Source organism: Triticum urartu, chromosome 7A (assembly GCF_056163025.1).
Source record: "Triticum urartu cultivar PI428250 chromosome 7A, HENAU_Tu73, whole genome shotgun sequence".
NCBI classification, from domain to species: domain Eukaryota; kingdom Viridiplantae; phylum Streptophyta; class Magnoliopsida; order Poales; family Poaceae; genus Triticum; species Triticum urartu.
This window is the reverse complement of record NC_141879.1, coordinates 370,407,683-370,548,431: the sequence shown is the minus strand read 5'-3', so window position 1 is coordinate 370,548,431 and position 140,749 is coordinate 370,407,683. Positions and strand designations below refer to the sequence as shown.

At 44.9% G+C, this 140,749-nt stretch overlaps 1 protein-coding gene and 1 pseudogene across 1 annotated transcript; one reads left to right on the top strand and one right to left on the bottom strand.

Moving 5' to 3' along the window:
• Positions 1–32,638: 32,638 nt before the first annotated feature.
• LOC125526882 (exocyst complex component EXO70B1-like) lies at positions 32,639–35,236 on the top strand. The gene has a single exon (XM_048691491.2). The coding sequence runs from the start codon at positions 32,775–32,777 to the stop codon at positions 34,704–34,706; it is 1,932 nt and encodes a 643-aa protein (XP_048547448.1). The 5' UTR covers positions 32,639–32,774; the 3' UTR covers positions 34,707–35,236.
• A 1,763-nt stretch (positions 35,237–36,999) lies between these two features.
• Positions 37,000–80,180, bottom strand: LOC147959633 (uncharacterized; annotated as a pseudogene).
• Between the last annotated feature and the right edge of the window lie 60,569 nt (positions 80,181–140,749).

Below are 140,749 nucleotides of genomic sequence, written 5' to 3'. Positions count from 1 at the left end.
GTCCGCACGCTTAACGTTCGATGACGATTGGTATTATGAGTTTGTGTGATTTGATGTACCAAAGTTTGTTCAGAGTCCCGGATGTGATCATGGACATGATGAGGAGTCTCGAAATGATCGAGACATGAAGATTGATATATTGGAAGGTTATGTTTGGACACCGAAAAGGTTTCGGATTAGTTCGGGCATTTTCTGGAGTACCGGGGGGTTACCGGAACCCCCGGGGGGCTTAATGGGCCTACATGGGCTTTAGTGGAAGATAGGAGGAGGCGGCCAAGAGGTGGGGTACGCCCCCCAAGCCCAATCCGTATTTGGAGGGGGCCCGGCCCACCTTTCCTTTCTCTCCCTCTTCCCTTCCTTCCCCCTCCTAGTTGGACTAGGAAAGGGGGAACCTACTCCTAGTAGGAGTAGGATTCCCCCTTTGGGGCGCACCATAGGAGGCCGGCCGGCCCCTTCCTCCACTCCTTTATATACGGGGGAGGGGGCATGTGACGCCCCAAGACCGATGCGCCAGGTGTCTTCCAGTTATTCGTCGTCGTTGCCATGTCATTTGCTTGCGTGTTGCATCTTGTCATGTCATCATGTGCATTGCATCATCATGTTTCAAAACCTGCATCCGTCCGGGTCTTCCGGTTCTCTCCGTTGTCCGTTCTGAGCCCAAACACACTTGCACGCGCCCGCGGCATGTCCGAAATAGTATTTTATAAGTGGCCGGAGAATGTTCTCGGAATGGGATGATAGTTGGTGTGTGGTCTTATTATAGTGTAGATAGACTGCCTGTCAAGTTTCATCGCATTCGGAGTTTGTTTGATAGCCCAACCGTTAAACTATAGCGGCAGTATAGCCGGTCTAACGTCGGACGTTTTCAGTCTCCGAAAACAGTTGCTGGGCCTCCCTCTCTTCTCTTCTCTCATCTCGAGACCGTCTACACAGCCCACTACCTACCGCCAGGCCAACCTAACCTCTCTCGTCAGCCCGCGGCCCTCCTCGCGCGGGCGTCCGAAAATTGTCCCGGACCCGACCCGAGCAGTCGTCACCGTTGGATCCGGATCAACCCCAAACATCTACAAAACGTCATCATTTTCTTGTTTGGACTCCCTATCTATTTTATTCACGACCGTCCGATTACGATCGTAGGGATGAGGTAGCCCCTAACCTAATCCACCTGGTGTATATATATTGCCCAACCCTAGAAATTAGGGGGTTGTCCCTTCACCCACCGCCGTACTCTCCACCAAGTCCTCTTCCTCGGGACCCCCTCGCCCGATCTCGCTCGATCCCCTCGCCCAGCCAACCACCGAAGCCTGCAGCCTCCTCCCACCTTGGGATCATCGGCCGGCCAACCCGAGCCCCTCCTGCGCCCCTTCTTCCCCGTCCCTTCCGTCTACTCCCTCCTCTCACATCTCTCTCTTTCTCTCTATACTGCTGCAACAGGGAGCATGCCAGGCGCCATGGCCACCGAACAGACTCCGCCGCCTCACCGAATCCACGCCTCCATCTCTCTCCTGCATCAAGGCCGCCTTCTGCAGTTCGTCGTCGCCGGAAAACTCCGTCCTCGTTAGGACCCCGTCGCCCTCTTCTGCTGCCTCCCCGTCGCTGCCGCATCACTAGAGAACCCAAGTCCATGGCTTCCTCTGCTTCACAACAAGGCGCCGGCCACCGGATCCGAACCCAGCTGATCCCCTCGCCCGCTCCTGCGTCCGGTCGCCGTCGTCCTCGCCCTGCTGACCCCGCCGGAGTCGTCCTCCTCGCCTGCATCCACGGCAGCACCAAGTTCCTGCGCCCGCGGCCCCTGCCTCGACTGCCCCCTGTTCGTCTCGAGCGCGCCCTGCGCGTTGACCGCGGCCCCCGCACCCCCTCGCTCGATCCAGGCGGGATCAAGGAGCGGGACGAGCCCAGTTCCTGACAGCCTGCCTCCTGCGTGCCTGGGCCGCATTCGGCGCCAAGGCCCAGCACACCAGTCGGACACTGCTCCATCCAGCTGGGCCGAGGCCCATGGTGAGAGACCCCCCCAGCCCCTCCTGTGCACTGATGGGCCAACCAGATCCGGCCCGTATCCTGTTATTTTCTACATAGAATGTTTTCCTATTTTTCCCAGAGAATGTCAGTTTTGCAGAAAAGACCCTCATGTTCATGCATTTAACATCTCACAAACCGTGTATCGGTTTAAAATAAATTATATATGAAAGTTGCTTAGAATTTTGTCTAGTTTAATAATATGCAACTTTCATCTATGTTTGAAATGTTTAAAATGATGTTTGTTTAAATTTGCTTAAATAACTTGCTAATATGTTTAAATTCATAACTAATTAACCGTAGCTCGGTTTTAAATAATCTTTATATGTAAATGGGGTAGAATTTTGCCTAGTTTAACATGATGGCATCATCTTGCATGTTTAATAACTATAAAATATGGTTTAGGGAAGAACAGTACCAAACCTAATTTATGCATATGGGGATTTATCGGAATTGTTGTTCGTTGCTTCCGGCCTCATTTAAACTTGACTAGATAGGTAGTTTTACTTTGCTTCACCCTCTTGCCATGTTTAACAACATTTAATATTGTTGGGTACATAACCGAGAGAGAACTAAATAAGTCATGTGGTGTTTCGTCAATATGCAACTCCGTTGCATAATGAGCTCCACTTAATTTGTAGGATTGTTTGTGCACTTTGCCATGCCATGCTTCTTTAAACCGGACATGCGTCATACTTGTTGTGCATCATGCCATGTTGTTGTAGTGGTTGTTGACTATGTTGTGTGCTTCTTTCCGGTGTTGCTTCTTCGGGTTGGTTCCGATACATCGCGTTTGTGAGGAACCGTTCGACTACGTCCGTTTGTCTTCTTCGTGGACTCGTTATGCTTCCTTGCGGGATCTCAGGCAAGATGATCATACCCTCGAAATCACTTCTATCTTTGCTTGCTAGTTGCTCTCGCTCTTTTGATATGCCTATGCTGCGATACCTACCACTTGCTTATCATGCCTCCCATATTGTTAACCCAAGCCTCTAACCCACCTTATCCTAGCAAACCGTTGTTTGGCTATGTTACCGCCTTGCTCAGCCCCTCTTATAGTGTTGTTAGTTGCAGGTGAAGATTGAAGTTTGTTCCCTGTTGGAACATGGATATGTTGTTCCTTGTTGGAACATGTTTACTTGTTGGGATATCACAATATCTCTTATTTAATTAATGCATCTATATACTTGGTAAAGGGTGGAAGGCTCGGCCTTATGCCTGGTGTTTTGTTCCACTCTTGCCGCCCTAGTTTCCGTCATATCGGTGTTATGTTCCCGGATTTTGCGTTCGTTACACAGTTGGGTTATAATGGGAACCCCTTGACAGTTCGCTTTGAATAAAACTCCTCCAGCAAGGCCCAACATTGGTTTTACCATTCGCCACCTAGCCTTTTTCCCTTGGGAGTCGCGCATCCCGAGGGTCATCTTTATTTTAACCCCCCGGGCCAGTGCTTGTCTAAGTGTTGGTCCAAACTAGAGCCACTTGCGGCGCCACCTCGGGGAAACTTGAGGGCTGGTTTTAGCTGTACGTAGTGTTCATCCGGTGTTACCCTGAGAACGAGATATGTGCAGCTCCTATCAGGATGTCGACGCATCGGGCGGTCTTGCTAGACTTGTTTTACCATTGTCGAGGATGTCTTGTAACCGGGATTCCGAGTCTGATCGGGTCTTTCCGCTAGAAGGAATATCCTTCGTTGACCGTGAGAGCTTGTGATGGGCTAAGTTGGGACACCCCTGCAGGGTTTTGAACTTTCGAAAGCCGTGCCCGCGGTTATGGACAGATGGGAATTTGTTAATGTCCGGTTGTAGAAAACCTGAACTTGACCTTAATTAAAATACATCAACCGCGTGTGTTACCGTGATGGTCTCTTTCCGGCGGAGTCCGAGAAGTGAACATGGTGTTGGAGTTATGTTTGACGTAGGTTGTTCTAGGATCACTTCTTGATCATAGTTTCTCAATCGCGCTTTGCCTTCTCTTCTCGCTCTCATTTGCGTATGTTAGCCACCATATATGCTAGTCACTTGCTGCAGCTCCACATCATACCTTTACCTTACACATAAGCTTAAATAGTCTTGATCGCAAGGGTGCGAGATTGCTGAGTCCCCGTGACTCACAGATACTTCCAAAAACCAGCTTGCAGGTGCTGATGAGACCGTGCAGATGACGCAACCAAGCTCAAGGAGGAGCTCGAAGAAGATCTTGTCCTTTGTCTTGTTTCATTTCTAGTTGATCAGTAGTGGAGCCCAGTTGGGGTGGATCGAGGGACCTTGTCGCATTTGGGGTTGCTCTTTATTTTGGTTCCGTAGTCGGACCTTGATTGCATTTGGATGTTGTAATGCTTTATTCATGTAATTGTGTGAAGTGGCGATTGTAAGCCAACTATGTATCTTTTTCCCTTATGTATTACATGGGTTGTGTGAAGATTACCTCATTTGCGACATTGCTTTCAATGCGGTTATGCCTCTAAGTCGTGCTTCGACACGTGGGAGATATAGCCGCATCGAGGGCGTTACAAGTTGGTAATCAGAGCCTTCCCCGACCTTAGGAGCCCCCTGCTTGATCGAATCGTTGGCGTTATTGAGTCTAGAAATGTTTTGAGTCATTAGGAATTATATATATTGGAGAGTTAGGAATTCTTTTTACTCCTCAGTCCCTTCATTGCTCTGTTGAGGCATCCTGACGTAGAGTTTTGACTCTTCTCTTCTCAAATTTCACTAAAAAAATTTAGGATCACGCGGGTATCTTGGAATCGTTCCGATGGTTTTGTGACGAGAACATTGTTCTTGGTGCCTCCTGTCATTTAGGGGTTGTGGCAGTGTCCCGGGGAGTTGAGCTCTGAGGTGTTGTCGTCACAATTTTATCGTTGCAGTTCTGGAATACCTGAGATTAGTTTTGCTGACATCGTAAATCTGTTTTATGCAGTTGTTGGTGAGATAACCTCAACGCCACCCAGTACTGGGGCGGGAGTTCGGGAGTATTTCCATAACTCGTATAACGGATGCTTTTCAAAGGTTGAGGTAAACGATTTCCGAAGGTTTCTTGGTTATGTGTTGAAGGATGGATACAGCTGGATGTAGGATTTGCTAGTTTGGGTGAGATATTATGCTTCCCCTGTATCCCCAACACCTGATTGCATAACCGGAAAGGTTCGGGAGTTTCATAGGTGGGAATTCAAGTAGCTCTTAGGATATCTTTCCGACGGATATATGATATGAAATTGGGGTTCGACGTCTAGTGGTCCGCCTATTCACGGTTGGTTTTACAGTGGTCTCGTTGTGTCTTAAAGAGTCCTTGGCTATGCCGACTCGGGGACGCTTCGTATGTCATGTGCACTGCCTTGTACATGATGGTGCTGTACGATCGAGCCCGTGTAGGCCCCACCACGAAAACTTCGGACGAAATCTCTATCATATGTTTGTTCTGGCTTATTCTGCAAGCCAATCCTTATTTTGTTTTGAGTTGTGGTATTTGAGTTGCTTCAAAGTCAAATGTTGATTCCATACCTTTCCCAAGTGGTGTTCTCATACTCCGATGTGAATACAAATCCTTCATGATAATCGAGATTGTCATGCCAATCCGTTTCAACCGGCGTGTTTCTCTTCAAGTGGATCCGATCATTTCAACATCCACAAGATCAACTCAAGTCTTCTCAACGTTGTTCATTTCATCCGTCTTCAAGTTGACTTTGTTTTCCCTCCCTCCCACCCTTTTTATTTAAGGACTCATATATCTTAATAAAGTATCCATTTTATTCATGTGAAGACTCTTCATTCTTTTCTTTGAATGTTCTTATCCGGTGATTCTCATGAAGATACTAACGGAGCTTCTAGTTCATCATTCTTCGTTTTTTTTATCTTCTCCGGTGGTTTCAAGTCAAGCTTTGTTGATCTTACCCCTTTCCTCATTTCAATGCCTTCTCATACCGGTGCACCTCATAATAATTCACTTCTCACTATTCATTTGTTCCGGCGTGCTCAAGCTTTCTCAAAAGGCTCGTCTAGTCATTCAAGATCCGTTCAACCTATTTCAAGGTTGTTATCTCATTCTAGCCATTTAATTCAACCGGTGCATTCTCTCTTTTAAATTGTTCAACGGTGTATCTTTTGAGTGGGACCTAACCCACAGGTCTTTTCCCCAGGATCTTACCTGACTCTTCTAATTTCCGGAGGTATTCTCATATTCTTTCCGAAGTTTGACGTAAGAATGATTCATCATCAATCACATGTATTTCTCCAAGATTTTTTAGATTCTTTTCATCGTTGGCTCAACCTTTCCATTCTTCTTTCCGGTGTGCCTCAATAATTCTTGGTGGTGTTTCTCGTCGTCATTCTCAACATTTGAAGACCGAAGAAGAGTTTTACCTCCATATCTTATCCGTTCTCTCAGAAATTCATGATTCTAGCTTGTTTCCATCCCCTCTTAATTGTTTTGGTTATGAGAATTCTTTTCACCCATCCGAAGCAATTCAGGAGTATTTTTCAGTTTGTTTATCCGGAGGCCATCATCTCAGAATTATTCATTCTCAGCTTTCAGCTCTCTTTCTCTAAATCTTACCGGTGCATCATTCAAATATTCTCTAATCAGCTCGTGATCGCTTCGTTCTCATGTATCTAAATTCTCTCAAGCTTCTTCGTTCATTTGCTAATTCTTCCCGATGTTGTCCTTATCTTTTCCTCGGTCATTTTAATTCTTATGGTGGTTCGTTCAAGACTTCTCTTCCTTCATTATCATATCAATTTATTCGTTGTTTCAACCCTACCGGTGGTTCGTTGAAGACCTTCCCAAGTTTGAGCTATATCTCTCTTTAATCCTTTCTACGAGAATAAGAAGTGTGCCAAATCCATTGGTTGTCATCAATTTAATTGGTGAAGGATAAGCATAATGTAATTCTTATTCTTGTTTCATTGAGTGAATTCAATTCCTTATTCCGGAGGTTCATCATATCACATTCTCGGTTCGAGAGGCTTCATCTTTTCTTTTCCCCAGAGTTCCAAGATCTCTCAATTTTCTCATCATGAAGATCCATCTAATCACTGCAAGTATTCACCTTGTGTTTTCAACTTCTCTTTCATTTCGTTTGATCATTTCTTTTATTACCGGAGTTCGTCAGGGAGGCTCTACATGGTGGTTCATCAAGGATTTCTTTCATTCTTCAATTGTCCTCAAGATTTCCCTCGAAGTTAAGATCCGCCAAGCTATACTATCAAATAAAGATGGTGTTCAACACATGTCCTTTTGAGGAGTTTTATCTTTCTTCATCTTGCAATCCGGAGTGCTATTCTTACAACCGTATCATTGGAGGTGGTATTATGTCATTCTTGATAATTTGAGTTCATGTTTCATGATTCACATGTTGTTAACAATGAGGTATCTTAAATCCATCAATCTCTTCATTGGAGTTATCTTGGGTTATATTTCAACTAAAGCCTTCCCTAAGGATTGTTGATAACTATGGTGCTCATAAGTGACCCAAGTTCTTCTTTTATCCTCCCGATGAAATAGCTTTCTCGTCTCCTTGTTGATATCAATCCAATTCTTTTCCCGTAAGTGGCAGGTTGTCACCTCATAATTTGAGTTGTATTCCATAAGACCATATCAAGCTTATTCTTTTCGTTGTTGGCTTTCCAACAACTCCGTTCTAGCATTTGTTGTAAGCGTGCTCCCTCGAGATCTTGTTTCCCTTCGTTCATCCCATTCCATTCTTACTTTTGTTCCGGAGGCTTTGTGATGTGGCTCTCTTCTACCCTTCTTCTTGTTCTTGTAAGAACCTTGTTCTTTTCACGATTATCCATTTAACCGGAGTGTTGTGACCTTTTTGCTCAAGCTCTTTTTGCCTTATCAAGCCTTGCATCTCTTTTCAATCGGAGTGCTGTCTGAGATCTTTCTTACCCCTTGTTCTATTCATTCAATAGTTCCGGAGGCAGTGGGTTGTGATTTCATCAATTATCCTCTCATCTTATCAAGTTCTTATTCAATTCCTTTTATTTTCAGTTGGAATGCTGCCCAAATTATATCATTATTTTTCCTTCTCTATCTTGTTTTAACCGGAGTGTCATTTTTATCATTCCTCTTCTAACCGGAGTCTCATCCAAGTGCTTTTGTTTGGCAAAGTTTATATTCCTTACCTTCCATGTCCAACCGGAGTGTTGTCGTAATTGATCTTTATCGTTTCTTGTACATCTCGTTTCAATCGGAGTGCTTGCATGTACCTATTGTCCATTGTAACACTTTTCTTATGTCTTTCAACCTACAAGGGTCTAGTAAGGTTCCTTGTTCCTCTTGTCTAACGGAGGTTTCAACTTTGTTCACCATCGTTGTATTCTTTTCTCAAATTTGTTCAACCTCGCAAGGTTCTTTGGTTTCACTCAATTGTCAAAGAAGCAATTTGTTTTACATCTTCTCTTCCTCTTCCTTTTCCCTCCGGTGCCATCCTAGATCTCGGGACGAGATCCTCTCGTAGTGGTGGAGTGTTGTGACGCCCCAAGACCGATGCGCCAGGTGTCTTCCAGTTATTCGTCGTCATTGCCATGTCATTTTCTTGCGTGTTGCATCTTGTCATGTCATCATGTGCATTGAATCATCATGTTTCAAAACCTACATCCGTCCGGGTCTTCCGGCTCTCTCCGTTGTCCGTTCTAAGCCCAGACACACTTGCACGCGCCCGCGGCATGTCCGAAATAGTATTTTATAAGTGGCCGGAGAATGTTCTCGGAATGGGATGATAGTTGGCGTGTGGTCTTATTATAGTGTAGATAGACCCCTGTCAAGTTTCATCGCATTCGGAGTTTGTTTGATAGCCCAACCGTTAAACTATAGCGGCAGTATAGCCGGTCTAACGTCGGACGTTTTCGGTCTCCGAAAACAGTCGCCGGGCCTCCCTCTCTTCTCTTCTCTCAGCTCGAGACCGTCTACACAGCCCACTACCTACCGCCAGGCCAACCTAACCTCTCTCGTCAGCCCGCGGCCCTCCTCGCGCGCGCGTCCGAAAATTGTCCCGGACCCGTCCCGAGCAGTCGTCACCGTTGGATCCGGATCAACCCCAAACATCTACAAAACGTCACCGTTTTCTTGTTTGGACTCCCTATCTATTTTATTCGCGACCGTCCGATTACGATCGTAGGGATGTGATAGAGGCAAAGGTGTCCCGATGTTTCGATGAGATGGTGGTATCGTTTTCTGTGGGAGTCGACCTTGATGATCCGACTACGAACGTGCGAGACGTCACGCCTTAGCAATCGCTAAACCAACTTCCGAGGGGTTATTGACCACGCCGGAGCACGATCAACCTGACCACGAGAGCCTGTTTCCTGCGAGCAAACGAAGAACAAGCAAGAAACTGAGATTGCAATCTGGATATTGCGAATATAAGATGAAAGCTTTATTGATCAAGGTGGGGTTCTGTGACGTCTTGGTCTGGTCGTTGGACACAAACGAAGTACGAGAAGTTGCAGCTAGGGCGAACTTTTAATCTAAACAAAACCCAAAGTCTAAACGACGCCCTAAGGGCTGTATATATGGAGGAAGAGAGGGGAATTTCGTGGCCCTTGAGGGTGGGGTCCGAAACCAACCCTAACTCTTGTTTCCCCACACATACGGACTCTAAAAATAGCCTATACTTAAGTATTTCAAAATTACATGGGCCTGGCCCATTAATAAGGTGACGCAGCACCTAGAATAGCCTATGGACGAATATTATGAAGTGGCATCTTGTATATTTCGTCCATGGCTTCATGCACTCCTTATGGCGGCTTCAAAGTCCTGAAATCATCACTTGTAACTCCGTTCTTGATCCCCTTGCGCATGCCATCAACTTCATGCGTGTTCTTGCTCCAATGTTCATCCTTCTCCAAGCTAGGCCCTTCATTTGAAAGCAAAACAAATGTATCCAATTTAGGCAGCATCATAATCTCATGAACATTAGAATCATTACCAAGAACCGAAAGTACCTGGTAATTTAATTGGCGTGCGCGAGCTCTAGTAATTGGTCCAGTATATGTAACAGTAGGGGCTGTGAGTGTAACAATGGTATTGATGTCCTCATCGTGCTCCCCTTCTTGAAATGAAGTCGTCCTCGACGGAAGCTCATCTTCTTCACCCAAATAAGGCTTCAAATCTGCAATATTAAAAGTGGGACTAACCCCAAAATCTGCAGGTAGCTCAAGTTTATATGCATTATCATTTATTTCCTCTAACACCTTAAAAGGACCATCAGCACGTGGCATTAGCTTTGATTTGCGCAGATTAGGAAATCTATCTTTACGCAAATGTAACCAAACACGATCCCCAGGCGCAAACACAACATGTTTTCTACCCTTATCTCCAGCAAGTTTATATTTAGCATTCATACGCTCAATGTTTTCCTTAGTTAACTCATGCATTTTTAAAATCAATTCAGAACGTTCTTTAGCATCAAAATTAACCTTCTCCGAAGATGGAAGAGGCAACAAATCAATAGGTGCACGAGGTAGGAAAACATACACAATTTCAAAAGGGCACATCTTAGTAGTAGAATGCAATGAACGATTATAAGAAAATTCAATATGAGGCAAGCATTCTTCCCACATTTTCTTGTTATTCTTCAAAACAGCCCTAAGCATAGTAGACAATGTTCTATTGACTACTTCAGTTTGTCCATCAGTTTGGGGGTGACAAGTAGTACTAAAAAGCAGCTTAGTCCCCAACTTAGCCCATAAACATCTCCAAAAGTGGCTAAGAAATTTAGTATCACGATCTGAAACAATAGTATTTGGCACACCATGTAAGCGAATAATTTCACGAAAGAACAAATCAGCAACATTAACAGCATCATCGCTTTTATGACATGGTATAAAGTGTGCCATTTTCGAGAACCTATCCATGACAACAAATATGCTATCCCTCCCCTTCTTTGTTCTAGGTAAACCTAAAACAAAGTCCATAGATATATCCTCCCAAGGAACACTAGGTACAGGCAAAGGCATATATAAACCATGAGGATTGAGTCGTGACTTCGCTCTTTGACATGTAGTGCAGCGAGCAACAAAACGCTCAACATCCCGTCTCATCTTTGGCCAAAAGAAATGTGTAGCAAGTATATCCTCACAAAAGACGAACGGAGCTAGCTGGAATGCATAGCTTGTTAGCACGAAACACAAATCCATCGTTAAGAACGAACTTGTTCCAAGTTCTCCCTTCCTTACAATTCTGCAATACATCTTTAAATTCAGCATCATTAACATATTGATCCTTGATGGTCTCCAAACCAAATATTTTAAAGTCAAGTTGTGAAAGCATAGTATAACGACGAGACAAGGCATCAGCAATAACATTTTCTTTACCCTTCTTGTGTTTAATCACATAAGGGAAAGTCTCAATGAATTCAACCCATTTAGCATGTCGACGGTTCAGTTTTGCTTGACTTTTAATGTGTTTCAAAGATTCATGATCAGAATGTATAACAAATTCCTTGGGCCATAAATAATGTTGCCATGTTTCTAAGGTCCGAACAAGAGCATATAATTCTTTATCATAAGTAGAATAGTTCAGACTAGGCCCACTCAATTTTTCAGAAAAGTATGCAACAGGTTTTCCATCTTGTAATAACACACCTCCTAATCCAATTCCACTAGCATCACATTCAAGCTCAAAAGTCTTATTGAAATTAGGAAGTTGGAGTAAAGGAGCATGTGTCAACTTATCTTTCAATACCGTGAAGGCTTCTTCCTATGCGGTACCCCAAACAAAAGGTACATCCTTCTTTGTAAGCTCGTTGAGAGGTGCAGCAATGGTGCTGAAATCTCTCACAAAACGCCTATAAAAACCAACGAGGCCAAGGAAACTCCTCACTTGTGTGACCGTTTTGGGCTGCGGCCAACTCTCAATAGCTTCAATCTTGGCTTTATCAACTTCAATTCCCTGTGGAGTAACAACATAGCCAAGAAAAGATACTCGGTCGGTGCAAAAGGTGCACTTTCCAAGGTTACCAAACAAACGTGCATCACGTAGAGCAATAAAAACAGCACATAAATGTTCCAAATGTTCCTCCAAATATTTGCTATAAATCAATATGTCATCAAAGTAAACTACCACAAATCGTCCAATGAAAGCACGTAAAACTTCGTTCATTAACCTCATGAAAGTACTAGGTGCATTAGTTAACCCAAAAGGCATGACTAACCACTCATATAATCCAAACTTAGTTTTAAATGCTGTTTTCCATTCATCACCCAATTTCATACGAATTTGATGGTATCCACTACGCAAATCAACTTTGGAGAATATTGTAGAGCCACTCAATTCATCAAGCATATCATCTAGTCTAGGAATAGGATGACGATAACGAATAGTAATATTATTAATGCCTCTACAATCAATGCACATACGCGACGTACCATCCTTTTTCGGCACTAAAATGATAGGAACAGCACAAGGACTAAGGGATTCGCGTATATAACCTTTGTCGAGCAGTTCTTGTACTTGACGCATAATCTCCTTCGTCTCCTCTGGATTGGTACGGTATGGTGCCCGGTTGGGTAATGATGCACCGGGAATTAAGTCAATTTGATGCTCAATCCCGCGAATAGGTGGTAATCCCGGTGGCACGTCTTGTGGAAAGACGTCGGCGAACTCCTGCAAAATGTTAGTGACAGCAGGAGGCAAAGAGGAAGGCACGTCCTCGTATGAAAATAATGCCTCTTTGCACACAAAAGCATAGCAAACAGATTTGCTAAAATCTAGATCATCAATATCAGATTTGGTGGCAAGTAAACATGCACTTTTCAATTTAATTTCAGAAGCAACACTAGATTGTTTATTATTATTAGGCTGCATTTGTTGCTCAAATTCTTTCGCCACAATCTGATTTTCACTCTTAGTTTTCTCCTGTTTTGCTTTATTAGCTCTATTAATATCATCTTTCAAAATGGAATCAGGAGTCATAGGAAGCAAAGTAATATTTTTATCCTTATGAACAAGAGTATACTGATTGTTTCTACCATGGTGAATAGAATTTTTATCAAATTGCCATGGTCTACCAAGTAATAAGGAACATGCTTGCATCGGTACCACATCACAATCAACATAATCAGCATATGTAGAGATACTAAAATGCACACGAACAGTACGTGTTACCTTAACCTTGCCGCTGTTGTTGAACCATTGGATGTAGTAAGGATGTGGATGTGGTCTTGTGGTGAGAGATAGCTTCTCCACCATCTCGATGCTAGCCAAGTTGTTGCAACTCCCTCCATCTATGATCACGCGAACAAAACGTTCCTTCACAACTCCCTTTGTATGGAACAAATTATGCCTCTGATTTTGCTCAGCTTGTGTAACCTGCACACTCAAAACACGTTGAGCAACTAAACATTCATACCTGTCAGCATCTTCAGGAGCCATGTATTGCGTCGCATGATCAGAATCGTCTCCACCGTGTTCGTCACGTGTAATAAGAGCCAAAGTCTCCTCATCATAGTCACTAGCGGACTCATACCCACCATCCTCAGTAACAATCATCACACGCTTAGATGGGCATTCTCTCGCATAATGACCTCCACCCTTGCAACGTCGACAAATAATATCATGTGTTTGCCCTGTTGATGCCATGGATGAAGAAGAGCTCTTTGCAGGCCCAGAAGGTGTGCTCTTGGCAGATAGTGGTGATTGTGCCTGCTTTATTGTATCACGGTTGGAGGTGGCAGCCGACGGAGGCGCCGGTGAAGCAGAACGTGTGGAAGTAGATGATGCACGTGGTGTCCATGAAGAAGGTCAACCTGCAGAAAAGTTAGTCCGCGCCAATGCCTGTCGATCCTGCACTTCACGTTCAGCTTTACAAGCAAGATGGAATAAACGAGTGATATTAGTATACTCCTTATACTCTAGAATCGTCTGAATCTCTCTATTTAATCCACCCATAAAACGTGCAAGACTAGCTTCATTCTCCTCAACAATACCACATCTAATCATGCCAGTTTGTAATTCCTGATAATATTCTTCTACAGAATTTTTTCCCTGTCTTAAGGATGCAATTTTTGAAGTAATTCACGTTGATAATATGGTGGAACCCAACGAGTACGCATAGCAGTTTTCAAAGCAGCCCAAGTAGCAGGAATGGGATATAATCTACAATGCTCAGACCACCAAACACATGCAAAACTAGTGAATGCACAAACAGCAGCAGGAACACGTCTCTCCTCGGGATATTGTAAACATGTAAATCGTTGTTCAGTTTCTAACTCCCAAGTAAGATATATATCAGGAACATATCTACCCTCAAATGGTGGAATATTCAATTTTAGTTTAGGGAGATGGTCATGATCTCGTACCTGAGGGTGAGCCCTACCATTGCCATTATTTGCATGTGGACGACCTGATGGTTGCTGTGCTGGTGGTGGCACGTAGTTCTGATTTTGATCAACCTCATCCTCGTAATCGCCAGCAAAATCATCCTCCTCCGCTTCAGCAGCAGGAGCCACAGAAGTAGCAACAGCAGCACCAACAGTTTGGCCAGGTGCAAGAGGGAGATGGCTCGCTCGGCGGAGGGCTGTTTCACGATGTGTAGGTAGTCGTCGTTGTTGTTGTTGTAGAGGTGCGTTAGGTGCAGCCGGTGGTGGTGGTGGAAGACGCGCGAGCAATTCATTAAACCTGTCATCGAGCTTTGTTTCGAACGTCTTCTCCATGTCATCTATCTTCTCCATGGCCTCTTCAAATCTGTTTAGCACATCCTGCACCTGTCCATTCATCATTTGCTGAAATTTATCATGCAACTCCTGATTCGTCATGTTCTCCCAGTCAGTCTCGTCGGCTTGTGATCCTGCCATGGTTAACAACAATAGAAAACACACAAGAATATGATCCTACAGAATACTAACAAGAGGTGGTGGTGGCGGGTGTCACAAATCCGTCAAGCAAATCTCAAATTCTTACCAGTTCTTACCCAGCAGCAGGCGGTGATCGGCAACCGTTGTAGTCAAAACTCTCAAAAGCTTGGATAGAGCGATTGCCAGGGAGAGTCAAACGCACGACGTAGAGGTATGTGGAGCTGGGAAGGCTTATAGTATGGTAGCAAAAAGGGTCAGCAATAATCAATTCAGAGATGCAAAGTTGAATAAACGCTCAACGACGGTACTGTGCTGGTCCTAGGCTAGACCGTGCTAGAGACGCGAGCCTAGAACACTAACAAAATCACGGCGCTGCACGTAAATAAGGGAAAAGCACACTCTGGAACTCTCTCTTTTTTTTCGCTCTCTTTTTTTTGCGCTCCTTTTTTTTGCGCTCCTCTTTTTTTTTGCGCTCCTTTTTTTTTGCGAAAAATCACTATAATGGCGAGTGTCTCAAAACTCTTCCCTCGTCAAACTGATAGGATGGGCACGAAAATTTTTTTTCCACTTTTTTTTCGGAAATCAGGGCAGCGACGACGAAAAAGTGCGACAAAAAATCACTATGATGGCACGTGGCTCAAAAGACTCAGAAAAGCCTAAAAATAGGATAGGGAAAAAATATTTTTGCGCGTGCAAATTTTGGCCTAAAAACTGCCCAGGGGTCTCCAGACTCTTTTTTTTTTCGAGACCTACGCAGGCAAGGAAACACGAATCGGAATTGAGATTGATCTCAAGAACAAACCTAATATGAGAAGAACTCGGATTGGTGGTGGATATATGGTTGTGGTATATGGCAGCGGTGGTGGTATATGGTAGCGGTGGTGGTATATGGATAGAGATTGATGGTGGTATATGGATACGGATTGGTAGTGGTATATGGATAAGGATTCAGAGCGGTGGCGGATAAGCAAAAGTGGTAGATGGGCGATGATGATGGTGCGGCGGCGGCGTGACAACTTATGACCAGAACTCGAAACTCTAAAAGACTAGACTCTAAGACCAGCAACTTGACACGACGATGCAACCGCAAATTCAACAAAGCAAAAACCCTAAAAAGATTATGCAAAGGCTCAGATTGGTTCGGATATGATGAACTAACCCTAATTTTTTTTGTGTGGCTTTTTCGTGGACTGTAGGTATGAAGAACAGACTCGATCTAATCTACAAAAAACTGTAAAATCTCACCGAGCAACCTGGAAATCTGATACCACTTGATAGAGGCAAAGGTGTCCCGATGTTTCGATGAGATGGTGGCTATCGTTTTCTGTGGGAGTCGACCTTGATGATCCGACTACGAACGTGCGAGACGTCGCGCCTTAGCAATCGCTAAACCAACTTCCGAGGGGTTATTGACCACGCCGGAGCACGATCAACCTGACCACGAGAGCCTGTTTCCTGCGAGCAAACGAAGAACAAGCAAGAAACTGAGATTGCAATCTGGATATTGCGAATATAAGATGAAAGCTTTATTAATCAAGGTGGGGTTCTGTGACGTCTTGGTCTGGTCGTTGGACACAAACGAAGTACGAGAAGTTGCAGCTAGGGCGAACTTTTAATCTAAACAAAACCCAAAGTCTAAACGACGCCCTAAGGGCTGTATATATGGAGGAAGAGAGGGGAATTTCGTGGCCCTTGAGGGTGGGGTCCGAAACCAACCCTAACTCTTGTTTCCCCACACATACAGACTCTAAAAATAGCCTATACTTAAGTATTTCGAAATTACATGGGCCTGGCCCATTAATAAGGTGACGCAGCACCTAGAATAGCCTATGGACGAATATTATGAAGTGGCATCTTGTATATTTCGTCCATGGCTTCATGCACTCCTTATGGCGGCTTCAAAGTCCTGAAATCATCACTTGTAACTCCGTTCTTGATCCCCTTGCGCATGCCATCAACTTCATGCGTGTTCTTGCTCCAATGTTCATCCTTCTCCAAGCTAGGCCCTTCATTTGAAAGCAAAACAAATGTATCCAATTTAGGCAGCATCATAATCTCATGAACATTAGAATCATTACCAAGAAACGAAAGTACCTGGTAATTTAATTGGCGTGCGCGAGCTCTAGTAATTGGTCCGGTATATGTAACAGTAGGGGCTGTGGGTGTAACAATGGTATTGATGTCCTCATCAGGATGAGGTAGCCCCTAACCTAATCCACCTGGTGTATATATATTGTCCAACCCTAGAAATTAGGGGGCTGTCCCTTCACCCGCCGCCGCACTCTCCACCAAGTCCTCTTCCTCGGGATCCCCTCGCCCGATCTCGCTCGATCCCCTCGCCCAGCCAACCACCGAAGCCTGCAGCCTCCTCCCACCTTGGGATCATCAGCCGGCCAACCCGAGCCCCTCCTGCGCCCCTTCTTCCCCTTCCCTGCCGTCTACTCCCTCCTCTCACATCTCTCTCTTTCTCTCTGTACTGCTGCAACAGGGAGCATGCCAGGCTCCATGGCCACCGAACGGACTCCGCCGCCTCACCGAATCCACGCCTCCATCTCTCTCCTGCATCAAGGCCGCCTTCTGCAGTTCGTCGTCACCGGAAAACTCCGTCCTCGTCAGGATCCCGTCGCCCTCTGCTGCTGCCTCCCCGTCGCTGCCGCATCACTAGAGAACCCAAGTCCATGGCTTCCTCTGCTTCACAACAAGGCGCCGGCCACCGGATCCGAACCCAGCTGATCCCCTCGCCTGCTCCCGCGTCCGGTCACCGTCGTCCTCGCCCTGCTGACCCCGCCGGAGTCGTCCTCCTCGCCTGCATCCACGGCAGCACCAAGTTCCTGCGCCCGCGGCCCCTGCCTCGACTGCCCCCTGTTCGTCTCGAGCGCGCCCTGCGCGTTGACCGCGGCCCCCGCACCCCCTCGCTCGATCCAGGCGGGATCGAGGAGCGGGACGAGCCCAGTTCCTGACAGCCTGCCTCCTGTGTGCCTGGGCCGCATTCGGCGCCAAGGCCCAGCGCACTAGCTGGCCACTGCTCCATCGAGCTGGGCCGAGACCCATGGTGAGAGACCCCCCCATCCCCTCCTGTGCACTGATGGGCCAACTAGATCCGGCCCGTATCCTGTTATTTTCTACATAGAACGTTTTCCTATTTTTCCCAGAGAACGTCAGTTTTGCAGAAAAGACCCTCACGTTCATGCATTTAATATCTCACAAACCGTGCATCGGTTTAAAATAAATTATATATGAAAGTTGCTTAGAATTTTGTCTAGTTTAATAATATGCAACTTTCATCTATGTTTGAAATGTTTAAAATGCTGTTTGTTTAAATTTGCTTAAATAACTTGGTAATATGTTTAAATTCATAACTAATTAACCGTAGCTCGGTTTTAAATAATCTTTATATGTAAATGGGGTAGAATTTTGCCTAGTTTAACATGATGGCATCATCTTGCATGTTTAATAACTATAAAATATGGTTTAGGGAAGAACAGTACCAAACCTAATTTATGCATATGGGGATTTATCGAAATTGTTGTTCGTTGCTTCCGGCCTCATTTAAACTTGACTAGATAGGTAGTTTTACTTTGCTTCACCCTCTTGCCATGTTTAGCAACATTTAATATTGTTGGGTACATAACCGAGAGAGAACTAAATAAGTCATGTGGTGTTTCGTCAATATGCAACTCCATTGCATAATGAGCTCCACTTAATTTGTAGGATTGTTTGTGCACTTTGCCATGCCATGCTTCTTTAAACCGGACATGCATCATACTTGTTGTGCATCATGCCATGTTGTTGTAGTGGTTGTTGACTATGTTGTGTGCTTCTTTCCAGTGTTGCTTCTTCGGGTTGGTTCCGATACATCGCGTTTGTGAGGAACCGTTCGACTACGTCCGTTTGTCTTCTTCGTGGACTCGTTATGCTTCCTTGCGGGATCTCAGGCAAGATGATCATACCCTCGAAATCACTTCTATCTTTGCTTGCTAGTTGCTCTCGCTCTTTTGATATGCCTATGCTGCGATACCTACCACTTGCTTATCATGCCTCCCATATTGTTAACCCAAGCCTCTAACCCACCTTGTCCTAGCAAACCGTTGTTTGGCTATGTTACCGCCTTGCTCAGCCCCTCTTATAGTGTTGTTAGTTGCAGGTGAAGATTGAAGTTTGTTCCCTGTTGGAACATGGATATGTTGTTCCTTGTTGGAACATGTTTACTTGTTGGGATATCACAATATCTCTTATTTAATTAATGCATCTATATACTTGGTAAAGGGTGGAAGGCCCGGCCTTATGCCTGGTGTTTTGTTCCACTCTTGCCGCCCTAGTTTCCGTCATATCGGTGTTATGTTCCCGGATTTTGCGTTCGTTACACGGTTGAGTTATAATGGGAACCCCTTGACAGTTCGCTTTGAATAAAACTCCTCCGGCAAGGCCCAACATTGGTTTTACCATTCGCCACCTAGCCTTTTTCCCTTGGGAGTCGCGCATCCCGAGGGTCATCTTTATTTTAACCCCCCGGGCCAGTGCTTGTCTAAGTGTTGGTCCAAACTAGAGCCACTTGCGGCGCCACCTCGGGGAAACTTGAGGGCTGGTTTTAGCTGTACGTAGTGTTCATCCGGTGTTGCCCTGAGAACGAGATATGTGTAGCTCCTATCAGGATGTCGGCGCATCAGGCGGTCTTGCTGGACTTATTTTACCATTGTCGAGGATGTCTTGTAACTGGGATTCCGAGTCTGATCGGGTCTTTCTGCTAGAAGGAATATCCTTCGTTGACCGTGAGAGCTTGTGATGGGCTAAGTTGGGACACCCCTGCAGGGTTTTGAACTTTCGAAAGCCGTGCCCGCGGTTATGGGCAGATGGGAATTTGTTAATGTCCGGTTGTAGAAAACCTGAACTTGACCTTAATTAAAATACATCAACCGCGTGTGTTACCGTGATGGTCTCTTTCCGGCGGAGTCCGGGAAGTGAACACGGTGTTGGAGTTATGTTTGGCGTACGTTGTTCTAGGATCACTTCTTGATCATAGTTTCTCGATCGCGCTTTGCCTTCTCTTCTCGCTCTCATTTGCGTATGTTAGCCACCATATATGCTAGTCGCTTGCTGCAGCTCCACATCATACCTTTACCTTACCCATAAGCTTAAATAGTCTTGATCGCGAGGGTGCGAGATTGCTGAGTCCCCGTGACTCATAGATACTTCCAAAAACCAGCTTGCAGGTGCTGATGAGACCGTGCAGATGACGCAACCAAGCTCAAGGAGGAGCTCGAAGAAGATCTTGTCCTTTGTCTTGTTTCGTTTCTAGTTGATCAGTAGTGGAGCCTAGTTGGGGTCGATCGAGGGACCTTGTCGCATTTGGGGTTGCTCTTTATTTTGGTTCTGTAGTCGGACCATGATTGCATTTGGATGTTGTAATGCTTTATTCATGTAATTGTGTGAAGTGGCGATTGTAAGCCAACTATGTATCTTTTTCCCTTATGTATTACATGGGTTGTGTGAAGATTACCTCACTTGCGACATTGCTTTCAATGCGGTTATGCCTCTAAGTCGTGCTTCGACACGTGGGAGATATAGCCACATCGAGGGCGTTACAGGGCACCCCATAGACACACAAGTTGATCTGTTAGCTGTGTGCGGTGCCCCCCTCCACAAATTTCCACCTCGGTCATATTGTCGTAGTGCTTAGGCGAAGCCCTGCGTCGGTAACTTCATCATCACCGTCAACACGCCGTCGTGCCGACGAAACTCTCCCTCGGCCTCAGCTAGATCAAGAGTTCAAGGGACATCACCGAGTTGAACGTGTGCAGATCACAAAGATGTTCGACTACATCAACTGCGTTACTCAACGCTTCCGCTTTCAGTCTACGAGGGTACGTAGACACACTCTCCCCTCTCGTTGCTATGCATCCCTAGATAGATCTTGCGTGATCGTAGGAATTTTTTTGAAATACTGCATTCCCCAATAGCAAGTACAAAAACTCATCAACAATGGCCATGTTCGAGAAAGTTTGACCCCTTGTGCCGTCCCGGTAATCCTTGTTCCCAAGAAAGATGGTACATTTCGCTTGTGTTCAGATTGCTGTCCTATCAATTCTATTACCGTGCGTTATCGTTACCCCATACCATGCCTAGATGATATGCTTGATGAGCTTAGCGGAGCCACAATTTTCTCTAAGATTGATCTTAAGAGTGGCTACTATCAAATACGCATCCAAGAAGGTGATGAATGGAAAACCGCATTTAAGACCAAGTTTGGCTTATATGAATGGCTTGTTATGCCCATGGGTTTATCAAAAGCACCCGGTACTTTCATGAGACTCATGAATTTTGTTTTTCGACCTTATATTGGTGTATTTGTTGTGGTCTACTTTGATGATATTCTTGTGTTTAGCAAATCTCTCAAAGATTATGTCACCCACCTTAAGACCGTGCTACAAATTCTTAGAAAAGAGCGCCTTTTTGCTAATATGGACAAATGCATTTTCGATGTTAACAAGCTTGTTTTCTTGGGTTTCATTGTGTCTTCTAAGGGTGTTCATGTTGATGAATCTAAGATCAATGTTATTAAGAATTGGCCACAACCAACCAACTTGCAACAAGTGTATATCTTCCTTGGTTTAGCCGGTTTCTACCGTAGATTGGTGAAGGATTTTAGCACCATTGCTTCAGCTTTGCATGCTTTGAGTAAGAAGAATGCACCCTTTGTTTGGGGACTATCCCAAGATAACGCATTCAATGAGCTTAAGAATTTGCTTACTCATGCTCCCGTGCTTGCATTACCCAACTTTGACAAACCCTTTGAGATTCATTTGCGATGCTAGTGGTAATGGCATAGGAGGTGTGTTAACGCAAGAGAAGCACCCCATAGCTTACTTTAGTGAGAAACTTTCTGGAGTGCAACTCAATTACCCCATCTATGACAAAGAGCTATATGCTTTAGTGAGAGTTTTGCATGAATGGGAACATTATCTTCGCCCTCATGAATTTATAATCCATACCGACCATGAAATACTTAAATACCTTAAGGGTCAAACTACGTTGAACAAGTGTCATGCTAAATGGAGTGAGTTCACTGAGTCTTTTCCTTATGTCATCAAGTACATTAAAGGTAAGGAACATGTTGTGGCGGATGCACTTTCCCGCATATGCATGCTTGTTACTAAACTTGAATTGAATGTCATTGGCTTTGAGCACATAAAAGACTTGTATGCGCATGATCCTACTTTTGCTATTCCTTATGCCAAATGTTTGACTCATACATCTTGGGAACGCTATTACATCAAAGATGATTATCTTATGAGAGCTAACAAACTTTGCATCCCCGAGTCTTCTCTTCGTTTGTTGGTTTTGCAAGAATCTCATGGAGGTGGACTAATGGGACACTTTGGACGCGACAAGACATTTGCTATGCTCTCCAAGAACTATTATTGGCCCAAGATGTTCCGCGACGTCATCCGCTTCACCAACCGATGCTCTACATGTCGCAAAGCGAAGTCTAAAGCTCAATCCCATGGTCTCTATCGCCTCTTCCAATTCTGTATCAACCATGGGAAGATATTAGCATGGATTTTGTGCTTGGTTTTCCTAGAACTAGAAATGGAAAGGATTCCGTATTTGTTGTTTTGGAACGATTCTCTAAGATGGCTCATTTCACTCCTTGCAACAAGATAGACCATGCTTCACATGTTGCCAATCTTTTCTGTAGGGAAATATTGCGCTTCCACGGAGTACTAAAGGCGATTGTCTGGGACCGCGACGTCAAGTTCCTGAGCTACTTTTGGAAAACCTTATGCGCCAAGTTCGGAACCAAGCTCTTTTTCTCCACGGCATACCATCCACAAACCGACGGCCAAACGGAGGTGACCAACCGCACACTATCCACTCTACTCCGCGTGTTGATCAAGAAGAACATGAAGGAGTGGGAGGAGTGTCTACCCATCGCTGAGTATGCCTACAACCGAGCAAGACATTCGACTACCGGCAAGTCCCCCTTTGAGGTCGTCTACGGTTTCAACCTGTTGTCCCCATTGGACATTCTTCCTCTACCACTACAAGAGCGCATCAATATGGACGCGAGTGCCCGAGTGAACTACCTCAAGAAGATGCATGAAGATACAAGGCACACCATCGAGCGCCAAGTACACCGACTCGTGACCAAGCTCAACGTCAGCAAGCAACCCATGATATTGAACATTGGAGATCTTGTGTGGCTACACCTTCGCAAGGAACGCTTCCCAAACGAACGCAAGTCCAAACTTCTACCACGAGCCGACGGACCCTTCAAGGTGCTTGAGCGCTACAACAACAACGCCTACAAGATCGACATCCCACGCGACAAGTACTCTGTGAGCGACATCTTCAACGTCAAAGATCTCTCATCACACCATGGTGATGAAGATTTCGATCCGAGGTCGGATCTTCCCCAAGGGGGGAGATGATGCGGAGCATCCTATGGCCATCCCCATGGACACTACCTCGGCTATCCAAGCTCCAAGTGGCCCCATGACAAGAGCAAGAGCTCGTGCTATTCAATCTGAGGTGACATCACTCCTACTTGAGTTTTCCACTCCTTCGAGGGAGACGTGGCTACTGCCTAAGTCCGAGACGCTATGTGTGGTCAGGTACAACGCACAAGCCACGGAGCCGAGCGCTGAACAAGAAGAGGCAGGCGTCAATTCTCTGTCCAGCCCGGAACCTCCGGCCAGAGCCCGGAACATCCGGCCCCCGGAACCTCTGGCTGACCCGGAACTTCCGGACTCCGGTGACATCGACCAGTCCGGGCGTGCCCACTTTCTGGTTAGCCCGAAACTTGCCCGGAACTAGGCCCGGACCTTCCGGCCCCCGGACGCCAACCCAGCTCCTCCCGTGCCAACTCTCTGGTTAGGCTGGACCCTCCCCAGAACCTAGCCCGGAACTTCCGGCCTCGCCCGAAACTTCCGGACCTGCCTACGTGCAGTGACTTGGCCCGAGGCCCGTGTACCCTTTCGCCCCCGAGACTATATATACTCTTCTCCTACCTATGTTTTAGGGTTAGCATTGTGATAGCTCATTTGTGAGATAGAGCCTCGCTCATCCATACGGATCTACTCCTTGAGAGAGACCGCGGCCCCTCTTCGGAGAAGATCTACGTTGGATTCAAGACCCCCTCTCGGGTGGCCCCATCAAGACCTTCTCATGGAGAAGAACCAGTTACCCTATTTATCATCCCTTGTTGACTTTGGATCGTGTGATCTCTATGTGTAGTCGGATCTAGCATATGTGTGATCGTTCTTGATGAGGACATCAATACCATTGTTACACCCACAGCCCCTACTGTTACATATACTGGACCAATTACTAGAGCTCGCGCACGCCAATTAAATTACCAGGTACTTTCGTTTCTTGGTAATGATTCTAATGTTCATGAGATTATGATGCTGCCTAAATTGGATACATTTGTTTTGCTTTCAAATGAAGGGCCTAGCTTGGAGAAGGATGAACATTGGAGCAAGAACACGCATGGAGTTGATGGCATGCGCAAGGGGATCAAGAACGGAGTTACAAGTGATGATTTCAGGACTTTGAAGCCGCCATAAGGAGTGCATGAAGCCTTGGACGAAATATACAAGATGCCACTTCATAATATTCGTCCATAGGCTATTCTAGGTGCTGCGTCACCTTATTAATGGGCCAGGCCCATGTAATTTCGAAATACTTAAGTATAGGCTATTTTTAGAGTCCGTATGTGTGGGGAAACAAGAGTTAGGGTTGGTTTCGGACCCCACCCTCACGGGCCACGAAATTCCCCCCCTCTTCCTCCATATATACAGCCCTTAGGGCGTCGTTTAGACTTTGGGTTTTGTTTAGATTAAAAGTTCGCCATAGCTGCAACTTCGCGTACTTCGTTTGTGTCCAACGACCAGACCAAGACGTCACAGAACCCCACCTTGATCAATAAAGCTTTCATCTTATATTCGCAATATCCAGATTGCAATCTCAGTTTCTTGCTTGTTCTTCGTTTGCTCGTAGGAAACAGACCCTCGTGGTCAGGTTGATCATGCTCCGGCGTGGTCAATAACCCTCGGAAGTTGGTTTAGCGATTGCTAAGGCGCGACGTCTCGCACGTTCGTAGTCGGATCGTCAAGGTCAACTCCCACAGAAAACGATAGCCACCATCTCATCGAAACATCGGGACACCTTAGCCTCTATCAAGTGGTATCAGATTTCCAGGTTGCTCGGTGAGATTTTACAGTTTTTCGTAGTTTAGATCGAGTCTGTTCTTCATACCTACAGTCCACGAAAAAGCCAGAAAAAAAATTTAGAGTTAGTTCATCATATCCGAACCAATCTGAGCCTTTGCATAATCTTTTTTAGGGTTTTTGCTTTGTTGAATTTGCGGTTGCATCGTCGTGTCAAGTTGCTGGTCTTAGAGTCTAGTCTTTTAGAGTTTCGAGTTCTGGTCACAAGTTGTCACGCCGCCGCCGCACCATCATCATCACCCATCTACCACTTTTGCTTATCCGCCACCGCTCTGAATCCGTATCCATATACCACCACCAATCCGTATCCATATACCACCACCAATCTCTATCCATATACCACCACCGCTACCATATACCACCACCGCTGCCATATACCACAACCATATATCCACCACCAATCCGAGTTCTTCTCATATTAGGTTTGTTCTTGAGATCAATCTAAATTCCGATTCGTGTTTCCTTGCCTGCGTAGGTCTCGAAAAAAAAAGAGTCTCGAGACCCCCGGGCAGTTTTTAGGCCAAAATTTTCACGGGCAAATTTTTTTCCCTATCCTATTTTTAGACTTTTCTGAGTCTTTTGAGCCACGTGCCATCATAGTGATTTTTTGTCGCACTTTTTCGTCGTCGCTCCCCTGATTTCCGAAAAAAAAGTGAAAAAACAATTTTTGTGCCCATCCTATCAGTTTGACGAGGGAAGAGTTTTGAGACACTCGCCATTATAGTGATTTTTCGCAAAAAAAAGGAGCGCAAAAAAAAGAGGAGCGCAAAAAAAAGGAGCGCAAAAAAAAGAGAGCGAAAAAAAAGAGAGAGTTCCAGAGTGTGCTTTTCCCTTATTTACGTGCAGCGCCGTGATTTTGTTAGTGTTCTAGGCTCGCGTCTCTAGCACGGTCTAGCCTAGGACCAGCACAGTACCGTCGTTGAGCGTTTATTCAACTTTGCATCTCTGAATTGATTATTGCTGACCCTTTTTGCTACCATACTATAAGCCTTCCCAGCTCCACATACATCTACGTCGTGCGTTTGACTCTCCCTGGCAATCGCTCTATCCAAGCTTTTGAGAGTTTTTGACTACAACGGTTGCCGATCACCGCCTGCTGCTGGGTAAGAACTGGTAAGAATTTGAGATTTGCTTGACGGATTTGTGACACCCGCCACCACCACCACTTGTTAGTAGTCTGTAGGATCATATTCTTGTGTGTTTCTATTGCTGCTAACCATGCCAGGATCACAAGCCGACGAGACTGACTGGGAGAACTTGACAAGGAGCTTCATGATACGTTTCAGCAAATGATGAATGGACAGGTGCAAGATGTGATAAACAGATTTGAAGAGGCCATGGAGAAGATAGATGGCATGGAGAAGACGTTTGAAACAAAGCTCGATAACAAGTTTGCTGAATTGCTGTCGCGTTTTCCACCACCACCACCGGCTGCTCCTGCCGCACCTCTGCAACAACAGCAACAACACCGACTACCTCCATGTCGGGAAACAGCCCTCCGCCGAGCGAGCCGTGTCCCTCTTCAGTCGGGCCAAACTGCTGGTGCTGCTGTTGATACTTCTGTGGCTCCTACTGCTGATGTGGAGGAGGATGCTTATGTGGGAGATTATGAGGATGAGGTTGATCAAAATCAGAACTACGTGCCATCAACAGCACAGCAACCACCAGGTCGTCCACATGCAAATAATGGCAATGGTAGGGCTCACCCTCAGGTACGAGATCATGACCATCTCCCTAAACTAAAATTGAATATTTCACCATTTGAGGGTAGATATGTTCCTGATATATATCTTACTTGGGAGTTAGAAACTGAACAACGATTTACATGTTTACAATATCCCGAGGAGAGACGTGTTCCTGCTGCTGTTTGTGCTTTTACTAGTTTTGCATGTGTTTGGTGGTCTGAGCATTGTAGATTATATCCTATTCCGGCTACTTGGGCTGCTTCGAAAACTGCTATGCGTACTCGTTGGGTTCCACCATATTATCAACGTGAATTACTTCAAAAATTGCAGCGCTTAAGACAGGGAAAAAATTCTGTAGAAGAATATTATCAGGAATTACAAACTGGCATGATTAGATGTGGTATTGTTGAGGAGAATGAAGCTATGCTTGCACATTTTATGGGTGGATTAAATAGAGAGATTCAAACGATTCTAGAGTATAAGGAGTATACTAATATCACTCGTTTATTCCATCTTGCTTGTAAAGCTGAACGTGAAGTGCAGGATCGACAGGCATTGGCGCGGACTAACTTTTCTGCAGGTCGACCTTCATCATGGACACCACGTGCATCATCTACTTCCACACGTTCTGCTACACCGGCGCCTCCGTCGGCTGCCACCTCCAACCGTGATACAATAAAGCAGGCACAATCACCACTATCTGCCAAGAGCACACCTTCTGGGCCTGCAAAGAGCTCTTCTTCATCCATGGCATCAACAGGGCAAACACATGATATTATTTGTCGACGTTGCAAGGGTGGAGGTCATTATGCGAGAGAATGCCCATCTAAGCGTGTGATGATTGTTACTGAGGACGGTGGGTATGAGTCCGCTAGTGACTATGATGAGGAGACTTTGGCTCTTATTACACGTGACGAACACGGTGGAGACGATTCTGATCATGAGACGCAATACATGGCTCCTGAAGATGCTGAAAGGTATGAATGTTTAGTTGCTCAACGTGTTTTGAGTGTGCAGGTTACACAAGCTGAGCAAAATCAGAGGCATAATTTGTTCCATACAAAGGGAGTTGTGAAGGAACGTTTTGTCCGCGTGATCATAGATGGAGGGAGCTGCAATAACTTGGCTAGCATGGAGATGGTGGAGAAGCTATCTCTCACCACAAGACCACATCCACATCCTTACTACATCCAATGGTTCAACAACAGCAGCAAGATTAAGGTAACACGTATTGTTCGTGTGCATTTTAGTATCTCTACATATGCTGATTATGTTGATTGTGATGTGGTACCTATGCAAGCATGTTCCTTATTACTTGGTAGACCATGGCAATTTGATAAAAATTCTGTACACCATGGTAGAAACAATCAGTATACTCTTGTTCATAACGATAAAAATATTACTTTGCTTCCTATGACTCCTGATTCCATTTTGAAGGATGATATTAATAGAGCTAATAAAGCAAAATAGGAGACAAATAAGAGTGAAAATCAGATTGTGGCAAAAGAATTTGAGCACCAAATGAAGCCTAATAATAAACCATCTACTGTTGTTTCTGAAATTAAATTGAAAAGTGCATGTTTACTTGCCACCAAATCTGATATTGATGAGCTAGATTTTAGCAAATCTGTTTGCTATGCTTTTGTGTGCAAAGAGGCATTATTTTCATTCGAGGACGTGCCTTCCTCTTTGCCCCCTGCTGTCACTAACATTTTGCAGGAGTTCGCTGACGTCTTTCCACAAGACGTGCCACCGGGATTACCACCTATTCGAGGGATTGAGCATCAAATTGACTTAATTCCCGGTGCTTCGCTACCCAACCGTGCACCATACCGTACCAATCCAGAGGAGACGAAGGAGATTATGCATCAAGTACAAGAACTGCTCGACAAAGGTTATATACGCGAATCCCATAGTCCTTGTGCTGTTCCTATCATTTTAGTGCCGAAAAAGGAAGGTACGTCGCGTATGTGCGTTGATTGTAGAGGCATTAATAATATTACTATTCGTTATCGTCATCCTATTCCTAGGTTAGATGATATGCTTGATGAATTGAGTGGCTCTACAATATTCTCCAAAGTTGATTTGCGTAGTGGATACCATCAAATTCGTATGAAATTGGGAGATGAATGGAAAACAGCATTTAAAACTAAGTTTGGATTATATGAGTGGTTAGTCATGCCTTTTGGGTTAACTAATGCACCTAGTACTTTCATGAGGTTAATGAACGAAGTTTTACGTGCTTTCATTGGACGATTTGTGGTAGTTTACTTTGATGACATATTGATTTATAGCAAATCTTTGGAGGAACATTTGGAACATTTACGTGCTGTTTTTATTGCTCTACTTGATGCACGTTTGTTTGGAAACCTTGGAAAGTGCACCTTTTGCACCGACCGAGTATATTTTCTTGGCTATGTTGTTACTCCACAGGGAATTGAAGTTGATAAAGTCAAGATTGAAGCTATTGAGAGCTGGCCGCAGCCCAAAACGGTCACACAAGTGAGGAGTTTCCTTGGCCTCGCTGGTTTCTATAGGCGTTTTGTGAGAGATTTCAGCACCATTGCTGCACCTCTCAACGAGCTTACAAAGAAGGATGTGCCTTTTGTTTGGGGTACCGCACAGGAAGAAGCCTTCACGGTATTGAAAGATAAGTTGACACATGCTCCTTTACTCCAACTTCCTAATTTCAATAAGACTTTTGAGCTTGAATGTGATGCTAGTGGAATTGGATTAGGAGGTGTTTTATTACAAGATGGAAAACCTGTTGCATACTTTTCTGAAAAATTGAGTGGGCCTAGTCTGAACTATTCTACTTATGATAAAGAATTATATGCTCTTGTTCGGACCTTAGAAACATGGCAACATTATTTATGGCCCAAGGAATTTGTTATACATTCTGATCATGAATCTTTGAAACACATTAAAAGTCAAGCAAAACTGAACCGTAGACATGCTAAATGGGTTGAATTCATTGAGACTTTCCCTTATGTCATTAAACACAAGAAGGGTAAAGAAAATGTTATTGCTGATGCCTTGTCTCGTCGTTATACTATGCTTTCACAACTTGACTTTAAAATATTTGGTTTGGAGACCATCAAAGATCAATATGTTCATGATGCTGAATTTAAAGATGTATTGCAGAATTGTAAGGAAGGGAGAACTTGGAACAAGTTCGTTCTTAACGATGGATTTGTGTTTCGTGCTAACAAGCTATGCATTCCAGCTAGCTCCGTTCGTCTTTTGTTGTTGCAGGAGGCGCATGGAGGAGGATTAATGGGACACTTTGGCGTCAAGAAGACGGAGGATATACTTGCTACACATTTCTTTTGGCCAAAGATGAGACGAGATGTTGAGCGTTTTGTTGCTCGCTGCACTACATGTCAAAGAGCTAAGTCACGACTCAATCCTCATGGTTTATATATGCCTTTGCCCGTACCTAGTGTTCCTTGGGAGGATATATCTATGGACTTTGTTTTAGGTTTACCTCGAACAAAGAAGGGGAGGGATAGCATATTTGTTGTCGTGGATAGGTTCTCGAAAATGGCACACTTTATACCATGTCATAAAAGCGATGATGCTGTTAATGTTGCTGATTTGTTCTTTCGTGAAATTATTCGCTTACATGGTGTGCCAAATACTATTGTTTCAGATCGTGATACTAAATTTCTTAGCCACTTTTGGAGATGTTTATGGGCTAAGTTGGGGACTAAGCTGCTTTTTAGTACTACTTGTCACCCCCAAACTGATGGACAAACTGAAGTAGTCAATAGAACATTGTCTACTATGCTTAGGGCTGTTTTGAAGAATAACAAGAAAATGTGGGAAGAATGCTTGCCTCATATTGAATTTGCTTATAATCGCTCATTGCATTCTACTACTAAGATGTGCCCTTTTGAAATTGTGTATGGTTTCCTACCTCGTGCACCTATTGATTTGTTGCCTCTTCCATCTTCAGGGAAGGTTAATTTCGATGCTAAAGAACGTTCTGAATTGATTTTAATGCATGAGTTAACTAAGGAAAACATTGAGCGTATGAATGCTAAATATAAACTTGCTGGAGATAAGGGTAGAAAACATGTTGTGTTTGCGCCTGGAGATCTTGTTTGGTTACATTTGCGTAAAGATAGATTTCCTAATCTGCGCAAATCAAAGCTAATGCCACGTGCTGATGGTCCTTTTAAGGTGTTAGAGAAAATAAATGATAATGCATATAAACTTGAGCTACCTGTAGATTTTGGGGTTAGTCCCACTTTTAACATTACAGATTTGAAGCCTTATTTGGGTGAGGAAGATGCGCTTCTGTCGAGGACGACTTCATTTCAAGAAGGGGAGGATGATGAGCACATCAATACCATTGTTACACCCACAGCCCCTACTGTTACATATACTGGACCAATTACTAGAGCTCGCGCACGCCAATTAAATTACCAGGTACTTTCGTTTCTTGGTAATGATTCTAATGTTCATGAGATTATGATGCTGCCTAAATTGGATACATTTGTTTTGCTTACAAATGAAGGGCCTAGCTTGGAGAAGGATGAACATTGGAGCAAGAACACGCATGGAGTTGATGGCATGCGCAAGGGGATCAAGAACGGAGTTACAAGTGATGATTTCAGGAGTTTGAAGCCGCCATAAGGAGTGCATGAAGCCTTGGACGAAATATACAAGATGCCACTTCATAATATTCGTCCATAGGCTATTCTAGGCGCTGCGTCACCTTATAAATGGGCCAGGCCCATGTAATTTCGAAATACTTAAGTATAGGCTATTTTTAGAGTCCGTATGTGTGGGGAAACAAGAGTTAGGGTTGGTTTCGGACCCCACCCTCACGGGCCACGAAATTCCCCCCCCCTCTTCCTCCATATATACAGCCCTTAGGGCGTCGTTTAGACTTTGCGTTTTGTTTAGATTAAAAGTTCGCCATAGCTGCAACTTCGCGTACTTCGTTTGTGTCCAACGACCAGACCAAGACGTCACAGAACCCCACCTTGATCAATAAAGCTTTCATCTTATATTCGCAATATCCAGATTGCAATCTCAGTTTCTTGCTTGTTCTTCGTTTGCTCGCAGGAAACAGACCCTCGTGGTCAGGTTGATCGTGCTCCGGCGTGGTCAATAACCCTCGGAAGTTGGTTTAGCGATTGCTAAGGCGCGACGTCTCGCACGTTCGTAGTCGGATCGTCAAGGTCAACTCCCACAGAAAACGATAGCCACCATCTCATCGAAACATCGGGACACCTTAGCCTCTATCAGTTCTTGTTGGTTTGAGTGATTCTCTCGTGTTTCCTCTTGTGTTTCCCTTTATGATTTCCCCTTGTGTTTCTCGTGTTCTTGCGGGATCCGCTCCTTTTGTGAAAGATCGGCCATCTAGGGTTCCACCCTACATCAGATTCTCTTGGGATCGGATGATGATGGTGATGTGCATCACACCTCTTGGGGCATCGTTGTTGGAGTTTCTTACCGGCCGAAGGGACCAGTGATAGATGGTGGTGGTCATTCGTGCTGCTTAGAGCTTGGTTAACCAGATTTAGTTTTGATTTCGATGCAATGGATGTTCGGTTGAGTTGCTCATCTGAAGCCGGGTTAGTAAGTTTGATTCTTCTTGGATCACCTCGTTCATATTCGACACTCCTCTCTCTCTTTGTGGGGCGTTGTTGGGTGGCAACCATACAACAATGCTAAAGGCTACGACTTGCTTGGTTAGATGACCATGGAGAAGTTGAAGTAGCATGCCTGAGAGAAGTTGAAGTAGTAGTGTACTCATCTTGAGCTTTGTAACACCATCTAAATGAATGAAATGCAATGCTGGTTGCTTTTTGTCAAAAAAAGAAAAGAAAAAACATGCTTGGACGCAGCACACACCGGAGCCAGCCAGCTCGACTCGGTCTATATCACTCCCTCGTCCGCCATAGCGCAGACCCACGCGCGCGCGCGCTCGGCCACACGTGCGGCTCCCAGGATTCGCGCCGCCGCGGGTAAGAAAGGCCAGCTTGGAGGAGGGTGAGGTGGAGAGTCGGGAGGCGAGGAGTCAACTGTATACTATGGATGGACCGGCGGAGCTGGAGGCGGCGGAGCAAGTGGTGATACGGTTGGACTCGTCGTTGGCTTCGACGGCGGCGGCGGAGCCGGCGGCGGTTGGGGGCGAGCCGATGCTGTTCGACGGAGCAGGGGATCGAACCGAGGCGGAGCGGTTCCTCCGTGCTGTGGATAACATCCGCCGCCTCGCTCCGTCGTCCCCCTCGGTGGTCGGGAGCCCGCGGCGGCTGTCGTCCGGGTCGGGGGCGGCGGCTGGTGGAGGCGGGTGCAGCGCCGTGCAGGTCACGATGGCGCGGCTCGAGGACGAGTTCCGCCACTTGCTCTCGTCCCGCGCCTTCGACCTCGAGATCGAGGCGCTCGCCGACCTGACATCTCTCTGTATCTCCAGCGACCGAACGAACTCGGTCTCATCCATGGACCTCCCAGCTGTGGAGGAAGATGACTCCATCTCCGACTGCGGCGGCCGGCGAAGCAGCTACCGCTCGCTCCGGAGCATCCGTGAGATCGACCTCCTCCCCGACGACGCCGTTGCCGACCTCCGCGCCATCGCCTCCCGAATGGCTGCGGCTGGGTACGGCCGCGAGTGTGCCCAGGTGTACGCCTCCATTCGCAAGCCGGCCGTGGACGCCTCCCTCCGCCGGCTCGGCGTCGAACGGCTCAGCATCGGTGATGTCCAGCGCCTCGAGTGGGACGCTCTCGAGGCCAAGATCCGCCGATGGATCCGAGCTGCCCGTGCCGCCGTCCGCGGCGTTTTTGCCAGCGAGCGCCGCCTCTCCTTCCACGTCTTCCATGACCTCCCAATCTCCAATGTCACCGTTGTCAGCGTCGTCACCGCAGCTCCAGCCACGCATGACACCCCCTTCGTCGAAGCTGTCAAGGGTGCGGCGCTTCAGCTGTTTGGCTTCGCTGAGGCCATCAGCATCGGTCGCCGCTCTCCCGAGAAGCTCTTCAAGATTATCGATCTCCACGACGCGCTATCTGACCTGCTGCCTGACGTCTCCGACATTTTCGCTGCATCCAAGGCAGCCGAATCGATATACGTGCAGGCCGTAGAGATCCGATCGCGCCTCGCAGATGCAGTGCGTGGAATACTCTCGGAGTTTGAGAACGCAGTTCTCCGCGACCCGCCCAAGACTGCAGTTCCTGGCGGCACCGTCCACCCGCTCACACGGTACGTGATGAACTATAGCAGCCTCATTTCCGACTACAAGGCCACGCTCACCGAGCTGATTGTATCACGTCCGTCGGCAAGTGCCCGGCTTGCTGCTGAAGGCAATGAGCTTGCGCCATGCTTGTCCTGCCTCGAACTACCCGAGCATGAGAATCAGTCACCGCTTGCTGCCCATATCATCTGGATCATTGTTGTCCTTGAACACAACCTTGAGAGCAAGGTGTCACTCTACAAGGACACGGCTCTCTCACATTTGTTCTTGATGAACAATGTACACTATATTGTACACAAGGTCAAGGATTCACCTGACCTCTGGAGCATGATTGGTGATGATTACTTGAAGCGGCTTACAGGAAAGTTCACAGTGGCCGCCACAAATTACCAGCGGACGTCATGGCTAAAGATCCTGAATTGTTTGCGAGATGAGGGTCTTCATGTAAGTGGTGGCTTCTCGTCAGGAATATCCAAGTCAGCTCTGCGGGAGCGATTCAAGTCCTTCAATGCTGCATTTGAGGATGCGCATAGGGTGCAATCTGGGTGGTTCGTGCCGGACACGCAGCTGAGGGAGGAGCTGAGGATCTCAATATCAGAGAAGCTGTTGCCAGCATACAGGTCGTTCCTTGGCAGGTTCCGGCATCATATAGAGAATGGGAAGCATCCAGAGTTGTACATCAAGCACTCAGCTGAGGACCTTGAGAATGCCGTGAATGATTTCTTTGAAGGGGCTCCTCCTTCCCCGCATAATAGGAGGAGATCTCATGGATGAAATTCCTGTGCATTTAGCATTCGACTGGTGTGTTGTGGCTTTGTATTCTTTGATTCTTCAGGGGGGATCAAGTGCTGACAGTTGGAGCTCTGTTTACTCTCTGATATTTGACAATATAGTTGGTCAAGAACTCTTGGTCGATAAACAGACATGCCAATTCTTATGTCATTTTGAGATCTGGTGAAGCTGTCAATCTCCATGGGTCTTCCTCTGTGAGCCAACTTGTTCATTTGTTACACTATTATTTTATATTATTGGCAAGCAGCATGTTGATATAGCATTTTCATTCCAGTTAAAAAAATATATAATGTTATTATTCTTTCAGCTATGTTGGGTACATGGAAGTGTAATCCATGCAATTTCATGCCAATGCCTTGAATGTGCTTTTGATGTCCTTTATGTTATTAGCAATCATCTGGATAGTCCATGCTTTGTGGGTTAGAGATAGAAAGATTTTTTTATACTCTTTTGTACCATATGATTTTGTAAAATTATGTTGTTACTTTGAATGCCAATCTTGAGTTTCTCTAGTGCATATCTTCTTTCGGGTGTTAGAAATTGACAGATTTTAATCACTCTCTTGTACCACATGATTTTGCAAAATGATTTTATCAATCTAAATGCTAATCTTGAGCTTCTCTAATGCACAACTTTTTAAGGATGTTAGAAATTTGCAACCCCTAGCAAGCCAGGAATGTACTACACAGATTCTTCTATATGCTACGTTACTGCCTATTTATTGTTGCGCAGTTTGTAAATTGAAAATCCTCATGTCTTTTGACTGTTGCTATGTTGAGTACTTCAAGTATGTGAATCATTTGTCTTTGTCCTTACAACCTGGGCATGCCACCAGTTTGAAAGGCTTATTTTACTAGTTCACGTAGCTATCCATGAGTGTGACAAAAGAGAACCTGGCCGTGTAATGCTTTGACGTTGACTGGATTTTTCTCTCGTTTTCCCCTGTGATTTGGATATGAGATGGGTAATAAAAGAGAAGTTCTTTTTTGAAATAATAAAAGAGAATTTGGTCTTTGCTCAGTTATTAGGGATTAGTTTTTTTTTATTGAAGAACATCGGCGCTTTATTTATAGAGAGAATTCCTTATTTGACCCTTTCTTAAAATTTGCTTCCTTATTTGACCCAAAATAAATTTTCTTCCCTATTTGACACCTAAATTAATTTTTGTTTCTTATATAACACTTTCGTCCATTTTAGACACTAATAGTGTTAACTGTGTGGTGAAAAGACCATTTTGCCCCTAATGCATTTTGCAATGTCGTGGATGAAGTAAAAAGCAATTAGTTCACCTATGTTTTAGGGATGTTCAAAAGATGCTGCACATGTATATGTATGTTCCAATATTTTGTCTTATTAATCTGGACTGTGCGTGTAAAACCCATACAAAACATTCGTAGAATTTGTACTAGCATATTTATGATCGGTACGGTACCATATTTTGGTTAGTTCTCATAGTCACATACCACTAAATCCTCCAATTAGCACTTCGTGCTGAATTTGGTCACGTGTTCCAAAGTACAGAATTACACATAGTCACATACTACTAAATCCTATATAGGCTAGGTATATATTGCTAGTATATAATATGTGATAACTTGTATACAGTGAGAAAAAGGCAACGAAGAGATTAATGAGAGCGACACGCTCCGGTGGCAAACAGTCGGCGTCCCCTGTTCTCGCGGACGTGTGAATCGAGTTGTGCCAGCGATCTACTAGTCGGCGATTTGTACTTAGTACGTGCAACGGTCCAAGTGCATCTGGTGCAAATCGTACGTACTGTATATGCGAGTCTCCCGACAGCCGGAAAGTAATCAGCTATGGCTAGCTCGTACGTACTGCATTTTGTCGGAAAGTAGTCGGTTATATTACAAGCTACTCCTACGTCTCGTCTAAAAATACATGTATCTTGCTGGAAAGTATATGGTACTGTACTTATTTGCAAAAAAGTAAGTAATCATAGATATGCTAGTACAAGTTCTACGGATGTATTCTACGGCTTTTACACACACATACTAGTTTACCTAAGAAACAAAATATTGAAGCATACATATGCATGCGCAGCATCTGTTGAACATCCCTAAAACACGGGTGAACTGATTCCCTTTTCTCTCTCACGATCTATTGGATACAAGTTGGATTACAAGCAACAATGGAGGTAGAGGATTTGGGGAAGCAGAAAGAACAGGAGGAAGAGGACCAGAGGTAGGAAACGGGAGCCGCTGTGCCTTTTCGCCTGATCCTACGCGGATGGATTCTTCCGTTGCTTTCACTCCCGCTATTTGTAGCTCGTAGCAGTCGATGGTGCCAGGCCAGGCCCAACCCATGTGATATCCAAGGGCCAGCCCAAGTATACATATGGGCTAGGGAAGGTCCCTGACATCCCTCCCACCTTGAAATGCGGCTTGACCCCAAGCCGCCGACGCCATTGAGAACCACCTGGATCCCATTGCACTCGATGTTCCTGGCCTTGGTCGAAGTCGGCGTAGACTTGAACGAGGGAGAAGTAATTGTTGTGGCTGAATGAAACCTGGTCGAAGGTGTCAAGGACGTAGCCATTGTCAGTACAACCGCGGTTGAAGCCAAGGTGGTACTCCTGGTCGGCATAGCCTTGCGCGAAGACAACGGCAACAAAGATGACGCCCCTCCCTTCTTGAGGAACCGCTCACTGAGTGAATTCTAGTAACAGCAACAATGCAAGCTCTCCACGATCCCAAGACGTGCACAGCTGGTCGATGCTCATGTCAGACCCCAATAGATCAATATTATACGTGAGCACATAATCTAAATGGAGACCAAATAGGGAGCGCCGTCCAATATATTTAGCAATATGTGAGTAGGTGATGTCCAACTGATGATATATGTATATCACAAGCTCGTGGGGCATAGCTCCACACACACATCATGTACCAGTAGCTCACCTTTTGAATTGCTGCTGGAACTAGGCAAGCCATGAAAAATCTTGTTAATGTGTTGTTGCACCAAGGCCGCAACCCAGCTACAGAGCATCACTATTTTCTGGCCAGAGAAGATTGCACACAACATAGGAATAGCAACATTTGATCATAGCAGGTAGTCAGGCCAAGTATTAATCTGGAGACATGCCAATCTTGTAGCTGAACTAGCAGCTGCAAACACCACTGAGTTGCTTTGAAACTCATAGGAATACACGACCCACATTATCGGTCGACTCCCGCTGACAGTATGGCCACTCCACTTAAATTTCCATTGACTCAAAAGTTTTTGGTGCACTGACAAGTTCATAAACTGGATCTTCCTTTGCAATTTGTCACCCATAGAAATACTACATACAGTAGCATGCTCCAGTATGTGCTGCTCGGACGCACCCATGGTTTCTAGTGGTATCCCACTTCGTGGACTGCTCATCGATAACTAGGAACAAATCCTTCAAATATTCCACCGAACCTAGATTAGGGTAGTTGCCGGCCAACACAAATTGCTAACACTAGGGAGCTCAATTTTGGGTAGTTCTGATTGCACACATACTGCCCGACAACCGCAGGCAAAATATTGTAGCTTCAACTGAACATTTTTCTGACTCGACCCAAACCTTAGTGGTACATCTTGAGCACAAAGTTCATAAGAGGACTGCACAATGCAGACTAGTTCATATGGACCAAGTTGTTGAGATACATGCATGCTCTGTAATACATGTGCATCCATAGTACCAAGATAGGAATGACAATATTTAGGAGAAATAGCAATAGAACATGTATAGATTTCCAAAAGCCACTGTTTACCTTCGCACAAGAGTTGTTTACTGAAACATGAATCATCACTCTCCTGTTTCATAACCCACAAGCGCAAGACCTGGTCGGCGAGTACCCCTCCGAAGTGTCCACTGAAATTGCATTGCCGCTGCCATGATTTGTACAGAAAATCTCCTTTTACAGTATATTGGTATGAGCAGAGAGGAATTCCACCAATAAGAAGCAGAGTCAACCACACAAACTGATTTAGCTGGAGACAAACCATGTTACAAGCAATGTGTTGCTAAATAGTGGATGTTTCCACACTTTCGAGCAAAGATAATGTCCAGCTCCAAATTTTGTTAGAAGACAGTGGCCGAATTTCCCTGAAATGAAATTGAAACTCATGCATAAGACAAGATCTACTAGTAGTTGTTTTCCTCTCGGAATTGAGTGGCCATGCAACTTTCCATTGGTATTGTTTAGAGCATTGAGATAAAACAAGCGGACTGTTGAATTCCACTCTCTATGACCTAGCCTCACAACACTTGCTTGGCTCAGTGGAAACCTAGAAAGTAGGTTGCCCAGAAGGCCATGGTTGTAACTCCACTAAATTGATAATCAGAGTCTGCAACCGGGCATGAAGAATTCGTCCTTGGATTTTCCTCCTTTTTGGGTGATGATCAGGAGGCCACCACACATTGACAGAGTCACCAGTGACACCATTATGAGCTATTCCATGGAGTAGAACAACATCATTATCTGTGACCTGCACTGGAGTAGGTGGTGGCCAAGGGTGCTGTTGTAGATCCTCAAGTTGCAATTCTTCTTTACATAACACATGTGCAAGGATGTGATGAGGACATCAATACCATTGTTACACCCACAGCCCCTACTGTTACATATACTGGACCAATTACTAGAGCTCGCGCACGCCAATTAAATTACCAGGTACTTTCGTTTCTTGGTAATGATTCTAATGTTCATGAGATTATGATGCTGCCTAAATTGGATACATTTGTTTTGCTTACAAATGAAGGGCCTAGCTTGGAGAAGGATGAACATTGGAGCAAGAACACGCATGGAGTTGATGGCATGCGCAAGGGGATCAAGAACGGAGTTACAAGTGATGATTTCAAGACTTTGAAGCCGCCATAAGGAGTGCATGATGCCTTGGACAAAATATACAAGATGCCACTTCATAATATTCGTCCATAGGCTATTCTAGGTGCTGCGTCACCTTATTAATGGTCCAGGCCCATGTAATTTCGAAATACTTAAGTATAGGCTATTTTTAGAGTCCGTATGTGTGGGGAAACAAGAGTCAGGGTTGGTTTCGGACCCCACCCTCAAGGGCCACGAAATTTTTCCTCTCTTCTTCCATATATACAGCCCTTAGGGCGTCGTTTAGACTTTGGGTTTTGTTTAGATTAAAAGTTCGCCATAGCTGCAACTTCGCGTACTTCGTTTGTGTCCAACGACCAGACCAAGACGTCACAGAACCCCACCTTGATCAATAAAGCTTTCATCTTATATTCGCAATATCCAGATTGCAATCTCAGTTTCTTGCTTGTTCTTCATTTGCTCGCAGGAAACAGGCCCTCGTGGTCAGGTTGATCGTGCTCCGGCGTGGTCAATAACCCCTCGGAAGTTGGTTTAGCGATTGCTAAGGCGCGACGTCTCGCACGTTCGTAGTCGGATCGTCAAGGTCGACTCCCACAGAAAACGATAGCCTCCATCTCATCGAAACATCGGGACACCTTAGCCTCTATCAGGATGTCCTCGATATTGTTGCGCAACAGGGATGGCAATGAGGGTGTCATGGCTGGGTAGAGCACACACCTTAATGGTTGAGCGGCACGACGAGAGCATTTCGTCGAACATGTGGTCAGCGCTGGTGCAGGAAGGTCACTGGAGATGTTGAGGAAGACATTGTAGCCCACCTCGTTTGTCACAAGGGTGGAGGTGTTGATGGAGAACAACGGTAAGACATCGAGATCCTGCACGCTGGCCTTGGGTTCAACGTCGATGGTGGACGCCCTGGAAGGAACGACCTCCTCGGTGACGCCATGGACCGCAGGCTCGAGGACGACGGTGGCAATAGCGCCATGGATAGCATTGACGATGTCAGTGGTGGCGACCTGGTGTGAGCATCCCGTCGAACAGGTGATATGTGCCATCGCAGTGCAAGCAGGGGGGCGTCGTGGATGACCTTGAGGACCTCCTGGGCCTTGGTGGTGGAGGGGGCGCTGGGGAAGATGGCGAGCTCAGTGACGACTTCTGGACTTGTCGCCACCAATGTGTACTCGTCCGTGCCTGCGACTGGGCCGCGACAATCGCTATCGAGGGAAGACTTGGGGGATGTATCGTGGCCGTGAGGCGGCATGTTGGTGCTGTCCGCCGCAGGGATGTTGATGGTCCCGACGGACTTGCCTTCATGACCAGAGATGGTCGTGGTGGAGTTGTTGAGGTCGACAGCAGTGGGTGAAGGAGACGCTGGGGCCGGCAACACGTCGAGTGTACCGTACCACATTTGCAAGTGACAACAGCGGTAGTAGATGTAGCGGCCATCCCAGTACGCGAACGTGTGCGCCGAAGTGAACCGGACATCCGCCGCTACACAAGGCTCTCCATCCTCTGATTTTGTTTGGGGATACACTACCAACTGCTCTACACCGAAGGGAGCGAAGAGGGAATACAATACATCAGTGGTGATAAGTTAAATCGCTTGCTCCACCACCATGCTGAGAGCTTGATCTGAGGAGATTTGGTGGCTAGTCATTTTGTCGAACAGGAAGAAGGCGATGACTGGGGAAACAAAAAATTGGGGCGGAGATGGATGGTGGACTGGCTCTGAATAACAGATGTTAGGCACCTGATGTCTCTCTCACGATCTATTGGATACAAGTTGGATTACAAGCAACAATGGAGGTAGAGGACTTGGGGAAGTAGGAAGAACAGGAGGAAGAGGACCAGAGGTAGGAGACAGGAGCCGCTGTGCCGTTTCGCCTGATCCTACGTGGATGGATTCTTCATTGCTTCCACTCCCGCTATTTGTAGCTCGTAGCAGTCGATGGTGCCAGGCCAGGTGAGGGAGTCCTGGATTAAGGGGTCCTCGGGCGTCCGGCCTGTTAGCCATGGGTCGGACTGATGGGCTATGAACATGCGAAGACCAAAGACTGTACCCGTGTCCGGATGGGACTCTCCTTGGCGTGGAAGGCAAGCTGGGCGACCGGATATGTAGATTCCTTTCTTTGTAACCGACCTTGTGTAACCCTAGATCCTCCTGGTGTCTATATCAACCAGAGGACTTAGTCCAGATAGGACACACTCATTATCATAGTCAAACACGCTAGACCTCTAGGGTTTAGCCATTACGATATCGAGGTAGATCAACTCTTGTAACACACATATTCATCAATATCAATCAAGCAGGACGTAGGGTATTACCTCCATAGAGAGGGCCCAAACCTGGGTAAACATCATGTCCCTTGTCTCCTGTTACCACCGACCTTAGACGCATAGTTCGGTACCCCCTACGAGATCCGCCGGTTTTGACACCGACATTGGTGCTTTCATTGAGAGTTCCTCTGTGCTGTCGCTAAAAGGTTTGATGGCCCCTTCAATCGTCAATAATGACGCTGTCCAGGGAGAAACTTTCCTCCCCGGACAGATCTTCGTGTTCAGCAGCTTCGCACTGCGGGCCAATTCGCTTGGCCGTCTGGAGCAGATCGAAAGCTACGCCCCTGGCCATCAGGTCAGATTCGGGAGCTTGAACTACGTTGCAGACATCCGTGGAGACTTGATCTTCGTCGGATTCGAGACCACGGTAGCCACTCCCGGTCACCCCGATGATCATGACCTAAATCTGTCATCTGGCCGCATCCAGGAGATTGCTCATGTATCTGCTCTGGCCCTAGATCCGGAGCAAGCTGCGCCATCCAAGGACGGGAGGATCAACCCCACCGCGGAGGCCATAGATTCCACGGCGTTGGAGCCGCACATAGACTTAACCTCTCATGACATCTTTGTCAGCGGAACTCCGGACTCGTCTCCGGCCATAAGTTCTGAACCACGTGAGCTCACGGACGCCGAGCTTGATCGCTTATCGATCTTCAAATTCAGCGCCGCAGACATCTTCCAGCACTCGCCTTTGGGCGATGTGCTAAACTCATTAAAGAACCTGTCCTTGGCGGAGGACTCACATCCGAACTATATCCGGCTCGAACTAGGGGCTGACGGTGGAGAATTTTGCTTCCCACCCGCCACCCACTTCATAACCATAGTTGATGATTTGACCGACGAACTTGGTTATGACTCCGAGGACATCAACGGTATGGACGACGATGTCGGAGAAGAAGAGGCCCAGAACCCGCCGTTCACCGAACGCTGGACGGCCACTTCCTCGTACGATGTATACATGATGGATGCACCAAAGGAGAACAGCGACGATGACAAGGAAGATCCAATTGAGGATAAACCTTCTGAAATACAATCCAAGCGCCGGCATCAGCGGCGCTGCTCTAAGTCACGCCACAGTAAAGATAGCAACACCGGCACAGGAGAAGATAACACTCCGGAAGGTGCCAAAGACAACGAAGACCCCATCAATACAGCTAATGAACAAGATGAACGGGAAGGTGGGCAAGTTAGCCCCGGTAAACAGGCCACGCACGAAGATTTGGAGGACGATAATTACCTTCCGCTCTCCGAGGATGAGGTGAGCATCGGCACCGAGGATTTCATCGTGCCTGAGGAACCTCTTGAGCAGGAGCGCTTTAAGCGCTAGCTAATTGCCACTGCAAGGAGCCTGAAAAAGAAGCAGCTGCTGCTTCAAGCTGACCAAGATCTGCTCAATGATAAATGGACCGATGTCCTAGCAGCCGAAGAGTACGACCTCAAGCGCCCAACCAAAAGCTACCCAAAGCACAAATTGCTACCTCAGTTCGACGAGGAGGCACCGGAATACATACCTTCATTATACAAAGCGGCTGACCGACCACCACATGGTCGGGACAAAACGACAACTCACGCCGAACACCAGCTAGCCCCGCCTCATCGCACAGGTAGAGGTAAATTAGCCCACGGTCATACATATGACCTCCGACAAAGCCTGGACAATAAAGCAGGACATAGATCAATCTATGGATCGCGAGGACGTGCCTCGACACGCAACTACGGCCACCTATTCGGACGTGACAAATTTAGTCATGCGCAGGATGAAAACCACATACGGACTCCATCAGAGCTACGTCGCGATATGACCCGATATAGTGGCGCTGCACACCCTCATTGCTTCACTGGTGAGGTCCTGGATCATGAACTCCTAGAAGGGTTCAAACCCATTAATATAGAATCATACGATTGAACCACGGACCCCGCGGTGTGGATCGAAGATTTTATTCTCCACATTCATATGGCCCGCGGCGATGACCTCCACGCCATCAAATACCTCCCTTTAAAACTCAAGGGGCCAGCTCGGCACTGGCTCAACAGTCTGCCTGCAAATTCTATTGGCAGTTGGGAGGACTTGGAAGAGGCCTTCCTCGATAACTTCCAAGGTACATATGTTCGACCTCCGGATGCTCATGACTTAAGCCATATAGTCCAACAACCCGGAGAGTCCGCCAGGAAATTCTGGACTAGGTTCTTAACTATAAAGAACCAAATAGTCGATTGTCCGGATGCCGAAGCCCTAGCAGCCTTCAAACACAGAATCCATGACGAATGGCTCGCCCGCCACCTTGGCCAAGAAAAGCCAAAATTCATGGCAGCCCTCACGGCACTCATGACCCGCTTTTGTGCGGGTGAGGACAGTTGGTTGGCCCGTAGCAAAAACAATGCAAGCAACGCCGGTACCCCTGAAGCTAAAACTAGCAAAGACAAGTCTCGACGCAATAGATACGAACGTCAAAACAACAGCGATAACACCGAGGACACGGCAGTCAATGCAGGATTCAGGGGCTCTAAGTCCGGTCAGCGGAAGAAGCCGTTCCAAAAAACAATTCAGGCCCATCTAGCTTGGACCGCATACTTGATCGTCCGCGCCAGATTCATGGCACCCCAGACAAGCCACCCAATCATACAAATAGATATTGCTGGGTTTTTAAACAGGCCGGCAAATTAAATGCCGAGAACAGAGAAAAAGGATCGCAAAGCAAGGACGATGACGAAGAGCCCGAGCAACCGAACACAGGGGGACAAAAGAAGTTTCCCCTCAGGTCAAAACGGTGAACATGATATACGCTACCCACATCCCCAAGAGGGAGTGCAAGCGTGCGCTTAGGGACGTCTACACGATAGAGCCAGTCGCCCCAAAATTTAATCCATGGTCGTCATGCCAGATCACTTTTGATCGCTGGGATCATCCGACCAGTATCCGTCATGGTGTCTCAGCCGCACTTGTCCTAGACCCAATAATTGATGGGTTCCACTTGACTCGCGTCCTCATGGACGGAGGTAGCAGCCTTAATCTGCTCTATCAGGATACAACGCGAAAAATGGGCATTAACCCATCTCGGATCAAGCCCACCAGGACTACCTTCAAAGGAGTCATACCAGGTGTCGAGGCCCGTTGTACGAGCTCAATCACACTAAGATGTTGTCTTCGGATCTCCGGACAACTTCCGAAGCGAGGAGTTAATCTTCGATATCGTCCCCTTCCGCAGCGGCTATCACGCACTGCTCGGACGAACTGTGTTTGCTCGATTCATGCAGTACCACATTATGCTTATCTCAAGCCCAAGATGCCCGGTCCACGCGGCGTCACAACAGTCAACGGAAATACAGAACGCTCCCTCCGTACAGAAGAGCACATAGCTGCCCTAGCAGCAGAAGTACAGTGCGGCCTTCTCAAGCAGAACCTTAATCCGGCTGCCGAGCGCACGAACACCATTAAGAGGGTCCGAACTACTCTGCAGCAGGAGATCTCGGCTCGTCAGGAGCTCGACTAGCAATCCGGCCTCCGTCGCAGTTTTGATCAAGTAATGGCATTCGTGCCGCGCGTACATAACTACGCACTCAAAATCCCATGGGCATCGACGGAGGCACAACTAGCTTGTGGTCCGTAGTACGGCTCAAACGACATCGGATACACACATACTTTCACTTTTACTTGTTTCCTTTGCAGGTCTCAGTCCCACAAGCACCATCTGGTCGTCTAATCATCGGTCCTCTAGAAGGATAAACACACCAAGACGACGAGAAACGCAGACATATGGGGAACTTTTTAGGTGATTCCGTTAACAATTGCTTTACCTGTTTTTCAGGACCCGCATGCAGGTCTCCCTTGGTTTCGGCATGTCAAATAGCTTGTTGCTTATCGCACTACCTGTATCAATGCGCTTTGACGTACTAATTAAATTACAATGAGAACAGTCGGCGGCTGGAGCTGTAGGACTCCAGCTTTTTTACCTTCGTACCTTTTCTGTTTTTTTCAGCTCCACTGTGGATAACCCTATCAGGTAGCACCTGTACACTTTGGTACGTTTTCATGTTCGCCAGGGGCTGCATAGCACCCCACACTATGGCAACAAAAGTCCGAACACTTTTTATAAGTATAGTTCGGCACCCCGAATTTAGCATTATATGCTGAAAGTGCGTTATATCGACTAGAGGGGGGGGGGTGAATAGGCGATTTTTATGAAAGTCTTCAAAACTTGGGAGTTATGAAGACAAACAGTGAAGATTATGCCTATTACTATGCAGCGGAAGTTAGATTACACTAGCCCAGCCATGGTCATGTATTCAATAGAGTGAAAGCACAGTGACAAACAGCTTCAGTGTAATAAGGATCAAGTAGGAAGAAGTTATGAAGCCAAACAGATCATGCATTCATGTTGTGAAGACAAATGATAAAGCAAGCATGCAATGACTTCACAATGAGTAACAGCAAGAGAAGGAAGTGAGGATGAAACCAGTGACTCGTTGAAGACAATGATATGTTGGACCAGTTCCAGTTGCTGTGACAACTGTACGTCTGGTTGGAGCGGCTAGGTATTTAAACCTTAGGACACACAGTCCCGGACACCCAGTCCTGAACACACAGTTCAGGACACCAAGTCCTCACCGTAATCTCCTTGAGCTAAGGTCACTTAGTCCTCGCCCAATCACTCTGGTAAGTCTTCAAGGTAGACTCCCAAACCTTCACAGACTTCGTTCACTGGCAATCCACAATGTCTCTTGGATGCTCTGAACGCGACGCCTAACCGTCTGGAGGATTCACAGTCCTCAAGTGTAATAAGTCTTCAGATCACACAGACAAGAAGACTTAAGGGATGCCCAATTTACTCTGGCTCTGGGTGGTTAGGGCTTTTCTCCTCACTAGGAATTTTCTCTCAAAGGCTTCGAGGTGGGTTGCTCTCAAACGACAAAAGCCGTGCACTGAAATCCGAGCAGCCAACCATTTATGGTTGTGGGGGTGGGCTATTTATAGCCACTTGGCAACCCGACCTGATTTGTCCGAAATGACCCTGGGTCACTAAGGAACTGACACGTGTCTCAACGGTCAGATTTCGAACTCTCATGGCAACTTTACTTGGGCTACAAGCAAAGCTGACTTGTCCGGCTCTGGACAAGATTTGCTCTCATTGTCTTCACTCGAAGACATAGGTTTTTGATTTAGGCATCACTTAAGTCATTCTGACTTGTTCTCCTGGACCCCACTTAACAGTACGGTGGTTCCTATGACTCAACAGAAAATAAAAAGAACTACGAAAGATCTAAGTCTTCGAGTTCCATAGGCTTCATAACGTGTCTTCTGTTGTCATAGTCTTCAATGTGAATATCTTCATATACCACCTTTGACTTCAATGTCTTCATTCATTTTTAGGGGTCATCTCTGGTAGTAAACCGAATCAATGAGGGACTTCTACCTGTGTTTTCCTGCAATTCTCACAAACACATTAGTCCCTCAACTAGGTTTGTCGTCAATACTCCAAAACCAACTAGGGGTGGCACTAGATGCACTTACAATCTCCCCCTTTTTGGTGATTGATGACAAACTAGTTGAAGTTTTCAACGGGGAATATAAAGTGTGATGTCTTTAAAGGAATTGTCTTCATAAGTTGCAAGAGCTCCCCCTGAAGATGTGCATATAAGTTAATTTGCTTTTGGAATGCAAATGCACATGGCAGGTTGTACTTGTGGAGATCAACTTCAGCTTATGATGACAATCCACTATGCATGTGAAAGTATATGAAGATAATGACATGCATAATGGAAAATGGACGTCTGCAGAATGAGATGAGTGCGGAATTTATCGTCACACGTGCGGAATTTATCTTCGCAAACAGAGTAGTAAACAAGTAGCAGACGACCATCGAGTTTTAGTGTTTACAACTCAAAAGAACCAAATGAAGCAAAACAAGAGTTGCAAACACGAAGCAAGGATAACAAAACAAGGCACCCACCCATATTGACCCGCTTGAAGACTATAAACATCATATGCTTCTCCCCCTTTTGTCAGGAATGACCAAAAAGGTTTGAAGACATAGAGTTTTCTACGCGTTCCCAAGCGCAGCAGGGTCGGTGGAGTTGTTTGGCGGTGCAGAGCTTTGAGGTGCTGAAGCAGGTGGTGGTGAAGTAGCATCATCATCGTCATCAATGATCCTCGCAGTGACGGTGGCAGCAGATGAGGAATACTCAGAGTCTTCAAGTGACGGTGTATTGCGCATCACAGCCCTCCTAGGAGGTGTGGTGTCAAATTTGAAGCGCTCTGTGAAGCCATCCTCTTCAAGTTCAGCTTCAGTGCAGATCATTGAGAGCCCTTTCCACGTACGACGGCAAGTATCATGTGTAACGAAGGCATTCTTGGTGGCCAGGTTTCGAAGACGATTGACATCCACCAAGAGGCTCTTCATCTGACGTTTCAGCCAGTCGTGATGCCTATCTTGCTTTTGGTGAAGGGCCACAAGAAGCTCTCGGTCAGTGAGGACACGAGCACGCTTCTTGGGTCTTGGAGCGTTTGTGCTATCTGTGGCTTCAGTTGATGCTGGTACACGTGTAGTGCCAGCCATCGGATAGACCCTGGACATGGCTTCAACACCTTCAACATTCTGCGTGAAGCTCTGGTGTTCGGCATTCTGAAGACTTATTGGTTGCTTGGCAGGCTCAGGGTATATTGCTTCAGCAGAGGTGTCCACATCTGGCAAGAAGATCCGATGGTTGCGGGCTGAGGGCTGATATGAAGTTGCAGAGTGAATCTTGATCAGCCTCATAACCCAAGGAGCATAAAACTTCAAACCAAAGAGATCTGAGCCGGATGCTGCAAGTTGGCGTATAAAGAGATCCTGTGCATTGAAGCATTTGCCATGCAGAATATAGAAGATGAGAGTCTTCATTGCACCTTCAACCTTAGCATATGGAGAGTGCCCCTTAATGGGCCATAGAGTCCGCCTGACGATGTGATATATGGTTCTGGGCAGGTACTCTAAGTCTTCAACGAAGAACTCAGTTGGATAGGGTGCATCCTGAGGCAATGGCTTCATCATTGAGAGCATCTGACTCATATTTGGCTCAGGACGCTGAAATATGCTCTCAATTGCTTCAGCATGGGGTTGGCAGCCTTCTTCGAAGAATTCGCCAGGAGTGGGAAGGCCGGTAAGTTCAATGATATCGAAAGCATTGGCTTCATGATGGACATTGCCGGTCATCCACTCCAGGACCCAAGTCTTCGGATCTCTGTTGTAGCCTTTGATATGCAGGGTGGCATAGAACTGGAGCAGAAGCTCTTCATTCCAGTGCTCTTCATCGGTGATAAACGGCAGCAGACCCACTTGCTTGAAGCAATCCAGTGCGTCTTCCAGGCTAGGCAGGCCAGCAACAGCTTCAACCTCAAGGCGCTTGTGAGGAAAGATGCGGCCTTGGTTGTACAGGATGCATGAATAATAGCTGCGCTGTTGATAGCTCCAGAACCTATCTGATACAATCCGTTCCCTTGAATAAGGGTTCTTGGAGCTGTTGAAAAACGTGTTGTCTGCTCTGAAGCTGTTGATGTTGAAGGAGCCAGGAGCTGATGCAGGACCTGGGAACCTTGGCAGTCGTGGGATCGGCTTCTGGACCTGGGGCCTGTACGCAACATGATAATTGAATTGGGGACCGGCAGCAGACTCAGGCACAGAAGATTCAGGAGCAGTAGCTTCAGTGTCTTCTGAAGCTGTTGTTGGGGAGGGCTCCACATTTGCTTCGGCGTTGTTTGTGGCAGCCTCAACATTTGCAGCCTCCACACGTGTAGTGGGAGGGACGAACTCAGGCAAGTTCTCTTGGAGAACTGCTTCTTGTTGGTGCGGGGGAGTTGGAGCTTGTGGTATTTCTGCATGCTCTTCGGCTGATGTAGCCGGAATGTCGTCAGCCTGAGCCCTTGGCCCTTTGCGAAGCCTACGGAATATAGGCGAAGCCGGTGGAGTTGCAGTGGGCTGGGGCTCATTATCTTCCTCCTGTGGGCGATCTGCCCACGATGCATCTTGTGTGATTGGCGTCAATGGACGACCAATGCTGATCAGTTCGCTTGTCTCAAGCTGAGGAAGGGCTGCATCACCTTGGACATTGTCTTGGAGACCAATGTCTTCAGCAGCGTTGGGGTCGGCTACTGGAATGTCTTCAGCGTGCGGAGCCTCTATGAAAGCAGGCTCATGCACTGTTAACTGACGATCTGCGTCAGGATAGCGGACGGAGAGGGGTTCAACTATCAAGGGCTCTGTGGGAGCAGCCCGAGATTTCTTGGTCTTGCGCTTTTTGATGGTGGGGTCAGAAGGAGAGGCTTCAGAGTGTTTCCTCTTCCTAGCTTCAGCCTCTACGGTCCGTGTCTTCTTGAGCTCTGAGGCTGTTGATCGACTCTTTGGCTTCGAGCCAGTCGTTGCAGTGGGGAAGACAATCGGAGCAGTTTCTGACCTTGGCGCCTCTGGTTCAGGCACAGCAGGCTTCTTTTTCTTCTTCGCGGCCACCCTGGGGTCAATGCCGGGACGCCCAAGTGCCTTGCGCTTCTCGGCCTCATTGTAGGCCTGCACGCAGCTGATGAGGACATCAATACCATTGTTACATCCACAACCCCTACTGTTACATATACTGGACCAATTACTAGAGCTCGCGCACGCCAATTAAATTACCAGGTACTTTCGTTTCTTGGTAATGATTCTAATGTTCATGAGATTATGATGCTGCCTAAATTGGATACATTTGTTTTGCTTTCAAATGAAGGGCCTAGCTTGGAGAAGGATGAACATTGGAGCAAGAACACGCATGAAGTTGATGGCATGCGCAAGGGGATCAAGAACGGAGTTACAAGTGATGATTTCAGGACTTTGAAGCCGCCATAAGGAGTGCATGAAGCCATGGACGAAATATACAAGATGCCACTTCATAATATTCGTCCATAGGCTATTCTAGGTGCTGCGTCACCTTATTAATGGGCCAGGCCCATGTAATTTCGAAATACTTAAGTATAGGCTATTTTTAGAGTCCGTATGTGTGGGGAAACAAGAGTTAGGGTTGGTTTCGGACCCCCACCCTCAAGGGCCACGAAATTCCCCCCTCTTCCTCCATATATACAGCCCTTAGGGCGTCGTTTAGACTTTGGGTTTTGTTTAGATTAAAAGTTCGCCATAGCTGCAACTTCGCGTACTTCGTTTGTGTCCAACGACCAGACCAAGACGTCACAGAACCCCACCTTGATCAATAAAGCTTTCATCTTATATTCGCAATATCCCGATTGCAATCTCAGTTTCTTGCTTGTTCTTCGTTTGCTCGCAGGAAACAGACCCTCGTGGTCAGGTTGATCGTGCTCCGGCGTGGTCAATAACCCTCGGAAGTTGGTTTAGCGATTGCTAAGGCGCGACGTCTCGCACGTTCGTAGTCGGATCGTCAAGGTCGACTCCCACAGAAAACGATAGCCACCATCTCATCGAAACATCGGGACACCTTAGACTCTATCAAGTGGTATCAGATTTCCAGGTTGCTCGGTGAGATTTTTACAGTTTTTCGTAGATTAGATCGAGTCTGTTCTTCCTACCTACAGTCCACGAAAAAAAGCCACACAAAAAAATTAGGGTTAGTTCATCATATCCGAACCAATCTGAGCCTTTGCATAATCTTTTTAGGGTTTTTGCTTTGTTGAATTTGCGGTTGCATCGTCGTGTCAAGTTGCTGGTCTTAGAGTCTAGTCTTTTAGAGTTTCGAGTTCTGGTCATAAGTTGTCACGCCGCCGCCGCACCATCTTCATCGCCCATCTACCACTTTTGCTTATCCGCCATCGCTCTGAATCCATATCCATATAGCACCACCAATCCGTATCCATATACCACCACCACTACCATATACCACCACTATATATCCACCACCAATCCGAGTTCTTCTCATATTAGGTTTGTTCTTGAGATCAATCTAAATTCCGAGTCGTGTTTCCTTGCCTGCGTAGGTCTCGGAAGAAAAAAAAAAGAGTCTGGAGACCCCCGGGCAGTTTTTAGGCCAAAATTTTCACGGGCAAATTTTTTTTCCCTATCCTATTTTTAGGCTTTTCTGAGTCTTTTGAGCCACGTGCCATCATAGTGATTTTTTGTCGCACTTTTTCGTCGTCGCTGCCCTGATTTCCGAAAAAAAAGTGAACAAAAAAATTTCGTGCCCATCCTATCAGTTTGACGAGGGAAGAGTTTTGAGACACTCGCCATTATAGTGATTTTTCGCAAAAAAAAGAGCGCAAAAAAAAGGAGCGCAAAAAAAAGAGCGAAAAAAAAAGTTCCAGAGTGTGCTTTTCCCTTATTTACGTGCAGCACCGTGATTTTGTTAGTGTTCTAGGCTCGCGTCTCTAGCACGGTCTAGCCTAGGACCAGCACAGTACCGTCGTTGAGCGTTTATTCAACTTTGCATCTCTGAATTGATTATTGCTGACCCTTTTTGCTACCATACTATAAGCCTTCCCAGCTCCACATACATCTACGTCGTGCGTTTGACTCTCCCTGGCAATCGCTCTATCCAAGCTTTTGAGAGTTTTTGACTACAACGGTTGCCGATCACCGCCTGCTGCTGGGTAAGAACTGGTAAGAATTTGAGATTTGCTTGACGGATTTGTGACACCCGCCACCACCACCACTTGTTAGTAGTCTGTAGGATCATATTCTTGTGTGTTTCTATTTGCTGCTAACCATGCCAGGATCACAAGCCGACGAGACTGACTGGGAGAACTTGACGAACAAGGAGCTTCATGATACGTTTCAGCAAATGATGAATGGACAGGTGCAAGATGTGATAAACAGATTTGAAGATGCCATGGAGAAGATAGATGGCATGGAGAAGACGTTTGAAACAAAGCTCGATATCAAGTTTGCTGAATTGCTTTCGCGTTTTCCACCACCACCACCGGCTGCTCCTACCGCACCTCTGCAACAACAGCAACAACACCGACTACCTCCACGTCGGGAAACAGCCCTCCGCTGAGCGAGCCGTGTCCCTCTTCAGTCGGGCCAAACTGCTGGTGCTGCTGTTGATACTTCTGTGGCTCCTACTGCTGATGTGGAGGAGGATGCTTATGTGGGAGATTATGAGGATGAGGTTGATCAAAATCAGAACTATGTGCCACCAACAGCACAGCAACCACCAGGTCGTCCACATGCAAATAATGGCAATGGTAGGGCTCACCCTCAGGTACGAGATCATGACCATCTCCCTAAACTAAAATTGAATATTCCACCATTTGAGGGTAGATATGTTCCTGATATATATCTTACTTGGGAGTTAGAAACTGAACAACGATTTACATGTTTACAATATCCCGAGGAGAGACGTGTTCCTGCTGCTGTTTGTGCTTTCACTAGTTTTGCATGTGTTTGGTGGTCTGAGCATTGTAGATTATATCCTATTCCGGCTACTTGGGCTGCTTTGAAAACTGCTATGCGTACTCGTTGGGTTCCACCAAATTATCAACGTGAATTACTTCAAAAATTGCAGCGCTTAAGACAGGGAAAAAATTCTGTAGAAGAATATTATCAGGAATTACAAACTGGCATGATTAGATGTGGTATTGTTGAGGAGAATAAAGCTATGCTTGCACGTTTTATGGGTGGATTAAATAGAGAGATTCAGACGATTCTAGAGTATAAGGAGTATACTAATATCACTCGTTTATTCCATCTTGCTTGTAAAGCTGAACGTGAAGTGCAGGATCGACAGGCATTGGCGCGGACTAACTTTTCTGCAGGTCGACCTTCATCATGGACACCACGTGCATCATCTACTTCCACACGTTCTGCTACACCAGCGCCTCCGTCGGCTACCACCTCCAACCGTGATACAATAAAGCAGGCACAATCACCACTATCTACCAAGAGCACACCTTCTGGGCCTGCAAAGAGCTCTTCTTCATCCATGGCATCAACAGGGCAAACACATGATATTATTTGTCGACGTTGCAAGGGTGGAGGTCATTATGCGAGAGAATGCCCATCTAAGCGTGTGATGATTGTTACTGAGGATGGTGGGTATGAGTCCGCTAGTGACTATGATGAGGAGACTTTGGCTCTTATTACACGTGACGAACACGGTGGAGACGATTCTGATCATGAGACGCAATACATGGCTCCTGAAGATGCTGAAAGGTATGAATGTTTAGTTGCTCAACGTGTTTTGAGTGTGCAGGTTACACAAGCTGAGCAAAATCAGAGGCATAATTTGTTCCATACAAAGGGAGTTGTGAAGGAACGTTCTGTTCGCGTGATCATAGATGGAGGGAGTTGCAACAACTTGGCTAGCATCGAGATGGTGGAGAAGCTATCTCTCACCACAAGACCACATCCACATCCTTACTACATCCAATGGTTCAACAACAGCGGCAAGGTTAAGGTAACACGTACTGTTCGTGTGCATTTTAGTATCTCTACATATGCTGATTATGTTGATTGTGATGTGGTACCTATGCAAGCATGTTCCTTATTACTTGGTAGACCATGGCAATTTGATAAAAATTCTGTACACCATGGTAGAAACAATCAGTATACTCTTGTTCATAACGATAAAAATATTACTTTGCTTCCTATGACTCCTGATTCCATTTTGAAAGATGATATTAATAGAGCTAATAAAGCAAAACATGAGACAAATAAGAGTGAAAATCAGATTGTGGCAAAAGAATTTGAGCACAAAATGAAGCCTAATAATAAACCATCTACTGTTGTTTCTGAAATTAAATTGAAAAGTGCATGTTTACTTGCCACCAAATCTGATATTGATGAGCTAGATTTCAGCAAATCTGTTTGCTATGCTTTTGTGTGCAAAGAGGCATTATTTTCATTCGAGGACGTGCCTTCCTCTTTGCCCCCTGCTGTCACTAACATTTTGCAGGAGTTCGCTACGTCTTTCCACAAGACGTGCCATCGGAATTACCACCTATTCGAGGGATTGAGCATCAAATTGACTTAATTCCCGGTGCTTCGCTACCCAACCGTGCACCATACCGTACCAATCCAGAGGAGACGAAGGAGATTATGCGTCAAGTACAAGAACTGCTCGACAAAGGTTATATACGCGAATCCCTTAGTCCTTGTGCTGTTCCTATCATTTTAGTGCCGAAAAAGGATGGTACGTCGCGTATGTGCGTTGATTGTAGAGGCATTAATAATATTACTATTCGTTATCGTCATCCTATTCCTAGGCTAGATGATATGCTTGATGAATTGAGTGGCTCTACAATATTCTCCAAAGTTGATTTGCGTAGTGGATACCATCAAATTCGTATGAAATTGGGTGATGAATGGAAAACAACATTTAAAACTAAGTTTGGATTATATGAGTGGTTAGTCATGCCTTTTGGGTTAACTAATGCGCCTAGTACTTTCATGAGGTTAATGAACGAAGTTTTACGTGCTTTCATTGGACGATTTGTGGTAGTTTACTTTGATGACATATTGATTTATAGCAAATCTTTGGAGGAACATTTGGAACATTTACGTGCTGTTTTTATTGCTCTACGTGATGCACGTTTGTTTGGAAACCTTGGAAAGTGCACCTTTTGCACCGACCGAGTATCTTTTCTTGGCTATGTTGTTACTCCACAGGGAATTGAAGTTGATAAAGCCAAGATTGAAGCTATTGAGAGGTGGCCGCAGCCCAAAACGGTCACACAAGTGAGGAGTTTCCTTGGCCTCGCTGGTTTCTATAGGCGTTTTGTGAGAGATTTCAGCACCATTGCTGCACCTCTCAACGAGCTTACAAAGAAGGATGTGCCTTTTGTTTGGGGTACCGCACAGGAAGAAGCCTTCACGGTATTGAAAGATAAGTTGACACATGCTCCTTTACTCCAACTTCCTAATTTCAATAAGACTTTTGAGCTTGAATGTGATGCTAGTGGAATTGGATTAGGAGGTGTTTTATTACAAGATGGAAAACCTGTTGCATACTTTTCTGAAAAATTGAGTGGGCCTAGTCTGAACTATTCTACTTATGATAAAGAATTATATGCTCTTGTTCGGACCTTAGAAACATGGCAACATTATTTATGGCCCAAGGAATTTGTTATACATTCTGATCATGAATCTTTGAAACACATTAAAAGTCAAGCAAAACTGAACCGTCGACATGCTAAATGGGTTGAATTCATTGAGACTTTCCCTTATGTGATTAAACACAAGAAGGGTAAAGAAAATGTTATTGCTGATGCCTTGTCTCGTCGTTATACTATGCTTTCACAACTTGACTTTAAAATATTTGGTTTGGAGACCATCAAGGATCAATATGTTAATGATGCTGAATTTAAAGATGTATTGCAGAATTGTAAGGAAGGGAGAACTTGGAACAAGTTCGTTCTTAACGATGGATTTGTGTTTCGTGCTAACAAGCTATGCATTCCAGCTAGCTCCGTTCGTCTTTTGTTGTTGCAGGAGGCGCATGGAGGAGGATTAATGGGACACTTTGGCGTCAAGAAGACGGAGGATATACTTGCTACACATTTCTTTTGGCCAAAGATGAGACGGGATGTTGAGCGTTTTGTTGCTCGCTGCACTACATGTCAAAGAGTTAAGTCACGACTCAATCCTCATGGTTTATATATGCCTTTGCCTGTACCTAGTGTTCCTTGGGAGGATATATCTATGGACTTTGTTTTAGGTTTACCTAGAACAAAGAAGGGGAGGGATAGCATATTTGTTGTCGTGGATAGGTTCTCGAAAATGGCACACTTTATACCATGTCATAAAAGCGATGATGCTGTTAATGTTGCTGATTTGTTCTTTCGTGAAATTATTCGCTTACATGGTGTGCCAAATACTATTGTTTCAGATCATGATACTAAATTTCTTAGCCACTTTTGGAGATGTTTATGGGCTAAGTTGGGGACTAAGCTGCTTTTTAGTACTACTTGTCACCCCCAAACTGATGGACAAACTGAAGTAGTCAATAGAACATTGTCTACTATGCTTAGGGCTGTTTTGAAGAATAACAAGAAAATGTGGGAAGAATGCTTGCCTCATATTGAATTTGCTTATAATCGTTCATTGCATTCTACTACTAAGATGTGCCCTTTTGAAATTGTGTATGGTTTCCTACCTCGTGCACCTATTGATTTGTTGCCTCTTCCATCTTCGGAGAAGGTTAATTTTGATGCTAAAGAACGTTCTGAATTGATTTTAAAAATGCATGAGTTAACTAAGGAAAACATTGAGCGTATGAATGCTAAATATAAACTTGCTGGAGATAAGGGTAGAAAACATGTTGTGTTTGCGCCTGGGGATCGTGTTTGGTTACATTTGCGTAAAGATAGATTTCCTAATCTGCGCAAATCAAAGCTAATGCCACGTGCTGATGGTCCTTTTAAGGTGTTAGAGGAAATAAATGATAATGCATATAAACTTGAGCTACCTGCAGATTTTGGGGTTAGTCCCACTTTTAATATTGCAGATTTGAAGCCTTATTTGGGTGAGGAAGATGAGCTTCCGTCGAGGACGACTTCATTTCAAGAAGGGGAGCACGATGAGGACATCAATACCATTGTTACACCCACAGCCCCTACTGTTACATATACTGGACCAATTACTAGAGCTCGCGCACGCCAATTAAATTACCAGGTACTTTCGTTTCTTGGTAATGATTCTAATGTTCATGAGATTATGATGCTGCCTAAATTGGATACATTTGTTTTGCTTTCAAATGAAGGGCCTAGCTTGGAGAAGGATGAACATTGGAGCAAGAACACGCATGAAGTTGATGGCATGCGCAAGGGGATCAAGAACGGAGTTACAAGTGATGATTTCAGGACTTTGAAGCCGCCATAAGGAGTGCATGAAGCCATGGACGAAATATACAAGATGCCACTTCATAATATTCGTCCATAGGCTATTCTAGGTGCTGCGTCACCTTATTAATGGGCCAGGCCCATGTAATTTCGAAATACTTAAGTATAGGCTATTTTTAGAGTCCGTATGTGTGGGGAAACAAGAGTAGGGTTGGTTTCGGACCCCACCCTCAAGGGCCACGAAATTCCCCTCTCTTCCTCCATATATATAGCCCTTAGGGCGCCGTTTAGACTTTGGGTTTTGTTTAGATTAAAAGTTCGCCATAGCTGCAACTTCGCGTACTTCGTTTGTGTCCAACGACCAGACCAAGACGTCACAGAACCCCACCTTATTCAATAAAGCTTTCATCTTATATTCGCAATATCCAGATTGCAATCTCAGTTTCTTGCTTGTTCTTCGTTTGCTCGCAGGAAACAGGCCCTCGTGGTCAGGTTGATCGTGCTCCGGCGTGGTCAATAACCCCTCGGAAGTTGGTTTAGCGATTGCTAAGGCGCGACGTCTCGCACGTTCGTAGTCGGATCGTCAAGGTCGACTCCCACAGAAAACGATAGCCACCATCTCATCGAAACATCGGGACACCTTTGCCTCTATCATTTTGAGTGCACCCATTGAATTAACTGTTGATGCAAAAGAACCAATGTTTAATCATTTTGATATAACCTTTAATCTTGATGATGATTCTGTGTCCAATGACTTATTGCATGTTTGCTTATTTAAGCATGTTGTAGCATGTAAATTTGATAAAAGTAATGTTTATTCATCGAAGTTAGGATGGTTTAATGATGAACATTGCCAATCTTTTGAAGAGAATAAGAGCTTCACTTATATGTGCAAACTGAGTTCCAATATTTTCATGCCTTCTACTTCCTGTGATAATTTTTTGGCTTTAGTTTTTATGAACTATGAAAGTTACTCATGTATACATGTGTCATACGTGCAAAAATCAAGGGAAGTTAAACTGGATGACATATACATATACAACATGTACACCTTGTCTCTTTTGTTAGCCACATTTCAGATTAAGCAACGCCGAGGACGGCTTTGTTTTCAAAAAGGGGAGGATGATGAGGACATGACTACCTTGGATACGACCAAAAATATTGCATACATGCATATTTGTCAGGTGATTTCTAATGCAAACTATTCAATAATCTATTTATGTTATCCAGAACAAAAATACTTCACACACTTTTGTGTTTTGTCTAATTGCAGGTGTATGGGACATTTGTACAATCCACATATGAAGATAAGGGAAAAGGAGAAGTTTAGGTTGTGTTCAAAAAGTCCTCTCACGTCACTTTTGGGCCAAGAGAAGATAGAGTCCAAGTCTCTCACGTTCTGGATTCAGATTCGGACTGCACAGACATACCTGACTCAAAACGCCAACAACTTTTCCATATGGACTCCGAATTGGGTGATTCTTTTTTTGTTGGAAACTAGATTTCGTGCTCTTTCCAACTCAATTGGATTCACCTTCAAATTCGTCTGGAGCGTTGAGTTACGGACGAAACAATCTGACGTTGCAGCAGAATCCGAGTCAAACTACAAGCCCAAAGGTGTTGCATCACCTCCACTTGGGCCCATGAGCCTTGTACGACCTAGGGTTAGTTTTAGGCTGCCTTGGGACGTCCTCCCACCTCCTTGGCCGCCACCCCTTGCTCCTATATAAGTAGATCCATCTAGTAGCTTTTTTCTTGGGATTTGTTTAGTTAAAAGTTAGCCATTGCAACTTCGTGTACTTCGTTTGTGTCCAACGACCAGACCAAGACCGCTTCCGGATCCCCACCATTATCAATACTTCATATTTATTTGCAATATTCAGATTGCTTTATCATATTCTTGCTCGTTCTTCGATTGCTTGCAGGAATAGACCTTCGTGGTCAGGCTGACCGTGCTTCCAGCATCGTCAGTAACCTCAGGAGATTGGTTTAGCGATTGCTAAGGCGCAACGTCGTGCACGTTTGTAGTCGGATCGTCAAAGTCGTCTCCACCAAATCGATAGTTATCATCTCATCGAAAGATCGGGACCCTCGCCTTTATCAAGTGGTATCAGTTTTCAGGTTGCTTGGTGAGAATTTCCAGTTTTCCTAGATTAGATTTATTTTCTTACCTATTGTCCAAGAAAAAGCCACAAAAAAGAGTTAGATCTATTCATCCTTGGTCCAAGCCAGTCTGAGCCTTTGCAATGTTCTTTTCATTGCTTGCATAGTTGAATTATCGGTTGGATCGTCGTGTCGAGTTGCTGGTCTTAGTTTCTAGGTCGTTTAGAGTTTCGAGTTCTGTTCACATTAGTCACGTCGCCGCTGCATCGTTATCCCTTCCGCTGTCCACCACCCATCCATCAATTTCCTCCACGTGCTACCCACCGTTCATTGTCATAATCATAGTTGAGATCGTTCCCATCTTCGCTTGATCCAATCTACATCTTATCTAGTTTGTTTTGGAAAGAGGGAGAGAGAAAAAAAGACAGAGAAAAAAAACGAGAGAAAAAAAGTAAAAAAAAAGTCAGAGAAAAAAAAGAAAGGAAAAGAAAAAAAAGTGTGAGGAAAAAAAAGAGAGGAGAAAAAAAAACAAAATTCGGATCTATCTAGACTCAATCTCGTAGTTGAATTCGGATTGGAATCTGTTTTGTGCACTGTTCAGTAAAACAGGCATAACTTCCTCATATGAAGTCCGTTTTGGCTCCGCGAGTACTCAAATGAAAGCTAGCGACGAGCCGCATCTAAATAGTTGCAGAAGCTAGTTCAGTATTTGGCACCTCAACATCAGCTTCTAAATAGGTCTACTGCTATTGTGATCTTCACTTATATCTTGCTGTCCAGAGCTACTTCATATCCTTTATTGATGCTAGTTGTGCTATGACGTGACCTCATTAGTGTTCTAGGCTCGCGTCTCTAGTTCGGTCTAGCCTAGGACCAGCACAGTACCGTCGTTGAGCATTTATTCAACGTTGCATCTCTGAATTGATTATTGCTAATCTTTTGCTACCATATATAGCCAACCCAGCTCCACATATTTCTACACCGTGTATACGTACGTTCCCCTGGCAATCGTTTTACACAATCTTCGGAGTTATTTGACACCGCTGGTTGCCTGTCACCACCTGCCGCATGGTAAGAACTTGTAAGATATTGATATTTGCTTTACTGTGAGCACTTTACAACCACATCCTAGTAGTTCATAGGAACATTATTCTCGAATTTTGGTTCTTGTTTCTACTAATCATGACAGGTTCCAGAGATAGAAGTTCTTGGACGACGGACACATCTTCACCATCATGAGAGTTGGGACAACACACACAAGCATATGGTCAGGTTATCTCTTTACCATCATTTGAGGGTAGATTTAATCCTGCTATTTATCTAGCTTGGGAGCTTGAAGTAGAACAAGTTTTTAGTCACCATGATTTTTCTGAACTTGAGAGAGTACGAGCTACCATTAGAGCATTTACTGGTTTTGCTTATGTTTGGTGGAGTGTACATTGTATGAAAAACATTGATAACCAACCCACAACTTGGAAAGTTTTGAAAGCTGTAATGAGACAACAATTTTTTCCTCCTTACTATCATCGTGAATTGCGTCGCAAATTGGAGCAATTAAAACAAGGCAGTAACACTGTTCATGCTTACTACCAAGAGTTCAAATCTTATATGCATCATTGTGACATAGAAGAATCTGAGGATGATACAATGAATAGATTTTTTGGTGGTTTGAACCATGATATTCAGGCAAGATTTCAGTATATTCCTCATTGCATTACTGGTATGTATGTCCGTGCTTGTACCTTTGAGAGACAAATACAGGAGGATGCATTGGGTGACTACAACAACTACTATTCCAGTTCATGCTCACCACCGCCGGTTGGTTACTCCACTATTGCACCTACTAGAGCAGCCCCACCTCGGATTGTGAGCGCGATATCATCTCAAGAGTATGGTACATTGTCAACGTCCGTACCTACATCAGCTACATCTTTGCGAGGTAACAGTAAAGGTATTGATGATATAACTTCACATGAGAATGAAGCATGCCTAGTTAACTTGAATGCATCATGTGTTGAGTTACCTGTTGATTTGAGCACACCACCTATTTTAGAGACTCTTGTTACTGTCATGAATGCGTCATGTGATCAAACAACTGAAATATCAACAATTTTTAGTGCACCCATTGAATTAACTGTTGATGCAAAAGAACCAATGTTTAATCATTTTGATATGACCTCTAATCTTGATGATGATTCTATGTCCAATGACTTATTGCATGTTTGCTTATTTAAGCATGATGTAGCATGTAAATTTGATGCAAGTAATGTTTATTCATCGAAGTTAGGATGGTTTAATGATGAACATTGCCAATCTTTTGAAGTGAATAAGAGCTTCACTTATATGTGCAAACTGAGTTGTAATATTTTCATGCCTTCTACTTCTTGTGATAATTTTTTGGCTTTAGTTTTTATGAACTATGAAAGTTACTCATGTATACATGTGTCATACGTGCAAAAATCAAGGGAAGTTAAAATGGATGACATATACATATACAACATGTACACCTTGTATCTTTTGTTCGCCACATTTCAGATTAAGCAACGCCGAGGATGGCTTTGTTTTCAAAAAGGGGAGGATGATGAGGACATGACTACCTTGGATACGACCAAAAATATTGCATACATGCATATTTGTCAGGTGATTTCTAATGCAAGCTATTCAATAATCTATTTATGTTATCCAGAACAAAAATACTTCACACACTTTTGTGTTTTGTCTAATTGCAGGTGTATGGGACATTTGTACAATCCACATATGAAGATAAGGGAAAAGGAGAAGTTTAGGTTGTGTTCAAAAAGTCCTCTCACGTCACTTTTGGGCCAAGAGAAGATAGAGTCCAAGTCTCTCACGTTCTGGATTCAGATTCGGACTGCACAGACATACCTGACTCAAAACGCCAACAACTTTTTCATACGGACTCCGAATTGGGTGATTCTTTTTTTGTTGGAAACTAGATTTCGTGCTCTTTCCAACTCAATTGGATTCACCTTCAAATTCGTCCGGAGCGTTGAGTTACGGACGAAACAATCTGACGTTGCAGCAGAATCCGAGTCAAACTACAAGCCCAAAGGTGTTGCATCACCTCCACTTGGGCCCATGAGCCTTGTACGACCTAGGGTTAGTTTTAGGCTGCCTTGGGACGTCCTCCCACCTCCTTGGCCGCCACCCCTTGCTCCTATATAAGTAGATCCATCTAGTAGCTTTTTGCTTGGGATTTGTTTAGTTAAAAGTTAGCCATTGCAACTTCGTGTACTTCGTTTGTGTCCAACGACCAGACCAAGACCGCTTCCGGATCCCCACCATTATCAATACTTCATATTTATTTGCAATATTCAGATTGCTTTATCATATTCTTGCTCGTTCTTCGATTGCTTGCAGGAATAGACCTTCGTGGTCAGGCTGACCGTGCTTCCAGCATCGTCAGTAACCTCAGGAGATTGGTTTAGCGATTGCTAAGGCGCAACGTCGTGCACGTTTGTAGTCGGATCGTCAAAGTCGTCTCCACCAAATCGATAGTTATCATCTCATCGAAAGATCGGGACCCTCGCCTTTATCAACATATATATATATATATCTATATAATCAACGCAGTGAAGATAATCATGAAGACATATTGAGATTGAAGCCAAACCAAATGTGAAGACATTGCGAGGTAACGCCATGAGTGAAACACTTCAAAATAGAACGTTTGGTGGTGGCATTACCCACCGTATAGGAAGTATTAGACCCAGACACGGCGCACAATTATCGTGGCGCTCCGAAGTCAAATTCCACATTAATGTATTCACACTTAGAATGTATGTCTTCATTGATTGAAGATATACGTTACTTCGTGTGTTGCACATCTAAATCATCAATATGCATAAGTGTTAGGATGTGTGCCTGATCACAGGACATTTGAGGATTCCAAGATATTTAGCTCACACCGTAACTTGCAAAACCTCTTCTCATCCAAGGGCTTGGTGAAGATATCTGCCAATTGCTCTTCAGTGTTGACGTGTATGATATCAATGTCTTCCTTCACAACATGATCTCTGAGAAAGTGATGGCGAATTTCAATGTGCTTAGTCTTCGAGTGCTGAACTGGGTTGTTGGCAATCTTGATGGCGCTTTCGTTGTCGCAGTAAAGTGGCACTTGCTTCAGATGAATGCCATAATCCTTGAGTGTTTGCTTCATCCACAGAAGCTGAGCGCAGCAAGATCCAGTAGCAATGTATTCAGATTCAGCAGTGGAGAGAGATACACAGTCCTGCTTCTTTGAAGACCAACATACAAGTGATCGTCCCAGAAAGTGACATGTGCCTGATGTAGACTTGCGATCAACTTTGTCACCAGCATAATCAGCATTCGAAAATCCAACCAAATCAAACTCTGAGCCCTTTGGATACCATAATCCTAGAGTTGGGGTGTGAGCCAAATATTGAAGAATTCGCTTCACAGCTAAGTGATGCGACTCCTTTGGTGCCGCTTGAAATCGAGCACACATGCAAACACTAAGCATGATATCTGGCCTAGATGCACATAAATAAAGCAAAGACCCAATCATGGAGCGGTATACCTTTTGATCGAACTCTTTACCATTGTCGTCAGGACCGAGATGATGTTTGGCTGGCATTGTTGTTGTGAAGCCTTTGCAGTCTTGCATACCGAACTTCTTCAGGCAATCTTTGAGATACTTCTCTTGAGATATGAAGATGCCCTTGCACTGTTGTCGGATTTGAAGACCAAGAAAGAACTTCAGCTCCCCCATCATGGACATCTGATATTGCTCTTGCATCATATATCCAAACTCTTCACTGTACTTCCGATTGGTGCAGCCGAAGATAATGTCATCCACATATATTTGGCACACAAACAGTTCACCATCGTATGTCTTCGTGAAAAGAGTGGGATCCAGGGAACCAGGTATGAAGCCTTTGCTCTTCAGAAAGTACTTGAGTGTATCATACCAGGCCCTAGGGGCTTGTTTGAGGCCATACAGTGCCTTGTTGAGCTTGTATACCATATCAGGATGTTTTGGATTTTCAAAGCCAGGTGGTTGTGCAACATACACTTCTTCTTCAATCTTGCCATTGAGAAAGGCACTTTTCACATCCATTTGATATAGAAGTATGTTATGATGATTTGCATAGGCTAGCAGTATGCGTATGGCTTCAAGCCTAGCCACAGGAGCAAAAGTTTCATCGAAGTCAATGCCTTCTACTTGAGTATATCCTTGAGCAACGAGACGAGCTTTGTTTCTGACAACTTGACCATGCTCATCTTGCTTGTTGCAGTATATCCATTTGGTGCCTATTATGTTGTGCTTCCGTGGATCGGGACGCTTAACTAGTTCCCATACATTATTCAGCTCAAACTGTTGAAGCTCTTCTTGCATAGCTTGAATCCATTCAGGTTCCATGAAGGCTTCTTCAACTTTCTTGGGTTCTGATATTGAGACGAATGCGAAATGCCCATAGAAGTTTGCTAGCTGAGTTGCCCTTGAACGAGTGAGTGGACCAGGTGCATTGATGCTGTCAAGTATTCTGTCAATCTGCACTTCATTTGCAACACGAGGATGTATAGGGCGAAGACTTTGCTCTTGCTGATCTGCGTTGTTGTTTGGAGGAATGTCTTCATGCTGAGCATTGTCTTCATGTTGATCAGGTGCTGAGATGATGAGTTCTTCTTCAAGATGAGCTTCAGAAGGCATAATCTCTCCAGTTCCCATAAGCTTGATTGATTCACTAGCTGAGACTTCATCTAGCACATTTGGCAGTTGCTCTCTTTGTGAACCATTTGTTTCATCAAACCGCACATCCACTGTTTCGACCACTTTGTAATGGAAGAGATTGAAGACTCTATAGGAGTGTGAATCCTTTCCATATCCAAGCATAAAGCCCTCGTGTGCTTTTGGTGCAAACTTTGAGGAGTGATGTGGGTCCTTGATCCAGCACTTTGCGCCAAATACTCTGAAGTAACTGACATTTGGCTTCTTGCCAGTTAGGAGTTCATAAGATGTCTTGTTCAGAAGCTTGTGAAGATAAACACGATTGATTGTATGGCATGCAGTATCAATGGCTTCAATCCAGAATTTTCTTGGAGTCTTGTATTCATCTAGCATTGTTCTGGCCATTTCAATGAGTGTTCTGTTCTTGCGTTCGATGACGCCATTCTGCTGTGGCGTGTACGGAGCTGAGAATTCATGTGTGATGCCCAAGGTATCAAGATATGTGTCAAGGCCAGTGTTCTTGAATTCAGTGCCATTGTCACTTCTAATGTGCTTTATCTTGGCGCCAAAATTGTTCATAGCTCGATTGGCGAAGCGTCTGAAGACATCCTGCACTTCAGTCTTGTAAAGGATTATGTGTACCCAAGTATATCTAGAGTAATCATCAACAATGACGAAGCCATAGGGGCAAGCAGTAGTAGTAAAAGTTGAGTAGTGAGTGGGACCGAAAAGATCCATGTGGAGCAGTTCGAAGGGTTGTGTAGTAGTCATGATTGTCTTCGAAGGATGTTTTGCCCTTGTCATCTTCCCTGCTCACAGGCACCGCATAAATGATCTTTCTTGAACTTGACGCCCTCGATGCCTATGACATGCTTCTTCTTCGCAAGGGTGTGGAGGTTCCTCATGCCAGCATGCCCAAGCCTCCGATGCCAAAGCCAGCATTCTGAAGCTTTTGCAAGAAGACATACTGCAAGTTGTGGTCCTGCTGAGAAATCTACCACGTACAAATCACCTTTCCGATACCCTTCGAACACTAGAGATTTGTCAGATTCCATTAGCACCAGGCAACGATATTTTCCAAACATTACAATCATATTCAAATCGCAAAGCATTGAGACAGACATTAAGTTGAAGCCAAGGGATTCAACAAGCATGACTTTATCCATGTGTTGATCCTTTGAGATTGCAACTCTACCTAGACCCAATACCTTACTTTTACCAGTGTCAGCAAATGTGATGTGGCTCTTGTCGGATGGACGTAAAGTTGAGTCCATAAGAAGGCTTCTTCTGCCAGTCATGTGATTTGTACACCCACTGTCAATAATCCATTCTGAAGACTTTGAAGTCGCTGGTGTCGTAGCCTACAGTGCAGTTAGGGGGATAGGCTTCACGAAGAGAATTGTGAAGCATAAACATTTGACGAACCAGTGGGTTATGAAAACTTAGATCCAGATTAGGACTAATAGGGAGAGTAGCATGCGATTCAGGAGCAAAGTACATAATGATGCCATTCGGACATTTTATCTTGCGCCCTACAAGATTTTTAAGGTCCCCAGCAATAGCATCAGAAGATTTTGTTTTTCTGCTGGAGACCTTTCCCTGCAAAAGAGAGTTAAGCTTTCTTAACCACCCACATCTTCAAGGGTGGCTTAGAAGCAATAAGTCTAAGTGCAGCGTCTGAGAATTTTGGCTTTGAAGCCTTAGCAAACAGTCTAGCAGGTGGACAATAATACTCATAGGAATAAGCAGAATAATTTTTGGTCACATGAACATGGTTCGATGAACCGCTCTCATACACATGTGCCTGAGTATGGTTTCCCTGCAAAACATTTGTGTTAGTGTGATTCAGGTGAGTCCTCTGTTTGTATGAAGCCATTAGACCGTATGAAGCCTTTGGTCTGAGATTTGTCTTCTTCAAGTGAGGTGTCATGAAGACATTCACAGGAAGATTTTCCAGACACCTTTTGGAAACCCAGATCTTCTTCATAGGCGGTCCATTCCTGCAGTTAGTACCAATGTACCTGGCAAACACTTCACCATTCTGATTCTTAAACAGTTTATAGTTTGCATCAAAGGATTCATCAATGATAATGGGGTTAGCACAAGTGAAGCCAGATAAGTTGGATGGATCTGTTGAAAGTTCCTTTGCAGCAACCCATGTGGTTTTGGGGTACTGCTCAGGTTTCCAGTAAGAGCCATCTGCATTGATTTTCCTCACAAATCCAACACCCTCTTTCCTAGGGTTTCGATTCAGGATCTGCTTCTTGAGGACATCACATAGTGTCTGATGTCCTTTAAGACTTTTGTACATCCCTGTTTCAAGCAATGTCTTCAACATAGCATTCTCATCAGCAATAGCAGTGGTATCCTCAGCAGAGGGGTTAGTTACCACGTCAACAGTTGAAGATATTGCAACAGCAGTAGAAGTGGAACATTCAGCAACAGAATTAGCATTATCACGCTCAATGCATTTAAGACATGGTGGTTCAAATCCTTCCTGAGCGGGACTGATCTGTTCGGAGCGAAGTGACTCGTTTTCCTTTTGAAGATCTTCATGAGCCACCCTCAATTTCTCAAGTTCTTGCTTTCTTTGAAGATAATCATAGGAAAGCTTTTCATGAGTTGTTGAGAGAGTATCATGACGATCTTCAAGTTCCTGATACTTAACGTGAAGGTTTTTTATGTCTTCAATTAAGGATTCAGATCGAGTCATTTCAGCACCCAACAGATCATCGCTTCTGTCTAACAGTTTTTGAATATGTTCCATGGCTTTCTGTTGTTCATTTGCAATTTTAGCAAGTGTTTTGTAGCTAGGTTTTGAATCACATTCAGAGTCATCGTCACTAGATGTTTCATAGCGAGTAGTGCGTGTGTTTACCTTGGCACCGCGTGCCATGAAGCAGTAGGTAGGAGTGGAGTCGTTCTTGTCATTTGCGTTGGTGTCGGTGATGCAGTCATTGTCTTCAGTGTTGAAGATGGACTTGGCGACGTATGCTGTAGCCAGACTCGCAATGCCAGAATCAGACTCCTCCTCAGACTCCACCTCTGCCTCCTCAGATGCGGACTCCTCCTCTGAATCCATCTCCTTTCCAACAAAGGCACGTGCCTTGCCAGATGAGCTCTTCTTGTGTGATGAAGACTTTGATGAAGACTTGGAAGAAGACTTTGAGTATTTCTTCTTCTTCTTGTCGTCAGAATCATATTCCTTGCTCTTCTTCTTCCTTCTGTTCTCATTGTCCCATTGTGGACACTCAGAGATGAAGTGTCCAGTTTTCTTGCACTTGTGACATGTTTTCTTCTTGTAGTCATGAGCAGAAACTTCATCATTCCTTGAGCTTGATCGTGAAGATTTTCTGAAGCCTTTCTTCTTGGTGAATTTTTGGAACTTCTTCACTAGCATTGCAAGTTCTCTTCCAATGTCTTCAGGATCATCAGAACTGCAGTCAGATTCTTCTTCAGATGAGGAGACAGCTTTTGCCTTCAAGGCGCGAGTTCGCCCATAGTTTGGACCGTAGATATCTCTTTTCTCAGAAAGCTGAAACTCGTGTGTGTTGAGCCTCTCAAGTATGTCAGACGGATCGAGTGTCTTGAAACCAGGACGTTCTTGAATCATCAGGGCCAGGATGTCAAACGAACTATCAAGTGATCTCAGCAGCGTTTTGACGATTTCATGTTTGGTGATTTCAGTGGCGCCGAGGGCTTGAAGCTCATTTGTGATGTCAGTGAGTCTATCAAATGTGTGCTGGACATTCTCATTGTCATTTCGCTTGAAGCGGTTGAAGAGATTACGAAGGACACTGATTCGTTGATCTCTCTGGGTTGAGATGCCTTCATTGACCTTGGAGAGCCAGTCCCAGACCAGTTTGGATGTCTTCAAGGCACTCACACGGCCATACTGTCCTTTGGTCAGATGACCACAGATGATGTTCTTGGCAGTAGAGTCCAGTTGAACGAATTTCTTGACATCAGCAGCAGTGACACCTTCTCCAGCCTTGGGAACGCCATTCTCGACGACATACCATAGGTCGACGACAATGGCTTCAAGATGCATGCGCATCTTATTCTTCCAGTAGGGATATTCAGTTCCATCGAAGACGGGGCACGCAGCGGAGACTTTGATTATCCCTGCAGTCGACATAGCTAAAACTCCAGGTGGTTAAACCGAATCACACAGAACAAGGGAGCACCTTGCTCTGATACCAATTGAAAGTGCGTTATATCGACTAGAGGGGGGGGGGGTGAATAGGCGATTTTTATGAAAGTCTTCAAAACTTGGGAGTTATGAAGACAAACAGTGAAGATTATGCCTATTACTATGCAGCGGAAGTTAGATTACACTAGCCCAGCCATGGTCATGTATTCAATAGAGTGAAAGCACAGTGACAAACAGCTTCAGTGTAATAAGGATCAAGTAGGAAGAAGTTATGAAGCCAAACAGATCATGCATTCATGTTGTGAAGACAAATGATAAAGCAAGCATGCAATGACTTCACAATGAGTAACAACAAGAGAAGGAAGTGAGGATGAAACCAGTGACTCGTTGAAGACAATGATATGTTGGACCAGTTCCAGTTGCTGTGACAACTGTACGTCTGGTTGGAGCGGCTAGGTATTTAAACCTTAGGACACACAGTCCCGGACACCCAGTCCTGAACACACAGTTCAGGACACCAAGTCCTCACCGTAATCTCCTTGAGCTAAGGTCACTTAGTCCTCGCCCAATCACTCTGGTAAGTCTTCAAGGTAGACTCCCAAACCTTCACAGACTTCGTTCACTGGCAATCCACAATGTCTCTTGGATGCTCTGAACGCGACGCCTAACCGTCTAGAGGATTCACAGTCCTCAAGTGTAATAAGTCTTCAGATCACACAGACAAGAAGACTTAAGGGATGCCCAATTTACTCTAGCTCTGGGTGGTTAGGGCTTTTCTCCTCACTAGGAATTTTCTCTCAAAGGCTTCGAGGTGGGTTGCTCTCAAACGACAAAAGCCGTGCACTGAAATCTGAGCAGCCAACCGTTTATGGTTGTGGGGGTGGGCTATTTATAGCCACTTGGCAACCCGACCTGATTTGTCCGAAATGACCCTGGGTCACTAAGGAACTGACACGTGTCTCAACGGTCAGATTTCGAACTCTCATGGCAACTTTACTTGGGCTACAAGCAAAGCTGACTTGTCCGGCTCTGGACAAGATTTGCTCTCATTGTCTTCACTCGAAGACATAGGTTTTTGATTTAGACATCACTTAAGTCATTCTGACTTGTTCTCCTAGACCCCACTTAACAGTATGGTGGTTCCTATGACTCAACAGAAAATAAAAAGAACTACGAAAGATCTAAGTCTTCGAGTTCCATAGGCTTCATAACGTGTCTTCTGTTGTCATAGTCTTCAATGTGAATATCTTCATATACCACCTTTGACTTCAATGTCTTCATTCATTTTTAGGGGTCATCTCTGGTAGTAAACTGAATCAATGAGGGACTTCTACCTGTGTTTTCCTGCAATTCTGACAAACACATTAGTCCCTCAACTAGGTTTGTCGTCAATACTCCAAAAGCAACTAGGGGTGGCACTAGATGCACTTACATATGCATTGGCTCCGAATCATGTCTTTGGTCAATAGTTGGGTTGCCCGGCTCCTGTGCTTGCTACCTTACGTTCCGCTATATCGGTAAGGTAGTAAAGGGAGAACTACTGCGATTGTGCCTTGGTTTATCCAAAGGAGCACCTCAGTAGAGAAAGCCGAAAACTGACTGTCATGATGCGGCGAGAGCCGGTCAGCTGTTCGGAGGTTGCAAATCGTTGGAGATTTCTTCCGCATTACGCGAAGGATGGGTACTTCCCGATCAGACGCCTATAGCACCCTAGTTCGGATACTAGGGGCTGCGCCCATGTTTTTATTGTCGCACTCCTATGGCTAAGTGAGGGCGTTACAACCTCATAGTCTGGTTGCCTGGTTCGTTGCGCTAAACAACTCCTTCAAGGACCATCTAATTGGATCAAGATTGTTTAGATTCCATCCCGACCACCCCCGTACTACCTACGTGGGGGCAGAAGCCGGCGACTGGTTAACCCTCAGATTTCATACAATACGGCCGCACATGAAGTAAAAATTTAAAAACATAACAAGCATTATATTACATAAACAACTTGTCTTATACAAGGCAGAGGGAGCTCAAGTACATTCACTCAAAGATAATGTCTTTCGCTGATGAGGACATCAATACCATTGTTACACCCACAGCCCCTACTGTTACATATACTGGACCAATTACTAGAGCTCGTGCACGCCAATTAAATTACCAGGTACTTTCGTTTCTTGGTAATGATTCTAATGTTCATGAGATTATGATGCTGCCTAAATTGGATACATTTGTTTTGCTTACAAATGAAGGGCCTAGCTTGGAGAAGGATGAACATTGGAGCAAGAACACGCATGGAGTTGATGGCATGCGCAAGGGGATCAAGAACGGAGTTATAAGTGATGATTTCAGGACTTTGAAGCCGCCATAAGGAGTGCATGAAGCCTTGGACGAAATATACAAGATGCCACTTCATAATATTCGTCCATAGGCTATTCTAGGTGCTGCGTCACCTTATTAATGGTCCAGGCCCATGTAATTTCGAAATACTTAAGTATAGGCTATTTTTAGAGTCCGTATGTGTGGGGAAACAAGAGTTAGGGTTGGTTTCGGACCCCACCCTCAAGGGCCACGAAATTCCCCCCTCTTCCTCCATATATATAGCCCTTAGGGCGTCGTTTAGACTTTGGGTTTTGTTTAGATTAAAAGTTCGCCATAGCTGCAACTTCGCATACTTCGTTTATGATAGAGGCAAAGGTGTCCCGATGTTTCGATGAGATGGTGGCTATCGTTTTCTGTGGGAGTCGACCTTGACGATCCGACTACGAACGTGCGAGACGTCGCGCCTTAGCAATCGCTAAACCAACTTCCGAGGGGTTATTGACCATGCCGGAGCACGATCAACCTGACCACGAGGGCCTGTTTCCTGCGAGCAAACGAAGAACAAGCAAGAAACTGAGATTGCAATCTGGATATTGCGAATATAAGATGAAAGCTTTATTGATCAAGGTGGAGTTCTGTGACGTCTTGGTCTGGTCATTGGACACAAACGAAGTACGTGAAGTTGCAGCTATGGCGAACTTTTAATCTAAACAAAACCCAAAGTCTAAACGACGCCCTAAGGGCTGTATATATGGAGGAAGAGAGGGGAATTTCGTGGCCCTTGAGGGTGGGGTCCGAAACCAACCCTAACTCTTGTTTCCCCACACATACGGACTCTAAAAATAGCCTATACTTAAGTATTTCGAAATTACATGGGCCTGGCCCATTAATAAGGTGACGCAGCACCTAGAATAGCCTATGGACGAATATTATGAAGTGGCATCTTGTATATTTCGTCCATGGCTTCATGCACTCCTTATGGCGGCTTCAAAGTCCTGAAATCATCACTTGTAACTCCGTTCTTGATCCCCTTGCGCATGCCATCAACTTCATGCGTGTTCTTGCTCCAATGTTCATCCTTCTCCAAGCTAGGCCCTTCATTTGAAAGCAAAACAAATGTATCCAATTTAGGCAGCATCATAATCTCATGAACATTAGAATCATTACCAAGAAACGAAAGTACCTGGTAATTTAATTGGCGTGCGCGAGCTCTAGTAATTGGTCCAGTATATGTAAAAGTAGGGGCTGTGGGTGTAACAATGGTATTGATGTCCTCATCATCCTCCCCTTCTTGAAATGAAGTCGTCCTCGACGGAAGCTCATCTTCCTCACCCAAATAAGGTTTCAAATCTGCAATATTAAAAGTGGGACTAACCCCAAAATCTGCAGGTAGCTCAAGTTTATATGCATTATTATTTATTTTCTCTAAAACCTTAAAAGGACCATCAACACGTGGCATTAGCTTTGATTTGCGCAGATTAGGAAATCTATCTTTACGCAAATGTAACCAAACAAGATCTCCAGGTGCAAACACAACATGTTTTCTACCCTTATCTCCAGCAAGTTTATATTTAGCATTCATACGCTCAATGTTTTCCTTAGTTAACTCATGCATTTTTAAAATCAATTCAGAACGTTCTTTAGCATCAAAATTAACCTTCTCCGAAGATGGAAGAGGCAACAAATCAATAGGTGCACGAGGTAGGAAACCATACACAATTTCAAAAGGGCACATCTTAGTAGTAGAATGCAATGAACGATTATAAGCAAATTCAATATGAGGCAAGCATTCTTTCCACATTTTCTTGTTATTCTTCAAAACAGCCCTAAGCATAGTAGACAATGTTCTATTGACTACTTCAGTTTGTCCATCAGTTTGGGGGTGACAAGTAGTACTAAAAAGCAGCTTAGTCCCCAACTTAGCCCATAAACATCTCCAAAAGTGGCTAAGAAATTTAGTATCACGATCTGAAAAAATAGTATTTGGCACACCATGTAAGCGAATAATTTCACGAAAGAACAAATCAGCAACATTAACAGCATCATCGCTTTTATGACATGGTATAAAGTGTGCCATTTTCGAGAACCTATCCACGACAACAAATATGCTATCCCTCCCCTTCTTTGTTCTAGGTAAACCTAAAACAAAGTCCATAGATATATCCTCCCAAGGAACACTAGGTACAGGCAAAGGCATATATAAACCATGAGGATTGAGTCGTGACTTAGCTCTTTGACATGTAGTGCAGCGAGCAACAAAACGCTCAACATCCCGTCTCATCTTTGGCCAAAAGAAATGTGTAGCAAGTATATCCTCCGTCTTCTTGACGCCAAAGTGTCCCATTAATCCTCCTCCATGCGCCTCCTGCAACAACAAAAGACGAACGGAGCTAGCTGGAATGCATAGCTTGTTAGCACGAAACACAAATCCATCGTTAAGAACGAACTTGTTCCAAGTTCTCCCTTCCTTACAATTCTGCAATACATCTTTAAATTCAGCATCATTAACATATTGATCCTTGATGGTCTCCAAACCAAATATTTTAAAGTCAAGTTGTGAAAGCATAGTATAACGACGAGACAAGGCATCAGCAATAACATTTTCTTTACCCTTCTTGTGTTTAATCACATAAGGGAAAGTCTCAATGAATTCAACCCATTTAGCATGTCGACGGTTCAGTTTTCTTGACTTTTAATGTGTTTCAAAGATTCATGATCAGAATGTATAACAAATTCCTTGGGCCATAAATAATGTTGCCATGTTTCTAAGGTCCGAACAAGAGCATATAATTCTTTATCATAAGTAGAATAGTTCAGACTAGGTCCACTCAATTTTTTAGAAAAGTATGCAACAGGTTTTCCATCTTGTAATAACACACCTCCTAATCCAATTCCACTAGCATCACATTCAAGCTCAAAAGTCTTATTGAAATTAGGAAGTTGGAGTAAAGGAGCATGTGTCAACTTATCTTTCAATACCGTGAAGGCTTCTTCCTGTGCGGTACCCCAAACAAAAGGTACATCCTTCTTTGTAAGCTCGTTGAGAGGTGCAGCAATGGTGCTGAAATCTCTCACAAAACGCCTATAGAAACCAGCGAGGCCAAGGAAACTCCTCACTTGTGTGACCGTTTTGGGCTGCGGCCAACTCTCAATAGCTTCAATCTTGGCTTTATCAACTTCAATTCCCTGTGGAGTAACAACATAGCCAAGAAAAGATACTCGGTCGGTGCAAAAGGTGCACTTTCCAAGGTTACCAAACAAACGTGCATCACGTAGAGCAATAAAAACAGCACGTAAATGTTCCAAATGTTCCTCCAAAGATTTGCTATAAATCAATATGTCATCAAAGTAAACTACCACAAATCGTCCAATGAAAGCACGTAAAACTTCGTTCATTAACCTCATGAAAGTACTAGGTGCATTAGTTAACCCAAAAGGCATGACTAACCACTCATATAATCCAAACTTAGTTTTAAATGCTGTTTTCCATTCATCTCCCAATTTCATACGAATTTGATGGTAACCACTACGCAAATCAACTTTGGAGAATATTGTAGAGCCACTCAATTCATCAAGCATATCATCTAGCCTAGGAATAGGATGACGATAACGAATAGTAATATTATTAATGCCTCTACAATCAACGCACATACGCGACGTACCATCCTTTTTCGGCACTAAAATGATAGGAACAGCACAAGGACTAAGGGATTCGCGTATATAACCTTTGTCGAGCAGTTCTTGTACTTGACGCATAATCTCCTTCGTCTCCTCTGGATAGGTACGGTATGGTGCACGGTTGGGTAATGATGCACCGGGAATTAATTCAATTTGATGCTCAATCCCGCGAATAGGTGGTAATCCCGGTGGCACGTCTTGTGGAAAGACGTCGGCAAACTCCTGCAAAATGTTAGTGACAGCAGGAGGCAAAGAGGAAGGCACGTCCTCGAATGAAAATAATGCCTCTTTGCACACAAAAGCATAGCAAACAGATTTGCTAAAATCTAGATCATCAATATCAGATTTGGTGGCAAGTAGACATGCACTTTTCAATTTAATTTCAGAAGCAACACTAGATTGTTTATTATTATTAGGCTGCATTTGTTGCTCAAATTCTTTTGCCACAATCTGATTTTCACTCTTAGTTTTCTCCTGTTTTGCTTTATTAGCTCTATTAATATCATCTTTCAAAATGGAATCAGGAGTCATAGGAAGCAAAGTAATATTTTTATCCTTATGAACAAGAGTATACTGATTGTTTCTACCATGGTGAATAGAACTTTTATCAAATTAGCATGGTCTACCAAGTAATAAGGAACATGCTTGCATGGGTACCACATCACAATCAACATAATCAGCATATGTAGAGATACTAAAATGCACACGAACAGTACGTGTTACCTTAACCTTGCCGCTGTTGTTGAACCATTGGATGTAGTAAGGATGTGGATGTGGTCTTGTGGTGAGAGATAGCTTCTCCACCATCTCGATGCTAGCCAAGTTGTTGCAACTCCCTCCATCTATGATCACGCGAACAGAACGTTCCTTCACAACTCCCTTTGTATGGAACAAATTATGCCTCTGATTTTGCTCAGCTTGTGTAACCTGCACACTCAAAACACGTTGAGCAACTAAACATTCATACCTGTCAGCATCTTCAGGAGCCATGTATTGCGTCTCACAATCAGAATCGTCTCCACCGTGTTCGTCACGTGTAATAAGAGCCAAAGTCTCCTCATCATAGTCACTAGCGGACTCATACCCACCATCCTCAGTAACAATCATCACACGCTTAGATGGGCATTCTCTCGCATAATGACCTCCACCCTTGCAACGTCGACAAATAATATCATGTGTTTGCCCTGTTGATGCCATGGATGAAGAAGAGCTCTTTGCAGGCCCAGAAGGTGTGCTCTTGGCAGATAGTGGTGATTGTGCCTGCTTTATTGTATCACGGTTGGAGGTGGCAGCCGACGGAGGCGCCGGTGAAGCAAAACGTGTGGAGGTAGATGATGCACGTGGTGTCCATGAAGAAGGTCGACCTGCAGAAAAGTTAGTCCGCGCCAATGCCTGTCGATCCTGCACTTCACGTTCAGCTTTACAAGCAAGATGGAATAAACGAGTGATATTAGTATACTCCTTATACTCTAGAATCGTCTGAATCTCTCTATTTAATCCACCCATAAAACGTGCAAGCATAGCTTCATTCTCCTCAACAATACCACATCTAATCATGCCAGTTTGTAATTCCTGATAATATTCTTCTACAGAATTTTTTCCCTGTCTTAAGCGCTGCAATTTTTGAAGTAATTCACGTTGATAATATGGTGGAACCCAATGAGTATGCATAGCAGTTTTCAAAGCAGCCCAAGTAGCAGGAATGGGATATAATCTACAATGCTCAGACCACCAAACACATGCAAAACTAGTGAATGCACAAACAGCAGCAGGAACACGTCTCTCCTCGGGATATTGTAAACATGTAAATCGTTGTTCAGTTTCTAACTCCCAAGTAAGATATATATCAGGAACATATCTACCCTCAAATGGTGGAATATTCAATTTTAGTTTAGGGAGATGGTCATGATCTCGTACCTGAGGGTGAGCCCTACCATTGCCATTATTTGCATGTGGACGACCTGATGGTTGCTGTGCTGGTGGTGGCACGTAGTTCTGATTTTGATCAACCTCATCCTCGTAATCGCCAGCAAAATCATCCTCCTCCGCATCAGCAGCAGGAGCCACAGAAGTAGCAACAGCAGCACCAATAGTTTGGCCAGGTGCAAGAGGGAGACGGCTCGCTCGGCGGAGGGCTGTTTCACGATTTGTAGGTAGTGGTCGTTGTTGTTGTTGTAGAGGTGCGTTAGGTGCAGCCGGTGGTGGTGGTGGAAGACGCGCGAGCAATTCATTAAACCTGTTATCGAGCTTTGTTTCGAACGTCTTCTCCATGTCATCTATCTTCTCCATGGCCTCTTCAAATCTGTTTAGCACATCTTGCACCTGTCCATTCATCATTTGCTGAAATTTATCATGCAACTCCTGATTCGTCATGTTCTCCCAGTCAGTCTCGTCGGCTTGTGATCCTGCCATGGTTAGCAACAATAGAAAACACACAAGAATATGATCCTACAGAATACTAACAAGAGGTGGTGGTGGCGGGTGTCACAAATCCGTCAAGCAAATCTCAAATTCTTACCAGTTCTTACCCAGCAGCAGGCGGTGATCGGCAACCGTTGTAGTCAAAACTCTCAAAAGCTTGGATAGAGCGATTGCCAGGGAGAGTCAAACGCATGACGTAGAGGTATGTGGAGCTGGGAAGGCTTATAGTATGGTAGCAAAAAGGGTCAGCAATAATCAATTCAGAGATGCAAAGTTGAATAAACGCTCAACGACGGTACTGTGCTGGTCCTAGGCTAGACCGTGCTAGAGACGCGAGCCTAGAACACTAACAAAATCACGGCGCTGCACGTAAATAAGGGAAAAGCACACTCTGGAACTTTTTTTTTTCGCTTTTTTTTTTGCGCTCCTCTTTTTTTTTTGCGCTCCTCTTTTTTTTTGCGAAAAATTACTATAATGGCGAGTGTCTCAAAACTCTTCCCTCGTCAAACTGATAGGATGGGCACGGAATTTTTTTTTTCACTTTTTTTTCGGAAATCAGGGCAGCGACGACGAAAAAGTGCGACAAAAAATCACTATGATGGCACGTGGCTCAAAAGACTCAGAAAAGTCTAAAAATAGGATAGGGAAAAAATATTTTTGCCCGTGAAAATTTTGGCCTAAAAACTGCCCGGGGGTCTCCAGACTCTTATTTTTTTTCTTTTTTTTTCCGAGACCTACGCAGGCAAGGAAACACGAATCGGAATTGAGATTGATCTCAAGAACAAACCTAATATGAGAAGAACTCGGATTGGTGGTGGATATATGGTTACATATTACAGATTGGTGGTGGTATATGGATACAGAATGGTGGTGGTATATGGATACGGATTGGTGGTGGTATATGGATACGGATTCAGAATGGTGGCGGATAAGCAATGGTGGTAGATGGACGATGACGATGGTGCGGCGGCGGCGTGACAACTTATGACCAGAACTCGAAACTCTAAAAGACTAGACTCTAAGACCAGCAACTTGACACGACGATGCAACCGCAAATTCAACAAAGCAAAAACCCTAAAAAAGATTATGCAAAGGCTCAGATTGGTTCGGATATGATGAACTAACCCTAATTTTTTTGTGGCTTTTTCGTGGACTGTAGGTATGAAGAACAGACTCGATCTAATCTACGAAAAACTATAAAAATCTCACCGAGCAACCTGGAAATCTGATACCACTTGATAGAGGCAAAGGTGTCCCGATGTTTCGATGAGATGGTGGCTATCGTTTTCTGTGGGAGTCGACCTTGACGATCCAACTACGAACGTGCGAGACGTCGCGCCTTAGCAATCGCTAAACCAACTTCCGAGGGGTTATTGACCACGCCGGAGCACGATCAACCTGACCACGAGGGCCTGTTTCCTGCGAGCAAACGAAGAACAAGCAAGAAACTGAGATTGCAATCTGGATATTGCGAATATAAGATGAAAGCTTTATTGATCAAGGTGGAGTTCTGTGACGTCTTGGTCTGGTCGTTGGACACAAACGAAGTACGCGAAGTTGCAGCTATGGTGTCCAATGACCAGACCAAGACATCACAGAACCCCACCTTGATCAATAATGCTTTCATCTTATATTCGCAATATCCCGATTGCAATCTCAGTTTCTTGCTTGTTCTTCGTTTGCTCGCAGGAAACAGACCCTCGTGGTCAGGTTGATCGTGCTCCGGCGTGGTCAATAACCCTCGGAAGTTGGTTTAGCGATTGCTAAGGCGCGAAGTCTCGCACGTTCTTAGTCGGATCGTCAAGGTCGACTCCCACAGAAAACGATAGCCACCATCTCATCGAAACATCGGGACACCTTAGCCTCTATCATTCGCACAGTATTCCGCAACAATGCGGGACCCCTCCAAGACACCATCAAAATACATCTCGGGTCGGCGGTGCTCCTTGCCCTCAGGTGGCCCCTCGGTCATTACCTTCTTGGCATCCATCTTCGCCAAGTGCGTTTTGACGCGGGCAAAGGCCATATGTGCACCTTCGGTGCAGACCGACCGCTTTATCACCTCAAGCCGGGGGCAGGCATCAACAAGCCGCTTCACAAGTCCGAAGTAGCTGCTAGGTATTGGCGCAGCAGGCCATAGTCGGACTATCAGCTCCTTCATGGCTAGCTCGGCCGCCTTGTGCAGCTCGACTAGCTGTTTCAGCTAGTCGCTGAAGGACACCAGATGTTCGGGTCCAAGATATTGGGACCAGAACAGCTTCTCCGTCAAACTCCCTTCCTCGGCTCGATAGAACTCGACAACGTCTGATACGCTGCGCGGCAAATCCATAAACGCCCCTAGAGAGCCCCAAATTCGGGTAAGTAAAAGGAACGTTTCCTCCACAGAATTGCTTTGCATACTGAAAGTCTTACCTACCGCGATCTTCCGAGCCGCCTGGATTTCTTGAAGGGCGCTCTGGGCTTCGGCTCGAGCCTCCTGCACGCTCTGGAGGGCCTTCGCAAGTTCGGAAGCTTGCGTCTTAGAATCACGCTCCAAGGACTCGCATTTCTTGATGTCCTAGAGCTCTTGCTGAACCTCGCCGACCCAGGCCTCGTGCTTCTCGCGCGCGATGCGTTCCTTGGCTGATTTGTTCTCGGCCTTCTCTAATGCCTTCTTGAGAGCCGCCACCTCGGTCCTGGCCCCTAATAAAGTTCATGGCACTTTAGTCAGCACGAACCATTCATCTTTCCTAAACATACACGCAGGTTACTGCATACCTTTGTTGTCCTCCAGCAGCTTCTTCATGAGGCCGAGCTCTTTCTCAACCCGCTCCAGTTTCTGCTTCAGTCCGGAGACCTCCGTAGTGTGAGCAGCAGCAGGCAGCAGCGACGCCTGCTTAATCACAAAGACATATTATGTTAGACTCCTGTGAAGATTATTTTGATCCCCTGTTCGGCTTTTCCTTTCTGGACACCGAACAGAGCATCAGGGGCTACTGTCCACATTGTGATATTTTTTCTATAGTGGTTACCTCAAAGCCTATTAAAATGCTAATGCAGGCATCGGTCAGTCCACTTTTGGCGGACTAAACCTTTTCGATCACCGTACCCATAAGGATACGGTGCTCATCCACAATGGAGGCGCCTCGCAGCGCCTCTAGAAGATTATCCGGTGCCTCTGGTTGGACAGAGGTCACCGGTGGAACAGGCATACTTCCTCCTTGCGGGGAAGGCCATTCGCTGGACTCCAGAGCCGTGTAGGTCTCCGGAACGGTATCCGGTTGAGGGCCGATGGGAATTTGGCCCCCATTTCCAGTCTCCATGGGGGATTTCTCCCCCATGTGTCCGGCAGTCGAGGAGTCATCCTGCGGCGCCACCTTAATGATTTCTGGAATCTCCCCCTGGTCGGGGAAGATCCTTTGGGACGCCACCTCGTCATCACCCTTGGGTGAGGCAGAATGAGCGGGCGACGGAGACATGCTAGCCATCTCCTTTGAGTCTAGCGAATCCTTTGTCGAGGATCGCGGGGAGCCGTCGCGGGCCGGACTGCAACGGCATAGTTTAAACATGTTAATATTATAAACTGGAAAGGCCAGGTATTGGGAGGAGCATATGGTTTTGGTGCTTACGAGGCAGCCCGAGGCTTGGTCCGGGCATTCGCTTCGGACTGCTTTCGAAATCCCATGCAGAGTTATCCGCAAGCGAGCCCTTCCCCCTCTTGGACGCCTTCGCCTCCAGATTCGTGGCGGCCTCTCTTTTCTTCTTTCCCCCCTTCGGGGGGAAGTCGCCTTCTTCTTCCTCCTCGCCGTCGTCTTCGGCGGCCGAAGAGTCAGTCTTGTCTTCGGACGACATGTCTGAGGCACCCTTCTGGCGAAGACCGCTCCTGCTCCCTTTGGCCGTCTTCTTGGCCTTCTTCTCCGGCACGTCATAAGGCGCCGAAAATAGCATCTTAGTTAGGAGTGGGGTTTCCTCATTTTCGGGAAGTGGAGCGGGACAATTAATCCGCCCCGCTATGTCAATCCAGGCCTGAAAATTGATAGGAAGGCTTAGACTTCTTCCCAAAACATGCCAGTAAAGGCTATACCTTGAATACGTGAGAAAACTTACCGGATTGGCCTGGCGCTTTAAGCTGAGCCCACGATCTTTGGTCGTGGGCGGTGGTGTCTCGCCGGCCTTGTAGAGCACTTTCCAGATATCTTCGTGCATTGTGCCGAAGAGCTCTAGTAGCGTCTGGTGCTTGGCCGGATCGAGTTCCCACAAATAGCAAGTCCGGCGTTGGCACGGAAGGATCCGGCGAATGATCATAACCTGGATCACGTTTACGAGTTTGATCCTCTTGGTTATCATATTCTGAATGCACGTTTGGAGCCCGGTCAGCTCGCTCGAAGAGCCCCAGGAGAGGCCCTTCTCTAGCCAGGAGGTGAGCCGCAGCGAAGCTCCGGATTGAAATTCGGGGGCTGCTGCCCAGTTGGTGTCACGCGGCTCGGTGATGTAGAACCACCAGATTGCCACCCCTTCACCGTCTCCACAAAGGAGCCTTCGGGCCATGTAACGTTGGGCATCTTGCCCACCATGGCACCTCTGCACTCTGCCTGTTGGCCTCTCACCATCTTCGACTTTACATTGAAAGTCTTCAGCCATAGGCCGAAGTGAGGCGGGATACGGAGGAAGGCCTCGCAAACGACTATAAAGGCTGATATGTTGAGGACAAAGTTGGGGGCTAGATCATGGAAGTCTAGCCCGTAGTAAAACATTAGTCCGCGGACAAACGGGTGGAGAGGGAATCCCAGCCCACGGACGAAATTTGCGAGAAATACAACCCTCTCATAGGGCTCTGGGGTAGGGACGATCTATCCTTCGGCCAGGAGACGATGAGCGATCTCCTTGGCTAGGTATCCAGCCCCTCGAAGCTCCTTGATGCCTTTCTTCTTGACAGAAGAAGCCATCCACTTGCCACCAGCTCCAGATCCAGACATGGTTGGAGTGTTTTCTCTCAAGTGGGAAACGGATGAGGGCTTGGGCGTTGGAGCTCAAGAGTGGAAAGGCGGGAAGAAGGCGTGGGGGAAGAAGGGGGAATCTTATCTCCTTATAAGGGCAGTGACTATTGAACGCCACCCCACTCGCCTCAAAATTCGCCTGCTCCCAAGGGCTGTGTAAACGACACGGTTGGGTTACCCACGCCCGTATTGATGAGAATCCCGTAATGAGGGGACACGATCTCTGCTTTGACAAGACGTGCCAATAGCAACCGTGTCTCGAAACATGGAGCGGCAGGCAAAAAATGGTTCAAAATTATGACCGGATGAATGTGATGTCATGTTGTAAAAGTTGTTAGCGGATTGGACTTGTGTATTATTATATTCTCTCTACGGTTGTGTGTTACAGGTCCAGACACAATCAATTTGTCCGAAGACTAATTTGGAGTTCGGAAGGAGGAACCCACCTTGCAATGCTGAAGACAGCACTACGTGCGGAACACCTCGTCATTAAAGCCAGGTTCAGGGGCTACTGAGGGAGTCCTGGATTAAGGGGTCCTCGGGCGTTTGGCCTGTTAGCCATGAGCTGGACTGATGGGCTATGAAGATGCAAAGACCGAAGACTGTACCCGTGTCCGGATGGGACTCTCCTTGGTGTGGAAGGCGAGCTGGGCGACCGGATATGTAGATTCTTGTCTTTGTAACCGACCTTGTGTAACCCTAGATCCTCCTGGTGTCTATATAAACCGGAGTACTTAGTCCGGATAGGACACACTCATTATCATAGTCAAACACGCTAGACCTCTAGGGTTTAGCCATTACGATCTCGAGGTAGATCAACTCTTGTAACACACATATTCATCAATATCAATCAAGCAGGATGTAGGGTATTACCTCCATAGAGAGGGACCGAACCTGGGTAAACATCGTGTCCCTTGTCTCCTATTACTATCGACCTTAGACGCACAGTTCGGGACCCCCTACCCGAGATCCGCCGGTTTTGACACCGACACCAGGCCCAGCCCATGTGATCCAAGGGCCAACCCAAGTACACGTATGGGCTAGGGAAGGTCCCTGACAGGTCTTCAGTTCAAGTCATAACTTTCGCAGTTCATTTATAAATTGTTGCTACCCTCCTTTGTGTCCACGTATAGGCCTCTGAGTCTATCCACATGTTGACTTCCCTGTCACACTTAAGAGGGAGTGTTGAAGTGTATATATGGATTGACTAGCCTTTTTCACTAGTTTGGACTTTTGGTTGCATTGGCTAGTGCATGAAGCTTAACATGATTGACATGGTAAATGGACATAGAAGAGATGCTCCATCATGTCAAGCGAAACAGATATAGAATATAAATGCTCCATCATCAATTTGATGTCGGTCACCACCACACCCACAACTGATCTGTCAATTGTTGATGAGTTCCTCCGTTGCACGAGGGAGAGATGGAGATGTTCAAAGCTTTCGTCACACTGAATTCTCCTGGATATGCCGCCGAGAAAGTTGAAGATCAGAAGGGAGGCAGTTGTGAGCAAAATTCTAGAGTACAATATTCATCTTGGTCAGAGCTTTAATCCTCCACAGGGCCTTCCAATGCTTCTCCTATGCTTCCCATCAAGAAGACATGCCACGACTAGGTATGCTATGTTCTGCAAAGAAATGAGCAGACTGCTCCAGTGACCGAATAGTGTACAAGCCATAGTGTGTGAATGGCCAGGAGACATAATCGCTTTCCCCATGACGGCTAATCTATTCTGTAGGATGTGAGCCGCTATTGCAGCCGGGAAGAAGGCGGTATTACCTCAGATACATAATACTCCCTCCGTCCTTGAAAGAGTGTACTTCCAACTTTGTTGGAGAGTCCAACTATCTCAAAGTTTGACCGAGATTGCGCAAAATCTTATCAATGTTTGTGGAATCAAATAGTTATATGATGAATATATTTTTTATCATTAATCTAACGCTACTAATTTGATGGCATAAATGTTGATGTATTATTGTATTTTTGGAAATGGAGGCGTGCCCCCGGCCTTTGCATCATGAAGATGCAAGCATCCATCTTGTTAAAAATCCCCAAGGTATCACAAGGTCATAAAAGTATTACAGCTCGCAAGCGGAGCGAAGCAAAAGAAATAAAAATAGAAGTACATGCTGACAGTCACCACCGGTACAACAATATGAAGGATAAGCTAACTAGACTCCTATCCTGTTATGCGACCGCCATCCAAACCGGTTGAATAAAACCCGTTCTACCATCTCCCACTGGTTGCACCCAGTAACCAAAGGCTCCCTGGAGTCCATAGGAGTGAGTAAGGACCATGTATGGATCCATGCGGTAGCTCTAAAGATGACCTGCAAGAAGGTTAAGGTGTATTGTCTGTTAAAAATCAAATCATTCCTACAGTTCCATATAGCCCACATAAGCGCACATATTCTGATCCGTATACAAGCCACCGTAGTATGCTCAATCCCAGCTAACCACGTTCCAAACAACGACTCAATGCCAGCTGTAGGATGAATGTTGAATGCTATATGAATCGTTCTCCAAAGCAATTTGGCAAGTGGGCATTCAAGGAATAAATGTTGTATTGTTTCATCACGATCACAAAAACAACGACGTGAACTACCTACCCATCGCCTTTTGATTAAGTTGTCGTTGGTGAGTATTACTTGCTTGTGGACAAACCACATGAAGATTTTAATACACAAGGGAACTTCAATCTTCCAAATATGCAACGATCTTGAGATTGGGACAGAATTAATCAAATCCATATAGAAAGATTTCACCGTAAACTCCCCATTTTTTGTTAATTGCCAATGCGTCAAGTCTGGCTAGTCGGAGAGTTGAACCTCTATCAATCTCCGAACCAAATGCATCCAGGCATTCCAACGCTCACCAACTAACACACGTCTAAACTGAATATTCAAGGGGATCGTTTGGAGAACCGTGCCTACGTAATCCTCCTTACGTTGCACAATGTTATAAAGGGTGGGATATTGTACGGCCAGGGGTGTCTCTCCTAACCACGTATCTTCCCAAAATCTTGTTGACATCCCATTGCCAACCAAGAATTTTACCCTACGAAAGAACCCCTTCATTCTCATAAGCCCCTTCAAGAATGGCGAATCAGTTGGTCTCATGGTAACCTGAGCGAGAGTTTTCGACTACAAATATTTATTGCACAAAATCTGCGCCCACATGCCCTCCGGCTTAGTCTCTAACCTGTATAGCCATTTGCTCATCAAGCATTTATTCTTGATTTCTAAGTTCTCAATACCGAGACCCCCTGGTCTTTTGGTCGGCATAGGATATCCCATCACGCGAGTTGGTATTTCCTCCTGGCCTCATCTGACTGCTTGAAGAACCGAGATCTAAAGAAATCAAGTCGCTTCCGTACCCCTTTCAGAATTTCAAAGAACAAGAGCTGGAACATCGGCATACTAGTCAGTACTGAGTTAATCGGCACTAACAGACCTCCATAAGACATAAGCTTGCCCTTCCAGCAGCTTAGCTTTTTCTCAATTCGATCTTCGATACACTTCCATTCTTTATTGGATAGCTTACGGTGGTGAATCGGTATGCCCAAGTAACTAAATGGTAAAGAACTCAATTCACACTCGAACAATTGTCTATAAGTGTCTTGCTCATCTTTGGCCTTCCCAAAACAGAACAAGTCACTCTTGTGAAAGTTTATCTTTAAGCCAGACAATTGTTCGAAGATACATAATATTAGTTTCATATTGCACGCTTTAGCAATGTCATGTTCCATGAATAAGATAGTATCGCCAGCATATTGTAGAATGGATACTCCTCCATCAACCAGATGAGGAACTAAACCCTCTACATGACCATGCCGCTTGGCTCTGCCAATAAGAGTAGCCAACATATTGGCCACTATATTAAACAAGAGAGGAGACGTGGAATCACCTTGTCTCAAGCCCTTATGCGTTTGAAAGTAATGACCGATATCATCGTTAACCTTAATTCCAACGCTACCTTTCTGGACTTGAGAACCCACTTGGTTCCGCCAGGCCTCACTAAATCCTTTCATGCGCATGGCCTGCTGAAGGAAAGGCCACTTAAGTTTATCATATGCCTTCTCAAAATACACTTTGAATATAACCCCATCTAGCTTCTTCGAATGGATTTCGTGAAGCGTTTCATGCAGAACGACCACCCCTTCTAGGATGTGTCGCCCTGGCATGAACGCTGTCTGGCTTGGTTGTACCACTGAATGAGCAATCTATGTCAATCGATTAGTAGCAACCTTTGTGAAAATTTTGAAGCTGACATTTAGAAGACATTTGGGCCTGAATTGTTCAATCCGAACTACTTCTAAATGTCTTCTAAATTTCTTTGGCAACAACGTAATCATGCCAAAGTTAAGATGGAACAACTCAAGATGACCATTAAAGAAATCATGAAACAGAGGCATAAGATCATCCTTAATAATATGCCAACATTTCTTATAGAATTCAGCTGGAAACCCATTTGGTCCCGGTGCTTTATTCGATTTCATTTGTGAGATTGCATCCAGAACCTCCTTCTCACTGAAGGGTGCAGATAGAATATCATTCTCCTCTGCCTGGAGCCGAGGGATATCTCCAATAACAGATTCATCTAGGGTCACCGTGCTTGCTCCCAGATGCCCAAAAAGTTGTTTATAATAGTTAGAGATATATGCTTTCAGATTCTCATGCCCCACAATTGTCCCCTCGTCCTGTTCAAGCTGAATGATTTTCTTCTTCCTATGTTTACCATTTGCAATCATATGGAAGATTTGTGTATTGTCATCCCCTTGGACAACCTTAAGCACCTTAGCACGCAATGCCCACTTGAGCTCCTCTTCTCTAAGAAGAGCTCGTAATCCTTGCTCAGCTTCGGACTTGGAGCTTTGCTCGGTAACCAATAGGAGGTAACTTTCAGCCTTTAAATCTAGCGCTTCAATTAATTGGGTAAGTCGTTCTTTTTCTTGCTTGTAAATCGCACTTTTGTTTCTGGCCCAACCTCACAAAAACTGTCTCAGTTGTCTGATCTTATTTTGCCATCTCTCAATACTTGTGCTTCTAGTAACAGGCTTTGCCCATTCACGTGCAATGATCTCCAAAAAAAATTCTTTCTCGAACCAACCAAGTTCGAAAGAGAAAGTATTCTTGTTCGCAACGTGTGTAGGCTCAGCCGAGTCTACAAGAAGTGGTGTGTGGTCGGAGATTGCTCTCTGCATCGCATGGACTGACACCAAAGGTACTTTTGTTCCCATTCCACACTAGCGAGAACCCTATCCAGCTTCTCATAAGTTGGAATGGGCAACGTATTGGCCCAAGTAAATTGTCTACCGGTGAGCTCAGTTTCTCTCAAATTAATACTCTCGATAATCATGTTAAACATCATAGACCACCTACCATCAAAATTGTCATTATTCTTTTCATCTCTCCTCCGAATTATATTAAAATCACCACCTACTAGGATTGGCAAAGTTTCATTTCCACATATCCGCACTAAGTCGGCTAGAAAATCTGGTTTAAGCTCAGGTTGTGCTACCCCATATACAGCCACTAGAGACCATCGGAAGCCATCCAATTTTGATCTCACCCGAAACTTGACCGCAAAATCTCCCTGAACCACGCTAAGCACCTCAAGTGTTTCACATCGAACCCCTAGCAATATCCCACCAGATCTTCCTCTAGGAGGTAAGATGTGCCAATCAAAATCAATTCCTCCAGAAAGCGTTCCAAGGAACTGTGAGGTAAATTTATCTCGTTGTGTTTCCAAAATCACAATAAAATCTAATTGCTGCTCTATCGATGTCTAAGCCAGGAACCGCCGTTTACCCAAGTTTGCTAGACCTCTGCTATTCCAAAAGATTCCTTTCATAAGTCATCGTGGAGTTTTTTCTTAAGCCTAACCCTAGCACTTCTACGGACCGCGGAAGTAGGATAAATTTTCGTTTCCAGGGCCTCTTGGGCTTCTCCCAATCACCCTTCGTGACTATAGGATCAGCATAACTCGAGACTGTGCCCTCCATCATTAGAGGCTCTACAGTGTCCATAGTCTCCGACCCTGCCTCATCTTCGGCCTCCTCACTAGGTAAGAGATTATTGCAAATGTTTTCAAGGGCTACAATTCCTAGATTGTTCACGTCGTCATCATTCATAGGTTTGATTGCTGCGAGGCACCGAATTATTTCAGAAGCCCGTTCTGCTTCTAAATCTAAAAGATCATTAACAGATTTCACTACCTCCTTTTCATTTGAACCCAAGGTTATACCTAAGTCATTTGCTTTATCAATAATTTCATGCTCGGTGAAATGCATAATTGAACAACTCTTATTAATAGACATACCTGTAGTTGCCTCGACATCTCGAAGCATAGCCGCCCTCTTGGCGCGCGCTAACTACAGGTCATCTGCATCCGGTTGTCCCAAGATCTGGTTGCTGACACGCCTACCAGCCGTGATCGGATCCGAGATCCCACCGAAGGCAACAAGCTCTTCTGTAGTCCTCTCCCGAGGCTTGTGCTCCCCACTCCGACTCCCTTCCCTAGCTGCCGGAGAAGAAGGGTAGGGCGTGGTTGAGCGGGTATAACCAGCGGAAGAGATGGGAGAAAGAGACTATGGAGCCACCTGCTTGAGAGTCTCATCCCCCCCAAACCAACGTGTCGCGGATACGATGTCGGTGAAGAAGATTTGCAGGCCGTTTGCCCGCGCTCCACCTTCCCGCGTGTCGGTGTCAAAACCGGCGGATCTCGGGTAGGGGGTCTCGAACTGTGCGTCTAGGCGGATGGTAACAGGAGGCAGGGGACACAATGTTTTACCCAGGTTCGGACCCTCTTGATGGAGGTAAAACCCTATGTCCTGCTTGATTGATATTGATGATATGGGTAGTACAAGAGTAGATCTACCACGAGATCAGAGAGGCTAAACCCTAGAAGCTAGCCTATGGTATGATTGTTCTTCGTCCTACGGACTAAAACCCTCTGGTTTATATAGACACCGGAGAGGGCTAGGGTTACACAGAGTCGGTTACAATGGTAGGAGATCTACATATCTGTATCGCCAAGCTTGCCTTCCACGCCAAGGAAAGTCCCTTCCGGACATGGGGCGAAGTCTTCAATCTTGTATCTTCATAGTCCAGGAGTCCGGGCGAAGGTATAGTCCGGCTATCCGGACACCCCCTAATCCAGGACTCCCTCAGTAGCCCCTGAACCAGGCTTCAATGACAACGAGTCTGGCGCGCAGATTGTCTTCGGCATTGCAAGGCGGGTTCCTCCTCCAAGTACTTCATAGAAGATTTTGAACACAAAGGTAGTGTTCGGCTCTGCAAAATAAGTTTCCACATATTGCCATAGAGAGAATAATATTTACACAAATCTAATCTGCTGACGTATTCCGTAGTGTGACATCACACTACGGCCAAGTCTTTATTCGAATCGTTTTACTGTCCCACCTCAGCGCGCTTAGCGAGGCGGTTTCCTTGGCACGTCTTGTTAAAGCAGAGATCGTGTCCCCTTATTCCGGGATTCTCATCAATACGACCATGGGTAACCCAACCGTACCTGTTGGTATGTTTTCTCGATCAAAGGCGAGTCCCAAACGGTCACGGGGAGGGCCCTTGGTATTCAACCTCTTATAAAGAGACCAAGGCCTTACTCCTTTCTTTCAATCTCAAACGAGTTCGCCCTTCGCCTCGAGTTCCAACACCCAAGGCTCCAGATTTCAGGCGCTTCGAACCTTCGACAATGTCCGGTTCCGACCTTCGAGGCCGATGGATGCCCTCCTCCATCACGGAGGAGGACGTGCTGAAGTTGAGAGAGGCCAGGTTCTTGACCGATGAAATCTGGCATAGGCTGCCTGCTCAAGGGCAGGTCATTCCCACTCCCAAGCCTGGTGAGAGTGTGGTGTTCATGTCTCACTTCCTTCGGGGTCTAGGCTTCCCGACGGATCCCTTCGTGAGGGGGCTCATGTATTATTATGGGCTGGAATTTCACGACTTAGCCCCGGAGTCCATCCCCCATATTTCCTCATTCATCGTCGTGTGTGAAGCCTTCCTCCGTATTACTCCTCACTTCGGACTATGGCTCAAGACCTTCAAAGTAGAGCCGAAGATGATCGAGGGACGGCACATGGAGTGCGGAGGTGCTTTTATAAGCAAGAATGCTGGTGCTCCATGGCCCGAGGGCTCTTTTCAAGAGCAGACCAGCCTATGGCAATGAGAGTGGTTTTATATCACCGCTCCTAGGAGCACCAAGTGGGTGGCGCCACCTGCCTTTCGCTCGGGTCCCCCACCACAGCTAGTGTCATGGGTCAATAAAGGACTGGACTGGGGTCCATCCAAGGACGTGCCTTTGTTGTAGGTCCACATTCGAGATCTCCTAGAAAGAGATATCAGTCTGGTCGCGATGACACAGGTTATGCTGATTCGCCGAGCTCTGCCCTGCAAACGTCGCCCCCTCCACCTGTGGGAGTTCAATCCGGAGGGACCACAAGCTCTCCAACATTTTATGGGCGCGACGCCCGTGGAGATGTACAAATTGTTCTTCGGATCACAAGCAATGTGTCCGGACTTGACGAGGACGCAGGTCTGAGCTGCAACCGCCCAGATACTCAAGTAAGTAGCCCTGTGCCCGGACTCGCAATCCGCATATTTATAAAATTGCCCTTAAAAGAGCTGTCCTTTAAACAGGAGTGGATAGCGAAAGCAAAGCTAATCAGGTGTCCGCCCCCCCTCCCCGAGACCACGCCGGGTCCCGTGCTAGTCAGGATGTTGGAGGTTGTGCCTTCGGAGGAAAGCGAGGGAGGGGACAAGGAAGCTATGGCCTCCTCGAAGGAGGCTGTTTGGAAGGGAGGAATCGAAAATTCCTCTCCTCAGGGGAAGAAGAGGACCGCCTCTGAAGACCCGGAGACCATGGCCTCAAAGCGGGGGAAGAAATCTTCGCTAGAGGGTCCTGTGCTGGGGGATACTTCGGCCGAATTATGCCGTCAAGGGGATCAGCCCTCCACTGAGCCGTAAGTAGAGAGGAGTTTTCTTTTTAGGAAATGAGAGAAATCCCTGCTTTATATCTAAGAAAAGTAATCGAAAATTTACCTTGTAGCTCGGACCTTAGCCCTTCTCAGCAGAGCTCGTCTTCGGGGGATCTTCTTCCGAAGATGATGGAGAGCGAAACGCCTCCCCCTGCCGTACCGCCTTGTGAGGCGGGCGACCCTGAGGTATCGTCACGGAGGGTTTCTTCGAATCCGGCAGGGCCGGAAGGTAGTCATATGGCCCCCCAAAGCCCTCCGCGTCCGGCCTTCGAAAAGGGCCATCGGACGAGTCCGACACCGTCTGGTGCATGGTCGGAGGAGCTGAAGGATCTGCTAGGGCGAGCATCTATCTCAGAGGAGCACCGTGCATTGATGGGTACGGTGATTGAGAGGATTTCATCCGTGGAGAGAGGATTGCACGCGGCCGTCAGGAGTTTACTGACGGGTTTTGAGGTACGTGAGATAATGTACCCTTTTTGGACAGTTGCGCAAAAATAAGATGCGCCCTATCTAGATAGTAGCCCTTGAGACTCTATGCATTGTCAAAAGTGACGGCGCGCAGAGGATCATAATCCCTGGTCTAGTATGTCGCCTTCATACGTAGGTGGCGAAGTGTCGGGTGGCCAGCCGGACTGATGAATTTGCCGAGCTAAAGCGGCAACTTGATGTGGCAGATGCCGACATCGCGCTTGTCAACAAGCGGCTTGACGAGGCACAAGGTATGTAATTACTCCGGCGGCACCTGGTAAGAGGAGCTTTATGCCAGTATCTTACAACGTGTGCGCTTGATGCAGATGGTGCTGCTGCCATGGAGAATCTTCGGGCGGAACTTGCCCGAGCCAAGGAGCAAGCCAGAAAAAGTGATGCGGCTGCCGGAAAGGCAATTGAAGAGCTGAAAGCCGAACAGGCTGCTCACTGCCGAAGCAAGAAGGAAATGGACGAGATGGCTGTGAAGCTGAAGAGCGCTACTGACCGTTGCAAGCTTCTTGAAAAAGAAGATCAGGCGGAACAGACGGACCTGGAGAAGGCCGTTGCCGATGCCAAGGATGCTCGCTCTGCGATGAGAGCTATGAAGGAGGAGCTGCGTCAGGCCGGAGAGATCGCGGCTGGAAAGCCCTTTATGCTGCGGAGGAAGTTCTGTGATCCTAAACATGCTCCGTTAAACCGGATGTGGAGTACGGCGGACACCTATCTGGATTTGGCAGCGAGTGCCGCAGATGCGGCCGAACACTTCGGAGATCAAGAATATCGCGAAGTGGAAAAGCTCTTTTGGTCGCAGTTCCACAATCCAGAGCGTCCACTTTCATTAGCCGATCGTTTGGCCGAATGGGCTGAGCTGAATAGGTTGTCCAGACTCGCCATGAAGTATGTCATGAGTCATCTGTGGCCAGAGAGGCCAGAGCCGAAAAGTTATTTCAACTTGGTGCGGCAGTTCCTTGGTGCGGTGCCGCATATCGATGCGATGAAGAGCTCAGCGTGCATAGAGGGTGCGTGGATGGCTCTTGCCCGTGTCAAGACATACTGGGCGGAAATGGAGGCCACCGCTGTTGCATCCCCAGACTCGGATGGAAGCCGAGTACCTACCGAGCACTATTTTCAGGAAGTTCTGCAAGGCGCTCGTTTAATAGAGATGCAGTGCTCGAACGATACTATATTCGAATAGCATATATTATTGTAAAACAATATTTTGATAAATTGTAGAAGCTTTTTATACTTGTGCCTGCAAGTATTATAATACCTCCTGTGCGGTCGTTTAACATATATGTATATATAATCTGAAAGATGGCAGTCATCGGCTTCAGCCCCCACGCACATAATGCGGGGGTGTTCACAGAAGGTGCATTTTCACACTTGATCCAACGTCTTGGTCCTACAAAGGAGGTGATAGCGCAGCGAACTAGGCAATTGGACTATGATGCTTTATCACTTTCACTTAGCCATAGGAGTTTGATAGTGAGGCTACTTATATAGCCCCTGGTGGCGCCTGCGCTCGCCCGAACTCGGGGCGCGTATGTGCCTGGCCGGGAAACGATCCTTCGTTAATGCGGAGGAATCCTAAAGATTCTGGTAAGTCATCGAGTGGTTGACCAGTCTCACGCTATATCATGACAGTCAGTTTTCGGCTTTCTCTACTGGGGTGCTCGCCTGGCCGAACCGGGGCACAATCGCAGTAGTTCTCCTGGTGCCGCCTTAGCCGATAGAGCGGAACGTAAGGCAGCAAAACACAGGAGTCGGGCAAACCCAACATTTGACCAAAGTCATGATTCGAAGCTGATGCATATAAGGCCAAACTCGCGACGCCGAACACTCCCTAAGGTATTCGTTCTTTATGAGGACGGGCGGGATAAGGCCCTTAGTAATAAGCCCCTACTGTCCAGGTACGCGCAAAACTCTGACGTGGCCACATGCCAAAATGCCAGCCTCCTCCTTGGTTATACCAAGAAACCAGGGGATGTGTATCAACAAGAGACAATAAAAAAGGTTTATGCAGGGTCTTAATCTGAAAAGAATCCTTGGAACGGGTCCCTGCTGCACGTCTGCGCCTATGTCTCTGTTGTGCCGTATCCTGGACGGGCGTAGCACGGTGTTCATCTGTAAAAGAGAGGAACTTAGTTGAAGAAAGATCGTGCCGAACATAAGTTATACTAAATAAACAAAGTACAAATCGAAATGGGTAAAATTGAGCTTTATTGTCTCTTGTTTTATATGCGCAGAGCCCCTAGTACAGGGGTATACGGCTATTAAGCCTTTATCAATTGTATGTTTATGCCGGACTCGTCTAGCCGTGTCCGTGGTCTTGACGACCTGTTTGGGTGCTTTGGCAGGTGAAGCCGCTTTATTGTGGGGGTGTCAAGGCAGCCGCACTGTCTTCCGCGCGAGGGGAACACTCAATGTTTTCCCTTTAATGAGATGATGCCTCGTGGACCAGGCATCTTAAGCGTAAGAGATGCATAATGCGGTATTGCGTTAAAGCGGGCGAAAGCTTCGCGTCCCAGTAGTGCTTGATAGCTACTTGAGAATGGGGTGATGTGGAAAGTTAGCTGTTCACGACGGAAGTTATCGGGGGAGCCGAACATAACTTCTAGCCAGAGAGAATCCATACAGCGGGCATCCGGGCCTGGCGTTACCCCTTGAAAGGAGGTTTTGCTATGGCGAATTTTTGTTGGGTTTATCCCCATGTTGCGGATTGTGTCCGGGTATAACAGGTTTAGACCACTGCCGCCATCCATCAGGACATTTGTAAAGTGGAGTCCGCCGATTATTGGATCTAATACCAAGGCAGTCTAGCCTGCGTTCCGGATACTTCTAGAGTAATCCTGATGGTCGAAGGTGATCGGTTTTAACAACCATTGGCGAGACTCCTTTGGGATAGGCCGTATGGCGCGTATCTCTGGTGGCGCCGTTCTGTTCGTCACGTGAAGTAAGTTTACTGTTTTGACTTCTTGTGGGAAATCCTTTCGTTTCCTGGTGCTCTGCTTGTGGGGTTCGTCGTCATCCTCACTTGGTGTGTCGAGCCCCTTGTGTTCGGCGTTGAGTTTGCCGGCTTGCTTGAAAACCCAACAATCTCTGTGGGTATGGTTCGCAGGCTTCCCGGGAGTACTGTGTATTTGACATATCTTGTCCAAGATTTTGTTTAAGTTGGATAGCTCGTCCCTGTTATCCTTCAGGGGCGGCTTTCTCTGATTCTGCCGCGAGCTTTTGAATCCGGCGTTGACCGCCGTGCTCTTTGGGCTATTTCCCTTATTCCGGCGCTGGTCCTTGCTGCGTCGGGGTTTTCCGTTTCCATCCCTAACTTCGGATGTACTTGGGTTGCTGGTGCTACATCTTGCCAACCAGCTGTCCTCTCCTGCGCAAAAGCGGGTCATGAGGCTTGTTAATGCGGCCATTGTTCTTGGCTTTTCTTGGCCGAGGTGTCTGGCGAGCCATTCGTCTCGAACGTTATGCTTAAAAGCTGCTAGGGCTTCGGTGTCTGGACAGTCGACTATCTGATTCTTTTTAGTAAGAAATCTGTTCCAGAATTTCTGGGCTGACTCTCCGGGCTGTTGAGTTATGTGACTGAGATCGTCTGCATCCGGAGGGCGGACATAGGTCCCTTGAAAATTTGCCCGGAAAGCATCCTCAAGCTCTTCCCAACTTCCAATGGTGTTTTCGGGAAGGCTTTTGAGCCAATGTCGGGCTGGCCCTTTAAGCTTAAGGGGTAAGTATTTTATGGCGTGGAGGTCATCTCCTCTGGCCATGTGTATGTGGAGGATATAATCCTCGATCCAGACCCCAGGGTCTGTTGTTCCGTCGTACGCCTCTATGTTTACGGGCTTGAATCCCGCTGGAAATTCATGGTTCAGCACCTCATCGGTGAAACATAGGGGGTGTGCGGCACCCCTGTATTTGGGTGTGCCGTGATGTTAGGATATTTGTTGTGTTGCATTGCTTACTAGAGCTTGCTTTCTTGGCCCGTATATAGATCTGGCTGGGCCATCTTTTTGATGCGGATCCTTTGGTGGATCGCATGCCGGCTTGTGTGCGGCGCCGCTTGCCGCTCCATGCTGGCCATGCGGTCGTCCATCCGACCAGATGGCTTTCCTATTTTTTGACTGCGGGGGCTCTAAGGCCTCCTTGTCAAATTCAGGCAGTAGCTTTCGCTTTGGATAGCTTTTTGTGCGGTGACTGCCGCCATATTTGTCTGCGGTGTTGCGTACTTTGCTCCATCTGATTCTGAGTGCATCTTCCGCAGTTTTGAGCTTCTGCTTCTGCTTTTTCAGGCTATGCGCAGTGGCGATGAGCCTCTTGTGGCGGTTCTTCTGCTCCATGAGTTTATCCGGCGTAAGGTCGTCCGGACTGTTGTTTTCGCCGGGGACGGGGTGTTCGGTTTGTTTATCCAAGTTGCCCTGTTCGGACGCTTGCTCGAAGGCATGTTCGTCGTCCGCCGGCTCGTCCTGCTCTATGGCTGGGTCTGTATGGCTGCTGTCTCTGTCGAGGCGGGGCTTGTAGCAGCGCTTACGTCGCCGCTTTGATTGCTTTTCGAGTGAACGATCCCTCGTTGCATCCCTGTGTTCCTCGTTGTCGCTTCCTTTGGGTGTGTCCACCATGTATACATCATAAGATGAGGTGGCTATCCAGTGCCTTATAGGCGTTGGTTCATGTTCATCTCCTACATCGTCGTCCATACCGTCGATGTCTTCGGAGTCGAAGTCGAGCACGTCGTTTAAATTATCGACAGTGGCTACGAAGTGGGTGGTGGGTGGGCATCGAATTTCTTCGTCGTCCCCATCCCAATCCTGCCGGTCATAGTCCGGCCAGGGCTCTCCTGACAAAGAGAGAGACCTGAGTGAATTCAAAATGTCGCCGAAGGGCGAGTGTTGAAAGATGTCTGCGGCAGTGAACTCCATGATCGGCGCCTAATCGGATTCGATCGGTAGGGGCGCGGAGGGCTCGGAGTCCGGAGAGGAGTCCGACACCTTGGAGTCACGGGCTTCGCTTTGGACAAGGCTGGTGTTCGGCTTGATCGCCGTAGAGATTGCAGTCCCCGGGGCGGTGTCTAACCACCCATCCTCGATTGGTGTGATCGGCTCCGAGCTAGGGGTCAGAGCGGACACAGATGCGGCCTCCAGGGCACTGTTCGACGATAGAGCTAGATCATGCCCATCGTGACAGTGCGACGCGCTCGGCTGTGGCTCGAATCCGTCGAAGATCAAGTCTCCACGGATGTCGGCCGTGTAGTTCAAACTTCCAAATCTGACCTGATGGCCAGGGGCGTAGCTTTCGATCTGCTCCAGATTACCAAGCGAATTGGCCCGCAGTGCAGAGCCGCCGAATACGAAGATCTGTCCGGGGAGAAAAGTCTCATCCTGGATCGCATCGCTGTTGATGATCGGAGAAGCCATCAGGCCTAAAAGTGACGACACAGAGGAACTCTCAATGAAAGCACCAATGTCGGTGTCAAAACCGGTGGATCTTGGGTAGGGGGTCCCGAACTATGCGTCTAGGCAGACGATAACAGGAGGCAGGGGACACAATGTTTTACCCAGGTTCGGGCCCTCTTGATGGAGGTAAAACCCTACGTCCTGCTTGATTGATATTGATGATATGGGTAGTACAAGAGTAGATCTACCACGAGATCAAAGAGGCTAAACCCTAGAAGCTAGCCTATGGTATGATTGTTCTTCGTCCTACGGACTAAAACCCTCCGGTTTATATAGACACCGGAGAGGGCTAGGGTTACACAGAGTCGGTTACAATGGTAGGAGATCTACATATCCGTATCGCCAAGCTTGCCTTCCACGCCAAGGAAAGTCCCTTCCGGACATGGGATGAAGTCTTCAATCTTGTATCTTCTTAGTCCAAGAGTCCGGCCAAAGGTATAGTCCGGCTATCTGGACACCCCCTAATCCAGGACTCCCTCACCGCATGCCTGACCAACCTAGCCAGAACTGACCTGCGGCGAGGAGATAGGGCGGGCCTCCAGCCGGCGCCCCTCCTCCAGATGGTGTGTGCTCGCCGCGGCCAGGCTGGGGTTGCGGGCCTCCTGCCCACCATCCCTCCCGTCCGCTGAAGGTCGGTCGCTCTCCAATGGATCCTGCGGTCCTTCAAGGGCCATCTGAGACACGAGATCCTCAGGCTAAACAACCACCATAGGCAACACTGGCGGTAACTCGAGCTCCTCTGGATCATCCGCCTCAACCTGGTTACTCCATAACGGGCTAGGCGCAGACCGCGCTCCAAAAGACCCAAATCGAAGTGTGTTCAACGGTGTCGTGGAAGATGATGTCTGTTTGGCCGGTGTATCCGCCTTACCCTGCGTCTTCGGCTCTTTAGCCGGCTCCCGTGGTGTGCTCTCAGGCCCCTTGCCCTGATCCCCGGAGGCCCCATCGCCCTTTGTTGTATCCATGTCCTGAATCTCATCTCCGTCCTGAGGTATCGGAGCATCCTCAATCTCAAGCTGTAGCGCGTATGTAACTCTGGCATGTGTCCAGTTGACCACATCCGGTACGAGCTCCAAACTGACAACACTGACTAATAACCTCGTTGTTCCGTGAGCACGAGTAAATGCCATGTCAACCTGTTCCGTCTTACCAATGAGGGAACCCAAACTCCATGCTATGAAGAAGTGGTTAATATACTTGCATGGTGCACCAGAAAAACGAACCCAGCCCTTCTCTAAAGGTGTACCTTCGGGCTCATTCTCCTTCCATTATCAAAGGCCATAATAATATTGGTACTATGTACTCTGCACATGCCGAACTTAAGGATATGCGCCTGATCCTCCTTAGTGGGAAAGTCAACCTTGTAAGTCTGGGTCTCCAACTTAACAAGGTCCCACCGATGGTTGCCAGGGACCAGGTCCTGCAGCTGTCGCACAATCTGTGCCTCTGTCAAAACCCCATTAGTAACCTTCACAACCGCGGGGAAGGAACTCTCTTGCACATACGTCATAGGTGCCACATCTGGAGACTCAAAAAACATAAGCTCTTCACAGCAAAAAACATATATATTGACTACCGGTTTGGGGCCAGAAAGAAGCGGACAGTCACCGGTGACATGCTACGATCTACAACAATAATCACATAATTCTGTGGTACACTCTGCCACAAAATGGCCCAGTTTGCCACATCTATAACACGGTAGCTTTTTCTTATCAATAGCTGATAGAGGCTAAGGTGCCCGATGTTTCGATGAGATGGTGGCTATCGTTTTCTGTGGGAGTTGACCTTAACGATCCGACTACGAACGTGCGAGACGTCGCGCCTTAGCAATCGCTAAACCAACTTCCGAGGGTTATTGACCACGCCGGAGCACGATCAACCTGACCACGAGGGTCTGTTTCCTGCGAGCAAACAAAGAACAAGCAAGAAACTGAGATTGCAATCTGGATATTGCGAATATAAGATGAAAGCTTTATTGATCAAGGTGGGGTTCTGTGACGTCTTGGTCTGGTCGTTGGACACAAACGAAGTACGCGAAGTTGCAGCTATGGCGAACTTTTAATCTAAACAAAACCCAAAGTCTAAACGACGCCCTAAGGGCTGTATATATGGAGGAAGAGGGGGAATTTCGTGGCCCTTGAGGGTGGGGTCCGAAACCAACCCTAACTCTTGTTTCCCCACACATACGGACTCTAAAAATAGCCTATACTTAAGTATTTCGAAATTACATGGGCCTGGCCCATTAATAAGGTGACGCAGCACCTAGAATAGCCTATGGACGAATATTATGAAGTGGCATCTTGTATATTTCGTCCAAGGCTTCATGCACTCCTTATGGCGGCTTCAAAGTCCTGAAATCATCACTTGTAACTCCGTTCTTGATCCCCTTGCGCATGCCATCAACTCCATGCGTGTTCTTGCTCCAATGTTCATCCTTCTCCAAGCTAGGCCCTTCATTTGTAAGCAAAACAAATGTATCCAATTTAGGCAGCATCATAATCTCATGAACATTAGAATCATTACCAAGAAACGAAAGTACCTGGTAATTTAATTGGCGTGCGCGAGCTCTAGTAATTGGTCCAGTATATGTAACAGTAGGGGCTGTGGGTGTAACAATGGTATTGATGTCCTCATCAATAGCCCACTTTGATAATTTCTCACCATCACGTTTGTCCGGAACCTTTCCGGGGCCCCCGTTACCCCCGGTGCTGGTCATCGGAATACTGACCGGTGCCAAGGCCCTGACCGTGTCTACAGCAGCCTCAGGGAGGGTAGGTTGGGTCGTCTGCAATGTAGCAACAGGTTCAGCATGTGCCACCATGGTCGTAACAGCAGGCGGTGGAGGAGGCCGCGGTGGAGGTGGGCGCCTTCCCCCTCCTCTCCCGCCTCGGAAAGAATGGTGAGTGCCCCGTTGATACCGGTTTGTTGGGCTAGCCACCCCCTCAACGAAGTTGCCCGGAGGTCCTTGAAAACCACGTCCTGGTCCGCCGCCGTTGTACCATCCAGAGCCACATCCGTCGCCCGAGGAAGAGCCATGGTGCTGCCCCTCGCCGTACGCATCGTATCCATCATCACCCCACTATCCATAGCGGTTGTATTTGTATCTGTCATCACCGTAGTCCCGACCATTGCCGCCATAACCATTCCAACCATTGCCACCGCCCCGTCTGGTGTCTTGGGCACCTCCTCTGCCAGCGACTTGGGTGCCGCCCCACCTAGCGACTTGGGCGCCGCCCCGCCCTACGACAGGAGCACCGCCCCGCCCGGCAACCTGGCCATCGGTCAGCGCCTCCTGCTGCCTCACGGCCGCCCGGTTAGGGACTAGGGCCACGTTCGTCTTTGCCGGTGCCAGGGCCGGGACCTTGGCAGGCTGCGGATTGCCACGCCCCACCATCGAGGATGCGCCACTGCCAGTCCTTGTCGCATGACGCATCCCGAGCTGAGGGAAACCAGGCGGACGAAAAACCCTAACCGATGGGTCTGCTCGAACAGGCGGATCGCGTATCAATGTCTCAAGCATAACTGGTGTGTCAGACATGCCTATGTGCGCGGCTTGGGTCTTCAAACAGGCCTATTGCCCAGTCTGAGAAGAGCCCACGACCAACGCCGTAACGGAACCACCCTCGAGGCCCAACAGGTAGTTCAAGCGATCTCGTCTGTCCGCTAGAAACCCACGGCCGGCCATTGTGACTGATGTGGTTGTGCGGGGAGCGAAGGACGCAACCCTCGCTGCGCGTCCAGGAGGAAGACTATGGAAACCAGGCCTAGCGATCTAGTTCTGCCTATTCTCCGTACGTGCATGAGCTGGCACAGGATCCAACGATCCCTCATGCACTAGGCCATGAGCCCCATTCAACACATCCGGTGCCTGGGCCACGCTCTGGGTCTCACCTCGGGTCCAGGACAAACACCTCCGCCTCGGGCCCACCAAGGCCGAGCAGCGAATTCAAACGAGCCCGACGCGCCGCACGGATCACGCCTTGATCGACGGCCGGCGGCGACGGATGAACCACTGCCGGAGAGATTTCCTTTTTCTTCTTCATTGTAATCTTCGTCCAACCCTCCGAAGGAAAGAAATCTGATAACGTGATTAGTTGCCTATTTACCTTTGGAATGGGACCTTTCCAAGGCTTGATCTTCGTCACCGAGGATTTGCAGATAGCAGCCGATCACGGTTCAATAATTCTCCTGTCAATGTGCCCCTCACCATGTTCGAGCTTCATGAAGGCTTCGGCGATTGGTGCTGTGAACGTCGACAACTCCTCGGGCGCCGTTTGTTCCGTGACTCCGGAAGCACAATGAACATCAGCGGAATCTTCTTCCTCTTCATCGTTAGCCAGGAGCCAGGACCTTCCTCCGAACTTCGGTTTCGGAAGTGGGCCTCCCGGTTCCGATGTAAGATCAACGACCTCGACCTATCTCTGATCCGCCCCCTCCAAAGACTCCTGCAAGCAATCTAAAACAAAGATTTCGAAATCATCTATGTTCAACTTTGTACCTGAGTGGATCTGCTCGTCATCATCCAGGTACCGTTCGGCCAAGATATCGTGCTCATGATCTTGCATCATCGTCCATCTCGACCGTGAGCTCTCGTACAGAATCCATCGCTCATAATCCCGTACAACACTTCCCTGAAATGAATGGCCATCTGAATGGATCCAAATGCCCCTCAGTCTGATCATGATCCAACTCGGAATCTGACCCGAGAAAAACATTCGAGGTTGACGCCTGACCCGCCACCATGGCTGCTAACGCCGGTGGCGGTTCCGGTGGGGGCGGCAAAATCACGCCCATCGTCAGATCTGGGTATGGGACACCTTCGACTGGAAGTACACTCTTTTAAGGACGGAGAGAGTAAGTTAAAAACTGCATATTGTGGATCGGAGGGAGTAATAGTTTCCTCGTTCCATTTGTTGTGTCTACCTACCATAAGGCGATTAACTGGAGCTTTCGCAGGAATTGGGAGGAGAGTGTGAACTGTTTAGAATGGAAAGTGATTGAGAGAATGAACCAGGTTATTTATTGATGATGATGAACTATTTATACATGCCCAAGGGGCACACCCATACAAACGCCTTTACAAAGAGTCACAGATGAAGCAACTCGATTGTTGCCCAATGAGGAGATTATCCCCTAATTATTCTAATTAGTTAGTTCCTAATACCCCCTAATCAATGCTTGTCTTTGTGAATATGTATCATCTTGATAAAGACTTCTCCCTGTATATGTTTCTCTTCAATGTTCCTAGTATTAGATGGCGTCAAGATTAGAAAAGACTCATAAGGGAAAAAGAGTGCGATCTGATATGACATTGAAAACTCCTTTTAAACCAAGCAGGAAAAATATAAAGAGAAAATGATATGACATATGATGGTAATTTTTTCTTTTAACTCAATATGAGAAAATCCATAAAGTTTAGAGGACATTTTTCATATATACTTTCCTAAAAAACGGTGGGGAAAACAGAAAGTATGACATATGATCTCACATTGATATTACCTATAAAATTAAACTCTAAAGGGAAAATGAGTATAAAATGGTACTTTACACATGAGTAATTCAGGAAGATTCTCCCCCGATACTTGCTAATCTTGACGTCGTCTAATACTATTTCCATGAACATGACATATTCTATATTAATTATAGGATCACTTATATTATAGTAAGGTATCTCGGGTATTGACTGGTTCTTTCTGTAAATGACCTTGAGTTGTTTTTCACATTCTTTCTACATGTAATTGCAGATATTGACAAAAATGGTGTACATGAAATAGTGATTGCACTTTGACTCAAAAGCACTATTCAATAAGATGCAGTAGAACTGTGCACCCATTTTTGATTGAGTTTGAGGTGACCTATACTAAACTATAATAGCAATGAGAGACAATAACCGATACCAGATCATACTACAGTACAACTAGTGCATGCTAAAACCCTCCTTGTGTACTAGGCTTATGAATAAACTAAAATCTTGAGATGTCTCTAGTGTAGGTGACAGGGAAGCCATGCTCGTTAGAAGAGAAAAGAGATGGTATGAGCAAGCATGGTTTGAAGCTCTAGTGGATGGGTTTGATAGCTGAACATAAGGATGATTCATCTTGTAGCTAGTTGGTTATGGTGGCGGAGAAGCCCCTCCTTAGTTAGATTGGGATCCTTTACTACTATATTTAACCGAGGTTATGCCTAAAACCGGTATCTTATGCGTGTTCGACTAGTTCCGTTTCTTATTCTCCTTCATCGTTGGGGTCTACATATGAAAAGATGGAGCACTCGACAGCTTCGATACTCAAATGACCAGCTCATTATGATTAGGTTGGGTCAGGAAGACAAAGCTTTCCAAGGGACTAGTTCTTTTGAGTATCTGTTTCCCCATCTGTTCTCTTCACATAAGAATCCAGCCACCTACTCCTACTATTGGGTCGGTTGGTCGGTCGAGTGAACCATCACTGGTACAACAAGCTGCTATACAAATGGTTTTTAACCCTTTTCTGTGACAGAGATCTTCGTCTTGCCTGTGTGTGCGATAAGGGGGTCCTTCCCAAACAACCCAGAAACCGTCGAGGATAGGAGTAGGAATGCATACATTTTTCAGAACTAAGCATATGTGATGCCCGCATCTATCCCAAATGTGATTTGTCACACAACTGTTTGTGATATATACAATATCCGAAACGCTCCAGCCTTGCTACTTGTGTGGACTCGCATTACCATTGCACATGCTATCCTGTGGTGCAACGTTTACGATGCTCACCCCATCACAAATAGTTCATGATTGTGAAACGTGTATGATAAGGAGACTATCACACACATTCACTTCTCCTGAACTGTATGCGATATATAATTGAGAATATTAGCTAATGATCATACGAATGTCGAATGGGATTACGAAACATCGGATTGTCGTACCAGTGTCATACAGGACAACTATTGCACATGCTATTCTATGGTTTAACATTTACGATGCGTACGATAGTCCAATGTTTGTGATATTGTCTGACATCACACACGCTTTATAAGCGGCAACTGTGTGCATGGTTGCATATGTTTCCTCTCTGTGAATGGTGTCGGATTATGATGTATATCACACACATTTGTGCTTTACAGACCGTGTGCGCCGTAACGGCCTATAGGGCGTATTTTCACCCTTATTTAATTGATGCTATTTAAAATTATACCGAATTTGAATTTGAAATTAGGCTATAACTTTATTCATATCCATCAGGTTCAACAACCAATGCATTATTCAATGCACAAGTGCATATGTTCAAGAATTACATAAAAAAGAATTACATAAGCACCAAATAAAGAATGATGAAGTAGGGTTGTATACTTTTACTATTAAAGATGGTAAATAAAGAGGCGAAAAACATTCTAGTTGCTGAAGAAGGTGAATCGGAATGCCCATATTGTGCTTTCCTCCATGCAGAAGGCACGCACGATTCTAGTCCAACCTCTTGTGATGGCCGACCCTCCATCCTTCACTCTCTTCATGAGGACATCTAGATAGTCATCATGTTCTGGTAGAAATACTTTAACCTTTGCATTCCCACCAATCATGTAGTTTGAGAGGTAATATTGAGTAAACTACTTTGGGAACCACTACAAAGGAAAAAGATTCAGACATTGTCATCTAACACAACTCATTATGGGCAGTAAAAAGAAGGCTGCAAAGTTCTTACTTACCATCCTGCAGTTCACAGATGTCTTGCATAAAGTGTACACAAATAGGTTAATTGCCATCTTTTAACCCATTTTACTGAAAATATTTATGAGTTTCCTCACTTGATGTTGGTTCATTAATATCTCATTGCCACATATGCAAAAAAGGGTCGAAGCACAGATCTTTACCAATGACATATGTACCTAAAAGCACCAAGTTAATATTAGAAGCTAAACAACAATTGCACAATGATGTAGTACAACACTCCCTCCATCCCAGTATATAAGATCTTATTACATCCAATATACTCACATATTTGATGAATTAACATCTTATATTATGGGGCGGAGGGAGTTTATTACATTGTTACAAATATCGGCCAATTAACTGAAGTTAACTGTTGTTGTGTTGTTCTTGTTGTTGCGGCTATTCTATGTATATCTAGACATCATCAGAACATTAAGGTAACACTCTTCCTTGTTGCTATGTAGCCTAGGATTGCATATTTAGACATTCAATACAATGCATGGCATGACAACCTCGATGCAACGACGCTACAATGGAGATCAAGGTGTGATGGCCGACGCTTTGGAGATGGAGATCAAAAGCACAAGATGATGATGGCCATATCATGTCACATATTTTGATTGCATGTGATGTTTATCTTTTATGCATCTTATTTTTCTTAGAACAACGGTAGCATTATAAGATGATCCCTTCACTAAATTTCAAGATAAAAGTGTTCTCCCCAAGTATGCACCGTTGCCAAAGTTTGTCGTTTCGAAGCACCACGTGATGATCGGGTGTGGTAGACTCTACGTTCACATACAACGGGTGTAAGATAGTTTTGCCCATGCAGAATACTTGAGTTAAACTTGACGAGCCTAGCTTGTACAGACATGGTCTCGGAACACTGGAGACTGAAAGGTCGAACGTGAGTGATACGATCAACATAGAGATGTTCACCATTGATGACTACCCCATCTCACGTGATGATCAGACATGGGTTAGTTGATTTGGATCACGTATCACTTAGATGACTTGAAGGATGTTTATTTAAGTGGGAGTTCATTAGTAATTTGATTAATTGAACTTAATTTATCATGAACATAGTCTTATAGTTTGGCATATCTGTGTTGTAGATCAATGGCCCGAGCTACCGTTCCCCTGAATTTTAATGTGTTCTTAGAGAAAGCTAAAGGTTGAAAGATGATGGTAGCAACTACATGGGCTGGGTCCATAACTTGAGGACTATCCTCATTGCTGCACGGAAGAATTATGTCCTTGATGCACCGCTAGGTGAAAGGCCTGCTGCAGGAGCTGAAGCTGATGTTATGAACATCTGGTAAGCTCGATCTGATGACTACTCAATAGTTCAGTATGCCATGCTTTACGGCTTAGAACCGGGACTTCAAAGATGTTTTGAACGTCATGGAGCATATGAGATGTTCCAGGAGTTGAAGTTAATATTTAAAGCAAATGCTCGGATTGAGAGATATGAAGTCTCCAACAAGTTCTATAGCTGCAAGATGGAGGAGAACAGTTCTGTCAGTGAACACATACTCAAAATGTCTAGGTATCATAACCACTTGACTCAGCTGGGAGTTGAACTTCCAGTTGATAGTGTTATTGACAGAGTTCTTCAATCACTGCCACCAAGCTACAAAGGCTTCATGATGAACTATAATATGCAAGGGATGAATACACCGATTCCTGAGCTCTTCGCAATGCTTAAGGTCGCGAAGTTAGAAATCAAGAAGGAGCATCAAGTGTTGATGGTTAACAAGACCACTAGTTTCAAGAAAAAGGGCAAGGGAAAGGAAGGGAACTTCAATAAGAATGGCAAGAAAGTTGCCGCTCCCGGGAAGAAGCCCAAAGCTGGACCCAAGCCTGAAACTGAGTGCTTCTACTATAAAGGGACTGGTCACTGGAAGCAGAACTGCCCCAAAATACTTGGCGGATAAGAAGGATGGCAAAGTGAACAAAGGTATATTTGATATCCATGTCATTGATGTGTACCTTACAAATGCTCGTAGCAGTGCCTAGGTATTTGATACTGGTTGGTTTCTCATATTTGTAACTCGAAACAGGAGCTGCAGAATAAACGAAGATTGGCTAAGGACGAGGTGACAATGCGCGTCGGAAATGGTTTCAGGTCGATGTGATCTCCGTCGGCATGCTACCTCTACATCTACCTTTGGGATTACTTTTAGACCTAAATAATTGTTATTTGGTGCCACCGTTGAGCATGAACATTATATCTGGATCTTGTTTGATGCGAGACGGTTATTCATTTGAATCAGAGAATAATTGTTGTTCTATTTATATGAGTAATATCTTTTATGGTCATGCACCCTTGAAGAGTGGTCTATTTTTGTTGAATCTTGATCGTCGTGATACACATATTCATAATATAGATGCCAAAAGATGCAAAATTGATAATGATAGTGCAACATATTTGTGGCACTGCCGTTTAGGTCATATTGGTGTAAAGCGCATGAAGAAAATCCTTGCAAATGGACTTTTGGAATCACTTGATTATGAATCATTTGATACTTGTGAACCATACCTCATGGGAAAGATGACTAAAACTCCATTCGCCGGAACAATGGAGCAAGCCACTGACTTATTGGAAATAATACATACCGATGTATGCGATCCGATGAGTGTTGAGGCTCGCGGCGGGTATCGTTATTTTCTGACCTTCAAAGATCATTTGAGTAGATATGGGTCTATCTACTTAATGAAACACAAGTTTGAAACATTTGAAAAGTTCAAATAATTTCAGAGTGAAGTAGAGAGTCATCGTAACAAGAAAATAAAGTTTCTACGATCTGACCGCGGAGGCGAATATTTGAGTTACAAATTTGGCCTTCATTTAAAACCATGTGGAATTGTTTCACAACTGACGTCACCTGGAACACCACAGCGTAATGGTGTGTCCGAACATTGTAATCATACTTTATTAGATATGGTGCAATCTATGATGTCTCTTACGGATTTACCACTATCGTTTTGGGTTTATGCATTAGAGACAGACACATTCACGTTAAATAGCGCACCATCTAAATCCATTGAGACGACACCGTATGAACTGTGGTTTGGCAAGAAACCTAAGCTGTCGCTTCTTAAAGTTTGGGGTTGCGACACTGATGTCAAAAGGCTTTAGCCTGATAAGCTCGAACCCAAATTTAGAAATGCGTCTTCATAGGATACCCTAAGGGGACAATTGGGTACACCTTCTACCACATATCCGAACGCAAGATCTTTGTTGCCAAGAATGGAACCTTTCTAGAGAAGGAGCTTCTCTCAAAAGAAGTGAGTCGGAGGAAAGTAGAACTTGATGAGGTAATTGTACCTTCTATCAATTTGTAAAGTAGCACATTAGAGAAATCTATTCCCGTGATGCCTACACCAACTAGAGAGCAAGCTAATGATGATGATCATGAAACTTTAGATCAAGTTACTACTAGACCTCCTAGGTCGAACAGAGCACGTTCCGCACCAGAGTGGTACAGTAATCCTATCCTGTAAGTCATGTTACTAGACCATGGTGAACCTACAAACTATGAAGAAGCTATGATGAGCCCAGATTCCGCTAAGTGGCTTGAGGCCATTAAATCTTAGATATGATCCATGTATGAGAACAAAGTGTGGACTTTGGTGGACTTGCCCGATGATCAACAAGACATTGAGAATAAATGGATCTTCAAGAAGAAGACAGATGCTGATGGTAATGTCACCATCTACAAAGCTCGACTTGTCACGAAAGGTTTTTGACAAGTTCAAGGGGTTGACTACGATGAGACCTTCTCACCCGTAGTGATGCTTAAGTTAGTCCAAATCATGTTAGCAATTGCCGCATTTTATAATTATGAAATCTGGCAAATGGACATCAAAACTGCATTCCTTAATGGATTTCTTAAAGAAGAGTTGTATATGATGCAACCAGAAGGTTTTGTCGATCCTAAAGGTGCTAACAAAGTGTGCAAGCTCTAGCGATCCATCTATGGACTGGTGCAAGCATCTCGGAGTTGGAATATACGCTTTGATGAGGTGATCAAAGCATATGGATTTATACAGACTTATGGAGAATCCTGTATTTACAAGAAAGTGAGTGGGAGCTCCGTAGCATTTCTAATATTATATGCGGATGACATATTTATTGATTGGAAATGATATAGAATTTGTGGATAGCATAAAAGGATACTTGGATAAGAATTTCTCAATAAAAGACCTCGGTGAAGCTGCTTATATATTGGGCATCAAGATCTATAGGGATAGATTGAGACGCTTAATAGGAGTTTCATAAAGCACATACCTTGATAAAGTTTTGAAGAAGTTCAAAATGGATCAGTCAAAGAATGGGTTCTTGCCTGTGTTACAAGGTGTCAAATTGAGTTAGACTCAAAGCCCGACCACTGCAGAAGATAGCGAGAAAATGAAAGTCATTACCTATGCCTCAGCCATAGGTTCTATCATGTATGCCATGCTGTGTACCAGACCTGATGTGTGCCTTGCCATCAGTTTAGCAGGGAGGTACCAAAGTAATAAAGGAGTGGATCACTGGACAATGGTCAAGAACATCCTGAAGTACCTGAAAAGGACCAAGAATATGTTTCTCGTTTATGGAGGTGACGAAGAGCTCGTCGTAAATGGTTACGTGGATGCTAGCTTCGGCACTGATCCAGATGACTAAGTCACAAACCAGATACATCTTTTTATTGAATGGTGGAGCTGCCAGTTGGTGCAGTTCCAAGCAGAGCATCGTGTTGGAATCTATGTGTGAAGCGGAGTACATAGCTGCTTCAGAAGCAGTGCATGAAAGAGTTTGGATGAAAGAGTTCATATCTGGTCTAGGTGTAATACCTAGTGCATCGGGTCCAATGAAATTTTTTTGTGACAACATTGGAGCAATTGCCTTAGCGAAGGAATCCAAGTTTCACAAGAGAACCAAACACATGAAGAGACGCTTGAACTCCATTCATGAAAAGGTCAAGGATGGAGACATAGAAATTTGCAAAGTACATACGGATCTGAATGTGGCAGACCCGTTGACTAAGCATCTTCCACGAGCAAAACATGATCAACACCAAGAATCCATGGGTGTTAGATTCATCACAATGTAATCTAGATTATTGACTCTAGTGCAAGTGGGAGACTGAAGGAAACTTGCCTTAGAGGCAATAATAAAGTTGCTATTTTATATTTCCTGATTCATGATAAAGGTTTATTATTCCTGCTAGAATTGTATTGATCGGAAACTTAAATACATGTGTGAATACATAAACAAATACCATGTCCCTAGTAAGCCTCTACTAGTCTAGCTCGTTGATCAAAGATGGTTAAGGTTTCCTAACCATAGACATGTGTTGTCATTTGATAGCGGGATCATATCATTAGGAGAATGATGTGATGGACAAGACCCATCCGTTAGCTTAGCATATTGATCATTCAGTTTATTGCTATTGCTTCCTTCATGTCAAATACATATTCCTTCGACTATGAGATTATGCAACTCCCAGATACTGGAGGAATACCTTGTGTGCTATCAAATGTCACAACGTAACTAGGTGATCTAAATATGCTCTACAGGTATCTCCGAAGGTGTTAGTTGAGTTGGCATAGATCGAGATTAGGATTTGTCACTCCGAGTATCGGAGAGGTATCTCTGGGTTCTCTCGGTAATACACATCGTAAGAAGCCTTGCAAGAAAAGTGACTAACGCATTAGTTGCAAGATGATGTATTACGGAATGAGTAAAGAGACTTTCCAGTAACGAGATTGAACTAGGTATGAAGATACCAATGATCGAATCTCGGGCAAGTAACATACCGATGGACAAAGGGAATTACGTATGTTGTCGTAACGGTCTGACCGATAAAGATCTTCGTAGAATATGTAGGAGCCAATATGGGCATCCAAGTTCTGCTATTTGTTATTTACTGGAGAGGTGTCTCGGTCATCTCTACATACTTCTCGAACTCGTAGGGTCCGCACGCTTAATGTTCGTTGATGATATAGTGTTATATGAGTTATATGATTTGGTGACCGAATGTTGTTTGGAGTCCTGGATGATATCACAGACATGACGAGGAGTTTTGAAATGGCCGAGAGTTAAAGATTGATATATAGGACGATGGTATTCGAACACCGGAAGTGTTTCAGAGTCTACCGGGTAGTCATCGGAGTACCGGAGGGGGTACCGGACACCACCGGGAGGTTAGTGGGCCTAATCGGCCATTAGAGGGGAATACACCAGCCCACAAGGGGCTGGTGCACCCCCTATGGTAGCCTCCGAAGTGGGGAAAGGAAAGGGGGGAGGTTTTGGCCTCCCTTGCTTCCCTCTCCCCACTTTCCTTTCCCTCTCCGGCAAATAAGGAAAGGGGCGCCACTTGGGGAGGACCCCAAGTAGGATTCGGCCTACTTGGGCCGCCCTCATGGTTGCTCACTCCTCCCCCACCTATTTATATGTGGGAGGCGGATCCTAGCACAACACAACATTGTCTTAGCCCCGCTCATATTTTCTTAGTGCTTAGGCGAAGCCCTTCGGAGATAGCTTCACCATCACCGTCACCACGCCATCGTGCTGCCGGAACTCATCCACTACCTCACCGTCTTGTTGGATCAAGAAGGCGAAGGACGTCATCAAGCTGAGCGTGTGCTGAACGCGGAGGTGCCGTATGTTCGGTGCTCGATCGGTTGGAACGCAAAGAAGTTTGACTACATTAACTGCGTTGTCAAACGCTTTCGCTTACAGTCTATGAGGGTACATATACATACTCTCCCCCTCGTTGCTATGCATCTCCATGGATAGATCTTGCATGTGCATAGATTTTTTTGTTTTCCATGCAACTTTTCCCAACAATCCTGGTTGCCGTTATACAGATATGAAATATCTGGTGTGTTTTATAAGAAATGTCAATTTGATTACTACATGGATTATCAATAATAGGCTAATTACCCTGCTTATTCGGGTTTTCTATTGCAGATGGTTACTCAGACAACACCGTGGGCGATAAACTCAAACAATCCACACGGTTTTTAGAAAGTAGGCGTGTTGGATCAACTAACAATCACACATGGCTTCTGGCAGAGAACTGTTTGTGTTAGGCCACCTTGCACAAACGTTTCCATACAAAAAACTGTGTGTGATATACATACGAATGGAAATGATAGGGCTTTGATGCCTCGCCCGATCGCACACGAGCACATTTTGCCCCCACCTGTGTGGCTGGAGGGCCTATCCCCGACGGTTTCTGGGTCGTGTGGGAAGGACCCCCCTATCGCACACACTCACTAGGCGACGGTTTAAAACTCCGTTGTGGAAAGGGGGTAAAACCGTTTGTATAGCATGTCCCTGCACCAGTGTGGGTGACTATAAAGGTGCTCTATAGGTATCTCTCAAGGTGTCTGTTGAGTTGGCATGGATCAAGACTGGGATTTGTCACTCCGTATGACGGAAAGGTATCTCTAGGCCCTCTCGGTAATACAACATCATAATGAGCTTGCAAGCAATGTGACTAATGGGTTAGCCACGGGATCGTGTATTACGAAACGAGTAAAGAGACTTGGCAGTAACGCGATTGAACTAGGTATAATGATACCGACGATCGAATCTGGGGCAAGTAACATACCGACAGACAAAGGGAACTACATACGGGTTTGTATGAATCCTTGACATCGAGGTTCGACCGATAAGATCTTCGTAGAATATGTAGGAACCAATATGGACATGCAGGTCCTGCTGTTGGTTATTGGCCGTAGAGGTGTCTCGGTCATGTCTACATAGTTCTTGAACCCGCTGGGTCTACACACTTAACATTTGGTGACGATATAAGTACATTTGAGTTGTTTTGGTGGTAACCGAAGGTTGTTTAGAGTCTCGGATGAGATCCCGGACATGACGAGGAACTCTGGAATGGTTCGGAGGTGAAGATCCATATATAGGACGAAGGGAGTTGGAGTCCGGAAGTGTTCCGGGGGTACCAGGTTATGACCAGGATGACCGAAAGGGGTTTCGGGGGCCCCCGCCAAGTGTTGGGGGCCTCATGGGCCAAGAGGAGGGGCACACCAGCCCACTAAGGGGTTGTGCGCCCCCCTCACCCCATCCTACCAGGCCAGGAAGGGTGGTGCGCCCCTTAGGGCTGCCTCTCCCTTGCTTGGGGGGCAAGCCACCTAAGAGGGGCCACCCAAACCCATCTAGGGTTGCCCCTTGTGGCCGCCAACCCCTTGGGGGAAACCCTAGGGACGCCCCCTCCTCCCTTTCCCCTATATATATAGGGGTAGAGGGAGGGCATCCGCACCCTTCTACGCCATGGCGCTGCACTCCCTCTCCCTAGTAGCTTCTTCTCTCTGTAGCACTTAGCAAAGCTCTGTTGAGATTCCACCACCACGCCATCGTGCTACCGGAGGACTCGAGCTACTACTTCACCATTGCTCGCTGGATAGAGGAGGTGAAGGAGTCATCAAGCCGTACGTGTGTTCAACACGGAGGTGCCGTCCATTCGACCCTTGGATCAGGAGTTCGTAGGACGGATCGTGATTGGATCACGAAGATGTTCGACTACATCAACCGCGTTTCTTAACGCTTCCACTTAGCGATCTACAAGGGTATGTAGATGCAATCTCTCCTCTTATAGATGTTCATCTCCTAGATTGATCTTGGTGAGCATAGGAAAATTTGTGTTTCCCATGCAACGTTCCCCAACATGAAATTAGATCAAATATGACAAAAATATGTGCAAAGAACAATAATAATTACCTATAGGTTGCATCCTCTTTGGTACCTCTTGTCATCGAGAGTGGCAATACCCATCATCCATGCTGGCCATTCCCATCGACGAGATGAGAGAGAGAGTATTGTGTAGGCAAGGATGGAGGGGTTGGAGGAACAGGCGAGAATTAAGAAAAAGGGAAGGGGAGGAGAATCCACACCTTGTTCCTTGATAACCCACAAGTATAGGGGATCGCAACAGTTTTCGAGGGTAGAGTATTCAACCCAATTTATTGATTTGACACAAGGGGAGCCAAAGAATATTCTCAAATATTAACAGTTGAGTTGTCAATTCAACCGCACCTGAAAGACTTAATATCTGTAGCAAAGTATTTAGTAGCAAAGAAATATGGAAGTAACAATAACGATGGTGAAAGTAACAATATTGGTTTTTTAGTGATTGTAACAGTGGCAACGGAAAATTAACTAAGCAAAGGTTAGTATGTGAAAAGCTCGTAGGCAATGGACCAGTGATGGATAATTATGTTGGATGCGATTCCTCATGCAATAGTTATAACATAGGGTGACACATAACTAGCTCCAGTTCATCAATGTAATGTAGGCATGCATTCCGAATATAGTCATACGTGCTTATGGAAAAGAACTTGCATGACATCTTTTGTCCTACCCTCCCGTGGCAGCGGGGTCCTATTGGAAACTAAGGGATATTAAGGCCTCCTTTTAATAGAGTACCGGAACAAAGAATTAACACTTAGTGAATACATGAACTCCTCAAACTATAGTCATCATCGGGAGTGGTCCCGATTATTGTCACTTCGGGTTTACCGGACCATAACACATAGTAGGTGATTACTGACTTGCAAAATAGGATCAAGAACTCACATATATTCATGGAAACATAACAGGTTCAGATCTGAAATCATGGCACTCAGGCCCTAGTGACAAGCATTAAGCATAGCAAAGTCATAGCAACATCAATTTCAGAACATAATGGATACTAGGGATCAAACCCTAACAAAACTAACTCAATTACGTGATAAATCTCATCCAACCCATCACCGTCCAGCAAGACTACGATGGACTTACTCACGCACGACGGTGAGCATCATGAAATTGGTGATGGAGGAAGGTTGATGATGATGAGGACATCAATACCATTGTTACACCCACAGCCCCTACTGTTACATATACTGGACCAATTACTAGAGCTCGCGCACGCCAATTAAATTACCAGGTACTTTCGTTTCTTGGTAATAATTCTAATGTTCATGAGATTATGATGCTGCCTAAATTGGATACATTTGTTTTGCTTACAAATGAAGGGCCTAGCTTGGAGAAGGATGAACATTGGAGCAAGAACACGCATGGAGTTGATGGCATGCGCAAGGGGATCAAGAACGGAGTTACAAGTGATGATTTCAGGACTTTGAAGCCGCCATAAGGAGTGCATGAAGCCTTGGACGAAATATATAAGATGCCACTTCATAATATTCGTCCATAGGCTATTCTAGGTGCCGCGTCACCTTATTAATGGGCCAGGCCCATGTAATTTCGAAATACTTAAGTATAGGCTATTTTTAGAGTCCGTATGTGTGGGGAAACAAGAGTTAGGGTTGGTTTCGGACCCCACCCTCAAGGGCCACGAAATTCCCCCGTCTTCCCCCATATATACAACCCTTAGGGCGTCGTTTAGACTGTGGGTTTTGTTTAGATTAAAAGTTTGCCATAGCTGCAACTTCGCGTACTTCGTTTGTGTCCAACGACCAGACCAAGACGTCACAGAACCCCACCTTGATCAATAAAGCTTTCATCTTATATTCGCAATATCCCGATTGCAATCTCAGTTTCTTGCTTGTTCTTCATTTGCTCGCAGGAAACAGACCCTCGTGGTCAGGTTGATCGTGCTCCGGCGTGGTCAATAACCCTCGGAAGTTGGTTTAGCGATTGCTAAGGCGCGACGTCTCGCACGTTCGCAGTCGGATCGTCAAGGTCGACTCCCACAGAAAACGATAACCACCATCTCATCGAAACATCGGGACACCTTAGCCTCTATCAAGTGGTATCAGATTTCCAGGTTGCTCGGTGAGATTTTTACAGTTTTTCGTGGATTAGATCGAGTCTGTTCTTAATACCTACAGTCCACGAAAAAAAGCCACACAAAAAAAATTAGGGTTAGTTCATCATATCCGAACCAATCTGAGCCTTTGCATAATCTTTTTAGGGTTTTTGCTTTGTTGAATTTGCGGTTGCATCGTCGTGTCAAGTTGCTGGTCTTAGAGTCTAGTCTTTTAGAGTTTCGAGTTCTGGTCATAAGTTGTCACGCCGCCGCCGCACCATCATCATCGCCCATCTACCACTTTTGCTTATCCGCCACCGCTCTGAATCCATATCCATATACCACTACCAATCCGTATCCATATACCACCACCAATCTCTATCCATATACCACCACCGCTACCATATACCACCACCGCTGCCATATACCACAACCATATATCCACCACCAATCCGAGTTCTTCTCATATTAGGTTTGTTCTTGAGATCAATCTAAATTCCGAGTCGTGTTTCCTTGCCTGCGTAGGTCTCAAAAAAAAAAGAGTCTGGAGACCCCCGGGCAGTTTTTAGGCCAAAATTTTCATGGGCAAATTTTTTTCCCTATCCTATTTTTAGGCTTTTTTGAGTCTTTTGAGCCACGTGCCATCATAGTGATTTTTTGTCGCACTTTTTTGTCGTCGCTGCCCTGATTTCCGAAAAAAGTGAAATTTTTTTTTCGTGCCCATCCTATCAGTTTGACGAGGGAATAGTTTTGAGACACTCGCCATTATAGTGATTTTTCGCAAAAAAAAGAGGAGCGCAAAAAAAGGAGCGCAAAAAAAAAGAGCGAAAAAAAAGTTCCAGAGTGTGCTTTTCCCTTATTTACGTGCAGCGCCGTGATTTTGTTAGTGTTCTAGGCTCGCGTCTCTAGCACGGTCTAGCCTAGGACCAGCACAGTACCGTCGTTGAGCGTTTATTCAACTTTGCATCTCTGAATTGATTATTGCTGACCCTTTTTGCTACCATACTATAAGCCTTCCCAGCTCCACATACATCTACATCGTGCGTTTGACTCTCCCTGGCAATCGCTCTATCCAAGCTTTTGAGAGTTTTTGACTACAACGGTTGCCGATCACCGCCTGCTGCTGGGTAAGAACTGGTAAGAATTTGAGATTTGCTTGACGGATTTGTGACACCCGCCACCACCACCACTTGTTAGTAGTCTGTAGGATCATATTCTTGTGTGTTTCTATTGCTGCTAACCATGCCAGGATCACAAGCCGACGAGACTGACTGGGAGAACTTGATGAACAAGGAGCTTCATGATACATTTCAGCAAATGATGAATGGACAGGTGCAAGATGTGATAAACAGATTTGAAGAGGCCATGGAGAAGATAGATGGCATGGAGAAGACGTTTGAAACAAAGCTCGATAACAAGTTTGCTGAATTGCTTTCGCGTTTTCCACCACCACCACCGGCTGCTCCTGCCGCACCTCTGCAATAACAGCAACAATCCTGACTACCTCCACGTCGGGAAACAGCCCTCCGCCGAGCGAGCCGTGTCCCTCTTCAGTCGGGCCAAACTGCTAGTGCTGCTGTTGATACTTCTGTGGCTCCTACTGCTGATGTGGAGGAGGATGCTTATGTGGGAGATTATGAGGATGAGGTTGATCAAAATCAGAACTACGTGCCACCAACAGCACAGCAACCACCAGGTCGTCCACATGCAAATAATGGCAATGGTAGGGCTCACCCTCAGGTACGAGATCATGACCATCTCCCTAAACTAAAATTGAATATTCCACCATTTGAGGGTAGATATGTTCCTGATATATATCTTACTTGGGAGTTAGAAACTGAACAACGATTTACATGTTTACAATATCCCGAGGAGAGACGTGTTCCTGCTGCTGTTTGTGCTTTCACTAGTTTTGCATGTGTTTGGTGGTCTGAGCATTGTAGATTATATCCTATTCCGGCTACTTGGGCTGCTTCGAAAACTGCTATGCGTACTCGTTGGGTTCCACCATATTATCAACATGAATTACTTCAAAAATTGCAGCGCTTAAGACAGGGAAAAAATTCTGTAGAAGAATATTATCAGGAATTACAAACTGGCATGATTAGATGTGGTATTGTTGAGGAGAATGAAGCTATGCTTGCACGTTTTATGGGTGGATTAAATAGAGAGATTCAGACGATTCTAGAGTATAAGGAGTATACTAATATCACTCGTTTAATCCATCTTGCTTGTAAAGCTGAACGTGAAGTGCAGGATCGACAGGCATTGGCGCGGACTAACTTTTCTGCAAGTCGACCTTCATCATGGACGCCACGTGCATCATCTACTTCCACACGTTCTGCTACACCGGCGCCTCCGTCGGCTACCACCTCCAACCGTGATACAATAAAGCAGGCACAATCACCACTATCTGCCAAGAGCACACCTTCTGGGCCTGCAAAGAGCTCTTCTTCATCCATGGCATCAACAGGGCAAACACATGATATTATTTGTCGACGTTGCAAGGGTGGAGGTCATTATGCGAGAGAATGCCCATCTAAGCGTGTGATGATTGTTACTGAGGATGGTGGGTATGAGTCCGCTAGTGACTATGATGAGGAGACTTTGGCTCTTATTACACGTGACGAACACGGTGGAGACGATTCTGATCATGAGACGCAATACATGGCTCCTGAAGATGCTGACAGGTATGAATGTTTAGTTGCTCAACGTGTTTTGAGTGTGCAGGTTACACAAGCTGAGCAAAATCAGAGGCATAATTTGTTCCATACAAAGGGAGTTGTGAAGGAACGTTCTGTACACGTGATCATAGATGGAGGGAGCTGCAATAACTTGGCTAGCATGGAGATGGTGGAGAAGCTATCTCTCACCACAAGACCACATCCACATCCTTACTACATCCAATGGTTCAACAACAGCGGCAAGGTTAAGGTAACACGTACTGTTCGTGTGCATTTTAGTATCTCTACATATGCTGATTATGTTGATTGTGATCTGGTACCTATGCAAGCATGTTCCTTATTACTTGGTAGACCATGGCAATTTGATAAAAATTCTGTACACCATGGTAGAAACAATCAGTATACTCTTGTTCATAACGATAAAAATATTACTTTGCTTCCTATGACTCCTGATTCCATTTTGAAAGATGATATTAATAGAGCTAATAAAGCAAAACAGGAGACAAATAAGAGTGAAAATCAGATTGTGGCAAAAGAATTTGAGCACCAAATGAAGCCTAATAATAAACCATCTACTGTTGTTTCTGAAATTAAATTGAAAAGTGCATGTTTACTTGCCACCAAATCTGATATTGATGAGCTAGATTTCAGCAAATCTGTTTGCTATGCTTTTCTGTGCAAAGAGGCATTATTTTCATTCGAGGACGTGCCTTCCTCTTTGCCCCCTGCTGTCACTAACATTTTGCAGGAGTTCGCTGACTTTTTTCCACAAGACGTGCCACCGGGATTACCGACTATTCGAGGGATTGAGCATCAAATTGACTTAATTCCCGGCGCTTCGCTACCCAACCGTGCACCATACCGTACCAATCCAGAGGAGACGAAGGAGATTATGCGTCAAGTACAAGAACTGCTCGACAAAGGTTATATACGCGAATCCCTTAGTCCTTGTGCTGTTCCAATCATTTTAGTGCCGAAAAAGGATGGTACGTCGCGTATGTGCGTTGATTCTAGAGGCATTAATAATATTACTATTCGTTATCGTCATCCTATTCCTAGGCTAGATGATATGCTTGATGAATTGAGTGGCTCTACAATATTCTCCAAAGTTGATTTGCATAGTGGATACCATCAAATTCGTATGAAATTGGGTGATGAATGGAAAACAACATTTAAAACTAAGTTTGGATTATATGAGTGGTTAGTCATGCCTTTTGGGTTAACTAATGCACCTAGTACTTTCATGAGGTTAATGAACGAAGTTTTACGTGCTTTCATTGGACGATTTGTGGTAGTTTACTTTGATGACATATTGATTTATAGCAAATCTTTGGAGGAACATTTGGAACATTTACGTGCTATTTTTATTGCTCTACGTGATGCACGTTTGTTTGGAAACCTTGGAAAGTGCACCTTTTGCACCGACCGAGTATCTTTTCTTGGCTATGTTGTTACTCCACAGGGAATTGAAGTTGATAAAGCCAAGATTGAAGCTATTGAGAGTTGGCCGCAGCCCAAAACGGTCACACAAGTGAGGAGTTTCCTTGGCCTCGATGGTTTCTATAGGCGTTTTGTGAGAGATTTCAGCACCATTGCTGCACCTCTCAACGAGCTTACAAAGAAGGATGTGCCTTTTGTTTGGGGTACCGCACAGGAAGAAGCCTTCACGGTTTTGAAAGATAAGTTGACACATGCTCCTTTACTCCAACTTCCTAATTTCAATAAGACTTTTGAGCTTGAATGTGATGCTAGTGGAATTGGATTAGGAGGTGTGTTATTACAAGATGGAAAACCTGTTGCATTCTTTTCTGAAAAATTGAGTGGGCCTAGTCTGAACTATTCTACTTATGATAAAGAATTATATGCTCTTGTTCGGACCTTAGAAACATGGCAACATTATTTATGGCCCAAGGAATTTGTTATACATTCTGATCATGAATCTTTGAAACACATTAAAAGTCAAGCAAAACTGAACCGTAGACATGCTAAATGGGTTGAATTCATTGAGACTTTCCCTTATGTCATTAAACACAAGAAGGGTAAAGAAAATGTTATTGCTGATGCCTTGTCTCGTCGTTATACTATGCTTTCACAACTTGACTTTAAAATATTTGGTTTGGAGACCATCAAAGATCAATATGTTCATGATGCTGAATTTAAAGATGTATTGCAGAATTGTAAGGAAGGGAGAACTTGGAACAAGTTCGTTCTTAACGATGGATTTGTGTTTCGTGCTAACAAGCTATGCATTCCAGCTAGCTCCGTTCGTCTTTTGTTGTTGCAGGAGGCGCATGGAGGAGGATTAATGGGACACTTTGGCGTCAAGAAGACGGAGGATATACTTGCTACACATTTCTTTTGGCCAAAGATGAGACGGGATGTTGAGCGTTTTGTTGCTCACTGCACTACATGTCAAAGAGCTAAGTCACGACTCAATCCTCATGGTTTATATATGCCTTTGCCAGTACCTAGTGTTCCTTGGGAGGATATATCTATGGACTTTGTTTTAGGTTTACCTCGAACAAAGAAGGGGAGGGATAGCATATTTGTTGTCGTGGATAGGTTCTCGAAAATGGCACACTTTATACCATGTCATAAAAGCGATGATGCTGTTAATGTTGCTGATTTGTTCTTTCATGAAATTATTCACTTACATGGTGTGCCAAATACTATTGTTTCAGATCGTGATACTAAATTTCTTAGCCACTTTTGGAGATGTTTATGGGCTAAGTTGGGGACTAAGCTGCTTTTTAGTACTACTTGTCACCTCCAAACTGATGGACAAACTGAAGTAGTTAATAGAACATTGTCTACTATGCTTACGGCTGTTTTGAAGAATAACAAGAAAATGTGGGAAGAATGCTTGCCTCATATTGAATTTGCTTATAATCGCTCATTGCATTCTACTACTAAGATGTGCCCTTTTGAAATTGTGTATGGTTTCCTACCTCGTGCACCTATTGATTTGTTGCCTCTTCCATCTTCAGAGAAGGTTAATTTTGATGCTAAAGAACGTTCTGAATTGATTTTAAAAATGCATGAGTTAAGTAAGGAAAACATTGAGCGTATGAATGCTAAATATAAACTTGCTGGAGATAAGGGTAGAAAACATGTTGTGTTTGCGCCTGGAGATCTTGTTTGGTTACATTTGCGTAAAGATAGATTTCCTAATCTGTGCAAATCAAAGCTAATGCCACGTGCTGATGGTCCTTTTAAGGTGTTAGAGAAAATAAATGATAATGCATATAAACTTGAGCTACCTGTAGATTTTTGGGGTTAGTCCCACTTTTAACATTGCAGATTTGAAGCCTTATTTGGGTGAGGAAGATGCGCTTCCGTCGAGGACGACTTCATTTCAAGAAGGGGAGGATGATGAGGACATCAATACCATTGTTACACCCACAGCCCCTACTGTTACATATACTGGACCAATTACTAGAGCTCGCGCACGCCAATTAAATTACCAGGTACTTTCGTTTCTTGGTAATGATTCTAATGTTCATGAGATTATGATGCTGCCTAAATTGGATACATTTGTTTTGCTTACAAATGAAGGGCCTAGCTTGGAGAAGGATGAACATTGGAGCAAGAACACACATGGAGTTGATGGCATGCGCAAGGGGATCAAGAACGGAGTTACAAGTGATGATTTCAGGACTTTGAAGCCGCCATAAGGAGTGCATGAAGCCTTGGACGAAATATACAAGATGCCACTTCATAATATTCGTCCATAGGCTATTCTAGGTGCTGCGTCACCTTATTAATGGGCCAGGCCCATGTAATTTCGAAATACTTAAGTATAGGCTATTTTTAGAGTCCGTATGTGTGGGGAAACAAGAGTTAGGGTTGGTTTCGGACCCCACCCTCAAGGGCCACGAAATTCCCCCCTCTTCCTCCATATATACAGCCCTTAGGGCATCGTTTAGACTGTGAGTTTTGTTTAGATTAAAAGTTCGCCATAGCTGCAACTTCGCGTACTTCGTTTGTGTCCAACGACCAGACCAAGACGTCACAGAACCCCACCTTGATCAATAAAGATTTCATCTTATATTCGCAATATCCCGATTGCAATCTCAGTTTCTTGCTTGTTCTTCGTTTGCTCGCAGGAAACAGACCCTCGTGGTCAGGTTGATCGTGCTCCGGCGTGGTCAATAACCCTCGGAAGTTGGTTTAGCGATTGCTAAGGCGCGACCTCTCGCACGTTCGTAGTCGGATCGTCAAGGTCGACTCCCACAGAAAACGATAGCCACCATCTCATCGAAACATCGGGACACCTTAGCCTCTATCAGATGATGACGATGGTGATGGATTCCCCTCTCCGAAGCCCCGAACGGACTCCAGATCAGCCCTCCCGAGAGAGATTAGGGCTTGGCGACGGCTCCGTATCGTAAAACGCGATGAATCCTTCTCCCTGATTTTTTTCTCCCTGAACGTGAATATATAGAGTTGGATTTGAGGTCGGTGGAGCCTCAGGGGGCCCACGAGATAGGGGCGCGCCCCAGTGGGGTGGGTGTGCCCCACACCCTTGTGGACAGGGTGTGGGCCACCTGGTGTTGATTATTTCGCTAGTATTTTTTATAAATTCCAAAAATATTCTCTGTGAAGTTTCAGGTCATTCCGAGAACTTCTATTTCTGCACAAAAATAACACCATGGCAATTCTGCTAAAAACAGCGTTAGTCCGGGTCAGTTCCATTCAAATCATGCAAGTTAGAGTCCAAAACAAGGTCAAAAGTGTTTGGAAAAGTAGATACGATGGAGACATATGAACTCCCCCAAGCTTAAACCTTTGCTTGTCCTCAAGCAATTCAGTTGACAAACTGAAAGTGATAAAGAAAAACTTTTACAAACTCTGTTTGATCTTGTTGTTGTAAATATGTAAAGCCAACATTCAAGTTTTTAGCAAAGATTATGAACTAACCATATTCACAACAATATTTAGGTCTCATGTTTACTCATATCAATGGCATAATCAGCTAGCGAGCAATACTAGTAAATCTCAGATAACAACACTTTCTCAAAACAATCATAATATTATATAACAAGATGGTATCTCACTAGCCCTTTCTGAAACCGCAAAACATAAATGCAGAGAACCTCTAAAGTTCAAGGACTGACTGGACATTGTAATTCATGGTAAAAGAGATCCAGTCATACTCAATGTAAAATAATAGTAATGCATGCAAATGACAGCGGTGCTCTCCAACTATTTCTCTTTAATAAGAGGGTGATGACTCCACATAAAAGTAAATAGATAGGCCCTTCACAGAGGGAAGTAGGGATTTGTAGAGGTGCCAGAGCTTGATTTTTGAAACAGAGATAAATAATATTTTGAGTGGTATACTTTCATTGTCAACATAACAACCGAGAGATCTCGATATTGATAGAGGCAAAGGTGTCCAGTCTTTCAATGAGATGGTGGCTATCGTTTTGGAGGAAGTCGACTTTGACGATCTGACTATGAACGTGCGAGGACATCGCGCCTTAGCAATCGCTAAACCAACTCCGAGAGGTTATTGACCACGCCGGAGCACGATCAACCTGACCACGAAGGTCTATTTCCCGCAGGCAAACGAAGAACAAGCAAGAAACTAAGATTGCAATCTGGATATTGCGAATATAACAGGAAAGCTTTATTGATCAAGGTGGGGTTCTGTGATGCCTTTGTCTGGTCGTTGAACACAAATGAAGTACGCGAAGTTGCAGCTATGGAGAACTTTAATCTAAACAAAACCCAAAGTCTAAACGACGCCCTAAGGGCTATATATATTGATGAGGACATGACTACCTTGGATACGACCAAAAATATTGCATACATGCATATTTGTCAGGTGATTTCCAATGCAAACTATTCAATAATCTATTTATGTTATCCAGAACAAAAATACTTCACACACTTTTGTGTTTTGTCTAATTGCAGGTGTATGGGACATTTGTACAATCCACATATGAAGACAAGGGAAAAGGAGAAGTTTAGGTTGTGTTCAAAAAGTCCTCTCACGTCACTTTTGGGCCAAGAGAAGATAGAGTCCAAGTCTCTCACGTTCTGGATTCAGATTCGGACTGCACAGACATACCTGACTCAAAACGCCAACAACTTTTTCATACGGACTCCGAATTGGGTGATTCTTTTTTTGTTGGAAACTAGATTTCGTTCTCTTTCCAACCCAATTGGATTCACCTTCAAATTCATCCGGAGCGTTGAGTTACGGACGAAACAATTGGGAGTCCTCCCACCTCCTTGGCCGCCACCCCTTGCTCCTATATAAGTAGATCCATCTAGTAGCTTTTTCCTTGGGATTTGTTTAGTTAAAAGTTAGCCATTGCAACTTCGTGTACTTCGTTTGTGTCCAACGACCAGACCAAGACCGCTTATGGATCCCCACCATTATCAATACCTCATATATATTTGCAATATTCAGATTGCTTTATCATATTCTTGCTCGTTCTTCGATTGCTTGCAGGAATAGACCTTCGTGGTCAGGCTGACCGTGCTTCCGGCATCGTCAGTAACCTCAGGAGATTGGTTTAGCGATTGCTAAGGCGCAACATCGTGCACGTTTGTAGTCGGATCGTCAAAGTCGTCTCCACCAAATCGATAGTTATCATCTCATCGAAAGATCGGGACCCTCGCCTCTATCATATATGGAGGAAGAGGGGGGAATTTCGTGGCCCTTGGAGGAGGGGTCTGAAACCAACCCTAACTCTTGTTTCCCCACACATACGGACTCTAAAAATAGCCTATACTGAAGTATTTCGAAAATACATGGCCCTGGCCCGATAATAAGGTGATGCAGCACCTAGAATAGCCTCTGGACGAAATTTATGAAGTGGCATCTTGTATATTTCGTCCAAGGCTTCATGCACTCCTTATGGTGGCTTCAAAGTCCTGAAATCATCACTTGTAACTCCGTTCTTGTTCCCCTTGCACACGCCATCATCTCCATGCTCGAACTTGCTCCAAGCTTCATCTTTCTTGTCCAAGCTAGGACCTTCATTTGTAAGCAAAACAAATGTATCCAATTTAGGCAGAATCATATTCTCGTGAATATTAGAATCGTTACCAAGAAACGAAAGTACCTGGTAATTTAATTAGCATGCACGAGCTCTATTAATTGGTCCAGTAAGTATAGCAGTAGGGGCTGTGGGTGTAACAATGGTATTGATGTCCTCATCCTCCCCTTCTTGAAATGAAGTCGTCCTCGACGCAAGCTCATCTTCCTCACCCAAATAAGGCTTCAAATCTGCAATGTTAAAAGTGGGACTAACCCCAAAATCTACATGCAGCTCAAGTTTATATGCATTATCATTTATTTTCTCGAACACCTTAAAAGGACCATCAGCACGTGGCATTAGCCTTGATTTGCGCAAATTAGGAAATCTATCCTTACGCAAATGTTACCAAACTAGATCTCCAGGTGCAAACACAACATGTTTTCTACCCTTATCTCCAGCAAGTTTATGTTTAGCATTCATACTCTCAATGTTTTCCTTAGTTAACTCATCCATTTTTAAAATCAATTCAACACGTTCTTTAGCATCAAAATTAACCTTCTCCGAAGATGGAAGAGGCAACACATCAATAGGTGCACGAGGTAGGAAACCATACAAAATTTCAAAAGGGCACATCTTAGTAGTAGAATGCAATGAACGATTATAATCAAATTCAATCTGAGGCAAGCATTCTTCCCACATTTTCTTATTATTCTTCAAAACAGCCCTAAGCATAGTAGACAATGTTCTGTTGACTACTTCAGTTTGTCCATCAGTTTGGGGTGACAAGTAGTACTAAGAAGCAGTTTAGTCCCCAACTTAGCCCATAAACATCTCCAAAAGTGGCTATGAAATTTAGTATCACGATCTGAAACAATAGTATTCAGCACACCATGCAAGTGAATAATTTCACGAAAGAACAAATCAGCAACATTAACAACATCATCGCTTTTATGACATGGTATAGAGTGTGCCATTTTCGAAAATCTATCCACGACAACAAATATGCTATCCCTCGCCTTCTTTGTTCGAGGTAAACCTAAAACAAAGTCTATAGATATATCCTCCCAAGGAACACTAGGTACAGGCAAAGGCATATATAAACCATGAGGATTGAGTCGTGACATAGCTTTTTGACATGTAGTGCAGCGAGCAACAAAACGCGCAACATCCCGTCTCATCTTTGGCCAAAAGAAATGTGTAGCAAGTATATCCTCCGTCTTCTTGACGCCAAAGTGTCCCATTAATCCTCCTCCATGCGCCTCCTGCAACAACAAAAGACGAACAGAGCTAGCTAGAATGCATAGCTTGTTAGCACGAAACACAAATCCATCGTTAAGAACGAACTTGTTCCAAGTTCTCCCTTACAATTCTGCAATACATCTTTAGATTCAGCATCATGCACATGTTGATCTTTGATGGTCTCCAAAACAAATATTTTCAAGTCAAGTTGTGAAAGCATAGTATAACGACGAGACAATGCATCAGCAATAACATTTTATTTACCCTTCTTGTGTTTAATGACTTAAGGGAAAGTCTCAATGAATTCAACCCATTTAGCATGTCTACGGTTCAGTTTTGCTTGACTTTTAATGTGTTTCAAAGATTCATCATTAGAATGTATAAAAAATTCCTTGGGCCATAAATAATGTTGCCATGTTTCTAAGGTCCGAACAAGAGCATATAATTCTTTATCATAAGTAAAATAGTTCAGACTAGGCCCACTCAATTTTTCACGAAAGTATGCAACAGGTTTGCCATCTTGTAATAACACACCTCCTAATCCAATTCCACTAGCATCACATTCAAGATCAAAAGTCTTATTAAAATCAGGAAGTTGGAGTAAAGGAGCATGTGTCAACTTATCTTTTAATACCGTGAAGGCTTCTTCCTGTGCGGTACCCCAAACAAAAGGCACATCCTTCTTTGTAAGCTCGTTGAGAGGTGCAGCAATGGTGCTGAAATCTCTAACAAAACGCCTATAGAAACCAGCGAGGCCTAGGAAACTCCTCACTTGTGTGACCGTTTTGGGCTGCGGCCAACTCTCAATAGCTTCAATCTTGGCTTTATCAACTTCAATTCCCTATGGAGTAACAACATAGCCAAGAAAAGATACCCGGTCGGTGCAGAAGGTGCACTTTCCAAGGTTACCAAACAAACGTGCATCACGTAGAGCAATAAAAACAACACGTAGATGTTCCAAATGTTCCTCCAAAGATATGCTATAAATCAGTATATCATCAAAATAGACTAGCACAAATCATCCAATGAAAGCTCGTAAAACTTCGTTCATTAACCTCATGAAAGTACTAGGTGCATTAGTTAACCCAAAAGGCATGACTAACCACTCATATAATCCAAACTTAGTTTTAAATGTTGTTTTCCATTCATCTCCCAATTTCATATGAATTTAATGGTATCCACTACACAAATCAACTTTGGAGAATATTGTAGAGCCACTCAATTCATCAAGCATGTCATCTAGCCTAGGAATAGGATGACGATAACGAATAGCAATAATATTAATGCCTCCACAATCAACACACATACGTGATGTGCCATCCTTTTCGGCACTAGAATAATAGGAACAGCTCAAGGACTAAGGGATTCGCGTATATAACCTTTGTCGAGCAGCTCCTGGACTTGACGCATAATCTCCTTCGTCTCCTCTGGATTGGTACGGTAAGGTGCACGGTTGGGTAGCGAAGCATTGGGAATTAAGTCAATCTGATGCTCAATCCCTCGAATAGGTGGTAATCCCGGTGGCACGTCTTGTGGAAAGACGTCGGCGAACTCCTGCAAAATGTTAGTAACAACAGGAGGCAAAGAGGAAGGTACGTCCTGGAATGAAAATAATGCCACTTTGCACACAAAAGAGCAAACAGATTTGCTGAAATCTAGATCATCAATATCAGATTTGGTGGCAAGTAAATATGCACTTTTCAATTTAATTTCAGAAGCAACATTAGATGGTTTATTATTAGGCTCCATGTGTTACTCAAATGCTTTTGCCACAATCTGATTTTCACTCTTGCTTTTCTCCTGTTTTGCTTTATTAGCTCTATTAATATCATCTTTCAAAATGGAATCAGGAGTCATAGGAAGCAAAGTAATATTTTTATCCTTATGAACAAGAGTATACTGATTGTTTCTACCATGGTGTACATAATTTTTATCAAATTGCCATGGTCTACCAAGTAATAAAGAACATTCTTGCATAGGTACCACATCACAATCGACATAATCAACATATGTAGAGATACTAAAATGCACACGAACAGTACGTGTTACCTTAACCTTGCCGCTGTTGTTGAACCATTGGATGTAGTAAGGATGTGGATGTGGTCTTGTGGTGAGAGATATCTTCTCCACCATCTCCATGCTAGCCAAGTTATTGCAGCTCCCTCCATCTATGATGACGTGAACAGAATGTTCGTTCACAACTCCCTTTGTATGGAACAAATTATTCCTCTGATTTTGCTCAGCTTGTGTGACATGCACACTCAAAACACGTTGAGAAACTATACATTCATACCTGTCAGCGTCTTCAGGAGACATGTATTGTGTCTCACGATCAGAATCATCTCACCTTGTTCTTCACGTGTAATAAGAGCCAAAGTCTCCTCATTAGTCACTAGCGGACTCATACCCACCATCCTCAGTAGCAATCATCACATGCTGAGATTTGCATTCTCTCGCATAATGACCTCTTCCCTTACAACGATGACAAATAATATCACTTGTGTGCCCTGTTGATGCCATGGAAGAAGAAGAGCTCTGTACAGGCCCGACAGGTGTGCTCTTGGTAGATAGGGGTGGTTGTGCCTGCTTTCTTATATCACGGCTGGAGGTGGCAGCTGATGGAGGTGCCGATGCAGTAGAATGTGTGGAAGTAGAGGATGCACGCGGTGTCCATGAGGAAGGTCGACCTGCAGAATAGTTTGTTCGTGCCAATGCCTGTCGATCCCGCACTTCACGTTCAGCTTTTCAAGCAAGATGGAATAAATGAGTGATATTATTATACTCCTTATACTCTAGAATGGTCTAAATCTCTCTATTTAATCCACCCATAAAACGTGCAAGCATAGCTTCATTATCCTCAAAAATATCACATCTAATCATGCCAGTTTGTAATTCCTGATAATATTCCTCTACATAATTTTTTCCTTGTCTTAAACGCTGCAATTTTTGAAGTAATTCATGTTGATAATATGGTGGAACCCAACGATTATGCATAGCAGTTTTTAAAGTAGCCCAAGTAGTTGGAATATTATTCGGATATAATCTACGATGTTCAAACCACCACACACAAGCAAAACTAGTGAAATCACAAAGTGCAGCAGCAAATGTCTCTCCTCGGGATATTCTAAACATGTAAAACGTTGTTCGGTTTCTAACTCCCAAGTATGATATATATCAGGGACATATCTACCCTCAAATGGTGGAATATTCAATTTTAGTTTAGGGAGATGGTCATGATCTCGTACCAGAGGGGGAGCCCTACCATTATGATTATTTGCATGTGGACGACCTGGTGGTTGTGGTGCTGGTGGTTGCACGTAGTTCTGATTTTGATCAACCTCATCCTCGTAATCTCCCGCATAATCCTCCTCCTTGTCATCAGCAGCAGGAGCCACAGAAGTATCAACAGCAGCACCAACAGTTTGATCAGGCGCAAGGGGAACACGGCTCGCTCGACGGAGGGCTGTTTCGCAACGTGGAGGTAGCCTTTGTTGTTGTTGTTGTTGTTGTTGTTGTTGTTGTTGTTGTTGTTGTTGTTGTTGTTGTTGTTGTTGTTGTTGTTGTTGCTGCTGCTGCTGTTGCTGTTGCTGTTGCTGTTGGTGTTGCTGTTGCTGTTGCTGTTATTGTTGTTGCCGTTGTTGTTGCTGCTGTTGTTGTTGCTGTTGGTGTTGTTGTTGGTGTTGTTGCTGTTGGTGTTGTTGTTGGTGTTGTTGTTGTTGTTGTTGTTGTTGTTGTTGTTGTTGTTGTTGTTGTTGTTGTTGTTGTTGTTGTTGTTGTTGTAGAGGTGCGTTAGGTGCAGCCGGTGGTGGTGGTGGAAGACGTGCGAGCAATTCATTAAACTTGTTGTCGAGCTTTGTTTTGAACATCTTCTCCATGTCATCTATCTTCTCCATGGCCTCTTCAAATCTGTTTAGCACATCTTGCACCTGTCCACTCATCATTTGCTGAAATTTATCATGCAACTCCTTATTCGTCATGTTCTCCCAGTCAGTCTCGTCGGCTTGGGATCCTGCCATGGTTAGCAACAATAGAAACACACAAGAATATGATCCTACAGACTACTAACAAGAGGTGGTGGTGGGTGTCACAAATCCGTCAAGCAAATATCAATTTCATACCAGTTCTTACCCAGCAGCAGGCGGTGATCGGCAACCGTCGTAGTCAAAACTCTCAAAGCTTGGATAGAGTGATTACCAAGGAGAGTCAAAAGCACGACGTAGATGTATGTGGAGCTGGGAAGGCTTATAATATGGTAGCAAAAAGGGTCAACAATAATCAATTCAGAGATGCAAAGTTGAATAAACGCTCGACGACAGTACTGTGCTGGTCCTAGGCTAGACCGTGCTAGAGATGTGAGCCTAGAACACTAACAAAAACACGACGCGGCACGTAAACAAGGGAGGAGCACTCTCTGATATTTTTGCACTTTTTTCCTCTTTTTTTGCTCCGCAACAATATTTTTCGAAAAAGTCTACAAATGGTCTAAAAACTGCCTAGCCAGAATTTTCCAGACTTAGTTTTTTTAAACTGGAACTATTTTTCTACTGCGGGTAGCACGAAAGTTGGGGAGACCGACTTGGTCATGACTCGAAGTATCGCATGATCTGGAACTCGAAAATAAAGCAAGAAATACTGGACTCGGACTGGTGGCGGAGATGAATCTGGTGGAACTCGGACTGGTGGTTGTATATGGCGATGGTATATCTGGACTCGGATTGGTGGTGGTATATGGTGATGGTATATGCAGACTCAGATTGGTGGTTGTATAAGGCGATGGTATATGTGGACTCGGATTGGTGGTCGTATATGGCAGCGGCGATGCATATGGTGGGGTCGTGGTATATGGCAAAGATGATGACGATGGTTCGGCGGTGGCGTGACAACCTGTGAACAGAACTCGAAACTCTAAGGGACTAGACGCTAAGACCAGCAACTCGACACGATGATGCAACCGTAAATTCAACAAAGCAAAACTCTAAAAAGGACTATGCAAAGGCTTAGATTGGTTCAGATATGATGACCTAACCCTAATTTTTTTTGGCTTTTTCGTGGACTGTAGGTATGAAGAACAGACTCGATCAAAACTACGAGAAACTGTAAAATCTCACCGAGCAACCTAGAAATCTGATACCACTTGACAGAGGCAAAGGTGTCCTGTCTTTCAATGAGATGGTGGCTATCGTTTTGGAGGAAGTCGACTTTGACGATCCGACTACGAACGTGCAAGGACGTCACGCCTTAGCAATCGCTAAACCAACTCCGAGAGGTTATTGACCATGCCGGAGCACGACCAACCTGACCACGAAGGTCTGTTTCCTGCAGGCAAACGAAGAACAAGCAAGAAACTAAGATTGCAATCTGGATATTGCGAATATAACAAGAAAGCTTTATTGATCAAGGTGGGGTTCTGTGACGCCTTTGTATGGTTGTGGAACACAAACGAAGTACACGAAGTTGCAGCTATGGCGAACTTTAATCTAAACAAAACCCAAAGTCTATACGACGCCCTAAGGGCTGTATATATGGAGGAAGAGGGGGGAATTTCGTGGCCCTTGGAGGAGGGGTCCGAAACCAACCCTAACTCTTGTTTCTCCACACACACGGACTCGAAAAACAGCCTAGACTTGAGTATTTCGAAAATACATGGGCCTGGCCAGGTGACACAGCACCTAGAATAGCCATTGGATGAAATTTAGGAAGTGGCATCTTGTATATTTCGTCCAAGGCTTCATGCACTCCTTTTGGTGGCTTCAAAGTCCTGAAATAATCACTTGTAACTCCGTTCTTGATCCTCTTGTGCATGCCATCATCTCCATGCTTGGTCTTGCTCCAGTGTTCATCCCTCTTATCCATGCCAGGCCCTTCATTTGTAAGCGAAACAAATGTATCCAATTTAGGCAGCATCATATTCTCATGAACATTAGAATCATGACAAAGAAACGGAAGTACCTGATAATTTAATTGGCGTGCGCGTGCTCTAGTAATTGGTCCAGTAAGTATAGCAGCAGGGGCTGTGGGTGTAACAATGGTATTGATGTCATCTTCAGATATCTTCCATGCTACACACATTATAGGCGGTTCCCAAGCAGAATGGTAAAGTTTATACTCCCCCTACCACCAACAAACATCAATCCATGGCTTGTCCGAAACAACGGGTGCCTCCGACTAACAAGAATCCTGGGGAAGTTTGCAATTATTTCAATTTAAGCATGGGACTGGGCATCACGGTTACCAACCATTTTCTCGTGAATGAGGAGCAGAGTCCACTCCTCGTGAGAATAACCCACCTAGCTTGGAAGATATAGACAACCCTAGTTGATACATGAGCTATTCGAGCATACAAAACAGAATTTCATTTGAAGGTTTAGAGTTTGGCACATACAAATTTACTTGGAACGGCAGGTAGATACCACATATAGGAAGGTATGGTGGACTCATATGGAATAACTTTTGGGGTTTATGGAAGTGGATGCGCAAGCAGTATTCCCGCTTAGTACAAGTGAAGGCTAGAAAGAGACTGGGAAGCGACCAGCTAGAGAGCGACAATAGTCATGAACAATGCATTAAAATTAATGAACACTGAGTGCAAGCATGAGTAGGATATAATTAACCATGAACATAAATATCGTGGAGGCTATGTTGATTTTGTTTCAACTACATTTGTGAACATGTGCCAAGTCAAGCCACTCGAATCGTTCAAAGGAGGATACCACCCTATCATACCACATCACAACCATTTTAATAGCATGTTGACATGCATGGTAAACCATTATAAACTCCTAGCTAATTAAGCATGGCATGAGAAACTATAATCTCTAATTGTCATTGCAAACATGTTTCATTCATAATAGGCTGAATCAGGAACGATGAACTAATCATATTTATAAAAACAAGATAGGTCGAGTTCATACCAGCTTTCCTCATCTCAATCAGTTCATCATATATCGTCATTATTGCCTTTCGCTTGCACGACCGAACGGTGTGGATAATAATAATAATAGTGCACGTGCATTAGACTAAGTAGGAATCTGCAAGCATTCAATACAAGGTAATATGGGCTCTTTGTTAGATCAACAATAATGCATCTGAGAGCCACTTAACATTTTCACCATGGTCTTCTCCTCTCGACCCCCAAAGAAAAGAAAAGAAAAGAAACTATTTACACGGGAAAGCTCCCAACAAGCAAAAGAAGAAGGAGAAATCTTTTCGGGTTTTCTTTTTAATTACTACTACTACAAGCATGGAAAGTAAACTAGCTAAAAGCTACAACTATTTTTTTGGTTTTTCTTAAGGTTTTTCAAACACACAAGAAGAATGCTGGAAAATAAAATAAACTAGCATGGATAGTACAGTGAAAAGGTATGAGCATCGACAACTGGCATGAGTGTGTTCATGAATGTATTGCCGGTGAGAAATACGTACTCCCCCAAGCATAGGCATTTGGCCTAAGTTGGTCTAGGGCCACGGCTAGACTGGTGGATATCCTAAGTTGTAACTGGGGTCATACTGAGATGCAGCAGCTACTGCCTGACGAGCTGGAGCTTGGAGGCGAGTTGCCTCCGTCCTCCTCTCGTACTTGTTCGCCTCCTCCCTGGTTATAACATATCTCCTTTTTGCCTGAAAGTCAAAGAAAACAGGAGCAGGGAGAGCAACATGGACGGTGCACCGTCTGTCAAAGATTAGCTGGTACTGGAGGAACTGATCGTTCCTCTGAAGAAACTGGTGGCCAACCATAGCCTCATAATCTAGATAAGCAGGAGGCAACTCAATATCATTTCCATGTATGGGTATATCAAGATAGTTAGCTACACAAGTTGCATAAATTCCACCAAACAAATCTTCACTTATACTATTGTGATGCAACCTACGTGCAACAATAGCCCCCAAGTTATAATGTTTATCACCTAATACCGCACTCTTGAGGACACTAAGATCTGGAACGCACAAGTGACAAGCCTCATCTTTCCCGTTAATGCATCTACCAATGAAGAGAGCAAAATAATGTATGGAAGGGAAATGAATGCTCCCTATGGCAGCTTGTGTGATATCCCTAGATTTCCCCACAGTAATACTAGCAAGAAAGTCTTTATATTCAGATTTGCGAGGTTCACTAACATTGCCCCAGTGCGGGAGTTTACAAGCAGTGTTAAAATCTTCTAGGTCCAAGGTATATGATTTATCATAAAGATCAAATAAAACAGTGTGAGAATTGCGCGAGGATCTAAATTTAAACCTTCTCACAAATGAATCAGTTAGATAGAGGAATTGCCGGCACTTATCTGACACGAAGCTCTCAAGATCAGCGTTACGCACATACGCATCAAATTCATCCTGGATGCCTGCCTGGACCATGAACTCCTCTGACGGCCATTCACAAGGCCGCACTTGAGCTTCCCTTGGTAGTTCATTGTCCGGCTCACATATCGCGAGCCTTGGGCCTTGCTTCCTTGAGGAACCACCTTGGTACATTTTCCTAAACATATTTCTTCCTCTGAACTATTTCTGAAATTTTTAGTGACTCAAAATAAAAGTGAACCAAACTCAACAAGATTGATAGCAACTACTCCTACAAGTGCCTAGAGGCCATATCATGCATTAAAACTACTTTTGACCACATAAATTTGACATGCAAGTGCAAGAACAGGGTCACCTAAGCAGAAAAAATTTGCAATAAATAAAGCACTAGAACAAAAACTAATTGGACCATTGGAGGAGCCACATACCGAAGAACAATCCTGCAAAGCAGTTTTCTGAATGGAGCTTTGAGCAAGGAGATCGAAAATGGCAGCAAGATGAGCTAGAACTCGAGTTTGAGCTGGTGGATGATTTTTTCTAGAGGAAGACGAAGTGTGTGGGTGCAAGAATAAGTGGAGGGGGTCCACGTGGGGTCCACGAGGCAGGGGGCGTGCCCTGGACCCTCATGGCTAGGTGGTGAGGCCCCCAGGTATGTTCTCAGTGCCAGTAATTCTTAAATATTCTAGAAAAAATCATATAAAATTTTCAGGGCATTTGGAGAACTTTTATTTTCGGGGTATTTTTTATTAGGAGGATAATTCAGAAAACAGACAGAAAATACTATTTTTGCTTTATTTTAATCTAAATAACAGAAAGTAAAAGGAGGGTACAGAGAGTTGTGCTTTCTAACTTCATCTGTCTCATGCTCATCAAAAGGAATCCACTAACAAGGTTGATCAAGTCTTGTTAACAAACTCTTTTCGAATAACATGAAACTGGAGAATTTTCGAATAACACTAAGTTACCTCAACGGGTATATGCACATCCCCAACAATAAGAATATCATATTTCTTCTTGATAGTAGGAAGAGGAAATTCAAAACCTCCAATAGTAATCGTTCGAATTTTTCCAATAGAATTGATACTGTGGACTTGAGGTTGTTTCCTCGGAAAGTGTACTGTATGCTCATTACCATTAACATGAAAAGTGACATTGCCTTTGTTGCAATCAATAACAGCCCTACAGTATTCGAAAAGGGTCTACAAAAGATAATAGACATACTATCATCCTCGGGAATATTAAGAATAACAAATTCCGTTAAAATAGTAACGTTTGCAACCACAACAGGCACATCCTCACAAATACCGTAGGTATAACAATTGATTTATCAGCCATTTGCAAAGATATTTCAGTAGGTGTCAACTTATTCAAATCAAGTCTACGATATAAAGAGAGAGGCATAACACTAACACCGGCTCCAAGATCACATAAAGCAGTTTTAACATAGTTTCTTTTAATGGAGCATGGTATAGTTGGTACTCCTGGATCTCCAAGTATCTTTGGTATTCCACCCTTAAAAGTATAATTAGCAAGCATGGTGGAAATTTCAGCTTCCGGTATCTTTCTTTATTTGTAAAAATATCTTTCATGTACTTAGCATAAGAATTCATTTTAAGCATATCAGTAAAACGCATATGCAGAAAGATATGTCTAATCATTTCAGCAAAGCGCTCAAAATCCTCATCATCCTTTTTCTTGGATGGTTTAGGAGGAAAAGGCATGGGTTTCTGAACCCATGGTTCTCTTTCTTTACCGTGCTTCCTAGCAACAAAGTCTCTCTTATCATAACGTTGATTCTTCGATTGTGGGTTATCAAGATCAACAACAGGTTCAATCTCTACATCATTGGCATTTCTAGTTTGAGCATCAACATGAACATCCTCATTAAAATTATCACTAGGTTCATGTTCATTACCAGATTGTGTTTCAGCATCAGAAATAGAAATGTCATTGGGATTCTCAGGTGTGTCAACAATAGGTTCACTAGAAGCATGCAAAGTCCTATGATTTTTCTTTTTCTTCTTCGAAGAAGAACTAGGTGCATCAACATTAGTTCTCTGAGAATCTTGCTCAATTATCTTAGGGTGTCCCTCAGGATACAAAGGTTCCTGAGTCATTTTACCACCTCTAGGCACAACTCTAACAGCATTATCATTTTTTTATTTAATTCACTGAGCAGATCATTCTGAGCTTTAAGCACCTGTTCTACTTGAGTGGTAACCATACACGCATGTTTACTAATAAGTTTAAGCTCACCTTTAACTTTAGACATATAATCACTCAAGTGTTCAATCATATAAGCATTACGTTTCAATTGTCTGCCAACATAAGCATTGAAGTTTTCTTGCTTAACAATAAAATTATCAAACTTATCTAAGCATTGGCTAGCAGACTTATTACGAGGAATATCACCCTCATCAAATCTATAGATAGAATTTACCTTTACTACCTGTGTCGGGCTATCAAGACTATGTATTTCTTCAATAGGTGGTAAATTCTTAACATCTTCAGCTTTAATACCCTTTTCTTTCATAGATTTTTGTGCCTCTTGCATATCTTCAGGACTGAGAAATAGAATACCCCTTTTCTTCAGAGTTGGCTTAGGAGTTGGTTCAGGAAGTGTCCAATCATTTTCATTACTCAACATATTATCCAATAGCAACTCAGCTTGATCAACAGTTCTTTCCCTGAAAACACAACCAGCACAACTATCCAGGTGGTCTCTGGAAGCATCAGTTAGTCCATTATAAAAGATATCAAGTATTTCAGTTTTCTTGAGAGGATGATCAGGCAAATCATTAAGTAATCGGAGAAGCCTCCCCTAGCTTGTGGGAGACTCTCTTCTTCAATTTGCCAAAAATTATATATTTCCCTTAAGGCAGCTTGTTTCTTATGAGCGGGGAAATATTTAGCAGAGAAGTAATAAATCATATCCTGGGGACTATGCACACAACCAGGATCAAGAGAATTAAACCATATTTTAGCATCACCCTTTAATGAGAACAGAAATAGCTTAAGGATAAAGTAATAACGAGTTTTCTCATCATGAGTAAAAAGGGTGTCTGTGTCATTCAACTTAGTAAGATGTGCCACAACAGTTTCAGTTTCATAACCATGGAAAGGATCAGATTCAACCAAAGTAATTAACTCTGGGTCGATAGAGAATTCATAATCCTTATCATTGATACAGATAGGTGAAGTAGCAAAAGCAGGGTCATATTTCATTCTAGCATTCTAGGATTTTTCTTTCAGCTTAGCTAACAATTTCTTAAGATCATATCTATCATTGCAAGCTAAAAAGTCTCTTGCAGTTTCTTCATCCACAACATAACCCTCAGGCACAACAGGCAATTCATATCTAGGGGGAGAATCTTCATCATCACTTTCATCCATATTATCAGTTTCAATAATTTCATTCTCTCTAACCCTAGCAAGTTGTTCATCAAGAAATTCACCTAATGGCACAGTATTATCAAGCATAGAAGTAGTTTCATCATAAGCATCATGCAAAGCAGAAGTGGCATCATCAATAACATGCGACATATCAGAATAAATAGCAGGAGTAGGTGTCGCAAGTTTACTCAAAACAGAAGGTGAATCAAGTGCAGAGCTAGATGGCAGTTCCTTACCTCCCCTCATAGTTGAGGCAAATATCTTGGTCCTTTCGTCTTTCAAGTTCTTCATAGTGATCAACAGATATAAATCCCAAGTGACTCAAAGAATAGAGCTATGCTCCCCGGCAACAGCGCCAGAAAATAGTCTTGATAACCCACAAGTATAGGGGATCGCAACAGTTTTCAAAGTTAGAGTATTCAACCAAAATTTATCGATTTGACACAAGGGGAGCCAAAGAATATTCTCAAGTATTAACAGTTGAGTTGTCAATTCAACCGCACCTGAAAGACTTAATATCCACAGCAAAGTATTTAGTAGCAAAGTAATATGGAAGTAATAGTAACGGTGGCGAAAGTAACAATATTGGTTTTTTATTGATTGTAACAGTTGCAACGGAAAAGTAACTAAGCAAAGATCAGTATGTGAAAAGCTCGTAGGCAATGGATTAGTGATGGATAATTATGTCAGATGTGATTCCTCATGCAACAGCTATAACATAGGGTGACACAGAACTAGCTCCAGTTCATCAATGTAATGCAGGCATGTATTCCGAATATAGTCATATGTGCTTAATGAAAAGAACTTGCATGACATCTTTTGTCCTACCCTCCCATGGCAGCGGGGTCCTATTGGAAACTAAGGGATATTAAGGCCTCCTTTTAATAGAGTACCGAAACAAAGCATTAACACTTAGTGAATACATGAACTCCTCAAACTATAGTCATCACCGGGAGTGGTCCTGATTATTGTCACTTCAGGTTTACCGGATCATAACACATAGTAGGTGACTATTGACTTGCAAAATAGGATCAACAACTCACATATATTCATGGAAACATAATAGGTTCAGATCTGAAATCATGGCACTCGGGCCCTAGTGACAAGCATTAAGCATAACAAAGTCATAGCAACATCAATCTCAGAACATAATGGATACTAGGGATCACACCCTAACAAAACTAACTCGACTACATGATAAATCTCATCCAACCCATCACCGTCCAGCAAGCCTACGATGGAATTACTCACGCACGGCGGTGAGCATCATGAAATTGGTGATGGAGGAAGGTTGATGATGACGATGGCGACGGATTCCCCCTCTCTGGAGCCCCGAACGGACTCCGGATCAGCCCTCCCGAGAGAGATTAGGGCTTGGCGGCGGCTCCGTATCGTAAAACACGATGAATCCTTCTCCCTGATTTTTTTCTCCCAGAACGTGAATATATAGAGTTGGAGTTGAGGTCGGTGGAGCCTCAGGGGGCCCACGAGACAGGGGGCGCGCCCCAGGGGGGTGGGCGCGCCCCCCACCCTCGTGGACAGGGTGTGGGCCCCCTGGTGTTGATTCTTTCGCCAGTATTTTTTTATAAATTCCAAAAATATTCTCCGTGAAGTTTCAAGTCATTCCGAGAACTTTTATTTCTACACAAAAATAACACCGTGGCAATTCTGCTGAAAACAACATTAGTCTAGGTTAGTTCCATTTAAATCATGCAAGTTAGAGTCCAAAACAAGGTCAAAAGTGTTTGGAAAACTAGATACGATGGAGATGTAT

What these genes read in the sequence shown, in the direction of transcription:
- LOC125526882 (XM_048691491.2), top strand. Translation starts at nt 32,775, where the DNA reads ATGGATGGACCGGCGGAGCTGGAGGCGGCGGAGCAAGTGGTGATACGG.